General features: G+C 34.4%; 1 protein-coding gene across 1 annotated transcript; it reads left to right on the plus strand.

The window, feature by feature from the left end:
• Positions 1 to 6,898: 6,898 nt before the first annotated feature.
• LOC143641067 (ankyrin repeat domain-containing protein 26-like) lies at positions 6,899 to 113,435 on the plus strand. Its single transcript, XM_077108491.1, has 11 exons — positions 6,899 to 7,030; positions 9,188 to 9,216; positions 50,267 to 50,381; positions 50,538 to 50,711; positions 53,787 to 53,893; positions 54,932 to 55,069; positions 89,782 to 89,899; positions 104,826 to 105,773; positions 107,878 to 108,150; positions 108,859 to 109,029; positions 113,345 to 113,435. Exons 1-10 carry the CDS (start codon positions 6,899 to 6,901, stop codon positions 108,994 to 108,996), a joined length of 2,172 nt encoding a protein of 723 aa, XP_076964606.1. The 3' UTR covers positions 108,997 to 109,029; positions 113,345 to 113,435.
• Positions 113,436 to 132,736: the final 19,301 nt, after the last annotated feature.

Here is a 132,736-nt window from a genome sequence, read left to right on the forward strand (position 1 = left end):
TATCAGACCAGATTTAAGCCACTGTTTTAATTTAAAGTGGCTATCTACTTCAGTGACAAGAAAAATCTATTTGTGAACTTAATATTTGAATAGTTTTTGAATTTTATTTCCCCAAAGCACATACATTATATGGTCAGATGGAAAAACATTTATATAATGAGAAATTGTTAGATATCATACATACACAGTTGCCTAAAATTTATTTTCAAATACATTGCTGAATTGCTGTTACTGATAGCAATATTTTAACGTTCTTTTTGTAGAAAACACTTTTCTTTTTTGTTCTTTACAAATTGGTCCCCTCCCATGGTTGATTATAAATCTTATTTTTCATTTTTTTCCTCATATTAATTCATATGAACTCCTCTTTATAAAGATGAATTTTAGTTTTTAAAACATTCTTCAATCATTATTTAATAAGAAGAAGAAAATAATCTCATTTCCCAATTTACAAATTCTTTAATATATAATTTTATATTCACATGAAAATATCAAGTCTGTCCTTCATTGCTAAAGACATATGTACTCTCTGACTTCAGCAAATTTAGAGTAAGTATTGTTTCCTTTTTTAGGAGGTCTCTAGTTTAAAGCTTCAGGGGAAGGTGTATTGTTACACCTCCTAAACCTTTTAGGCACATGACTTCACTTCTCTGTGCTTCACTTCCTTTATTTGTGCCATGTTTATGATAAAAAGGCTTATCTTACAGGGATGTAATAAAGATTAATAAGCTAATGCATAAGAGAACATGGACAGAGAAATACAAAAATAGTCATCTTTCTTTGGTTTAATATCTAATTTTTAAGTGTTTATAGAATAAGTCATTTATTTTAGTAAATTCTTCCAGTTTTTTGGGGGGTACTTACCATGTGTAGGAACTCTAGTAAAAATGAATAGAAAAACTATATTTTTAGGTGTTTACATTTTAATGAAGAAAAACACTGAATTATAATATAAGTGGTTAATACAAGTAATATTATGAGACCACCATGGTAGAACTCACTAAATCTGCATAGAGCAATCAGATTAAAAATTCATGTGAATTTGTTGGGTGAATAATGATTTACCTAGTAAGTATGTTTGACCTTAGTTATTTGAATAAGTCATGAAATATAAATACTGAAGAACTATTTATATTATAAATAGAAATGGGAGAATGTAGTAAAATTCTGACTTGATCTTATACTGGGGAAAAATATCCTAAAAATGTTACTGGGAATACTGACAGAACTGGAATATGAAATGTAGACTAGGTAATAGATCTTTATTAACATCTAATTTCCTAAAATGTATCACTGTACCGAGCTTCTGTAAAAAAAAAAAAAAAAAGAAATGAAGGAAGGAAGGAAGAAAGAAAGAAAGAAAATACTTATTCTAAAATGTACCACTGAAATATTAAAGGAGTCAATGGGAAGAATAATATTTGATAATTTGTGATTCATTTGATTTTTTCATATATTCCAAAAATGATCTCAAAAGCATTCATAAATATTTCCTGTTCTTCTCCAAGGAACTGGAAAGTATCAAAAACTACTCTTAAAGAGGAGTAAAATGGTGCACACAGAATGATGAAGCTTGTGGCAAAATGTTAAAACAAATTATTGACCAAAATATATAGGAGTTTATGTGTTATTTATGCAACTTTTCTGTGAATGTGCTGTCGCTTCAAAAGAAAAAAATAAAGAGAGAAAAGGCTTACTTGGAAGACAAGTTTATTAAGAGCCTTTCTAAATATCCTAAAGGCTAAGTTCATTGGGTATTTAGCAAAGCCAACATGTAGAAAGGATCTGGAGCCCATGAAAGAGTATGATTAATTTGTAAGTAGTTCAGTATGATTATTTGCATGTCTGTGTGGAAAATTTAGAATATAGGCTTTCAAATGTCTGTACAGAAACTAGCTTAGATATTCTTAAGCTGAAAATTTAAGAAATATTTTGCAAATTATGGGATGAAATTTATGCCAGAATCATGATTTATATACCAATAAATATAGAAAATCTCAAATTCTAAATATCTGAATTTTCTTCCTGCTTGACAACCTTTGATTATTACAGAACTCTATTAAAAAGACATATGTTGGGACTGGAGATGTGGCTCAAGCAGTAGTGCGCTCACCTGGCATGCGTGCAGCCCGGGTTCGATCCTCAGCACCACATACAAACAAATACTAAAAAATAAATATTAAAAATGTTCTCTCTCTCTCTCTCTCTCTCTCTCTCTCTCTCTCTAAAAAAGACATATGTAACCGTTTGGGTGGGCTTAAGCTAAGTAGACAGTAAAAAATTAGTATCATTGAAGCCCTAGAATCCAATAAAGATTAAATAAGTTAACGCCTAAGAGTTATGTTGAACATTAGTGGCAATTTAGAAATTGCTGTCAACAAAAACTGAATAAAATGCTTTATCCATTTCTGAAATCAATATCCATCTTTATTAAGAACCTTTTAAAGTGGAGTTGAGAAGAAACATCAGAAATTTTAAAGCAGCAAAATAAGTGATTATGCTAGTAAAATTCACCTTTAAAAGTACAGAATTAGCAAGTGTTATATTTTTGGAAACTTTATATGGTAATTTCACCTATTTTTCCTAATACTTTAATGTTTTATTTCTTAGTCTAGAGATTAAGATATTACTTCAAATGATAGTCACTTAAATTATTTTTATTGCTAATCTCTTAATAGCAAATCTTCTCCAGGTAAGTGCCTCTGTGTTTCATACATAGAATAATTATTAGGAGATGAATTAAAGTTAATGGACCAAGTCCTCAAATAATATTTCACCATTTCCTTACTGAGAAAAAAATATCCCTGGATGCTTTTGAGATATTGATTGAAATATGGGGAAAATATAAACTTTGCACACATTTTCTAGACACTTAAAATCATTAAATAGATTTGTTTCATTTTTTTCTGAAAGAAGTGATAATAATTTGTTACATTTGTTCTTGCATAAACATACCTTTATATAATTTTATATGATATTTATGCATTATTCTACTTTGAATTTTTCTGTCAAAAGAGCTGAAATATAGAAGCATAGTCCAATGTAATTTATTTAGAAAAAATTAACTTTCTTTCTTTTTGAGAGGGAGATACAAGAGAAGTTTTGGAAAATGAAATAAAACCGGAGATTTGCAGACTAACAAACTGATTTTTAACTATTATTTCTCAGGATTATAACATAGAATATTTATTTTCATGGTTTCTTGATACTGAGTATACTGGCTTTATTTTTTCTTTTAAAAGTTTTAGGAGAATCCTTTATGGACTCTGTATGCAGAAAAGTTTCTGAGGATTTGAAGTGGTAAAGGTTTTCTACTTTATTTTGTTGTTAAACAAAGATATGTAAATTATTTGAAATTGCTGAAACTCAAGTATGTTATCCTTAAAAGAATATGAAATCATTTGTAGGAGTTTATCCTGTTTCATGCAGTCACAGTTACTAATAAATAAAAGTAACATAGTTTTCTTGTTTTAGATATTTTAAATTATTTTTGTAAATCTAGAAGATGTTTAGATGATATTCAGTTTTTTTACTGTTTGTTTTGCTAGTAATAATTTACATGAATATTGTATTTGTAGAAAGAGGCTTGGTTTAAGGGATAATAAAGTCAACAGAGTAGTGTAAAATAACTGTTTTATTAAATGTATTTAAACTGTATTTAAAGATTTAAATGCTTGATGATGCTTTCTCTAGTAACAAAAAATTGAGGCAAGAATTAAACAATGCAGTTTTAATTTCTCTTTTTGGATATTCTTAGCAATTGGAAGCATGTGGTGAGGAGCCAGAAGACAGAGAAGATTTGAACCAAGCTGTTACTTCTCTCATGAATCTTCAATGTAGAATGAACATAATGTAAAAACTGTATTCATCTAGACACCAATCTTCTTAATTCCAAACTGATGAAACAATGAATATTTCTTCATGCTTCATTGTATTTGGTGCTTGGTTTTTTCAAAAAATATAAATTATAATGAAAGTTGCAATTTTAAAAGTCGTGCTTTGCTTTCAATTTTCTGTTTGTTTTACTTTTTATTAGCTCTTTCACAGTTAATACACCAAAAATGTGTTTAATTATTTTTATAATCAATAACAAGAGTTTAAGTTTCTTTGTAATTTTACTACTTAGGGTAATAGGAATTTTGAAATATAGAGTCTGTAGTAGTTCTTTTTCAAAGCAATGAAACAGGGCATAAATGTATTAGTGACAAAGTTAAAAGAACATAAATTTTGTTTATAAAATTTAGTATTTTGTTATTTATTTATTTTTTTAAAGTCTGTGGATTATACCCATGGTTTTATTTATACTGATAACTTGTTCTGTACCACTGAATAACACCATTAGCCCAATGAAATATTTCTGCAACTTGATTTGAAAGTTTGCCCTTGAGGCAATTAGGAATTGGGATTATGCAATTATTGATTAAACTTAAATTCTTATCTTTTTTAAAAAAATTAGGGATCCAGTTTGCCCTTTTTATAATCATCAATTAATTAGAAAGAACTGGACCAACAGAAAAATGACAGAAATTGGGAAAAATAGATGGATGGATAAGCAAACATATTGCACAGTGCTGCAATGAATTCATAATGGAAGGACAAATGACAAGAATTGGTGCTAAGAAGAAAGACATATTTTTTTCTTTGATGGCTTAATGATCAGAAGTAAACTTAATCATGGTCAGACCAGCTTCCAGGTTACTGTAGTGCAGACTATACATTAAAAGAAAAGTTTTCTTTTATGTGGAGAGTAGAAATCTGTGATAAGAAAGATACTTGTGGGGCAGACATGCCTTTGCACTATTACCCCCAAATGACAACAGTATCATATTTGCTAAGTCTGAAGAAGAGAAAAATAATTGGATGGCAGCTCTTGCTTCTCTTAATTAAGGATCATATAGCTGAAGGCAATTATTTTTTGTAGTTCTATGTATGCAGTACTGTAGAAAAGGTTTTATAGAATTTGTATGTTCTATAAAATGATAGGAAACTGGAATCTTCAGTTGATTAGTTTTCTCTGTTGTATTTAAAATGTTTTTTTTTTTAATTTATGTATCAACAAATTCCTTTCCTTTTGGTTTTCTTCTTAGATTTGAAATTCCAGATCCAAAACCTACTGAAGCAGACAAATTGGCAATAGAGAAAAGTGAACAGCCATTCAGTGTTGGACTTCGAAATAAATATGTCCAACCAGGGCAACTTAGGTTGTAATTGAATATTACATTTTCTATGTGCCATTACATGTTCAGTTTATAGTAAACACAAACGTTCTTAGCTCTTAATTTAAATGTAAGTATTAGTGCTACCTTTGTGATCATTACATTCCCAAATTTCTTTATCTATGAAGCTATTTTAAATAAATTCTCTGAAGAAATGTAGCATGCTATTTGCATTAGGTCTCTCAGGCATGTGATATGTTTACAAATCAAAGTGTGTTATGGTAAGTAAAACTGAAATGGGAAAGGGAGGGGCAGCGTGGGGGATAAAGGAAAAAGAAAAGCAGCCAGTCAGGGGTGTATCCAAGAAAACTCGGTCCTCCACTGTTTCCTTCCACCTCTTTCCCATAGAGAACTAATGAACACATAAGCCGGAATTCTAAATTAAGAAGGGTCCTACACAGAGCCTGAGACCTGGTCACTTCCCTTCCCTTCCTCCCCGAGTGGGCTGTCCAGAGCGATAGGGTGACAGGCGGTGGGGTTCTGCTCTCACGGACAATGAGGTGATGGCCCGCGGGATCCCAACCCATTGGAGGACAGTGGCCCTGCATCCCTTGGCTCCTCAGGACAACTCTCCACAAGCACCAGCTGCTTTCAGGTGCAGGGACGCGGTGAAAGCCCGGGACAGCGGCGGAGACTCCCATGGGTCAAGTTCGCGGCCATCCGCGCCCCTGGCCCCACTGGAGGCCGGCTGGCGCGGGGAGGCTCGGCCTCCCGTGGTGGCGCCACGTGGGGAAAAGTTTGCAGGAGCGCTGAGGGACCCCGCTTGACCTGAACCCCGCTCCCTTTGTCGCGCCTGGTTACGCCCAGGTCACGCCCAGGCCCCAGCGCCCCGCGGCATCCCCACCCCAAGCCTCCTCCTCCGACCCCAGGGGTCGCCTGGGGGAAACACCTTGGGGCTCCTCAGGCGCGTGGAGGAGCAAGTATCCCGGGAAGACCCACGGTGCGCGAGGAGGGTCGGGGGCGCCCGGCAGGGCCCTCCAGAGGGCAGCCCCCGCGCCGCCCTCGCCCCCCGCCCCTCCCCCCGCTCCTGCCCCCCCCCCGCGCCGCCCTCGCCCCCCCGCCCCTCCCCCCGTGCCGCCCCCGCCCCCCGCCCCTCCCCCCGCGCCGCCCCCGCCCCCCCCCGCCCCCCGTCCCCCCCCCGCCCCCCGTCCCCCCCCCCCCCCCCCCGCGGCGCCCCACAACCCCCAGTGCGCAGACGCCCCCGCCCCAGCGCGCATGCCCTGGGCTCGGGAGTGCTTCCGGCCCCCAGCCGCCCACGTGATCCTATTGGCCTCTGTCTGATCCCAACCGCCACTGGCTGCGCAGCTTGAACCTCTTGCAGCCCGGAGGTTAGTTTCCTGCGTGAGCAGCAGCGGGGGCGTTCTCCCGCGCCAGGGCTGGCGAAGTTCCGCGGGGTGGAGGGACGCCGTGCTGCGGGAGGGAGGCCTCCGTGTCAATTTTTTTGTGCGACCATCCGCTGCGGAGCCTGTGGCGCGCGGGAGGCGAGCACGGGACCTCCGCGTGGCAGAGCCATGGATGGACCGGATCGGGGCCTTGGACTCCGCAAAAAGCTGCGGTGGCGGTCCCAGTGAGACTGGGAGATGCGCTCCCAGGTCGGTCTGGGGGGCCGGCTCCCGGCGGCGGGGCCGGCCAGACTCAGGCGCCCTTGCTCGCTTGGTCATTGGGCTCCAACAAGGAAGAGAATGGGAAGCCGGGTCCTCCGCCTGGTCCTGCTCAGACCCCCGCGGAGAAAGGGGAGCGAGTCCACCTTGGCCAAAGAGGACATCCTCGATGGGTTTTCCAGGACCAGCTTTGTCCCTTTTGAAGCGCTGGAGGTAAGGGCCCCCTCCCCCCCCCCCGTCTGCCTTTATGCACAAAAATTGGAAAAAAATGGTTTCTGTGTTCCTTCCAGATACAGCAGTTACTTGCACTTGGCTTCTGCTCCTAACTTTGCCACTCTAAGCAAATTTCATAATCCTTTGTACCTCATTTTAAAGGTGTTGAATATATAGATTGCTACTATCCCTTCCAGCAGTGGAAGTATGTGATTTTACAGATGACTGAATGCTCTGAATAAGATTAAGAAAGGTTGTTTTTTTTGTTTTTGTTTTTTTTTTTGTTTTTTTTTAACAGTGTCTACAGGTCAATCTAAAGTGCTGTTAAGTGTCCTCAGCTCTTAGGTTGTTTGGTATCATTGGAAACTATCAAGTTGTTTTTTACAATAGGCTCAAATTTTCACTTGTTTTAGTGTTTCACTTTGACTTGTAGTGATCCCTACTTAGAACTTTAGGGAAGATGGGTTAACTAGTGCAGAGGATGACAAGATGTCTGGAAAAATCATTATTTGAAATACTCTCCAGATAAATAAATAAATATTCTCCCAGTATTAGAGATTGAACTTAAGGGTGTTCTTCACTGAGCTACATCCCCAGCCTTTGTAAGAATTGCTTTATTTTGAGGCATGGTCTCCCTACATTGCCCAAGTTGGCCTTGAACTTGTGATCCTCCTGCCTCAGCCTCCTCCATAGCTAGGATTGCAGGCATGTGCCACCATAATTGGCACTCTGGTTATATTATTTGTTGTGCCACTATATGAATTTTCCACCTGTTCTTCTAACTAAACTTAATTGTGTGTGTATATATATATTTATTTATTAGGGGATTCTATCCTAAAATGAAATAGCGGCATAAAAAGGAAAAACCACAAGTATTACAGAAAGTCTTTAAATAGATATTGGTTTTAGTTTTAGCATGTATATCCTGTGTATCTTTGTGCACGTTATTCAAATCTCTGATCACCTGGCTCCTTGGATGTGAATTCGAGTGATAACATTGCTTTTATTTCTTTATATCTATAGGATAAATACTGGCATTACTCAAATAAGAAGGGCTTAGAATTATAACTAATGATAACTCCTTCAATAAGATGTTCTAAGAAGTAAAATGGGCCTATGAAAAATTCTTTAAACATAAAGTCCTATCCACCTGTTCATCATTATTAATTGTTACTGTTGTTAGGCTTTTCATGCAGAATGCATGCTACTTAATTAATATTTGGATTATCAGATATGAGTCTTAATTTGTGGAATATAGTTTTTCTTTAATGTTATCAAGACATATTGCATTAATATTTATTGGTACTATCTTTGCCTTCCTAGAGAAGTCCCTACATTATCATCATTTATTTTATTTATCGAACGTTTATTTTAAATAAACATTTAAGAATGTGTATTTACTATGCTCTGCTTTAGCTATATCAAATTTTGACACACAGTGCTTTGTTTTCAATGTCATTGAAATTACATTGTGATTTGCTATAAAACCCTTGTTTTTTGTAAAAGAATGCTTTTGAAATTTATTCCTGTCCTAATATTTTTTTTATTTGCAATTGGTTTGTTGACAAAAACCAGGTCATTTGTTTTATAGTTTGTCTTACTCAAAATTTTGGTGATGTATCCTTGTCACATGTTTCTTTGTTTCCTCTGTTTCCTGAAATTTGACTATTAAGTCTAGAGCCTTAATCAGGTTTTAATGACACATATCTGGCAAGAATATAGTAGCCAGGCATGGTGGCACTCGCCTGTAGTTTCAGCTATGCCGGAGGCTGAGGTACGACGAGGATTGGTTGAGCCCAGGAGTCAGCCTGTACAACATATGGAGACTCTGCCTCCAAAAAATAGAGAAAAAAGAAAGAACACTTCATAGGTATTATTTTTGTGTTACCATTAACTGACAGTAACATGTTATCATCTTTTCTAATGTTAGCCATCAACAATTATTGTCTGCATCTTAAACAGTAATTGATAAATGACAAGAATGTTATGTAAACATTACTTTTAACTGTTTGTTGAGATATTTCTATAAAACAAACTTACTCATATAAGCAATTTGACTCCCTAGATCAAATTCAGTCAGAAAAGGTCATGTGAAAATGGGATAATTTCTTTCTCTTTACTCAATGTTTTTTTTTAAATAATGGACTTGTTCTCTAGCATGAACATGATGAAGCACAGAATGAAATGTATGTGATTGTTTCAATTATGGAATCATGACACCAAATTTGTTCAGATTTTTGCATTAGAAACCATCCTGAGTCGCTCTAACATGAACTTCAATATATTTTCACAGATTTCTTAATTGTTTCAAGATCATCTTGTGCATTTATTATTGTTATTATTATCAATATATATTGTACAAAGTAATGGGTTTTACTCTGACATTTCCATATATACATGTATTATATTTTGGTCATGTCTACCCTCCATTCTACTTTCTCTTGCTCTTTGCCCACCCCCCAGTATCCTTCCCCCTTCCCAATAATTCCTTTTCTACTTCAATTCATCTCCTTCCCACTTTTTACCCTTTGAAAAAACACTAAGGAACTGTCTATTTGGATTTTTTTTTTTTTTTGGTGATGGTGGTGTGGAGGGGGGAACTAGGGATTGAAGCCAGGGGTACTTAACCATTGACATCCCCTGTCTATTTATTTTTACTTTGAGACAGGGTCTCACTAAGTTGCTAGGGCCTTGCTTAGTTGCTGAGGCTGGCCTTGAACTTTTGATGCTCCTACTTCAGCCTCCCAAACTGCTTGGATTACAGGTATGCACCACTATGCCCAGCTCTAGTTGGATTTTATGGTAAATCTATTTTTAGTTTTTTGAAGAATCTGTAAATGGTTTTCCGTACCAGCTATACTAATTTACATTTTCATCAACAGTTTATACAGATTCATATTTTTTCCACATTTCAACTAGCATTTGTTATTTTATTTTTTGCTTTTGCTTTGGTTTGTTTATTTATACGACAAGAGCCATTCTGAATAGGGTGACAGGAATCTCCATGTAGTTTTTTGTGATTTATTAAGGCTAAAGATATTATTTTTACATATATTTGTTGTCTTGTATTTGTATTCTTTTGAGAAATGTCTGTTCAGATCATTGGTCCAGTTACTGATGTGTTCTTTATGAAGATTAATTCTCTGTCAGATGACTAGCTGGCAAAGATTTCCCCCCATTCTATAGATTTTCTCTTCACTCTCTTGGTGGTTTCCTTTGCTGTGCAGCAGAGTTTTGATTTATTGTAATCCTATTTGTCAATTGTTGCTTTTGTTTCCTGAGATATCAGAGTACTATTCAGGAAATCATTGCCTGTTCCAGTATTTTGAAGTGTTTTCCTATATGTTTTCTTCCAGTAGTTTCAAAGTTTTATGTGTTAAATTAAGATTTTGATCCATTTTGAGTTGATTTTTCTTCAGGGTGATTGAAATCTAGTTTCAGTCATCTGCATGTGGATATCCAGTTGTCTTAGTACCATTTGTTGAAAAGGCTTTTCTCCAGTATATGATTTTTGGCACTTTATTGAGATCAGCTGTCTGATGATACATGGGTTTATTTCTGGGTCCTCAATTCATATATATATATATATATATATATATATATATATATATATATGGAGAGAGAGAGAAATTGTAATGATAATTGTATTATCTGTAAATAGGGAGATATATCTTATTTATGTTTATATATTTTTTTAATATTTATTTTTTTAGTTGTAGTTGGACACAATACCTTTATTTTAATGTGGTAGTGAGGATCGAACCCAGGGCCTCACATGTGCTAGGCAAGTACTCTGCTGCTAAGCCATAACTCCAGCTCGTTTATATTGTTTTTTGTTGTATCCATGTATATCTGTTTTTATGTTTATACCAGTTTTTTTTAATTAAAATAGCTCTGTAGTATACTTTATTTATTTGCTTGTTTCGTCATTTGTTTATTTATTTTTTGCATTACAATTCTTAATACACCTTTATACCACAATTTATCATATCTTTGTATATAAGGTATGTTGACACCAAATTCACATCTTCATATTTTGTATACTGATGAGGGTCTCTATAGTATATTTTAAAACAAAGGATTACAATGCCTACATCCTTAGTCCTTTTTTCTCAGAATGATTTTGATTATTTGTGGTCTTTGTTCATTCCAGATGAATTTTAGGATTTTTTTTCTATTTCTGTAAAGAACTGTGAAAGATGTCATTGGTATTTTGATGGTGATGGCATTGAATCCATAGATCACTTTCAGTACTATGGCTGTCTTAACAATGTTAATTCTTCCAATCCATGAACATGGAAGATCTTTACATCTTCTACTCTCTAATCTCTTTCTTCAGTACTTTCCAATTTTCACTGTAGCAATCTTTCGCCTCCTTGTTCAAGAAACACTGATTTCTTTCTCAGTCCATTCATTACTGATATATAGAAAAGCTAGTGGTTTTTGTATATTGATATTGTATCCCTACTACTTTGCTGAATTTATTTATCAGTTTTGAGTCCTTTGGTGGAATCTTTAGGATTTTCTCAGAATATAATTGTATTATCTGCAAATAGGGATAATTCAACTTCCTCCTCTCATATTTATATCACTTTATATATTTTTCTTACCTAATTGCTCTGGCTAAAGTTTCAAGCAATGTACTGAATGAAAAAGGTTGAGAATAGATACTCTATTTCCTGATTTTAGAGGAAATGCTTTTCAGTTTTTCCTTATTCAGAATGATGATGGATATAGGTTTATCATCTATAGCTTTTATTATAATAAGGTATCTTCTTTCTATATCTAATTATTCAGAACTTAATCATGAAGGACTGTTGAATTTTACCAAGGACTTTTTCTGCATCTATTGAGATGATCATGTGATGTTTATTCTTGATTCTATTTATGTGCTGTATGCTGTATTACATTTATTGATTCATAGATATTGAGCCATCATTGCATCCTAGGAATGAAACCAACTTGATCATGATATATGCTCTTTTTAATGTGCTGTTGAATTCCATTTGAAAGTATTTTATTGAGGATATATATCATCTATGTTCATCAGGGACATTGGTCTATGTTTTTTTGTTGTTGTATCCTCATCAAGTTTTGGTAACGGTGTTACATTGCAGAATGAGTTTGAAAGGGTTTCTTTCCATTTTAATTCATGGAATAGTTTGAGGAGCATTGGTGGTAGTTCTTAAAAATCTGGTAAAAATTCATCAATGAATCTGTCTGGTTCTTATACTTTTTGTTGGGAAACTCTTTATTACTGCTTCAATCTCATTGCTTATTTTTGATCTATTTAGATTTTTTTATGTCCTATTGGTTCAATTGTGGTAGGTCATCTGGGCCCAGAAATTTGTTAATTTCCTCTAGAATTTCCAGTGTATTGGTATATAGTTTTACTCAATATTGCTAATGATCCTATGAATTTCAGTGATATGTGTCATATTATCCTTTTTTTATCTCTTTATTTGTTTTGGTTTTCTTTTTTGTTTTGTTTTGTTTAGCTAAATATTTGTCAATTTTGTTCATCATTTCAAAGAACCACCTTTTAGTTTAATTGATCCTTTCTATCCTTTCTATTGATTTTTTTCCTGTTCTGATATTTATGATGTATTTCCTGCTACTGATTTTGGATTTGATTTGTTCCTGTTTTTCTGATGCCCTGAGAAATATCATTAGATTATTTGTGTTTGCTGTGGTGATTTTTTTAATGTATGTACTCATAGTTATAAAATTCCATCTTAGTACTGCTTTCGTTATGCTTCTGAAGTGTTGGTAATTATGCAACAATGGCTGAGTTATAAAGAATTGAGTGTATGTCTTAGTTGTGATTATTGATCCTGAGTATATCTTAGTTTAAGTTTCCTATGTTGTGAAACAGGAATATTTGTTTCTGAGTCCTGAATGATTCATTTCAGATTATAATGACAACTTTTATTACTGCTTAAGTTTTTGTTTTTATTTATTTTTAAAGTTTTTGGTACTAGGGATTGAACCTAGGAGTGCTTTACCACTGAGTTACCTTCCCTATTACCCCCTCTTTTTTAAAACAAATTTTTGAGATGATTTTGCTTAGTTGCTGAAACTGGCCTTAAATTTGTGATCCTTTTATCTCAGCCTCCTGTGTTACTGGGATTCTAGGCATATACCTCCATGCCTAGCATATTAGATAAGGTTTTAGAGGGAAAGTAAGAGAAGAAAAACTTGGAAGTGAATATTCAACTCTCTGTACCAAAGTAAATGACATTCTTTTTTTTTTTTCAATCCTGCCAAATATCACAAAACCTGGACATTATGAAGGAAAAAGAAAATAAAGTTTTTTTTTTTTAGTTTTTTTCAATGTAGTAAGAAAAAGTGGGAGCAAGTAAGTATTTTCTTATGCAATATCTTAGAAGAGTCTTCAACTCTTGTATAAAATAAGTGGTTTTTATCTTGAAATTGCATATAGACACTGTCTTTTTCTTATTAAACTGCAAGTGCTCCTGCGACCCCTCTAATAAATAAGCACCGCCCAACTTTTTCGAGGTCCAATACTATTTCCAAACCATGTTTCAAACATCCTGCCATTGGATGCACCCAAGAAGAGTTGTGCTCCATTGCCTCCAATGCCAGCATCTCAGAGTGCCCCTCAGGACCTTACAAACATACAGGAGAGGCCAGCTTCTTGTGTGGTGAAATCCACAAGTGTGGAGGAGACTTAGGTAAGGTGGGTAGGTTTGTTTTGTTTTACAGGATGAGACAAGGTTACGTAACTTAGACCCCCAAGAAAGTTAGTAACAGTTATTAATATGTAATAACATGAATAAGTACTTAACTAAAATTGGTACTGGGAAAAGATTATATGTAGTTTGGTGCAATGAAGAATAAGTTGCTATTTTAAGGAGCTTTTTTTTTCAAGCAAATAGCTGGTCTATAAACATTGTCTTACTTAATGCGTTTATTACAGATGAAAATGCTTATTTTCAAATGGAAATGTTTTTAAACAACAGTCTTTGTGCTAATTCATGGGCTTCTAATTTGTATGTCTTCTTTCCTAATTTTGAGATTCTACAGGGGAAATACTGGTGTCTACCTAAAATCAATACTCTATTTTTTAAAATGAGCTTTTTAATAGAACATATTGTGATTACCATTATGTGTTCTTATGTTCAAAGCATTGTTCTATGTGTACTTTTTTCTTTAAGTTTTATTTTTATTCTTCTTCTTTATTGTCTTATTTTTACTCCCCTATTATTATTGGTTCCCTTTGATCCTAAATTTGGGAATCTATTAGCAAACAGCTTTTTATGACTAAGCAATCTGTACATTCTTGCTTTATTCATGTGGAAGGTAGATGATTTTTCAAGTAAATGTGATTGAACATAAGATGATGTATTATGTTGCTTATAATCACACAATGATTTAAATGACTTTGAGAGCAATTTTTATTTTGAAGTATTCAAGACAACAGGTGGTCTTCTCATATCTGGTTGAAGGATTTTATTTCCTCCTCAGAAGTTTAGTGAATTCTAGCCTCAAGAAATGAACTCTTCCCATCACCTAATATGCATTTGGGTACTTTCTTAATTTAAAAAAACCCAGCAACTTGATTATGGTTTTTTTGTAAACTATCATGTGTGTCTTTAGAACATAGCAATTTGAATAGAAACACATCTTTAAAGAAATGCGTAATGAAGTTGTTACTTAGAAAATCAACTCTCTTATTTCTATTAAGACGTCTAATTTAATGTTTGTGGTATAAAATCTCATAAATCAGGAATTTTTTTCTGTGATGGAATCATTTTTCTGACAAAGTTTTCCAGGGTTACTACTTGGTAGTTGAGTGAAGCTTTGCAAAAAAGGTGATTATTAAGTTCAGTATTAAAATGATTGTGGGAGTCCATCAGTCAGGTGGAGGACCCTGTCCAGAGATTAAGTTCCTGAATACAATAGCTTGCCTGGGTGTGTGCAAGAATCAGATTGAACCAGCAAGGAAATCTAGAACCAAGTCAGGGTCAGAGACTTCATTTTGTGCTTGTAGCTCCTTTGCATTTCTTCATTGCAAAAGCATTTTCAGGATTTTTTTATACTTGTATTTACCCTAAAATTACATCCTAAGTGTGTAAGTTATTATACTCTCAAGTAGTTACCAAAGCATCTTTTTCCTGTATATAGAAATCATCATAACCCCTGCTTATAAATCTTTCTTCTGGATTTCCTCATTCAATCTATTCCAGTGAAGTTCCTTTGTACTTGGCTCCCCAGGAGGTCTAGGTTGTCTCTTAAAATTCTGGACTGTGCTACCAGTGACCTTACTGAAAGCTATTTCTTTTGATTCTCACCCTCTGCTCTATGACCACTTGGTGCCCTGTGTTAAGTAATCTTTTTTTAGTATGTTGCCTTTGGCAAACTACACATCTTTATACAATTTTTAATTATTTTTTCTTTTGATCTGGACATCTGGATAGTTCTTTGATGTATTGTTCCGCAGAACCCAGAATTATTTGTTTTTCCCTAGAGAAGCTGAAGAACCATTTTTTTATTTATTCATTACAAAAGTACATGTATGCACACACGTGAATTCTTGGGTGCCTAGGCATCTTAGTGCCTTTTCCTTACATTCCTGGCCATATTTGATGTGAATAGTCACCCTTTGGTCCTGATTTTTTATCTTCTGCTGCATCTCACTGTGTACCACCGTACCTTGCACAGATCCAGGAGGAGTCAGTTTTTGTTGTTGTTGTTTTTTTTAGATGGGGATTGAACCAATGATGCTTTATCACTGAGCAACATCAAAAACCCTTTTATTTTTAATTTTGAGAGAGTCTCGCTAAGTTGTTGATGCTGGCTTTGAACTTGCAGTCTTCCTGCCTGAGTCCCTGGGATTACAGGTGTATTCCATGGTATCCTGCTAGGAACCAACTTCTTATACTTTAACCACATCCTATTTTTATTTTCCTTGCTGTCACTCTTTCACCCATTGTCTGAATTGGAGATACCTGAATTCATGATTCACTATGTTCACTCTACTCTTTAAGAGGCAGCACATCTGTTCTTTTGTTAAATCCATGGGCTGATAATTTTCACTATGTGATTTTAATAGTGTCCCCCTATGTCCAGGTCTTAAATAAATGAAGTCATATTTAAAACTAGTGTTTTGTGGACGTACTTATGGGTGTAGAGATGAGAGCATCTTAATTTTAAGTTAGACCCAAATCCACTGGTGAGTATGCCAATGATGCGTCCACAGAGAGGGCACTTAAAGTGAAGACAAAGCAAAGGTGATGCCATGCTGCTGCATGCAGCTAAGGAGCACCAGCAGCCAGCAGAAGCTATGGGATCATGGCCTTTCCAACACCTTGATTTCCTTGATTTCAGATTTCTGGCCTTATAAACCATGCAAGAAGAACTTTGGGTTGATCTAAGCTACTCAGTCATGGTAATTTGTTATAGCAGTTATAGGAAACCAATATATCAGTAACTCCAATTGTAACTCCAATCCTGGTATTCTTCTGGTTGTACCTTGACCTCACTGTTACTTAGTGACTCATTACACTTATAAATCAACATATTTAAAACCAAAATCATTTTTTCCCTCCTAGACTGAAAAGCTAAAGATCATTTTTTACTTTTTTCCTTATTCTTTCACATCTACTTAGAAACCAATTCTTCTCACAGTCACCCTTCATAATGTCTTACATTTCCTTTGCTGAAGTCATTCCTAGGAAAATCCAGGCAGAGTAAGGTGAAAAATAGTATTGAACTAATCCTCAGGATGCTCTAAATGGAGCAAGCTGCCACATTTCTATTTGTTAATTATCACTTCCCAGTTCAGAAAACGCAGTTTGCTGTGATTGATTTTCTGGGTCTCAAGTTTCTTTACAGACTGATCATAACTTTTAAACTTTTAATCCTCATCATTTTCAGGATGCTTCTAACTCTGACCACAATATTTGACTTATTGTCTCTCATGTGAAATCCTGCTTCCTTTCCTTTCATAATTGAATGGCCTGATTGCACTTACAAAAGTGCATGTATGCACACACATGAATTCTTGGTTGCCTAGGCATCTCAGTGCCTTTTCCTTACATTCATTCCTACTATCCCATTCAGTGGATCCTGGTTTTTTTTTTTTTTTTTAACTTAATGAAGAATTTTTTTTCAGATTTTAGCATAGAATACTTTTTACTTAACATGTCTCACTTGTGCCTTTTTATTTTTTATGTATATGTTTAGGTAGTATGTTCATATATTACATAATGCTAAAGATAAAAAGGGGAATACAGTGAAAATCATCCTTTTCTGCTTTGTCCTCAACTAAATTCTTCTGCCCAAGGGCAACCAATTTTGACAGTTCAAGTCCCTTTCAAGAGCTAATGAATGTATGCACATTCAAGTCAATACTCATACTATCTATTGTTCTTTTCCCATGGTCATGTGCTACCTATACCATGTTATTCCTCACTTTTGGTACTTAATGATTCATTTTGGATATCCTTATTAGAACATAAAGGGCCTCCCTTGTTTAAAGATTGAATAATATTACATTGATGGATATAACAGGATTTACTTACCCTGTCATCTAAAGATAAATATTAGGGTTAAATTGTTATTGTTTAAAGCTTAAAGCTAGGTTAAATTTTCCTTTTGTCCTCTTCCAGCTATAGGGCAGGAATTGTATTCTCCAGCAAAATCCTATAACAATGTAGGTATTCAAGAGAATTGGTGGTATAGTATAGAGAATTGACAAACATTAATAAGTAGAGCTTCCACATATCCAAGTATATTATATACAATGAGAATTTGTCATATCACAAAATTTTAGTATTTATTTCAGTTTTGTATTTGTTGAATTTTCTGAAAAACTTGGATAACATAGGTTGCTTATATTTAGTTTTATGATAACTGAACCACATGGCTTTTAGCAATGATTTTCTTAGGCTTTTATAGAAAATCCAGAATTTTGACAACCTTATATTTAAAAATCAAGGATGAACACCTAAAACATTATATTATATATTACACTGTGCACATAAGTATAATTAACCATTGGATTGACATTACTTATATACAGACATTCAGAAAATTTAGCAAAGCATATCAATTACTTAGTTTACTGATTACTTGCTCAGGCTGGTCTTGAACTTGCAATCCTCCTGCCTCAGCCGCCTGTTCTTAAGTATGCAAAGAATTTTAGATACACTTATATCCTATGATTTTCATTGTCTGTGATGCAAAATAAATTACAAGGGTGTGCTGTTTAACAGAAGTACAGTGTTGTAATCTTTTCCATTTTTTTTCTTCCAAACTATACTAAAGCAGAAAGCAAATTTTGGAAATATTTATGTTATATTAGAAATACAAATGCTTACTTTGTATGAGTAAAGTGACAGAAAATAGAGTAAGAGAGATAAATACCAGTAATGTAATGTCTGACAGTGATTTATAATTAGCAGTTTTATCCATTTTGAGCTTTGAGTTCATTTTAGTGTTCTTTTAAAGTCACTAATACTATGTTTCCCACAGTCAAGGCTTACCAATAAGTTAGTTCATCTGTATCTTGAAAAAAATTGTCAAACACATCTCTTTTATATTTTTTTTTTTGGCTGCCCGTATTTAATAATTTGCCTAATTCCTCTAAGACATTTCTCAATATTGGCAAATTAAGACATTTGGATTGTGTTTTTGGAATTTATACTGAAATTATTCACATTACACTGGCTGTTGATTTTCTGAGCTGATTTTGACAACTGATTGTGCAGTTTCCAAAAAGGATTCATAAAAGTTTAAAATTAGTAAAATAGTCTAAATTTTTATTTATTTATTTTTATTTTTTTAATTAATTTTTATTGTAGGTTGTTCAAGACATTACATAGTTCTTGATATATCATATTTCACACTTTGATTCAAGTGGGATATGAGCTCCCATTTTTACCCCATATACAGATTGCAGAATCACATCAGTTGCACAACCATTGATTTACATATTGCCATTTTGGTGTCTGTTGTATTCTGCTTAAATTTTTCTTGGAATAGTTCCACACCTAAAATTTTCCCCATTTAAGACTGTATTTTATAGAATATATATTTCACTGTCAATTTCATGTCCTTAAACGTTTCTGTACTTTTTCTCCATTATTTCAGGATTTATGTCATTTTCCCTCTAAAGGTGGATATATTCCTATCTACAAAAATGTTCATTTGAAAAGAAAAACTTTCCAATTAGAATTTTTCTGGCAGTTTTTAATGGAACTTTTGGAGCACTTTGTGGTTCTAATGATTCAAAATGTCAATTCTATGACAAAATATAAAATATTTGACTCATTCTCTTATTTATGCAAACCATATTCCATGCATTAGTATAGAGAATGTATACAGTTATATATAGTAAGACCAACATGTGTGAAACAGGAAGTCAGAAATGCAGTGACTTGACTTAAATTGAAAGTGACTTATAATTCTGGAACTAAAACTAAGTTCAGAAATCTAGTTTCTGCACTGTATTGCATTAGAAGAAGAGGTAAAATAGTTGAATTTGTGGATAATCTTGACTCAGAATTCATAGAACCTTTGGGAGAATTTTTCATTTGACGTATTTGGTGTTTCTTTGCGGCTTAGAGCTGTGTGTATACAACACCCACCAGCTTTTCCACTGACCACTAACATGGTATGCCATTTTCTTGGGATATTGAGTTGTGACTGAAAACACAGTCGGAATAATCTCTAGTGGATATTTCATTGTGTCTCCTTTTGCATTCTGCTACAAACACTCAAAGATTGAGCAATTGAGACTTTTGCCATCTAGTATTATGCAAGTGAAATTTAACACCTAGAGTATTCATTTTTAATAAGTAACTTAATTTTTTAAAATATGTGCTGTCTTCATCTTTTACTCACTTTTATATCAATGGCTTACAAGCAGATGATGTATCTGCTTGTATGAGTAGGTATATATTTGTTTTCATTTTACTTAATTGATTTTAATCCTATTTTTCAACAGAGTAATTAAGGCTGTACTCTTGTATATGTAAAGTTTGTATTTTTAATCCTTAAGAAATATACTGTTTTTTAATCCAGATTATTGGGTAACATTTTATTTTCCCCTCCACTCTCCTCTTATCATATGGAAAGTGGACCACACACATCATTCTACAATTGCCTAGGAATAGTGGTTACCATGGCGTTTGCAGTTTGATACATGGAATTCAGCTGTCTGTACTTCCAAAAATATGACTGCTTTCAGTAGAGAAATGCACTGGCACAATATATTTAATCTTTCCCAGATATAAAGCATATTTTGTCATTGTGGTTTTCATAAGGTTCATTTCAAGGGTCAAAATAACAAAAGCAATGGTGAATGCTTATATATTGACTATTAATATTACATATCAAGTTTAAAGAATATTACCCAGTAAATCTCCACAATAATCCTCTTTTTAGTTTTCTGCCCAATTTATTTCTGACCGAAAAGTTAAAAAAAAAAAATAAGCTCATTATAAATTTAAATTTTAAATAAAAATATTATTCAAAGAACAATGGGTTGTGGGATTAATGTGGATTTCTCTTCCTTATCTATTAATATGCAAAAAAGTTGTTTCTCTCTAAAATTGCACAAGATATTCATAAAACCATATTGAAAACCATCAATGTTAGGAGGCTTTCTTGACCAGTCCTTGTGGTTCAGAGTTTGCTTAGCCTGTCTGCCATGGGAGAGATTCACCTTTCAGTAGTAATTGGTTTGTGTTAACAGAGGCCAGGGCAGAGAGAAGTGGGCATCTTTCCTAGAATGAGGGTGATAAGCTTATAGAGGTGGGGCACTGTCTGGAATGAAGCCAGCTATACATCTTTGGTGCATTTTTTGGAATCAACTGAATTGGCCCCAGTTTGTTTACCTGTAGGTGTTTCATATTCCCCTACCCTGTCCCTAGAAAGACTTCTGCTAAAATCACAGAAGACTAGAGTTACCACCATTCCCTATCTTTAAGCTTGATCATGGACTCTGCGCTCTTCTGTTTCATCCTGTCTTTTTCCCCACAAGATATACTATTGAGAGAGGCCCTCATGTTTGGTCTTTAACAAAATGTAATAAGCAAAGGTTTCTCAATAACAAGAATTGGTTGTATGCTGACGCAGAAAATTGTAGGGCTTATGAAATGAAAATGCATGTTGCTTCAAGAGAAGTGTAAAAACATTTTCAGGTTATAACACAAGTTGTAAAATTTGTGATTTATTTATTCTTTGCATAGAGAAGGGCTGGAAAAAAGAAGTATATTGTGGCACAACAGGAATTGTCGTGGTTTGGAGCATGGTTACATTCTATTCTTGGGCCTATGATTTTTTTTGTCCTTGTCATTTTCTTTTCCATCATCATCTTCATTGAACTTCTCTGTGGCTTGATTTTCTCCTCTGTAGAATAAGGTTTTGTAACTGTGTTCATCAAAATGTCTTCCAGCTCTAGTATTGTAAAATTATTTTAATCCTTTTATTGTCTTTTAAAATTGGATGAAAGGGCTTTGTTGTTGGAAGCTTTGATCAGTGGTAATGAGATGGTGATGCCTACTTCAAATCTGTGAGGATTTATGAAACCTAAACTACAGAAGCAACTTAAGACATTGAATAATGGACATCTTTCTCCCTGGACTCCTGAAGGACCACATGGGTATCACTAAAAAGTGCTCAAAGACTTAGTTTCATGAAGATGTGTTCAAGTTAATGAAGTTGCTAAGATATTCAAGTTAATGAACTTGAATATTTCATACTATCTCATAGTATTTACTAGGAATATACAGCTGGCGAAGAATAATGGTGAAAAAAATATATGTGTGTGTATATATATATATATATATATATATATATATATATATAATTTATGATAATTTTACAGGATTTCTTAGGTTCTCTCTATTTACCCCGCTCCTCCCCACATGTGAAAATAATATTGTAAACAGATAATAAAAAACTCCTAATAGATATATTAAATAACATTATTAAAATTAGACTACTGTTTATATGCCTGAATTCATTTTTTTCTTTTTGTGTTCTTTAACTCTTATCTAGAATGCATTGATTCCAGTGACCCACATCTTATGATTCACCTAATGATTAATAAGTGACCTAGTAACTAGTGCAAAGCTAGTCCTCAGCTAGTCATCAGTCTTTTGAACATTATTTAATTCTGTTTTCAACTTTTATTTAGTTTCATTTGAACCAGTGAACTTTGATTTGGATGAGAATTGTGGGACACTAACTATCTGGCCTGGTTTTCAACCTGACATTGCCCTTTTTGCTAGAGGATTCTGTTTTTTCCTGTAGTGTTTCCCTTTTCACAGAGCACACAGTTTGGTGATGTGTGTTTCTATTACACTTGCAGTGGTCACTAATGGCAGACAGACTTATTAGTAGCTTTGACTAAATTAAATAATTGAATATCTCTAATGATTAACCATAACAGTTTCTCCTGGTAAATAGAAACCCATTTTCTCATATTGTAAACCCTTTAGATTTAAAATAATTAAATTTTAACCACTGTTAAATATATATGTATGTATATGTATGTGTATGTGTATGTGTGTGTGTGTGTGTGTGTGTGTATATATATATATATATATATATATATATATATATATATATATATATAATTTAACCAAAGGATATGTATCCTGGTTATAAAAGGTAAATATTTATAAATTATTCTTTATTTAATTCTTCATGTAAACTTCACCTGTTAGATTGTTCAAATTTATATACTCTAATGCATATTCATGTACTCATCTCCAACATTTAACAAACTAGTGTTAAATATTTAACTTTTATTAAAGTTTTTCATGGTATGATGAAATAACTTGAGGGGATTAAAGGTGGAGAATTTTAGAACAGCGAATTTGGCTTATGCAGCGGACTAAGCACAGGTTCCTGAACATTGAACACTGTTGGGTTTTAAAGTTTATCATAACTAAGATTGATTCCAGTAGGACCTGCAATGCCATTGTCACCAAAGAGAAAGGCAGTAATAAATACTTCCTTTTTTAAATATCCATTCTTTTCACTTTAACCTTAATAACTATCATGTTTTTATTTTGCTGACGGAATACGTTCACATGTCATGTAATAACAGCTGATAAATATGGAACATGTACTGTGTACTAGGCACCATTTTATATATGCTGAGATTATTTAAGGATCACAGCACCTTTTAACATAGATATGGTTACTTTTTATAGATGATGAGACTGAAGGTCACAGAGATAGTAAATGACATGTTTCTTGGTTCTGCCCCTAGTGTTGACCCCATAGTTCATTTGGGGGATCACCATTATGGTGAGCTATCTTCCAAAATAAAAAACTTCTATGAACCTCCCTCTGGTTTAAAAAGATATACCTTCAGCACACTAGGTGATTGAATTCTGATCAGTGCAAAAGTACAGTTACTTGGAGACTATTGGGAGCACATCCTGAAGGACACAGGAGAATATATTCTAAATGGAAACTTGTGTATTACTTAAATAACTGTGGTAATTTAGGAAGTCTACTTTCTAGCTGTAAGTATTCCTGTGTTTTGAGCCTTTCCAATCTTTTGTATTAGGATATATATATATATATATATATATATATATATATATATATATATATATATATATATACAGTATACATATCTAAATACACCCAGCTTTCTTGGCTACAATCTAACCAAGAAATACTTAAGTGTTCTAATGTAAATACTCCATCTTTTCCTGCAGACTTTCACCCAAGAGAAGGATATGTTCAGTAGATACAGATCATCTTTTCCTCAAGACCAAGTACTCTTCCAGGTTTTCTTAGTAGTGATATTTTAGTCAACCCCCAAAAACTTCAAATTTGACTTTTAGTAACTTTCTTTGGCTGTTACCTTAGCTGACTGAAGCTCTTTTCTAAGAGTCTCTTTTTATAAAAACAACTAACCTCTTCTGTATCCCACAGGACGACTGAAAATATAAAGCTATTTTTTAAATGCTATTACTGGTGTTACATCTCAAAATATACATTTCTATTATTAATCTTGTGTTCATTATCTAATCTCACAATTCTTATTAATTCAGAACTCCTGCTTTTGAATCATCTTATACTAATTGTTACATTTATATTTTGTCTCTTTATTTAGCAAGTTTTCACTATTAATTATAAGATGGAATCTAGTTATGACAGGCACAAGTTCTACCTCATATCAATTAGTAAGAATCATGTCTCTCCTAATGTCCTTGTTCTGAGGGTCTGTGGTTCAAACTGCAACTCTAGAAATGTACACCCATTTATACCAGTGTTTTGTAGAATGATTATACCGTATATGCTTCCCAAGGTATCCATAGCTTTGCATTCCCTCAATTGTCTTCATAAATGCTATTTATTTATTCTGTCAAATTTCAAATTTCTTGTTCATAGAAATATACATATTCTGTACAAAAATGCTAGCTTATTTTAGGATCTCCAGACTGATAAATATATGAATATGTGGGTATTCTGTATTTGAGTTGTGGATATGTTCACATGAATTTGTGAGTATAAAAATTCCTCTATTTTTAAAATTTCCTATGCTGTCTGCTTTACTGTATTATGAAAGTCTTTAGCTCTTAAACACTATTGTCTATGAAGTTCATATCCTGACTGCTTTAAGCATGTAATAGGTGAGATCCATAAGTGACAGTGATTGAGAATATGGCCTAAGGTGGAAGTATTTTTATTATATACCTCATGAAAGCAATCAGTCAAAACATGAGAAACATGAAACTAAGGAGGAAGATCAAAGATGTCATACTTGGTGTGCTTTTACTGCATTGTTACTAATAAACCAGGTCTGCAGTGAGAGTGATGCTTGGATAAGGCTAAACTGAAGTCAGTTTCTCAAGAAATAACATCTTTAGATTTTTATACAAATATTTTAAAATGTTCTTTTAGCATTTAACCATCTCCTTGAGTTTCTCTGAATTTGCTAATACTATGAGAGATCAAGTGAAAGTTTCAGACCACAGAGGCATTATAATCTACTCAAATCAGTATTTACTGCTAATTCCTCACTATGTTTCTATATCATCTGTTTATTACTGAGGATCCTTCTCTTGAATTATTTCAGAGGTCTGTTGGGGATCCATCCCATGACCTCCCGTTGGGGGATGATCACAATAGTTAATCAGAATTGACTTTAGTGGTTCAGAATCAAAATATGAGTTTGAGTGGCAGGTTTTCTTTTCTTGCTAGATTATTAGAGGTCTGAGTTCTGAAAGAAGGAACAGCATAATATGATGGCAAGGGGTAGCTATAACTATATACCAACTGTTATGGTAGAAGTTTAATATTTTGGGGGATGATGAGATCACCAGCCACCTTATCTCTCCTTCCTTAAGAGGAATTATGAATGAGGGGTTTGTATAGTATAGAATCTGCCATGTAGGCTTGTGTTTCTGTCCCTGTAGTGATCCATCATTGTCTTTAGTATCTCACACAGTTGGCAATGATGATAGCTTTTAAATCATTTTTTTTTTCTTTTGGGGCAGGTTTTTTTCCTCTGGCAGAAGTATTAGAAAGTTATGAAATAGTAAATTCGTCACTTTTTTTCTGGATGTATAGCAAAGCACAAAGACAGAGAACTTCTTATGTATTGGACTATTTTGCTTGGATGTACTTACATGGTCCTGTAAGAGTGGTATGACCCAAATTTACACAAACATCTAGTCCAAGTTTATCAAGACTTCTTACCCATGAAGAAGAAAATACAGAATTCATTTTCCCACTCACTTAAATATTTATTGAGAAACTTCTGTATGCCAAACAATTGTTCCAGAATTACAGCAATGAGCAAAATAGAAAAACAAGTTCCTGCCCTTACAGCCAATTCCAGTGGAAGCAGATAATAAACCAGTAAATAAGCCAAAAGCTGTTAAAGGCTTATAGTAAAAAAAATAAAGTTTGGAAATGGGATAGAAAATTTTGGAGTCAGGGAGGAAGGCATTGAAAGGTGACATGTGAGAAATAACCAGAAGGAAATGAGTGAGGGAAACATTAAGCTATCAGAAGGAAGAATGTTGTAGGTTTAGAAACAGCCAGGGTAGCCATCTCAGGAACTCTCCAGTCACCATGAGAGGAAGCAAAAAGGCCAGTGTGTCTGGAGTGAGCTATTCTGTCCTTGCAGATGGTCAGAGTCATCTAGGAACCAGGACATCAATTAAAAGGACTTAGATTTTCTGTGCCAATTGGGAAAATACTAGAAGGTTTTGAACAAAGCATCCTAAAGTGACTTACACACTTTAACAGGGTCCTTTTTTTCTGCTATGTTGAGAAAAGACAGTTGGCATGCAGCGTAGAAGCAGAGCCCTGTTAGAGTGTTGTCAATGATTCAGACTCTATGGTAGAAGTCAAGCTGATGCTCGGTGTCTTTTAAGGGAGGAGTCAACAGGGTAGACTTGTTATGGATGATGAGAGAGGAGATGACAGCAAATAGAAAAATGACTTTCTTTTTGCTGAGATAAAGACCATGAGAAGTACAGAGTTTGGGGTAGAAGTAAGAAAATGAATGACTGCTAAGATTTCAGGTTTAGACTTGCTAAGTTGAAGTGGCCTTGATGTGGAGACCAAAACAGGTCATCAAATGGTGTAGACATGAGTTTACAATCATCAGCATGTATATAAAACTTAAAGGTAACAAATCATCAGGAAAGTGTGAGTATAGATATTAACAAGAATATGGCCAAAGTTCTGGTGACACCAATGTTGGTCAGAAGATGAAAAGTAATGCACCAAGAAAGCAGAGCAGCCAGAGTATGGATCTGTTGAGAGTGAGAAATGTGGTGTTCTGGGTAAGAAAAAGCACTACAGAAGGGAGGTCATGTGTGTTTATTGCTGCTAACAGGTCCAAAAAAAAAAGAGTTCTGAAAAATGACCACTGATTTATTTGTGGTCAAAGTCATTGGTGATTTTGATAGGAAAAGGGTTAATGGGTCAAGGGTTAGTAAAAGTTTAATTGGGAAATTCAAGTGCGAAAAGAGAAATTGCAGAAATAAAATATGAACAATTCTAAGTTTTGTTATAAGTGAAAGAGCAAAGATGGTGTGGCAGTTGGCCAGGAGGCATCAATCTGCCTGAGGAGGCAGGATAGTCCTAGGTTCTGCAGACATTCACCTGCCAGGAATGTGAGCAGTAGCCATTTGTAGTCTGTGACCTCAAGGACCTTATCTTGGGTAAATATAAATTCTTGAAGCATTTTCCACTGATACACTGGTGCTAATAAGAGATAGATTAACCAAGCCAGCTATTAGTGTACCAGTATTCTTCCTCTTTTTAACCCTTACTTTGCATTCAATAATTTCTCTGATTCTTCTGTAAAAAATTAGTTTTTAACTGTATTTCTCAAAAGCCTTTTACATTTCAATTTGTTATTTTCATATTTGTCCCCTGTCCTAGTCTAAGTTAATTGAGGAGGGATATATTTTATTTTTCCTTACATTTTACCTTACTTCTGCACAGATTTTCTTTTGTTCCATAACTATTTTTTTAATAAATTACTATTGTGCTTCATTTTGGTAGATGATGGATTTGTTTTAAAGATCAGTGTCTTCATAAGGTTTGCAATTAATTTCTAAATATAGGATTGTGTTTGGTGGTTTTGTTTTTTACAGAGTCCCTGTGAAGCAAGCATAGTGAGAACAGGCTCACTGCAGCTCAGTAGCTCCTCCATCTGGGAACTTAATCTTTGAGGAGAACAAAGTGAAAAGCACCTTCCTCATCCTCCAAAGCAGCCCAGTGTTCAAGTGATGGAAATGGCCGAGTGACTGGTAATGTTACTTTTCCCATTAACACTATCATTTGTATTATGTTCTACTTAATACAAACAGAAATGATATATGTTTGTCTTTTTATTAAATAATGATATTTAGGATTTATAAATAGTCCCTGATTATTCTCACTTGACTGCTTTCTATGAATCTGCAACACAAAATAAAATGACAAAATTATATGGCTTCATTATCCGAAAATGAGCAGATTGTAATTTGTAAACTTATTTAGAAAACATTGCCACTCCAGGATTGACTTATATAGTAAGAGGAATGAATCTAAGTGGAATTTTGTCATTTCACAGTTGGGTAGTAAAATGACTTTTAGCAAGGTCAAGGCTCAATTCTTTTTGGATTATATATAAAAAAAGCTACAGTGAAGCTGTAAGGTGCTTTATGTATGAGGCTTGTTTATAAATTGTGTTGTTCCTTTCAGCCCTACAGTTAGTAGATGGGATTCCTCCAGACAGTGCTTTGGAAACAAGCTCTCCTCAGGGGCCATCCAGCCCAGATATGACACCTTGACTCCACTCTGTGTCAGTACTGAAAAAGAATTTCCATGACAGTTGAGGAATGGATTTAATTAGAATGCTCTATGAAAGAGATCAGATTCTTTGACCTCATTTCCCAAATTTATTTCGTGAAATGAATTCTCCTTCCCTTACTCCCCCCAGGAGTAGAGATTAGAGTCTGAAACTGGCACAAAATCAACATTTCAGTTCTGGAATTATACCTGGAGGACTTTCCCTGTTTGGTCTCTTGTTTTTCCTTATTCAGTGTCAGGTCAACATTTGTTAACCTCCTTCCCAAGAGTACTGACACATCATAGTCAGAAACGTTTAGTATGTTTGGGGAAAAAAAATTACATTAAAATTTAAATTAAAGTAGCACAAGGTATCCTACTGTCATGGTAAAAATTTGTTACCCTGAAAATACTTTCTATTATATAACTTGCATTATCAGTTCTCCTCAAATAAGTAAATGAACTAAAATTTTTAAAAGCATGTATACTATGATAAAATTTTTTGTGTATTTTGACTTATATATTCAATTATCAATATTAAATTTGCATATATACTGGTATATATTGTTTATAGGATATATTCTTCATCCCCATGTTTACCAAATTTGTAATCACATGACTCACATTTTACTTATGCCTGTATCAACATGTGGTTTCATATATGCTTTCATACATAATTTCACAGTATATTCTTATGAATATTGATATTTCCCAATTCACATATTCATTCTTACACTAAAACCCTAACACAATCCAAAATTTTATATTGACCTTTATATTACTTCTATAAGAAAGGCAAATTTTTACTTCAATCCTTGTACACCAATAAGAATTTTAAACTGTATTTTGACTTTTATTTTCAATGATCAATATTAAATTCACATACATATCACTGTATATAATTTATAGGGTATATCCTTGAAACTCCCTATTTACAAAATGTCTCAACATATGATTCATAAAGCAGTCTCCCTAATGTCATACCATGCATGTTTTTTTATGTATTTTTTAACATATTTTCACACATTCATCTTATGAATACAGATATTTCTCAGTATACATGTCCATTCTGTAACCCTAATCCTAACTCAAACCAAAATTTTATATTATCTTTACATTACCTTTTTATCAAAATCCAGTTTGACTTGAATGCATGTAGTTCAATAATTTTTAAATTGTTTTTTGACTTCTATTTTAATTGTTTAATGATAAATCTGCATCTATACTAATGTATGTCATTTATAGGTTATATCCTCACCTCCACTTTTGATAGTTAAAATTTGCCTCACTTTGGGTCCTTTGCTCCAGCCAGAAGCACATGGAACACACAAGGTTGTAGTCACAGTGTAGCTGTAGCATTGGTCCACCTGTCCATTGAAAGAATCAAAGCCCAATAATCTTTATGATATGTGGATACTAACAAATAATCAGAAGGGAGAAGGAAGAATACACCCCTGCACCTGTGTAGACATGAGACTGCTTCCCAGAAATAGTTCCAGACTCAAATCTTTTAGTAGCTGCCTCTTTGAGAATCTTAGAGCAGGAATTGATGCATAAAATAACAATGCTCAAATTTATTCATCAATTATCCCAAATGTTACAATATTACTCTTCTAAATTTAGATTACTAGAATTTCATTGAGCATCCTATGTGGGTTTATAGTATGGAATTAAAAAAATAGTTTTCTACAGTATTTAGATATATAAATGACAGTAGAGTGAATTCTGAAATATTATATACACATGGAGTATAGCGTATAACTTATTCTAATTAGGATCCCATTCTTATGGTTGTAACATGATATGGGGCTTCACTGTGTGTGTGTATTCATAGACGAACATAGGAAAGTTATGTCTGATTCAATCTGTCTTTTCTATTCCCATTTCCCCTACCTTCTTTTATTCCTGTCTGTCTAATCCAATCAATTTATATCCTTCCTTCTCCCCCCTGATTATTTGTTAGTATCCACATATCATTAAAATTATTTGGCCTTTGGTTGATAGGGTCTACTATGCTGATTTTATGTTCCTTTAGGTTTATACTGAGAAGTGGGATAACTTGGTCAAATGGCGGCTCCATTACAAGTTTTCTGAGGAATCTCCAGACTGCTTTCAAGTATTGGTTGCTCCAATTTGCAGTCCCACCAGCAACGTATGAGTGCACCTTTTTCCCACATCCTCTCCAACATTTATTATTACTTGTATTCTTGATAATTGTCATTCCAACTGGAATGAGACAAAATGTCCGTGTTGTTTTAATTTGCATTTTTCTAATTTGTAGTGATGTTGAACATTTATTTCATTTATTTGTTGGCCATTTGCATTTCTCCTGTGATGTGCATGTTTAGTTCCTTTGCCCATTTGGTGATTGGAATATTTGTTTGTACTGTGTTAATTTTTCTTATTTCTTTATATATCCTCTAGATGAATGCTGAACCTGATGTGCAGGTGGCAATAATTTTTCTACCATTGTAGGATCTCTTCACATGCTTGATTGTTTTCTTTGCTGTAAAGAAGATTTGTAAGTGGGCAACTCATGTCCCTCTTGAAGCAATTCAATAATAAATGACACATGGAAAGCAAAATATAAATTACATGTGTGTCATGCTCATTTAAAGAGTCATAATACCTTCAAGAGATAAAGGCAGTGATAATCCTATTTAAAATCATGAAAGTAGGTTCATAAAATGTGGGACCTTTAGCCAAATACCAGTTTCAGTAAGTCCTAGAGTACAGATAGAAACCTAGTTCTGCACTGTTATTTGTGTTTTCCCTGAGCCAAGCTGTAGTAACAGGCCCCAAAATCTAATGAATTCAGTTTGTTTGAATAGAGATAATAAGACATTCTTATTAAAACCCAGTGGCCCAGATAATATGATGGTTTAGCATTATGTCCTCTTTGCCAGTATTAGATGTTGACAATTTATAATATTTTTTAGGATTCATCATTGATTTTCTAAAAACAGATGTTTGGGGTGGGTAAGGTAGGGAGAGAGGCTCTGCTTGTAATAATAATAAAAAAACAAATTGCCTCATTCAAAAGTTGACAGATATAGCTGAAGGATGTTAGAACAGTCAGTGAAAGAACTCAAAGAACTCAGAAGTAAGCCTGTATTCTCATTTCAATTTATATATATATATACATATATGTATGTATTAATACAAACTCTCATTTGTTTTGCCTGCTTTATTCCCCCTTTTTTTCCATTTTGATATCAGAAGAAAAAAATAAAGAAGAAAATGCATAAAAAAGACACAGGAACAGATAAGAGAAGCAAAATTGTAAGACCACAAGCATATGGAAGAGTAAGTAAAAAGGGTCTTCTCTCCTGTACCTTATATCTGGGAATGATTTTATTGTGCTTCAGAGTAACAGGTTTATAACTAGACAGGGCCCCTCCCTCTGTGAATTTCTCCACTGATTAACTTTCCAAACGATTACTAAATTTAATAGAGATCAATCAGTGGGTAGTTCAATAAAAGTTTGTGGTGCATGAAGTGCCTCTTATATAAAAAGATAAGAGGTTAGGAGATGGTTAAAACACCACTTTCTGAATTGTTCAACATCCTTCATTCAGAGCACATGTTGAAAACAAAACTAGTATCCTGGGAGACACCTGACCTTTGTCCAACAGCTGGAAAATAGTACCCTCCTAGGAGTAATAAGAATGTTGGAAGTTCATTTTCAAGTGTGAGGTTCCAGATTAGTTGGTAAAATGATCCGTTGCTTCAGGGAGAAGATAAAGATGGTCTGCTGCACCCTAGAGGTGGTGCCTCAAGAGGTATGTGGGCTCATGATTCTTTACACTCTGTAAATGGTGTGTGAGCATTTTGTGAGCTTGTTGAGAAATTATGGAAGTAAACACAATAACTTGCTGTACCTTTTGATCACTAGCACCCTGCAGAGTTGCTATAAGGTGTAAGCACTCCATAATCAGTGTTTCTTCACAAACCATTATCTGTATAAAAGGACTACTTTGAAAATAGAAAAGAATTATTTGTTGAAACATGAACCTATAGACATGATGTAAAAGGGAGTTTTTAAAAAGGAATTTGGAGTCATCATCAGTGATAGAATAGACTGGCAGACTCCAGGTGTTACCAGATCCAGGTCAAGTAATTCCTCATTACTGGAAAATGAGTAGTCAGGAGATGTGAATTAATGGAAAATAAATCAGGTTTACTGAAGATCCAGCACACTGGTAGAGGAAGGGGGCTGTCATCCTCATAGTGATCCTCTTGGGAATCTCAGGGACACAAAGGATTTTTATAGGGAGAGAATGATGGGATTGTGAGGCAGTGGGAGAGGTTTCTCTAAGCATAACTTTTGTCATTGAGGGTGCGTTTCCTTTTCTTTCTTTCTGAATGGACCATCACAATGGAGCTTGACTTTCTGGGGCTAGTACCTATACTTTTTTTGTATCGACATATTTCTTTCTGCATGGTAAATTTCACAGAAATTTGCTTGTTTTGTGTTGGTATATAGCTAAAGACTAAGAAGAGGCATGACACATTATGATTTTATCTGAGAATCACCAGATGTTCTGGGTTTTGTAAATCTAAAGGAACATTATACAGCAGTTCACATCTTAATCAGTTAGCCACACAGCTTCTTTCCAAAATTTAGAAACCTGGGTGGAAGAGAGGGTGTAACTCTGTGGGGGTGCACAGGGAGGAAAGCTGAAGTAACTACCTAGGACAGCTCCCAGTGTTGATGTCCTCCCCACCTTTTTCTTTTTTTTTTTTTAAATAGAGAGAATTTTTTAATATTTATTTTTTAGTTCTCGGCGGACACAACATCTTTGTTTGTGGTGCTGAGGATCGAACCCAGGCCTCACACATGCCAGGCTAGCACGCTACCGCTTGAGCCACATCCCCAGCCCCTCCCCACCTTTTTCATTGATTTTTATTAATGAATCCAGAGGCACTTTACCATGTAACTGAACTTATATATTTTTAATTTTAAAAACGTTTTTCTTCCAGTCTCTCAGTAAGTTATTGAAACTTGCCTCAAAGTTGAGATATTCTGTCACGGCCTAATGAATAGATGAGGTGACAAGTATACACCACTGCACCTGGATAAGGGTGGCAACTGTTACACAGAAGCAGTCCTCATTTTTATTTTTTAATATATTGTTATTAAAATGTTTAAACACTCACAAAAATACAAGTACATGGAATACCATCCCACCCTTTTCTGTTATCACACTGTTTAAAAACTTAGCTCTAAAGTACTAAATATGGAAGGATAACTCTTGACCAGGCCAGCATATGATGAAATGTACAGTATGGATTAAAAAAAAAAACTTTTAATTTAAAGAAATGTACAAGCTTTTGAATTTTTCTGAAAATGAACCTTTTTTCATATGTACTTTATTATGGATAGAAGAGGAACGATGTAAATGACAAGAAGAGCTCATGGAAAAACAGGAGGTGAACTTTTAGCAGATTCTGGATGGAGAGCCAAGGTAAATACAAATAACATTTAATCTCAATTCAGTAAGAATTAAAACCTTTCTGCTTCATGAAAGCAGGGTTACATTCCCAAGAGGCTGGACTGTGGTACCTGAAGTCTTCTGTACCATCCTGGATGACATCACCTGCTAGCCCAAACCCATCCTGGAAGGGCATCCAGCAGCAGGTAGGGAAGGCTCTAGGGTGACCAGGGGTAGTGGGAGGTGTTTCATTCTTTGTCAAAAGAAGTTCCAGGGGACCAGCACAGTGTTGCTGAGGAAGGTTAGGGTGAGAAGGAAATGGGGGAGGGGAGACCATTGAAGCCTGTTCAGGGTTTTGTGCAGAGCAGAGTAAGTGGAGTCTGGGTGTTTGTTGGGGGCAGCAGCTTTTCAGAGGTGATAGCATGCCAAGCTTGGGAACTGGGAGGGCTTCAGGGTGTGGGAAGCACACTTGGACTTGAATAAAGGAGAGATTTCTTACATAAATAAGTGTCCGGAAGCGGTGTCATTTGAAGTCAAGGTTCAGAACGTGAGCTGTCAGTGGTTGTGTTTCCTCAGAAGAAGAACTTGCAGGTTTTTAGTGCAGGTCTGTACTTCACCTGATTAGTCTCAGGAGTGGTTATTTTCTTTTTCACTGATCGATCATCCCAGTTCAACTGAATGGTAGTGGTCCACTCTTTTGTATGCTAAAGATCTCCACATCCATGCACAACTTAATGTTGCCAGAAACATTTTGTGTACTTCTTTCTTGACTTTTATTTGGTCTTTCCTAATAAGCAGAGTAGCTGTCCAATGTTGTTTATTAACATGGTCCCCAGTGTCTATACAGACATTTAGACAACTGTAGATCCTTTTTGAAGTGCGTGATGAGATGACTTTGAGTCCAAATAGAATTCACACATGTGCAATTAAGTACTCAAAAGTATTTTGAGCCAGAGGGGGACCATGACATTCTCAAGTAGGAAAGAAAAAGGATGCTGCAGCATGAGCCTTCAAGATATCTCTGAACAGAAAAGCATTATATGTTGAGAAAAAAATTAGCTATGTATTGAGATTTGTGTGTATCTTTTCTAGGTAGAAGAATCTAGAATTGTTTTAGTTTAGCCTTGATCTGACAGTACTGTAATAATGGTGAGGACATTGCCTTGCCTTTCCTTATCTTTCTTGCTTCCAGTTTCCTTCTGTATATAAACTTAAAAAAAAAAGTCGAGATTGAGTGTAGTTCTTATTTTCTCTCTCCTTCTTTTGTAAATGATGTTTATATTTTGACCGGTAGAAACTTAAATGTACCAGAGTTGTACATATTTGTGGTAGTTAAATATATTAACGTGGTTATTTTAGCTCATTCTGTTTGTGCTCAGTTTTGATAAATGTATCCCTGTTGTCTGAATGCTTAGTAACACATTGTGGTTGGTATTAGAAGTGTATGGAAATAGCAGCACCCTTGCCTCTGATCCTTGGCCTTGCAGTTTTCAGGGCTTGCTTGCTGAGTAGGAGTTTTACGAGCCTCAAGTCAGTGAACTGGTTTCTTGTGAAGAGTATTTCCTGATAGGGTTGCACTCTAAATTCCATTTCTGTGTATGACAGGTTGTGTTGATGGGATGGGACACCAAGTATAATGGGAAGAATGCTGCTCCAATGCTAAGGGAATGACTCCTAGAAACATCAGTTCTCACACTCAAACAAAGTGTGATCTTGTAGGTGCTGGAGAGAGAATCTGAGGCTGACCATGAATCAGTGGATTGGAGACACTTGGAGACCCTGCTGCAAGCTAGGAGGCACTGGTTTGCAGTTGAGCAGAAAGGCAGTGTGGGCTCTGGTTCAACATCCACTTAGCAGACACCATCACCAGTGCTTAAGGATGAAGGAGAGCCCCCCGATCTGGATTCTGCTTGACTCCAGGGGAATGACACAAATTGGAGGTTAGTTGTGGCCTACATGATGGGGAAGTGTGCTCCTGAATATTGCTACTGGGAGGACCACCTGCCTTCTACATGCACCACAGGGCTTTGGATGCCTGGAAGCCCTGGGATGTGTGTTTAGGTATTAGTGAGCAGCAGGAAAGTGGGAGGCAGTGGGAGCTTCCAGAAAGGGGAATTGGTAAAATGCAGGGCCCTGTCAGGACAGGGTTCTTGTGGGGATTAGGCTGGGAGTGCTGGGAGGGGAAGCAGTGGGAGGCAGTGCAGGGGCTACTGGCTGAGGAGTAGCAGTTTGAGTCTGGACATTGGCGGATTGATCTTTGAAGAGGTTAGAGTATGCCAAGCCTGGGGACACACACCTGTAGGGATGTGTGTCCTCAAGGATGTAGGGCCTGTACCTGAGGGTGAGGTAGGGTTATTACATGGAGGAGGAAGTGTTTTATGGTGACGGATTGTGGACATTGGTTAGAGAGAAACTTCCTTTTGTTATTAAGCATATTGAAATAGCAAATATGAAATCCGGGTTCTGAAAATCATTTAGCACTTTTTTTCCTCAATGAGGAGTCTCCTGCAAACTTGTGACTTTTTCATTGTAGTCAATAGGTCATAGCTGGTTGGTAGGGTTTTATTGTTTTGTATACCAGTGACTCCTATAATTTAAAACAAGCTTACCTTGCCCAAAGCTCTTTTTGTATCTCTTCTGGTACTTTGAATTTTATTTTACATTTGCCAATAAACAGTGTCTTTCCACTGACATTTGTCATCAAGTTGTGCAAGCTGAGTACTCAGTAACTTTGCTTTCTGTCCCATTCAATGTTTTAAGCTCATCCATCTTAAAAACTACCTTGCCACTGAAAAGCTGAATATCCAGGTGTTCTGGTGTAAATGCCAGTATTTTGCACTTTGTACCCTCAACCCCGACAACCACAGCATGCCAAGATGGAGGATCCTATCTTGGTTAGACCTACAGCTCCAGGAGCAAAGCTTCTTCCCTTTTTGTGCCTGAAGAATGCTGGCAGGTGGCTTGGATCAGGGAGGCACAGCAATTGAGAAGCAAGATATCACAGGAGCTAGAATAGTGTCTGGATCTTCTAAGAGACCCTGCAGTGTAGGCCCCTCCCTCAAATTTCAAAGGTTGATTCTTTAGGAGCTCAGGTGTATGCCTGAAGCAAGTGAGATTGATCAGTACCGTGAAGTGGACCTTCTAAAAATCACAAGTAGAAAGAGAAAAAGGAAAGACCAATATCTAAGATCAGTATTGTTAAGAAACAGATGTATAGGGGCTGGGGTTGTGGCTCAGCAGTAGAGCACTCGGCTTGCACATGTGAGACCCTGGGTTCGATCCTCAGCACCTCATAAAAATAATTAAGTGAAATAAAGTTATTGTGTGCAACTACAAGTAAAAAATAATTTTTTTTTAAAAAAAAGAAAGAAACAGATGCTTAGTGCTAGTCTGACTTACTCATATATTGAGGTTTGGGGTTGAGAGAACAGGAAGTTGTTCTGACCAAGGAAGTACAAGCTGTGAATGGATAGGGTCTTCGTGTTTTTGAAAAATTAGAATTTTCTGGTGATTGGTCTTTGGCTAACACCATCCACCCCATTTTCCAAGAACAGGCCTTATGATGATGACCCTGGTAGGTGATCACTGTGTGTGTGAGTATTGCATATCGTGACATCATCTCTGCTGCTCGTGACATCAGCATTCTGCTCATGAGTCATTATCAATGTGTGCCTCTTTGGTAGATCTGTTTGGAGATGTGGAAGTTCCTGCAGTACTGTTTGCTAGTCAAGACATGATGTTGTTGGTCCTGGTGCATCAGTAGCTGATCAGAGCAGACTGTGTACTTGCATCTGTATTGGAGAACCAGCCTTTGAACATGGACTTGAGGATATTTGAGGAAGGAAGCTGTGACATACAGCAGAATTTGAGCAAAAACAAAGATGGCAAAATGGTTATTGATATTGTACTTGGGATAGATATTTCAAAACCCAATAATCTACTAATAGATGTGAAAACCATGACTGACGTGAAGAAAGTGAGGAGTTCTGGGATTCTTCTGAGAGAGTGCCAGTAGCCCTCCACTCACTCACTGCACTCTGTACTGCCTTCTGGCGACTTATGAATGAACTCTCTCCATAGCCTCAGTTGATACATGTGCAATGTTTCTTTCCTCTGGCACTTAAATCATCTGATGTTTTTTAGGGCATAAATATTGTTTTTAACTTATTCCTCATTGTGAGAGAATTCTCAGAAAGTTCAGGGCATTTTTATATATTCCAAAGTACATTTCTTCCTGTAGCTACTGCTTTACCCTCTTACATCTTTGTAACCAGTCAGGTGGCTCATCACTGTGTGATCTTCTTTCTATTTTTATGTGATCCCTGTTTGTTCTTCATTTTTCTCTCTAGCTTTTTCATAGGGTATAAAACATTCAACCTTTTGCATTCTGTGTCTGATTATATCACTGATCATGTCATTCCTTGTTCCATTTATAACTTTTCTGGACATAGCAGTCTTGGTTGGTAAGTATATACTTTCAAACTTTGGAATACTTTGTTCCAAACCCCCTTGATTTTAGAGTCTGAAGTGAGAAGTTTGAAGTGAAGCTTATAAATGTAAATTAAATTTATACAAACAAATATAATTTTATATAAATGTGACCTAATGTTTTTTGTGTGTATGTTTTACTATTTTTCTTTATTTCCATTGTTAGGTCCTTTGGTTATTATATGTCTTTCAGAGCTGCTTTTTATCTTGATATTTTTTCTTTGGGATTCTGTATGTATAGTATATGTATATGTCTATCTTATTTTTAATGTTTGAATTTTCTTTTAGTGTTATTTTATCAAAAAGGTTAACACCATTAGCCTGAATCTCTATGTTCTTCTCCACCTTTGGCCAAGATTTTCTATTTGACCTTGAGCCCAAAGCAGTGATGTTTGCCAACCATGTACTGAAAGTTTTGAAAATGTAAGCAAAAATAAACTTTCCTTCTTAAAATTGTTGTATGGTATATTAGTCATATTAATAGATAATTATTAACAGGGAAGGAGATACTTTTTAATCAAAATTTTGAGCTTTTGTTTTTTTTCAGTTTATTCTTTTCCAGGTTTTAGGGCTATTTTGAAGTGGAACTTAATGTATCTCAATTTTATATATTAAGATTTACATTTTCATTTATACCGGTTTTGCTTCAATGTTGAGTTTCTCTTCAAAGTCAAATTGAAAAAAATTGATTGAGACTCTAAATTTGATCCATTAGATCCTCCAGGAAATATTCTTATTTAATATGCATAAGCTTATCTCAAATGATTTGGAGAGTTCTTCAGGCTGGGTCACTTGCTTTGAAGAGAAGGAAAATTTAAATTAAAAGCTTCAAGTTATAAATGCATTTTGGAATCAACTCATATCCTTCTCAGCTATATTGGTGTTTATATATTGTGACTTGTTAACCACCTGTGGGAAATTTCACTGAGCTGTTCCAATTATTATCTTGCAACTGTTGTTTTAATATTAAGTGATATCTTTCTCAAGACAAATCATAAGTATGTTTTCCACTGATATTTTGTAGCCATATTCACTACACAGTTTTTAAATAACAGATACTTTTACCTCTAAATCTATTTTTCTGACAGGATACAGTAAGCAAATATCTTGTGGATTTGTATGGAAAACCTATTTTTTGCATTTAGCACTATTTTGGATGCTGGAAAATATATAATAGCATTTTTATTTGGTATTTAATATTTTTTACTTTTAATATTGGACAGGTTGTCTATCCCTTTCTGTTTTAGAACATGAATATATCTGTAGGGATATCAAATTGGGGTTAAAATAAATAAAGGACCCAAACAAAAAGCACTTAAGTTAGAAAGCCACAAGGCATTATATAAAGAGCATAAATCATGCTGTCTTTAGTTAAGTGGGTCCACATTTAGAAGGCCAGGGGCTCACCCTGCTTATGAATAGGTTGAGTTCTTTTGTGAGTCTTGAGTGTCGTAATCTATCTATCTATCTATCTATCTATCTATCTATCTATCTATCTATCTATTTCTATGTTTAGTACAGTAATATATATATGCAGAAACACTTACACGTACATGTTTATGTATGCAATAGGGCTTCCAAGAGACAGAGCATCATAAAATGATTATAGATATTTGTAGATTTTTAAGCTGAAACATAATCAGTTCCCACTGGCTATTATTTTTTTCAATATTTTTAAAATTTGTGCATTATAATTGTACATAACAAGGATTTGTGTTATATATTTATACATGGACAAAATTTAACAATATAATTTGGCCAATATTGCTTCCCAGCACTTCTTCCCTCCCTGCATACCTTTAAACCCTTGGTCTTTTTCTTTAATTATCTCCCTTTGATTTTCCTGAGGTTATCCCCCACACCTTTCTATTTCTTTTTCCATTCTAGCTTGCACATATGAGAGAAAGCATATGATCCTTGATCTTCTAAGTTTGACTTATTTTGTTTAATATTATGGTCTCCACCCATTTTCCTGCAGATGACAAAATTTCATTTATTTTATGGCTGAATAAAGTTCCATATTATCTCACTTCTTTTTGAATTCTTAGCATTAGGCACACAGGGAAGCTAGTGTTAGTCCATCATATTGATGATAGTAATAGCACAGCCCTCCTTTCTCGTTTGCCTCTAATTTTGGTGTTCCTCGTGTGCTTGCCATGATCCTTGTGGGTGATCTTTCATCCTTGTGGTGGAATAGTATAACTTGCTGTAAGGATGAAGGATACTAAGCCAGAGAAGGAAACAGATGGCTGTGGAGGGAACTCCATTAGTTTGACTCCATGCCCATCATCTTTTTTCCTTGAGAAGCATGGGTGCCAATTTTAAGCCATAAAATGTCTGCAGTATGAGGATTCCCTTCATCTTATAAAATTTTATTCTTCTTGTCTGTATCACAGTATTTTTCACACGTGAACTATAATTCTGTATGTAGTATAATTTTGATAATTATTTGACTTTCTCATTTTTTCTGGTTGGGGATATGTTAGTATTGTAATAAGGTTTTTCATTAATGAAATAGGTTGATTGGATCAGGTGATTTCTAATTCTGCTTTCATCTTTGACACACCTTTTAATCTTTTACAGTTACTTGATATGTGTTTTTTTTTCCTGAGCACCTAAAAACATTTTTTATTCATTCTATTTAGTTGTACATGGCAGTGGAATGCTCTTTGACACATCATACATAAATGGAGTATAACTTCTCATTCTTCTGGTTTTACATGACGTAGACTCACACTGGTCATGTAGTCATATATGCACATAGGGTAATTATGTCAGATCCATTCTGCTATTCTTCCTACCTCCATTCCTTTTCCCCTCCCTTCACTCCCCTCTGCCTTATCCACAGTACCTCCGTTCATCCCTAGGAACCCCAACCCTTATTGTCAATTAGCATCTGAAATTCAGTGAAAACATTCAGCCTTTGGTTCTTTGGGATTAGTTAATTTTGTTAAGCATGGTATTCTCCAGTTCCATTCATTTACCACCAAATTCCATAATTTCATTCTTATTTAAGGCTGAGTAATATCTGGTTGTGTATGTATACCACATTTTCTTTATTCATTCATCTGTTGAAAGGCACTTAGACAGGTTTCATAGTTTAGCTATAACATTGTTGTGACTGCATCACTGTAGTATTCTGACTTTAAATCCTTTGGGTATGAACTGAGAAGTGGGATAACTGGGTCAATTCCAAGTTTTCTGAGGAATCTCCATGCTGCTTTCTCTAATGATAAATTGAAAATTTGCCTTCCCACCAGCAAGGTATGAGTGAACCTTTTTTCCTACTTCCCCCCAAGATTTATTGTTGCTTGAATTCCTGATAATTGCCATTCTGACTGAAGGGAGATGAAATCTCAATGTACATTTGACTTGCATTTTTATAATTACTAAAGATGAACATTTTTCATATATTTGTTGATTGTATTTTTTTCTTCTGTGCAGTGTCTGTTCAGATCCTTAGTCCATTTATTGATTGGGTGGTTGTTATTGTTATTGTTGTTGTTATTGTTGTTATTATTATTAGTAGTAGTAGTATAAAGTTTTTGAGTTCTTCATATATCCTGGAGATTAATGCTGTAACTGAGGTGCAGGTGGTAAAGATTTTCTCCTGTTCAGTAGACTTTCTCTTCATATTATTGTTTCTTGAACTGAGAAGAAGGTTAAAGGCTGCTTCTTTGATTCCATCCCATTTATTGATTCTTGATTATACTTCTTGTGCTTTACAGGTGTTGTTAAGAAAGTAAGTTCCTAAGCTTACATTCCTACTTTTTCTTCAGTTAGTTGCAGGGTCTCTATGTTCTAATGCCTAAGTCCCTTATCCACTTTGAGTTGTGTGCAGGGTGAGAAGTAGAGGTTTAATTTCATTTTGATACATGTATTTCAAGTTTTCCCAGCACCATTTGTTGAAGATGCTATCTTTTCTCCAGTGTTTGTTTTTGGTGCTGTTTTATAATATTAGATAACTGTACTTATGTGGGTTTTTTCCTGTGTCTTCTTTTTTTTTATCATGATTCTGGTACTGATTGCGATGCCTCCTGTATCACTTTTTTTGCTAATGACTGCTTTGCCTATTCTGATTCTCTAATATTTCCAAATGAGTTTTATAGGTGATTTTTTTATTTTTACAAAGGAACTCATTGGTATTTTTATAGGAATTGCATTGAATCGGTATAGCACTTTGGGTAGTATGGTTAATTTGACAATATTAATTCTGCCTAACATAGGCAGAATTAGGGCATGGGGGATCTGTCCATCTTCAAAGGTCTTTAATTTCTTTCTTCAGTATTCTGTAGTTTTCATTGTAGAACTATTTCATACCTTTTCTTATATATATTCTGAAGTATTCTATTGTTTTCTGAGGCTATTGTGAATGGGATATTTTTCTAATTCTCTTTCAGTTCCTTTGCCATTGATGTATAGGTACATAAATTATTTATGGGTGTTAATAACCCAATGAATTTTGTTGTATTGTATCCCTGTTCCCATTTATTTCTGAAATTTTTGCTCCCCTGATTGTATCTGTGATCCAGTCCTAATCCAGAGTTGTATATTTTAACCTCCATGCATTAAAAAGTTTGTTTCTTGTCATTAACTTGTTATTTCTTTCATTTATGATCCGATAGGGCGCAAGAAGTTATCTCTATTTCTTGCATTTACCTTGTACTCAAAAATATGATTTTTTTTTGGTTCAAGGAATTGAACTCAGAGGCACTTGACCATTGAGCCACATACTCAGCTTTATTTAGATACAGGATCTCACTGAATTGCTTAGCACCGTTTGTTTGCTGAGGCTGGCTTGGAACTTGCAATCCTTCTGTCTTAGATTCCTGAGCGGCTGGGATTACAGGTGTACTCCACCACGCCTGGCAATAAGAACTATTTCAAACAATGGTCATTGTTTGATGGAGAAGCAAATGAATTTATTGTTGATAGATTAAATAGTCCATAGATGTCTATTCAGTCTATCTGATTAATGTTTTCTATTTAGTTCTGAAGAAGCTAGGCTGGCAAGTTTTTCTTTTTTGGGTGGGCATGGTACAGAAAGGTTTCCCCAAACCTCAGCAGTGCAAAGAGTATGCAGTGTGTTCCTCACAAGGCCTTTCATCTGCCACAAAAACTCTGTGTTCCATATGTGGCTCCCTCCAATTGTCACCTCATTACCCCCCCCCAACACCAGACCATTTTATGGTAATCTTGTTTTGTTTAAAAGCATTGACCGAGGTGTTGGGTATATGGCTTAGTGGTAGAGTGCTTTAGCATGTATGAGATCCTGAGTATGGTGCTTATCTCTTTAAAAAATGACTTACCAAAATTATTCTTGCCAATGAAAAAACTTATCAAGGGAGATTGAGGGATACTGGTTGATGTGGGCCATATGTGGAGGTCCTGACCTGAAAGCCTAGAGAAGCAGAGAGTCCATGAGTGTCTCCAAGCATCTATTCACTCATTTTGCAAATTTGACTGAGTCCTGGAGGCTAAAGTGCAAGTCAGTTATGTAGGTTAGAACAGTGTCCAAGATAGTATGTCTGGTCTCCTTCGTTTCAGTTAATATTTAGGGGTAAAACAAATTAAGCACAATAAATACAATAAAGAAGGCCCAGTAAAGGATACAAACTAGGCATTCAGTGTTCACGGTTCCAAGGCTGGCTTGCTTCTGAGTGAGGGCTTCATTATCCTGTGATGGCAGGAAAAATGGAAGCAAGTTGCTACCAGAGGCATTGGATTAAGTGCAGGGATATGAAATAATGCCACAGGCCCTGAGGGGAGGGAGCAAGATCAAGGGAGGAACAAAGAATTACGAAGATCAGTGCCTGGCCATGGGGAGTGTGGACCATGGTGAGTATTTTGAACTTTGTTCTAAGAGGAATAGGAAGTCATCTGTGCCTGAATCAGGGTGGGTGTCATGGATTGGCTCCTGGTATAAACTTTCTTCATTGAACTGATTTTGTTTTAACCCAACTGTTATGTTATTCTCCCATTTTCATTATATCAAGGTCTCTAATTTTGTTGGACCATTCATTTAATGAAGACTTTTTGTGATCCTTTTTTTACCAAGTTTCTCTGGTTCTTCTTGACCCTAGTTGCTTGAAAAGGTGCATGCACATTTGAAGAAACCATTACTTCTTCCAGACTTAAGGACTTATTTCAGGATGGGAAAGCTTTTTCCTGCAGAACAGTATGGGAGGGCATGCTGACCTAGTATAGCACTGGTCTAGTGGCATGAAGCAACATCGTTGTTATCTAAGGTTGAAGGATGCATTGCTTCTCTTTTAGCAGGCACAACTTTTGGTAACATGAGAATCTTCATGGTCATTGGTGTCTAGAGCTATGGGAAATCTAGAGTTGCTATGAGGACTACCTGGGTCCTAGATAGTGCCTCTAGATCCATACAGAGAAGATTAGAAAAGGTGAAAGACATATGGACCAGGCAGTGTGCACACTTTGGTGCAGTGTCAGCTGCAGGCATTTGCAATGTAGAAAGGCTACATGTGGCCAGAGAAGTAGTAAGGAAAAGCTAGGACCAAGGACAGAAGCCAGGGCTGGCAAAGAGTGCCTATGAGGTGGGACCCAGTTTGTTAAAGCACAGGACGGTAGGATCAGATCTGATTGTAGACACATAGGGCTTCAGGGAAGGACCAAAAGCAGAGCTTTGCCTGCCTGCTGTGTATCTACAGCTCTGGGGCCTAATCATGGATGCATTAAGCTAGAAACCTCACCTGTGAATTCAAGTATGGTGGAAGGGACATGGAGGTGTAGAGGATGGCTGTAAACATGCACTATTTTTTTGTGAGTGGAGCTGAGGAGAAACGTGTGCAGTGGCACAGAACAACTCTCTTCAGGCAAAGCTACATGGTGGTGGTGATGGTTAATGGGACTCTGGGTGCTTACATATGTTAATATCACCATGAAACAGGCTGGTGACACATGTGTATGTAACTTCAGAGGCTGCTAAATATGGCGCGCAGTGGCTCATGATAGGTGTTGAAAGTGGTATTGTGCATGTGCAACTGTCAGTCCAACATCTGGCAGGGTGCATGGATATGGCTGCAGGTGTACACCCATCACATGGGATTGTGCCTCCAGTATGGGCTGCAGCCTTCATGTTCTCTTGCACAGGAAAAGGCTGTTTGGGGACCTTGGGTCTGGATTTGTGGCAACTATAGCTGAGGTTATCTTGGGTAGGCAGAATCTAGAGGTAGTGGTACAGGTGCTTGGAGACTGTGAATGCAAACACCTTTGAGGATTTTTGTAGTAGGGAAAGATGCAGGGTTCCTCTGTGGCTGTTGGTTTCCTCAGTGGCAAAAACTACTGCAGTCTGTTTGGAGCAAGCACATGAAGTATGTAATGGCAAACCCTGAGGGAACGCCAGAAATGAAGGCTAGAGTTGTTTACAGGAGGAGACAGTGCAGAGGTTGTGGGGGTTCTGGGCAGAGTAGCCACTGGGGACCATGATTTCTTCTGCTGCAAGTTGATCCATGTGTTGCACCACTTCTTCTTTGTTTCAGGTCATCTCCAAATAGCTCATCTGTTCTTCTCAGTAATCTGGGTTGGGAGAAACTGAATCAGGACATTTTGGTACTACACTGGAAAGCCTAGGGTGATGGTTGTCACACTATTCTCCTTTTGCTTTTGAGTGGAACTGGTGGGCTGCTTACTCCCTCTTTGTGTTGAGCAGAGCTATGTCAGGGACTGGATGACGCAGAAGAGTGACAATAAAATTACTTTTGGTGCAGTTATTCTGTTGTTTTCTTCTAATCTGTTGCTTTAAATTAAATGCATTCCTGAATTTTTCCAGATTTTTTTTAATGGACATCTTAAGTCAGGGATCTCCTTTTCTGCCATTTACTGAATAAATAATAGGAAGAGTGCAGTATTTGTTTCCTGCTGTGGACATAGGCAGCTGTGCAATGGCAGAGAGGATGAGTCCTGCCCACCCAGGTCTGGGTGTGGGGGGTTCTCACCTGCGCGCCATTGAGGCCCACCTGATCCTGGTGGGTCATCTCACTCACTGTGTGGGTATTGGGTGGTCTCAGGGGAGTCCCACCCGGTTCTTGATGGGGTCTTTACAGAATAGCCAGGCGCTGATCACAGTACAGGGGGCGGGCCATCCAGGAGCCAATCACCTAGGGCCATGCAGATTGTGGAATGTGCACTTGTGTTTATCATTGTCACCTGGCAACGACTATTTTGCCAGTTGGTTGACAGATAGCTAATGGAAGACGTGCTTTTGTAGGCCACTTGGCAGAGGTTGTTACCTAATTGTCTTTAGGATGGATAGAGCCTGGAGAAAGTTTGTTTATATAAGCCTGGGAGTCAAGTTTTTCGGATATAACCCTCTTGGGAAGATCCACCAGGCTGCCAAAAATTGTGAATTGGGAAGAATTAAACGTTATCTGGGACGTGGATGTCATATTGATAGCACCGATCATAAAAATAGGTAATAGGGTCTGGGAGGCCAGGGAATGAGGGGTAAGGGACCAATGGGCTGATGGAATTGAAGCCTGCACCATCCAGGCTGTGCCAATAGGAGCAGAGCAGAAAGGATACCAGTTCTCCTTTCACCAGAATATTTGACTTTAATATCCTGTGGAGTCCTCAATATCCAGGACCTGCACACCTTGGAAGTTCCGTACCCAGGACATCTAATGGGCAGCTAAACAAAACAAAATTTTTAACTGGTTTCCCAGACACTTAAAATTTCCCTATAAGGTCACTGATTTAAAAAAAAAAAAAAAAAACAAATACACACAACATCTTTTAAAGTACACATTTTCAAAAGCATTGAAAAATGTTGTGTCCTGAGAGCCTCACAAGAACTCTGAATTGGGAAGATGGCTCCATGTTCTTTCTTCTTTTTTAATTTTTAAAATTCCTTCACACTAGTATATTTAGGGGTACACTAAAATAAGATTTTACTTATTTCTCACATGCTTCACTCACTAATTTATCAAATTCTTAGGATAACTCGGTGTCATCTTGATCATCAAACCATTTTCATAACAACAGTCTTGACAAGCCCTGAATTTTCTGCAAATACTTCATTAACTTCAGTTAGTGAAGTTAACTACGTTTAACTACCTTTCCACAGAGGACACTTGAGTTCACTGGCAGCTTTCACATTTTCCAAAACAACGAACACAGCATGCTATTTCAATTTTGTTATCACTTTAGACTAAAGTAAAAAAGCATTTGCCAAAAGATTCTCGCACAAAATTCCAAAATTGCTAATTCCACTGTTCCAGTATCCTTTCCTGTAGTTATCCATTACTGTGTATCTGTTCAAGCATGGAGAGTAGAGCATTGGTTGAGAGCATCTAGGCAGTGCAGGCTCTCAGTCACCAGGGCCAAGGGAGTAGCACACAAAGGATGCCTAGTCTGTACAGAGCTGCCTGCTGCTGCTCTAATGTAGCTTGCCCTACTCTGTTCTGAAGGGACTAAGAGTATCAAAGGTAGGCCCTGCTTGTGGTTTGTGCAATAGAATACTCATTGACCCCAAATGTGAGCGCTCTCTGTGGTTATCAGTTTCACAAAAAACAAAATATCAGTACCTTTTTTTAGTTCCACACACATTCATTTAGGGTCATGATGACACTAAGAAAATGTTTGCAATGAACAAAGACTTGCCATTCTGTGTATCAGAATATATTATTAACTTTCACAAATTACTTGTTTGCCAATGACCAAATGATAAGTGACTGGAACAGGATAAAAAGAATACTCAAATATCTGGAAGAAGAGTAAAATGGAATTGGTAGGTAGTGGCATGCACAGTTTTAAATGTGGCACAGAAGTTATCATTAAATCATCTATTTGAGGAGCAATAAACAGCTCAAGCCATAATCAACAGCCCAATACCACTACTCTTCATCTTCAAAATATTGTAGCTGAGAAATTTATTTCATTTGTTAGACTTAAATTCCTTCTATTGCCAAGGACATAAATATTTTTTCTATGTTCATATGTCACTATCACTTGAGCATCTGTAAAATTAGAGTATTTTATCTTATTTAAATTAGAATTCCAAGGTTGGAAATGTAGCTCAATGTTAGAGCACTTTTTGCATGGCAAAGCAAAGGGTAAGGGTGCAATCCCCAGCAAAACAACAACAATAACATTGTCATCATCAACAACATAATAAATTTTAAAAAGAGAGGTAGGAAAAAAAGAAGTCTTCTTTCAAATTCATTATTTCTTAGAACACCTTTGCCAACATGAAGAAAGCATTTATATTTTCTTCTAGTACATTTCTATATAGATATCCTATGGTGCATTTCATCTGTTGTAGATATTACTACACATACATTTCTCATATATGTATATTTTACTTTAAATATGCAATTATAAGTTATTAATTTTGTTTTGGTGAGAATAGAAGAGAGCAAGTATAAAAGATTATTACTACTGAAAAAGTAGTGCTTTACTTTATAAAAGTTTCACATAAAAATACTAAACTTCTCAACTTTAGTATTTTTAAGTGAAACTTTTATAAAGTAAAGTATTAAAGAATTATTCTTTAATTCTCTTCATTTGTACTCATAAAATGAGTATGTTTTTAATGCGCAAGAAATGCACAGCTACTTATTTTGTATTTGACATATTCTACTATCTCAGAGAACTCTTACATAAAAACTTTCTAGGTGTTACCAGTTAATTAAAACTGAAGTGATAGGACTCAATTTCAAATGAAACAGTTCTTCCTCCTTTTCAATCATGCATTCATGGAGGTAAGAAATTGTAAACGTCCCTTATGAAAAATTAAGACAGTATTAAATACTGAACATTGAAAATACCTGATTTATATATAAATCCCATATATATAAATACTGAATTAATTTAACCATGCTAATTTATTTAGGTTCTTTTTCCTTTGGCATTAAGTTTGCTTTTGGTTTGGCCTTTTATTGTTGTTATTCAGCCTACTTTACTTTTCATACTTTTAAAACTGAATTTAAATGCCATCCATGTCATGAGAACTGCCATAAATCTATTGTTTGTCTCACATTTCACTTAAGGTAAGGCACCATGAATTATGATGGTTCTTTATTTTGTTTATGAAGAAAAAATTAAATGCTGCCAATTATAGTTGTAATGCAGCCCGAATTATTGGTGGGATTCCATTGTCAGTGTTGTTAAAATGATAAGAAAAAAAATCATCTTAGACTCATTGAAATACATAGTTTTTAAAATATATTTTTAAAAATCACTACAATACTACTAACTTATTAATTGAAATACTCTTAGTTGATAAAAAGCAATAATATTGATTACAATAGCTACCAATTATGGAGCTGTTGCTTGTGCTACAAACTCTTCAGATGTTTTACATAGATTCTCCATTAAGCATCCTGGTAGTATCCAGGGAGATACTCAAAATTTTAATCCTTACTTTTTAGGAAATTGAGGGAGAGTAAGACTGTGGGATAACTAGTACATCACAGAGCCTAAAGTAGAATTCAAACTAAAGATGAGCTAAATCTCAAGTCCATCTTCTTTCTAGGCAAGTGGGCTACTCTGCTCTGGGGATGTGGTTCTGTGGTAGAGCCCTTCCTTACCTAGAATGTTTCAGGCCTGGGTTCCATCCCCAGCAATATGAAAACAAAGCAAACAAAAATAAGTAAAATCAATGGAACCAGTCACAGTCGCACATACCCATGATTCCAGTTACTTAAGATGCTGAAGCAAGAGCATTGGAAGTTTAAGACCACAGTGGGCAACTTAGTGAGACCCTGCATCAAAATTGTTTATATAATAAAAATGTGCTTAGGATATGACTCAGTAGTTCAGTAACCCAGGGTGCAATCCCCAGCAGTATCAGAAACAAGAAATAAGAAGAAAATGTCAGTGGCGTAGGCTGATCATTCATTAATAAAATAAGTAATGACAGCTACTAAATAGTGTACCTTCTTCATAAGAAAATAGAGGAATTATGAGCTTTTTAATGTTTATAATTGCATAAATAGTAGTATATTTCAAAAGGTACCTTATGAATTCCTAATAAAGCTTCTTACTTGCACAGAACCCCTCTACATTATGCCTGTGCCTATGGCAATCCAGCAGTGGTGGCTCTTCTAGTGAAGAGGAAATGTAGCATCGACTTGTGTGACAGTGATGGCAACACACCATTGATGAAGGTAGATATAGCCAGTGGTTTTGCAGGAAATGAATTTGATGAAATGCTTAGAAGAAAAATTGGTTAATGCCATTTAGCTATAACTAATGAGTAAAACGTGAAATATTTTTCTTGGATTTCCAAAATTTACAATCTATTTCTTGGTTAAAACCAACAGGCCCTACAATATGAGGAAGAGGAATGTGCAATTATTCTTCTAGAACATGGTGCCAATCCAAATGTTCACAACAACAAGGGTGAAACTCCGCTCCACTATGTTATATTTTATAGGAACACATTAATAGCAAAAAAACTGCTTTCATCCAATGCAGATATTGAAGCCAAAAACACGGTATATACATCAATCACCATTATTTTAAAAATATTTAAAATGTTTCTTAAAATTAACAGTAATGCATGTTAAAAAATACTGATTATAGGCAAATTTTCTTTTTATTAAAATACTAGCAAATGTTGGAAGTTCTCCTCGTATTCTTCCTCCTTATTTTGTAGCTCATGTGTGTATTTAGTTTGTCTCCCTCAGTTGATGCAGAATTCTGAACTTCAAGCTTCTGTGAAAGAACCTGATGCGGTCCCCTTGAGCCATAGTACTGTGTGGTGTGGTGTGCATGGTTTGCTCCCACATGGTGGGCACACATGTTCTTCAGTTTACTACTGGCAACTGCAGCACTTACTCCAATCACCTACTTTACCTCTATAAATGAGGTTATAACTCCTCTTTTTTAATATAGTGTGATAAAGCTTTCATGGTGGTTTCTACTGGTATATAAGAATATGGACTACATAATATATTATGAATCTCTTTCAAATGGGATTAAATTTTTGAAATTAGAGATTGGCAGTTAAATAGTTTTCTATATATATACTATAAAAATCATGTTCCCACTGGAATTTTTGAAAGGCTGATTAGGTCACTCATTGCTAGAATAGATAAATTATTGCTAGAAGTAGATAACTCATGGATTTCGCCAGCTGTACTATGTATCAGTCTTCAGCTTTGTTCCTTAAATATGCCAATATTTAGTATCTTTCATGATGCTACAAGTAATCTGTGTAGATCAACATAAATCTTGATGATACACAAAATTTCTGAATTAAATTTTGCCTAAAATTATAAGTAACTTTAAGTAGCAATTAAAGTGGATGAGAGTAAAAAGAATTTTGGAAAATAAGCAAGCATTATGTTACCAGGATTGTCATTACAAGTGAGAATACATTTTCAATGTTATTTTTATTAAGAGTTTATAGTTTTACATAGTAGTTGAATTCATTCCCCCAAAATCTTAATGCATGGAATTCCAGTTGAGTCCTTGATTCCCTCTTTTCCATCTGTCTACCCCTCCTCCTCCGTTCTCCCCCTCCTATTCTCCTGGACCTCCTTTCACCTATTTATTTATATTTGGTTGATTCTTTTTACATATACATAAGGGTGCAATTCCCTGTGGTATATTTATGTTTGCATATAACATGAATTTTAAAGATTTCCTTCTTCATTGCCTTCCCTTTTTCATTCTCTCTGTGCCTCTCAATCTTCTTTTTCTTCACTAATGATCTTCTTTACATCTTTTGATATTCTGTTCTTCATTTCTTTTTCTTTAATTAACTCCAGCTTCCACATATGAAACATTTGACCTTTGAGTTTCTTATTTGACTTATTTCACTTAGCATGATATTCTTGGATACCAACTCATTTACCAACAAATGACATAATGCATTTTTATGGCTGAGTAATACTCCATTGTATGTATGTGCACCACAATTTCTTAATCCTCTCATCCATTCACAGACACTTGGGTTAATTTCATAATTTACCTGTTGTGAATTGTGTTACTGTAAACACACATGTGACTGCATTAATATACAGTTACATGTAAAATTTTGTTTTACTAATTTTGGGAAAATACTGAGGCATGGGATAGCTGTTTCATGTTGTGGTTCCCTTCTTAGATTTTGGGGAATCTCCAAACTGTTTTCCAGGGTGGTTTTACTAGTATGTTGTCCCACCAACAGGAACCTGGGCCACATGCATGCCTGGCGAGTGTGCTACCGCTTGAGTAACATCCCCAGCCCCACATTCTTACCAGTATATATTACTGTTTGTGTTCTTCATAATTACCATTGTGGCTGGAGTAAGATAAAGTCTTAGTGTAGTTTTTATTTGCATTAACATAATTGCTAGAGATGTAGAAGACTTTTTCATATATAGTTTGGACATTTGTGTTTCTTTTGAGAAATTTCTGTTTAGTTCTTTTGCTCAGTTATTGACTGGGTGGTTTTTTTGTTTATTTGGAGTTTTTAAAAATATTTATATTTTAATTATTATTGGACACAATACATTGATTTTATTTATTTTATGTGCTGCTGAGAATTAAACCCAGGGCCTCACATGTGCTATGTGAGTGCTCTACCACTGAGCCATAATCCCAGCTCTGTGTTAGTTTTTTTTTTTTTTTGAGTTGGTTATTTCTCTTTGTTAATCCCATCTCAGTAGATTAATTGGCAAAATTTTTTCCAGTTGCATAAAAATAATATATTTTTGTATTGAACTTTCTGACATGTAAGATAAATATCTCTCATCTCATAATAAGAGAAGACACAGGAACAATTATGAAAAAGCAACATAGTTTACTCAGACTATCAATTTTAAGCAGAAATTCCTTACATTGGAATCTGGGATTCTGATTTCAAAAATAAAAAATAATCAAGTGGACTTGTATAACATGGAGAAAACTTCCATGTTGCTGGAAAGCTCTCAGAAATATATTTCTGTAACTTCAATTGTCCACATGTTTATATCTACAATGAAAAATCGATGTCAAGTAGGTGTTAAGCAATGGTAAGGCTATTTCTGTACTACTGGACATACCATGCACAGTTGTGTAAATTTTCTCTAACAGTAAAACAAGGAATCTTTTCTATGCAGTTTGGTATTTCTGGAAAAGTAGACGTTCTTCAGAATATGATTGATACACCCTACTAGTGAATTGAGAATTTGGCTTGTTAATGAAATATAATACTTATATCCTTTACTAATATGTATTAGAGAATGGGGATATTGGGATATAAAATACAGTTTATGTCCTCAAGATGCTCTTGGTTGAGGAGGGTGCATGTTACATAACTCCAAGATGCCGTGATGAATGCTTGACAGCAGCAAAGATCCATGGAAACAGTAAATGTATGAAGCAGTTTTAGAAATGCTGGAGTTCATGTGGCCACTCTAGGCAGAGGAGAGGCATCTCAAAATGAAAGAGCAGCATGTATGGAAGCAGAATGGGAAGGGAAGAGAGTGGCTACTCATAATTTACATTATTATTATATGCTTATGTTCATACCGTATTTTGTAAGGTTAACTTCAGTTGAAAAGTAGTAATTTTGTGAATAAACTATATTTGTTGTTTTTCAGAGTGGCCAAACACCACTTTTACTCGCCATAAAGAAAAACAGACAGATGATGGTAGAATTTTTTATTAAGAATAAAGCAAACGTTCATGCAGTTGATGATAACGGAAGGTATAGTACTTTATATTTTTTTGGAAAAATGTTAATATTGTAGTAAAATCACTCAAGTTAAAAATATTAAATTAATGGGAATGACATAATTATTGGAATAGAGTGAAATTTTTGAACATAAACTAAAATTAAGGAGAAAAGCAATTATTCAAACTGAGCAACATAAATAAGAGTATGTAGTATGATTCATATGCCCTTATAATTATTGGCTGATGATTTCTATTTGATTTTGTTGATCACATTATGTTAGCTAGAGTTTTCATGTTTTGTAAAATATAGACTTTTAGTTTGTGCTTCTATTCAATATTGAACTTTTTAAATTTTCTGAAATATTTCATCTTCTCCTGGTATAGTTTTCTTTTGGAAATGCTGTGTTGAGTATAAATAAATATTGAAAATTATTTTTTCCTTTATATGACTATTTGATTTAAATTACTTAATTTGTAGAATATTGATTTCAGATTTTTCCTAAATGACGTCTAATTAGTCTTAACAAATTTTGAACATTTATAATGAAAAAGAGTGTAACATATGCTTGAAATCTGTTTGCAAGATTATACATGTAGCATTGATTTCAATGCCTGGCAAATGCTTCTCAGAGTGAAGGATTGAAGCAACAATTATTATTATTATCACCAGTGCTACTGTTATTATGTTATACCTGCAAATACCTTTTTTACTCCTTGACCTTTGGCTGACTGTGAGTTACAATATATTACATCACCCTAAGAAAGAAATGGAGCTTTATTCATTGAAATCTTTGACAACTTCAGATGAATGACCTCATCATAATTATTGTTCATTGAAGGATTTTAAGTTTGTAACTCTCCCCTTTTGGGACACGTGATTTATTTTTTATGTGTTTGTTTTCCTTTTAGACTTACAAATGATTTAGAAAGATAAAGATTTGATTTTCCAAGATGTATGTGTCTGTTAGTGTATGTAAAGATAAATGTCAAATTGGTAAAATGTATTACAATGGCTTTTTAACTAAATTTATTAAAATACCTAAATTTGAAGTTATCTCTCTTATTTTAGAACAGCCCTTATGTTGGCTGTGGAACATAAATCAACACAAATATCTGAGCTGCTTCTTCATTGTGGTGTTAATGTGTCTGCTTCAGATAATTGTGGAGAGATTGCCTTGTCTTATTCCATTGCTAGAGGAAATACTGCGTAAGTATTTATATTACAATACCAATTAACATTAGATGTATATCCACAATAGTTACACCTGTTGCATCTTATATATGCATCTTATTTCATAGCATAACTATGTATGGAACCGTAGTGAGTTAGGACAGTTCATTAGTCGGAAACCCTTCAAAGTCTAGGCAAGAAACAGTGATGATACTTTGATTGGGCAAAGAGAAGGAAGGGGAGGGGTAATGGAGGCAAGAAAGATGATGGAGTGAGATAGACATTATTACCTTGGTACAGGTATGACTGCATATATGGTGCAATGGTACATCTTGTGAAATCAGAAATGAAAGTTGTTGCAGTTGTGTCAAATGAATCAAATTGCACTCTACTGTCATATATACATAATTAAAATGGATTAGTTATTTAAAAAAAATTAGTAGTGATGTGTGCATGAGTCACCTTCAAGGTTTGTTCTCTCCTCTCTCTTCCCCTTGTTTTTTCTTTTTCTTCTCATGCATGCTGGGAAATTTTCCTACCACTGAGGTACACCACTAGCTAATATCTTAGGACTTTGTAAACCTTTATTCTTAGGGTTTCCAGCATTATCCAATTCATTTCAAGCATATCCCCTTCTCATAGGTACAGATAGTATCACACCTATGATTTTATAATTTGCAATTTGGGTCTTGAAATTCCCTGTTTAGCTGAAGTTAGCTATTCTACCATCCCCCTTTAATTTATCAAGGACCTAATGATCTCCTTGAAGTGTAAGGAAGATAATTCTGTAGTCAGATGGAGGAAAATAAATAGATTTTTAAATTGTTCCTTTGTCTCTGTCAGTTCTGTTGCTGTGGTGTTTCTGCCAGACCTGGCTCTGCAGTCTGGTAGTGAATAGCTTTTATTTCAAAATACCCTGACTGATCCAATCCCTGTCTTCATGGTAACCCTACACTTAGACTCAATAGTTACAACAATCTTTTTGGTTCTCATGCACTCATGGTTTTTTATTCAACAGTTGTTTCCAAGCAGAAGCACTCTGCTTTGACAGCTTGGCCTCTAGCTTTGGCCAACAAATACTAAGCACTCTGACCCTGTCCCCCCTTTAGGAACCTTATGTGGAATCCCCATATTAGCCTTACCCTTTGTGTGGTGCATTATCCTTTTAGGACTTTGTCTTTTCTGTCATAAAAATAAAATCATTCAAATCTATTAGAAAGCTTCAAGTAAAGCTTCAAGTAATCTCTGGAAGAGATCAGAGTTTTCTGTCATCTTGGCTAACAGATCTGTGCCCCAAACCTTCCATCCCTTGAAATAGATTTCCTTTGACTGCAGGGGGTTCCACCTCACTGTTTTCCATGGTGACTGCCAACTTTAGATTGGCACTTCTAGTAATTTTCCCAAGTAATGGCCAATTTCCAATCTGTTGGAATCGCTGTCTAAAGTTTTCAGCATTTATTAAGGTCTGCCTCAAAAGGAATAGATTAAGCAGATTCATTGAATCTAGGAGAGCTAAGCCCCATCATGACTCCTCAGTATCCATTGTGTTGAAGAAAATTTTGTGTTCCAAGTCAGTTGGAGATCAACATGGAAATGTAGCTACACTTGTCTGCTGATTCTGTTCAACTAGGTAGAGAAGAAATAGTAGTAGTCCAAGTTTTTGGCATTTGTTAATTTCTTGCCTTTGTTATTATTGATTAGTCTCACAGAAGGGGATGATTATATTCTCTAATTAAAGAAGATATTTATAAATAGAGTTATAAATTAATTGTTGATTTTCTCTGAGTTATAAAGCACAAAGAAGAGCCCAATTGATCATGAAAATTAGGACTCAGGCATTTTTTAAAATAATTTTAACTTTTGAATATTAGAACCTTGAAAAATACACATTAGTTCTAGTTGAGATTGTAAGTAGTTAAGCATGCCATTATTTTACTATTTTGTTTAACATGTTTCAATATTATCTTAGTAAATCTCCATAACAACCTGGTGAACTAAAGTGATACAACCCTTATTTTTTAGAAGGCCTTAAGCCTAAGAGAAAGAAGTTGTGCAAGAACAAAAAAACTATTTTTTACAGAGACAGGACATTTTCTGAGTTCAAGCTACACTAGTTAATATATTTACCTGTCTTGTTCTCAATTCATGATCGTTTCATCTTTTTTTTTTCTTTAATTATGTGTGCAGTGACACATGCATTTACTCCAGCTACTTAAGAGCCTGAGGCAGGACAGTTGCTTGAGCCAGGGTATTTAAGATCAGCCTGATCATCATCATGAAATACCATCTCTAAAAACAGAAAAGAACAAACATTGTATAAATAATTTTCAAGTTAACAAAATGTTTATAGGGCATACAGATTAGGAGACCATATGAAAAATTTCTGATACTAGATCTAAAATATTATTAAGTATTGAATTATATTTGGTTAGTGTTTTCATATGAGTATTAAAATACCAATTTTATTACTTTTTTCAAATATAGAAACAGGAATTTAATTCTTCAATACATGAAAGGAAAATCTAGAACATCAGTAAATTTCAATCCAGGTAAGACTTAAAAAAATGAGTTACTCTTGGTGTTCATGCCCTGTGTAAATAAGAGTAAGAAAGTTTGATCAACAAAAGAAAAGTGGAAAAAAATAATGATCAAATTCCATTCATATTTTTTATATCTTTCTTGCTCATACAGAATCCAGGATATCTTAATAATTAACTATTAGAAATTTATCATGAAAATGATATTGTCTGAAGAAATTTTACATTAATTTTGACCCTGAAATTTTATGTCTTTGCAGAAGTAAGAATATTTTTAAATTATACATTCTGTTTTGTATATGGTCACATGATAGCAGATTGGACTTGTTATAAAACCAGGTGTTCTTGTCAACTTTTAATATCAGCTCCTATTGAGTTCCTACATTATGAATTTCACAGTGATATTTCTATACACACATATACAATACTTGAATCCTGACCACTCTCCGTACTTCCATTTTCCCCTCTACTCCCTTTTTCATCCCCAGTTACCTACCCTCTTCCTTAATGTTTCCCTCCATCATTTTCTAGTCATTCTTATTTTCTTCCCAGATTCTACATGTTACGGAGAGAATGTGATAATTGGGGTTTGTTCCTGATTTTTTCACCTTAACATGTTGACAACCCTTTCCATCCATTTTACAATTATTGTCTTTGTTTCTCTTTTTAACATTTTTATTTGGGGTTTGAAATATACCATTTCCTGGGCCTTAAAATTTCTACTCAGAAATCTAATATTTTTCTCATGTGTTTATAATTGCTTTGGCCCTTATTATAGATTTCAGTGTACCTTTGGTAATTTTATAGACTTTGATTTGGAGAAGTTCTTTTCAGGCCATGTCCATTTGGTATTCTAAAATTTTATACCTGGCTGTCCATAACTTTCACAAGATATAAGAAATAGTTTCTTTTATTCACTGAGAAAGCTTTCATTGCCTGTAGCCTGTACCTCTTCTCCATTATGTGTACCAGTGATTCATAAAATAGTCTATGAATTGTGTCTAGTGGTTTTGTAATTTGTTTAATATTATTTTGATTGTTGTTGATATTGTCTGAATGTGATATTTCATCATCAACTTCAAGCTCTGGTATTTTTTTCTTTCACTTGATCTAGTCTATGGGTCTAACTTTATCTGTATATATTTCTTTGAAGTATTGAGCTCTTTATTTCCAAGATTTCTAATTGATTCTTTTTCAGAATCTGTATTGAATTGTTCTTTCATGCCCTGCATTGTTTTCCTTAATCTACTCAGTTTTTCTTTGCTTCATCTTTGAATTAATTCACTATTTTAGCATTTTTTTTGAATTTTATTCTGGCATTTTTGTATATTGCATTATGTTTGGAAATAGTTTCTAGGGTTATTAACTATGAAACAGTCATGCTACCTTGCTTTTTATCTTTCTTATATTTCTATATTGAAATTTGTACGTCTTCAGGGATATATATCTTTTCCACATTTATTTGAGTGTCTGCTTAGGAAACTGTTTTCCCTGGATGATGTGTCTTATGTTATTGGTTAAATGTGTGATGTTGAATTATTTTCCTAATGGTGTCTCTATTGTAGTTTCCTGTGTCTTCTCTGTGACTCCTGAGTGGTGACAGCTTGCACTGTTAAGTAACAACTTTCTTTGTCAGTGTTGTGAGAGTGGAGTCATGTTAGTGAAATAGTGATATAGGTAGTAGAGTATCTGAAATGCATTTTCTGTGGTGGTTCCTCCATACTTGTCAATAATATAGTGTCTGCAAATATATGGGAGATACCTAGGCTGAGAACCTGCATAAATGAAGATCTCAAACTCGCATAATTCTATAAGAGTTTCTTCATTTATTTCTAGTCTTGCTTTAGTGTGTCCAGACCACTGAATTTTAGTCATCTCTTTCCATTACTAAATCTGTGTGTTAGGTTAAAGCTTTTTATCTCTGTTCTTATTGTTAATTTTATTTCAGCACCAGGTTTTATTTTATTTTTTCAGATATGTATGACAGTACAGTGTATTTTTTACATACATGGGCTACATCTGATTCTATTTAGGATCAGAGAGAACTTTTGGCCTTTGGTTTTTTTGGTATTGGCTTATTTCACTAAGTATAATATTCTCAAGTTCCATCCATTTACCAGCAAATGCCATAAATTTCATTCTTCTTTATGGATAAGAAATACTCCATTGTGTATATGTAGCACATTTTCTTTAACCTTTCATCTGTTGAAGCTCACCTAGGTTGTTTCCTTAGTTAACTATTGTGAATTGGGCTGCTGTAGACATTGATGTGGCTGTAGTATATTGATTTAAAGTCATTTGGATATATATAGGTATGTATGTATATGTGTGTGTGTGTGTGTATGTGTGTGTGTGTGTGTGTGTGTGTGTGTGTATATATATATATATATATATATATATATATATATATATGCCCAACTCTCCATCATTTCAACTTATGAACTCATTTCCTCAACAAGACTTCTGAATTGCAACAAATAAAATCAAGATTCAACTGGGGTGATAACTAGTTGAATGGTGTTTCCATTCCAAATTTTCAGAGGAATCTCCATACTGTTTTCCAGAGTACTTGCACCAATTTGCAGTCTCACTAGCAAAGTATGAGTGTAACTTTTTTTCTCACATTCTCTCCAGCATTTATTGTTACTTGTATTCTTGATAGTTGCTATTTTGACTGGACCAAGAATGGAATATCAATGAGGTTTTAATTTGCATTTTCTAATTTCTAGAGAAATTGAGCATTTTTGTGTTTTTTTTTCTACTTTTTATTGATTTTATAATTTTTTAAGTGCATGACAATAGTGGAATGTACTATAATCCTTATTACACATATAAAGCACAATTTTATCTCTGACTATAAAGTATGTTTATGTCAATTTATGCCATTTTACATGTACTTTTTTTGCACTACAATTCCTTTTTAATTTTTATTTTTTTTAAGTTACATATGACAGTACAATGACCTTGACATATCATACATTTGAAACACATGAGATACAATATCTCATTTTTGTGAGTATACAGATTGTAGATTCACATTGATCATGCATTCACATATATACACCAATAATAATAATGTCTATTTCATTCTACTATCCTTCCTATCTTTCCAACGTCTCCTCTCCCCTCCCATCACTTCTCTCTTCTTAATCTAAGGTAGCACTATTCTTTTTTTTTTCTCACATCTTCATACATGTATTTTGTATAACAATGAGAGGCTCTCATTCCACCATCCCTGCAATTCCCTTTCTCCCTCCTTTTCCCTCCCACCCCTCTTCCCTCTGTATAGGTAATCTTCTTCCCATGCTCTTCCTCTCTTTCCCATTTTGAGTCACCCCCCTTATATCAGAGAAGACATTTGGCATTTGTTTTTTGGGGACTGGCTAAATTCACTTAGCATAATCTGCTCTAATGCCATTCTTTTCCCTGCAAATGCCATGATCTTATTATTTTTTAGTGCTGAGTAATATTCCATTATGTATATATGCTACATATTTTTATCCATTCATCCATTGAAGAGCATCTAGGTTGGCTCTACAGTCTAGTTATTGTGAATTGTGCTACTATAAACATTGATGTGGCTGACTCCCTGTAGTATGCTGTTTTTAGGTCTTTTAAGTATAGTCCTAGAAGAGGAATAGCTGGTTCAAATGGTAATTACATTCCCAGTTTTCCAAGGAATCTCTATACTACTTTCCAAATTGGCTGCACCAATTTCTAATCCCACCAGCAGTGCAATTCTGATCAAAATCCCAATGACATTCCTCACAGAAATAGAAAAAGCAATTATGAAATTCATCTGGAAATATAAGAGACCCAGAATAGCAAAAGCTGTTCTAAGCAGGAAGAGTGAAACAGATGGTATCACTATACCAGATCTTAAACTATAATACTGAGCAATAGTAACAAAAACAGCATGGTACTGGCACCAAAACAGGCTGGTGGACCAATGGTACAGGATAGAGGACACAGAGACTAACCCACAAAACTACAACTACCTTATATTAGACAAAGGTGCTAAAAGCATGCACTGGAGAAAAGAGAGCATCCTCAACAAATGGTGTTGGTAAAACTGGAAATCCATATGCAACAAAATGAAATTGAATCCCTATCTCTCACCATGCACAAAAGTTAACTCAAAATGGATCAAGGGTCTAGGAATTAAACCAGGGATTCTGCATCTAATGGAAGAAAATGTAGGCTCTAATCTTCCTCATGTGGGGCTAGGCCCAAACTTCCTTAATAAGATGCCTATAGCACAAGAGTTAAAACCAAGAATTAACAAATGGGATGAATTCAAATTAAAAAGTTTTTTCTCAGCAAGAGAAATAATATGTGAGGTGAATAGGGAGCCTACATCCTGGGAACAAATTTTTACCCCTCACACATCAGATAGAGCTCTAATCTCTAGGGTATACAAAGAACTCAAAAAGCTAAACACACACACACACACACACACACACACACACACACACACACAAATAAGCCAATCAACAAATGGGCCTAGGACCTGAACAGACACTTCTCAGAAGAGGATATACAATCAATCAACAAATATATGAAAAATGCTCACCATCTCTAGCAATCAGAGAAATGCAAATTAAAACTACCCTAAGATACTATCACACTCCAGTAAGAATGGCAGCCATGATGAAGACAAACAACAAGTGCTGGTAAGGATGCGGGAAAAGGGTACCCTCATACACTGCTGGTTGGATATTGAGCATTTAAAAAATATATTTGCTCACCAACTGTATTTCTTGTTCTGTGAACTACCGGTTTCAGTTCCTTTGCACATTTATTGACATCTTATGACCACTAGAAGAGAATATTAACTATATTGGGTTGTGTGTGTGTTAAGTTTTTTGATTTTTTTTTCATGGGGGCAAGTAGTGGGGATTCAACTCAGGGGCAGTCAACCATTGAGCCACATCCCCAGCCCTGTGTTTTATTTTTATTTTTATTTTATTTTTATTATTTTTGTTGTAGATGGACACAGCTTACTTATTTACTTGTTTATTATTTATTTATTTATTTTGACATATTGCTGAAGGTTAAACCCATGGTCTTACACCTGCAAGGCTAGTTCTCTAACACTGAGCCCCATACCCAGCTCTGTTTTGCATTTTATTTAGACATAGAGTTGCTCAGTGCCTCACCATTGTTGAAGCTGGATTTTATCATTTGATCCTCAACCTCCTGTGCTGGTTTGTTTTGAATTCTTTATATATCCAGAAGACTAATGTTCTGAGGTGCAGGTGGTAAAGATTTTCTCTCATTTTGTAGGTTTGAGTTTTGTGTAGGGTTAGGGATAGGGGTTCAATTTGATTCTGCCACATTCTGCCACATGCCATTTTTGTAGCACTATAGTATAATTTCAGATCGGATCTTGTGATGTCTGCTGTCTCCTTCACTTTTTTTTTACTAAGGATTGTTCTGAATATTCTGTGCCTCTTGTTTTTCCAAGTGAATTTTATGACTGCTTTTTCTATTTCTTTGTGAAATATCATTGACATTTTAATAGGAGTTGCATTAAAATTATAGCATTTTTGTAGTATGTCAATTTTGGTAACATTAATTCTGCCAATCCATGAACATTTGAAATATTCCATCTTCTACGGTCTTCCTCAATTTCTTTCTTTAGTGTTTGGTAATTTGCATAATAGAGGTCTTTCACTTGTTAGATTGTTTCCTAATTATTTTATTTTTTAATTTTTTTTTGAATCCATTGTGATTCATCAGCTGATGCATAATTTGGTTACAGGATCATAATTGATTTATGAGTGTTAATTCTATATCCTGGTACTATGCTGAGTGTGGTTATGAGTTTTAAAAATTTTGTTTTGTAGTTTTGTGTCTTGTACATATAAAATATTGTTGTCAGCAAATAGGGATATTTTGAGCTCTTCTTTTCATATTCATATCCCTTTAATCTCTTTTTCCAAACTGCCCTGGTTAGAATTTCAATATTCATATGTTGACTAGAAGTGGGGAAAGAGGGCCCCCTTGTCTTTTTCTAGTTTTTAGAAAGAACGTTTCATTTTTTCCATTTGGAATCATGTTAGTCTTGGGTTTTTTGGTGTAGAGCTTTTAAAATGTTCAGTGACGGGCTGGGGATGTGGCTCAAGCGGTAGCGCGCTCGCCTGGCATGCGTGCGGCCCTGGTTTGATCCTCAGCACCACATACAGACAAAAATGTTGTGTCCGCCAAATACTGAAAAAATAAAATATTGAAATTCTTTCTCTCTCCCTCTTTCTCGCTCTCTCTCACTCTTTCTTTAAAAATAAAATAAAATGAAATAAGATGTTCAGTGACCTTTGTATTATCCCCAGTTTTTTTTACCATTTTGAACATGAATGAATGCTGTATTCTGTCAAATGCTGTTTCTTCAACTATTGGGATAATTATTTTTTTAAGTCTATTAATGAATTCTGTTTTGATTTCCATAGGTTGAACCAACCTTGTGTCCCTGAGATGAACCCCACTTGATCATGGTGCACTATGTTTTTAAATGTATTTTTTTTCAGTATTTCATTAAGAGTTGATGCATGTATGTTCATCGGGCATATTTGTCCAATTTATTTCTTTGATGTATCTCTGTCTGGTTTTGGTATCAGGGTTATTCTTCCTTCATAGACTGAGTTTGGAAGTGTTTCATCCTTTTCTATTTCATGGAATAATTTGAGGAGTATTGGTGTTAGTTTTTCTTTAAGGGTTTGGTAGGAATTGCCAGAGAATTTATCTAGTTGTGGACTTTTCTTTATTGGTAGGTCAAAATATTGACCTATGAAAAATAAGTTGCTTCAATAATGCTAGAAATCTCTGGGTTCAGTGGTACAAACCTATAATCCCAGCAGCTTTGGAGGCTGAGACAGGAGAATTGTGAGTTCAAAGCTAGCCTCAGCAATGGCTAGGTGCTAAGCAACACAGTGAGACCCTTTCTCTCAATAAAATACAAAGCAGGGATGGGATGTGGCTCAGTTGTTGAATGTCCCCAAGGTCAATCCCCAGTACCAAAAAGAACTACAAATGAGAAAAAGAATTATGAATATGTATAAATGTTCATGAATCATTCAGGTAACAATTAAATAGGAAAGGGAAAATATATTTGAAAAAAATAGATCTCAGTGCTTTTGTGGTGCCAGTGATTGAACCCATAACATCATGAAATTGAGGCACATTCTCTGTGAGTGGGCTACTTTTAAAGTTGTTGTCTTCCACTTTTACTACTTTTTTACATCAGTATAGGACATGAGGGCATATAGATTGCATGCTGAAGAAGTGTGGAGTCTATAAACATCTTCCACTTATGAGTAGGATTGAGAAAATTGACATCATATTGTATAACACAGTACTAAATGGACCATCCTGGTCTCCTGGGATCAGATAAACTCTTCTTTATGGAATTTAAAAGTCTCAATAAATAATAGTTTGGGCTGGGGTTGTGGCTCAGTAGTATAGTGCTCACTTAGCACATGATAACACTGGATTTGATCCTTAGCACCACATAAAAATAAATAAAATAAAGAAATTGTGTCCAACTACAACTAAAAAATACTTTTTAACAAAGTCATAGTTTATAAAAATGTCATCAAAAGGTCTTTTACATCTACCTTGCCATGTGAAATAAGACTAGAATGTGAATAGAATGCATGAATTGAAATACTCCTCTTATTTTCAATGGTGAATATAAACTCAGTCTATATAATTTTAACAGTACAAGTCTTTTGTACTCCTCCTCCTCCACATCATCATCATCATCATCACCATCATTGTCAGCATCATTATCATTATTTATTTCACTGTTGGGATTGAAGCCAGAGCTCCTTCATTCTATGCAATACATTACCACTTAGCTCTTTCCTCTGCCCTACCAGGAGATTCTCTCAGAGTAAATGCCTTGTTTGTTGTTGTTGTTGTTGTTGTATTGTTTTGTTTTGCTTTATAGTTCTAATGAAGTGGGAAAGAATTTCTTCTATATGGAGAGACAATGTTTGGCTCATTCTGAAAGCATGAGTGAGTTCATAGCCTATTTAAATATTTTATCATATCAGCTATTTCTACATAACAACTTGCTGCTACCTCCCTAGTGCTTCTTTCTATATTTCCCTATCACCATGTGGCATGGATAAGAGTGTATAAACTCTGAAGGTTGTCATCTTTCAACACTTTTGTCCCTAGGGGAAGTAAAGTTTTGGTTGTACCACACATAAGATAGAAAAAGTAGCTGGAAGTAAGAGATGAGCATAGTTGCCGTCTCCTACACTGGAATGTCTTTGTAAGCTTTCTGTCTCTGATCTGTTTACTGCTTTTCTCTAATTTCTGTAGATGTGTTTTTTCATACATTTGTTGACCATCTGTATTTCTTCTGTGAAGTGCCTGTTGAATTTCTTTGCTCATTTATTAAATGGGTGGTTGTTGGTGATGGTGTTATTATTAGTTTTAAGCTGTTTTTTTTTGTTGTTATTATTATTATTATTTCTTTATCTATCCTGGAATTTAATGTGTTTTCTGAGGTGCAGGTGGCAAAGGTATTTTTTCCTATTGTGTTGGCTCTCTTTTCATGTTCTGGGTTTTTCTCTTTGCCGTGAAGAAGCTTTTTAGTTTGATGGAGCACCATTCATTGAAAATTGATTTTACTTTTTGTTCAGGGGCCTGCCCTTTCAGCATCTACTCTTGGGAGCTTGAGGGCATACAGAAATCCCTCCAAAGACAGTTGCAGATAATTGTTTCTGGTATATTATGCAGCAAAACTAGCTTTCATAGTGTCTATGTTCCAATTTACGTATAGCAGTCATGATAGGCCACAGGGGATACAAAACATAATATTATGGGAGTCCTGCCACCAAGAGTCTAGCAACTGCCTTGTACCAACTGGGGAGTAATTTCTTGTCAAAGGAGCAGGTAAATGGTGCTTGCCAGTGTTCTGACAATACTCTGTTCCAAAACATAGTGTTGTATGTTAGGACATCCCTGCTGCACAATGAGAAAGATGAGCATTCCTCCATGTAGATCCAAGGTCAGGCCCACTAACAACTTCTTGTGTTTTAGAGATTTTATTAATAAGTCAATTCCTGAGCTGATATGTTGGAGTTTTGGGCCTACATATTCTTCTATATGGTGCAGGGATTCTGGTCTAATACCTAAGTAATTGATCCACTTTGAGTTGAGTTTTTGTGCATGGTGGGAGGATTAGTGTTTAATTTAGTTCTCCTACATATGGATTTCGAATTTTCTCAGCACCATTTGTAGAAGAGGCTATCTTTGCACCAGTATATGATATTTATGCCTTTGTCTAGAATGAGGTAATTATATTTATGTGTGTTTGTCTCTATCTTCTGTTTCATTGGTGGTCTTACCTGTTTTGTTGCCAATGCCATACTGGTTTTTGTCTTTATAGCTCTGTAGTGTAATTTGAAGTCTGATATTTTGATACCTCCTGCTTCAGTTTTCTTGCTAGGTATTGTTTTGGGTATTCTGCCTCTCTTGTTTATCTAAGTAAATTTCATTATTGCTTTTCCTGTTTCTGTGAAGAACATCTCTGGGCTCTGGAAGGGAGTTGCATTGAAATTTTATAGCACTTTTTGTAGTATGGTAATTTTGACAATATTAATTCTGCCTATCCAAGAACATGGGAAGTCTTTCCATACCCTGGGACCTTCCTCAATTTATTTCTTGAGTGTTCTGTAATTTTTATTGTAGAGGTATTTTGCCTTTTTTGTTAGATTGTTTCCCAAGTGTTTTTTATGCTATTTTGAATAGGATAATTTTCCTAATTTCTTGTTTAGCTCATCTTTTATTGGAGTATAGAAACAGGTACTTTTGTATCCTGCAATTTGATGAATTCATTTATGTTCTAGAAGCTTTCTAGTGAGTATTTTTTTGAGGGGATTTTCTTAATATAGAATCATGTTTTCTTCAAACAGTGCTCATTTTAGCCCTTCCTTTCCTATTCATATCCTTTTAATTACATTCCTTTGCCAAATTCTCTGGCAAGAGATTAAAGGACCTGATTTGTTCAGCTCTCTATTTATCATTCAGTCATGAATTTGGTCTTCTGTAGTTTTATTCATTTATGATCCAATAGATTGCAGAGTATTATCTCTACATTTTGTATTTGCTAAGACTTGCATTGTGTACTAATAGAAGTAGTGAAAGTGGGCATCCTTGTCACATTGCAGTTTTTAGAAGAAATTCTGTAGTTGTTCTCCATTTATAATTATGTTGTCTTTCAGTGTGTCATGTATAGCTTTTACAATGTTGAGGTATGATTCCTTCATTCCTGTTTTTTCTAGTGTTTAAAGCATGAATGGATGGGGTATTATGTAAAAATAGATGCTGCATCTATTTTGATAATCAAGCGTTCTCATCTCTGTATCTATTTGTGTGATGAATTACATTTATTGATTTCCATTTGTTGAATCAGTGTTGCATTCGTGGCATGAAACTTACTTGGTCATGTGCACTATTTTTTGAAATCTATTTTTGTATAAGATTTAGCAGTATTTTATTGAGGATTTTTGCATCTATGTTCATAAAGGATATTAGTCTGAATTTTTCTTTTTTTTCATGAATCTTTGTCTGAACTTAATATCAGTGTGAGATAGGCTTCATTTAATGAATTTGAAGAATTCCCTCTTTTTCAATTTCAAGAAATAATTTGAGAAGGATTGGTATTGTTTCTTCTTTAAAAGTTTGGTAGAAATTGGCTGAGCATCCATCTAGTCCTAGGCTTTTCTTTGTTGATAGGGTCTTGATGACTTTTTTATTCTCATTATTTGAAATTGATATCTTTAAATTTTCTATATACTTCTGGTTAAATTTGGGTAGCTCATGTCTCCTGGAATTTACTGATGTCTTTTAGAATTTCTAGCTTATTGGGGTATAGATTTTGAAAAATAGCTTCTATTTATACTCTGTTTGAGTGGTATCTGTGCTGATCTTTCCATTTTCATCAGAGGTTTTGGTACTTTTCATTTTTCTCTGATAGCTTTGTTAATATTTATCAATTTTGTTCATTTAAAAAATTTTTGATTCATTTCTTTTTCAGTTTTTACATCTTGATTTTATCAATTTCATCCTTGATTATTATTATTTCCTTTATTTTGCTGATTTTTGTGTTTTTCTCTAGGTCCTTAAGATATAATATTAGATTATTGTACTCAGTAACTTTTTATTCTTTTAATGTATGGCTCAATGCTATAAAAATTTCTCTTAGAACTGCCTTCATAGTGTCCCAAGGGTTTTTATATATTGTATCACTATTCTCATTTACATTTAATTTTTTTATTTAAACTCTGATTTGTTCATCTATCTGTTCATTATTCAATAGTGAATTTAGTCTCCTAGTGTTAGTTTTTTAAAAAATTTTCATCTTGTTGATTTCTAGTTTTATTCCATTATGGTCTGACAGAGTTCAAGGCATTAGCGCTATTTTTGGTATTTGTGAAATGTTTCTTTATGTACTAAAATATGGTCTATTTTGGAAAATGTTCCCTGTGCACCTAAGAAGAAAATGTATTCAGTCATTGATGAGTAAAATATTCTGTGCATTTCTGTTAAGTCTAAATTATTTATTGTAATTTTAGTTCTATATTTAATTTTTGTTGGTATGGTCTTTCTAGTGATGAGAGACACATCTTAAAGTTCCCAATATTATTGTGTTGTGATCTGTTTGATTATTGATATTGAGAAGGAGCTCTTTGATTACTTAGATGCTTCATAGTTTGGAGCATATATGTTTACCACTATTATTTCTTTCTGTTGTATTACTCTACTAAGCAGTATGAAAATGGAATTTTTTATCTGTTCTGATGAACTTTTTCTCAAAGTCCATTATGTCAGATGTGAAAATAGATACACCTTGTTTATAACATCCATGTGAATGATATGTTTTCCCCATCCTTTCACAGTTAGTCTGTGTATATATTTTTCTAAGAGGTGAGTCTCTTGGAGACAGGCTATTGTTGGGTTCTTTTTTTTTTCAATTCAATCTGCCAGTGTATGTCTGTTGATGAGTTGAGTCCATTAACATTCAGTGTTATTATTGAGAGATGATTTATGTTTCCTGTTATTTTGGTTCATTTCTAGTTATCAAGTTGAAATAGATTCTACTTTGATTAACTATTCTGTTAGTTTTAGTTTCTGTATGTTTTTTATTTGTGTATTTGATTTTTTCTTATTAAAATATTTATTGGGTTTTATAATGCCAGCTTTCTAGTTGTGATTTTTTTTTAACTTTTGTTATAATAAACAAAATAGACAAATAAACAAAAACTTCCATAATAGGAAGTTTTTATCTCATATTAAAATCTGATATAATTTAGTATTCTATGCAGAATCTGTTTTCTTTCAGAGCTTAGTATATATTATTTCCAGACCTCCTAGCTTTTAGGGTCTTTGAAAAATCAGCTGAGATCTGGATCAGTTTGCCTCTGAATATGACCAATCATTTTTCACTATCAGGTTTTAAAATTCTATTATAAGTAAAATTCTATACTTATTCTGTGTGTTAGGCATTTTCATACTATTGTGGCTAGGAGTGTTGTAATTCTATATATTTGGAGTTGTATATACCTTCTGTGTTTGATTTTTCATTTCATTCTTAAGATTTTGGAAATTTTCAGTTATTTCATTGAAAAGATTTTTCATTTTTTGTTTTGAAATTCAATACCTTAATCTATCACAGTGAATCTTAAATTTGGCCTTTTCTTATTATCCCATATATATATTTTTAAATTCTGTTCATGGTTTGGTAACATCTTTTCTCCATGATGAACTTTATTTTCAAGATTATGCACTACTTCTTTATTACCTGAATATTTGTCCTATAAGTCATCTAGTGTATTGGTGATGCTTTGCATTGCATTTATAATTTGGTTTATTGATTTCTGAATTTTGAAAATTTCTGAATGATTTTTCTTTAGAACTTTTATTTCCTTATTGATATTTTACTTCTTGTGTCTTCTCTGTGATTTTACTTTTTACATTATCTTTTATCTCATAGATCAGTTGTAATATAAACTTTCAAAATTCCTTCTCTGATATTTTCTTCACTGTAGTTTTTGTGGAATCTGATTTTGAGTCATTCTGGTTTTTTTGTGATGCTTTGTTCCCTTTCTTGTTCATATTGTTTGTATGTCTATTCATGTATCAAAATGGATCTCTAGCAACAGAACTTCTATTCTGTGCATTTCTAGTGATCCTGTAGATATCTTCTGGCTCACAGGTTGGGGGGGGGGATCCAAATAATTGCAACCAGCTGTGCATAAAAATTATAGAACTAAATTGCATACTTAATTTTTATATTCACACAAAGTTAATTGGCACAATAAACAGAACTGTATCAATTTATATCAGTAACGACAGTAAGTAATCATGACATGTCTTTCATAAAATAAAAGAGTAGGTGTTTTCTATAGCTTCAATTGTATTAATTGTTGCTTTAGCATTAGTGGTGGTGTGTGGAGTTTTATAAACCAAGAGTTCTGGGAGAAATTAAAAATAGAGTTCATTATGAAGAAAAAAGCAATGGTGATAGAAAAGGATTAGCAGTTTCAGGATGTGAGTAGGGCAGAAGCAAAGTGATATACGATGTATTGTTTATGAGGAAGAAGGAAAAACAAGTAAAAGAAATAGAGAGTAAAGTGAGAATAACGGAATTTGACTGTTTGTAAGAGAAAAGAAATAGAAACAAAAAGAAATAAAAGGTTTGAAACAGAACACAAACTCAATCCAAAACAGGCTAATTGAAAACTTTAACCCTTAACAACAGAGTAAGGAAAAATAAATATGTTTCAGGATAGTACAAATGAGAAAGCATGAACAAATATGTACAAGTGTATGAATGTCCTTCATGTATCCATCAGTACACATACTAAAACTAAAAAGTTAAAAAAAAAACAACAGGATTGTTACTGAAAGTATGTGCTTGCTGTCTCTTCCAAAGTGTCTTTCCATCTCTCAGTTTCCATTCTCCATGGTATGGTATGGGGAGCTGTGAAAGGTGTTGTCAGCTCCATGCCCAGGGTATAGGTCATGCTAGGTTCTACAATATGTTCTCAGGGGAGGCAGTGAGTTCCTGTCTTTGCCCCATGTGTTTTATTTCATGGGTAGTTACTGGGCATAAATAAATCAATGCACACCTAGGACTTTACTCTACTTTTCTCCCCAGGGCTACATTCATGGGACAGGGAAGCCAGGCTTTACCAGTACTGTATTTTCAGGGTACTGTTCTTTCTTACCTCCTTATGTCTGCCCTCAAGCACCAAGGTCCATCACTTCTGCTCATTGAGATTTTGAAGCAACTGCCACTGGTCTTGGGCACAGCTATGTCAAGGGAAGAGAGGAGGACAGGCTCTCTTTGGCCTATCTGACTAATATTACCCCCAGGAGAAATACTGTCCATGCCAGAAATTCTCCTGATTTGCTAGACTCAGTTTATGTCTTGTGGATGGTGTCTGTCAGATTTATATATCGGACTGAGCCCCAACACATGGATCTAAATTCTCAGTCTGAGTTGGTGCAGATGTTTAAATATGTCTCCAGCTTCAACTCTCTGTACATTCCAGGCAGACCGGTGATGACTTTCATGCCACAGTTTAATGAGTAGAATAGCTTGACCTTCTGGTCCCACATTCTGCATTCCAAGACTGTCTGCAGCACTTTTCATATATATATATATGTATGTATGTATATATATATATAAAATTAGTTTTAGGTAGACACAGTATCTTTATTTTATTTTACATGGATTGAAACCAGTGCCTCATGCATGCTAGGCAAATACTCTACCACTGAGCCACAACCCTAGCCCCTTGTCTACATCACTTTTCAGTCTTTTTTTTTGTCTTAATGTACTGATTTCCCCTACTCACATCAAGATCCTAAGCTCCAGCTCTGTTTCTCATCTTTTTCTGATATACCCCAAATTCCCCAGTTTTCAAGGTCTCTCTGTTCAATATTGAGTATTGAGTATCAGTGGCATGCTTTTATCTCCCACCTCACAGAGAAGCAGTTTTCTCACTCTCTGAGTCCCATATGGTGGATCTGTGAGGAAATCCACTTCCTGCTAATTCACCATCATGTCTCTCCTTGTTTGACACTTACATATTTATGCTACTTTATTTGACAACAATAATGTTTTTTTTTCATTTTTGCAACTTTTATTAAGGATTATGATTATGGGACCAATGATTTACTTTGAAGTATCAAACTTTTATAATTCCTGTTGTTTCTTCCTTGCATTTGATAAGTACAAAGTAGGAGTCATAGGTGTTGTTAATGCATTCATTACTTACCTGTCAGAAATACAATTAATATTAATTCTAAAAATTTCTCTGAGTCTTTGTCTGGAGGAACATTTTACAACAAAACGTCAGAGTCGTAAAATTTTATATTTTATATTTCTGTTTTTGATTAATTGTATATTTTACTGTTTTATTTAATAGTGAAAGAAAGTCCTAAAGATGACTCATTAAGAAGGTATGAATTTATAGATTTTAAATAAAAAATGTCTATTAACTAAGTGGAGAGTGAAGGTAGAAAGATTTGTTGAGTATTCTAGTGTGGGACAGACACCACATTCAGTTAACACTTGTTTCCTGAAGTTGTTTTATAAGCACTTTGAAAGTATCTGTACTATTGTAATCTGTTAATTACTAATAAAGAGCTGTCATTCATAGAGGTTGACTATTTGTTTCATATTTGTGTAATTAATAAGTTTCAGGCCTGTGTTTAGGCTGTAGTATTACCTAGATGACAACTACATTGTGTTGTTTCATTGTACAGGTTAATACCAAGTGGGACCTATACAGGAAAAATCAATTTTATAATTTATTTCAATTTCTCTGACAAATGTATTCTAAATAACATATATATTCACATTTTAACTTTCAAATTGCGTATCATCAATTTAGAAAGTCAAAGGCAGTTGTGTGTTAATTCTGATTTATATTTTACCTGATAAGCCAGGTTATAGTCCAAGATTTTGTCCTGATATTGACAATTCAAACTAGTAATCAGGTTTTTTTTTTAATATATCAAAAGCTTTTGTGGAAAATCTCACAGAGCTATGCCTCATGTTTTCTAATAAACAAAAATATCAGGCAAGTGCTGTAGAGAAATTAGTTTACTGGAAGTTAAGAATAACACTTTTTAGACAATGTTGTATTACTTATATTAATCCTTAGAGGACATTCTTATTTCTCTACTTCCTGATTTTCCAGTTAGTTTCTCTTCAATTACTACCCCTAACAATTTTATGAAGACTTTTACTTTTATACTTTTTTTTCTTTTTTATGACTATAACCTTTTATTTAATTTCTATTTGTATTTTCTGTTTTGTTCTCTTTGTGTTTCTGTTTTGTCAATTGAATATTTTTTTTTCTTTTGACAGATCAAAAGTTTAGAAATTTCAGAATTTTAAGGAATTTTAGAAACCTTCTAGTCTTTCAGCATGTGTTCTACATGCCAGCCAAATGATAGTTTTGAGGATGTACCTTAAACTTAAATATATTAAAGGGAGTTTTCTGGGTACAAACAATGACAACAATGAGATTTAAACTCCAGTTTCTTAATTCTGAGCTCAGTACATTTTCTGCTTATCATTTTTAAGGTGATTTTTTTAAAATAATAGATTGAAGATTGACTATAAGAACCCAACTAAAGAGGACAAGACTAGAAGTTTTAAGTGAACATAGTGGTGGAGAATCAAAATTTAACTAGTGAAGGAAAGGGCTATATTAGTATTCACCAAGAGTAACAACACTGTGTTGGGTAGGAATAAGCATTTTTAAAAAGAGACCAAAATCTTAGGGTTTATAATTAGTTTGATGAGCACAAAACAGGAATGAAGGACACAGTATATTAAAAGCTCTCTATAATGGCATATTAACACAAAATTTAGAGGAAGTCTTAATAGCTTGTATTTTGCCTGTTTTCATCTCTGTGATACAAGAATGGATTAGAGACTAGTGAAACAGACTGTGGAAATTGTTAGAATACATGGATCTGTGGCACAAAACAGGTTTTCATTCACCTTTTCTTTCTTTCCAAATTGCTGATGTCCTTAAAATGTACATGTAGTGCTGGGCAAAGGAGTGATTGACAGGGAAAGTTATTAAAAAGCTTCAGTTCAGTATTTGGAAAGGTATTCAGACAGGCCAATGATTGAGACTCCAGTTAGTTTAACCTGTGTCAGGAATCTGAATATTCAAGGGATGTAGATTTCAAGTTTAGAGACTGCCACTGAGTTTTGCAGATGAGTGACTGGGAAATGGATTCCCAGAGGAAGGAGGATATTTACATAATAGCTAGGGAAACAGAGGTACAAATACCAAGATTCTGCTTTTCTGGAAGTCTTTCCCCCTGAGTGTCTGAGTTCCTGGAAAGGTCTTAAAGGGCTTGCTAGTTTATGAGGACCTGAATAAAGTGAGAACTATACAGGAAAAATCAATTTTATAATTTATTTCAATGTTTCTGACAAAGGTATTCTAAATAACATATATATTCACTTTTTAACTTTCAATAATTTTTAAAGTTCTAGAGAACTCTGTGCATGATTTGTGGGTAGAGGGAATAAATAGTGTATTATTATTGGTGATTTCCATCCTGTAAAACAACATTGCTTAGTATTTGACTCCTGGATATCCATGAGAGAGAACTGTGCCTCTTGTTATCTTGTCTTGTGTTACCAGAGGTTTGTTTCAGTTCAGGTGAAAAAAAAAAATATCAGCCATTACTTGGGTTTTAAATTCAGCCTTCAAGACAGGCAATTTGCAAGAACAAATTATTATCTGTTTCTGCTCATGTATTGACTATTGCTCTGAATTGGAACTAAGAGTGCCTTAATATCTATATTGAATATTTTATAGATTCACAGCAGTAGAGTCACAAAGAGGTGAATACAAGCTATTTTTATAATTGGAGGTTATATTTTAATTATATCAATCAGGAAATACCATTTAATAAGTTATACCTTAAATTAAACAGAGTTTATTTTAAAAAGAAAACTATTCACCATTTTTGTTACACATTTTTGCTTTAAAGATCTATCAAAAAATCACACTCAGATGATTCCTTGTTTGCAATGGTTGGGGGCAGCTATGAAGCTCATATTAAGGTAAAGTGATCTTTTGTAAAAAACCTCATGTTCTTGCTCTGAATTTTGTGTTTTAAGATGTTACTGCTGAAAATTAAGCTATATTTTTTCTTATATTTTATATGAATATTTGCTAAGAATCCATTTCAAAGAATTATGTTGATTTTTTTTTAAAAAAATGCTTTTTTGTATCACTATTCTCTCAAGTACTTGAGGATCATGGGGGCTGGAAGTAACAATGGGCTGTGAAATACATAGTGAAAGACAAATTGCATTAGAAACAGCTTTCTAACTGTACAGGAAATATATTTATTGAAGGATTTTTGTATCAGTTTTCATTTAAAAACTGTGGTTTTTAAATCATTCTTAAATGACTTACAATACTCAAGCCTAAATTAATTTTTATAGAATTTGGAATTTCCCTGGTGCCTTTAGTTTGGAATAAGTATACATCAGAATGCTTATTCTGTTGTATCCTATAGTAGTGGAGAATAATAATTATTTTGTCATCTTTGGTTCTTATTATCCCTTAATTTTTTTTCTTCCTAGAACATCCCAGAAAAAGGAGGAGAATTTATTGAAGCTTCCAGACAATCCATGAAGGATGGTAAGCAATGTGAAGACTGCCTGAAATTGTGCTGCTTATTGACTTTAAATTACAGAATTTTTATATACTCTTTATTTTGAAGTAAAGTCAGAAGTAAAATATGACACTGGGAACCAAAAGAGTGGAAATTTACCTGACAAGAGTAAACCTTCGAGTTGAAAGAAGGAAATACTTGAAACCACACTTGAGCAGGCAATCAGAATAAAGAATGATTGTCCTTCAATTCCATCACCTGAATCAAAGGTAATGTGTTAAAAAAAATCTTTCCATTTTTTTAACATATCATCTTCCAGGAAGAAAAACATGCTAGAAAGAAATATGGCTACAAGGTTATAGTAGAAAACAAGGAGAGCAACAGGTGAGGTATATGTACAGAATTAACATTGCCAGAAAGTGGTGGGTTAAACAGTTCTTCAGTGTGCCCTTATAGAAGGAAAGAAATAGAAAAGAAGGAAAAAGAACAGCTTTATGAATATGAAGTTGAGAAAAGTGGATGCATACAAAGAATTCATTTATGAAGGGAAAGTCAAGTGTCCAGATTGAATAAGAGAGTCAAGATGGCTGATACTTAAAATAAGAAATATTGAAATTAAAAAGAGCAGCAATTCAATATTAGGCCAAACATAGGAATGTTAATAGAATAATGTGTTATATTTGTCTATTATTTACTCTTGACATCCTTGAATGACTAGGAGGCAGGGTTTGGGATTACAATCACAATCATTTGTTATTATAATGAATAGAAAAATAAACAAATGTGGCATATTTTAGATGCTTAAGAAATCATTCTTTTCTTTGCTTCTGTTCCTATTAAAGCTTCAAGTAATTTATATTTAGTAACAATTAATATAGACTTAATATGTTGATGGTCAGTGCTTGTTGGATTATATCAAAATGGACTCTATTGTCACATATAACTAAAAAGAAATCAATAAAATAAATATATATGCATATATAAATAGTACTGCTATTAAAAAATACAAATCCAAACAAATGAGTAATAGTGGTAGTGAACATGATAACTGAAAAATAAATGAACTTGTAAAAATTTAAAAAAGATGATCAGGTTTTAAAAATTGATACACATTAATTATACAGAATTTTCACAGTGGCATATTTTTACATACATATAGATCAAATATACTCCCCTAATGCTATCTTTAACATTCCTTCCTCCATAAACCCAATTTTATGTATGCTAATGGATAAAATTTATTATTCATCTATTTTTATGTGGAACATTTCCACCTCTAGTTTTCCATGTGAGAGAAATATGTGATACTTGTTTCCTGAGACTGGCTTATATTATTTAACATTATGCTTCCCTGTTTTATACATTTTCCTAAAATTAGTTTTGTTGTTCTCTATGCATAGAAATCTTCTTTGTGTATATATACCACATTTTCTTTATCCATTCTTTTATTAACTAGCATCTAGCCTGATTCTATAACTTGCCTATTATTAATAGTGTCATGGCAAAGATGGGCATATGTATATCTCTAAAATAAGCTGACTTTAATATTTTCTGGTAAGTACTGAGTAGTATATTTGAAAAATAAAGTAGTTCTGTGTTTAGTTTTTGAGTAGCCTTCATATGAATTTCCATAGGGATATAGTAATTTATGTTCCTGCCATTCACATATAGGAGATTTTTCTCCTCATCTTCCCAGTATTATTTGCCTTCTTGATGATTGCTTTTTTGAATAGTGGAAATGGGAGCTTGATATTGTTTTGATTTGCATATTCCCGATTGATAAAGGTATTATGGGTTTTTTTTTTTTCCCTGAAGTGTTGGCCATTTGTATCTCTTATTTTGAGAGCTAGTTGTGCATTTGCTCTTTAATGAAAAGGTTTTTGTTTTTCTGGTGTTAAGATATTTGCATTAATATTTTTAGGATATTAATCCTCTGTCAGAAGAGAGTTGGCAAAGCTTTTCTCCATTTCTGGAGGCTACCACTTCTTACTGTTTTGTATTTCACTTACTATGCAGGAATTTTTCAGTTTGATGCACCCTCTCTTATCCATTGTTGCTCTTATTTTCTGAGCTGTAGGGGGCTCTATTCAGGAAGTTATTGCCTACATACTGAAGTGTTTTCATTATATTTTCTTCTAGCATTTGTAAACCTTCTAGTCTGGTACATATGTCTTTAGTTCTTTCTGAATAAACTCTTGTATAGTGTTAAAAAATAGGCATCTAGGTTTCTTCTTTTACATACGGTTATCTAGTTTTTCCAACACTATTTCTAAACTGTCACATTTTCTCCAAAATATGTTTTTGGTGTCTTTGCCTGGTATCACATGACTGTACCTGTGTGGGTTTGCTGTCTGACTTCTCTTCTATCCATTGGTCTATGGGTCTTTCTTTACACCAGGACGATGGTTTTTATTACTATGGCTCTGCTTTATATTTTGAAATTGGGCATTGTAGTTTATCCATTGTTTATCTTATGATCAGTATCACTTTGTCTAAGTATATTTTTGTTTGTTTGTTTTTCTTCCATACAAATTTAGAAGTAGTTATTTTCCCCCCATTTCTGCGAACAATACCATTTGAATTTGAATGGGAATACATGGAATCTATAACTCATTTATGGTACTATGCCCATTTTCACAATATTAATTCTGCTTATCTATGAACATAGCAGATTTTTTACTTCCTAATTTTTCTTATTTTCCTTTTCATCAATGTGTAATATTACTTGAAGGGGTCATTCACTTTCTTGTTTAGGGTTTTTCCTACCTATTTTTAAAGTTATTTGAATGAACTATTACTCTTGCTTTATTCTCTCTAGGTTTCCTATGGTATATAGACAGTTTATTTTTATATGTTTATTTTGTATCCTGTTACTCTGATGAATTCATTCATCAAAGTAGAATTTTCATAATATATTATTTATGGTTTCTAAGAATAGGACTACATCATTTGCATATAGAAATAATTTAACATTTTAACTTTACTATTTGAATCCTTTTTCTTTCTTTTTTTCTAAATTTTAAGTACTGTAATTAGTGAGATTGGTGGCAATGAACATTCTTGTGTGTTTCTTGATTCTAGAGAAAATGTTCTTCTTCATTTTACTATTGGCTTTGGATTTGATATACTTGGTCTTTTTTATCTTTTAATAAAATTCTTCTATTTCTAATCTCTCAGGGCTTTGTCATGTGACTAGAGTCTCAAACCAGGAGCATGGTACGAAGGAGCCACATCACCAGCACCTTTTATTGTTCACTTTGATAACAGATCTCACTAAGTTTCCCAGGCTGGCTTTGAAATTACAGTGTTCCTCAAACAACCTGATGCTTTTCTGAGAGTATACACCTATACCACGATGCCTGATATGTATGTTATTTTGTAATGTGTTGTTGAATGTGGTTTGCAAAAATTTTATGAGAATTTTTATACTATGTTTCTCAAGTCTATTGATATCTAGTTTTTTCCTTGTTCTGTCCAATATTCACTTTTCCAGTCAGGGTAATACTTTGCAGAATTGCTTTGGAAGCATCTTTCCTTTGCTCTTAAATGTAATGGGGGATTAATATCAGTTCTTCTTTAAATATCTGATAAAATTTAGCCGTGTATTCACCTCTGAACTTCTGGTCCATAAGGCTTTTTATTATTGCTTCAACCTTCTTGCTTATTATTGAGCTATGTTTTTCTCTATCTATTTGATTCAACATTTTATGACATATTTCATTAATATCACTTAGATTTATTTATCTTTCAATTTTATTCTTTAAAATAGTCTAAATTTTTTGCATTCATTGAAATATAAATTTTCTAATAGTCTCTAGAGAACTTCTGGATTTCAGTGATATCTGTTTTAATATTTCACTTTTTGTTTCTAGCTTTATTCATCTGTATCTTCCAAGGCCAAATTACCATTTAAACAATGAACTAGGTGCTGGGGATGTGGCTCAAGTGGTAGCGCACTCGCCTGGCATGCGTGCGGCCCGGGTTCGATTCTCAGCACCACATACAAACAAAGATGTTGTGTCCGCCGAAAACTAAAAAATAAATATTAAAATTTTCTCTCTCTCTCTCTCTCCTCTCTCTCTCTTAAAAAAAAAAAAACAACGAACTATTTGTTTCATTATTACTGTGTGTTTTAAAAAAATTATCTATTTTATAATTTTGGCTCTGACTTTAATTAATTCTTTTCTTGTATTGGTTTTAGAACTTATTTACTGAAGTTTTTCTTAGAACTTGGGATGCATCATGAGGTTTTTAAATTGAAATATCTTAGATTTTTAAATGGAGGTAGCCCTTAGTATAAACTGCCCTCATACAACTGCTTTTGGTGGATTAGTGGAGGGATATCAGAAGGGATAGAAAATGTACTGGGCAGTGAGATTTGTCTAAATATGTTATATGCATTTCTGTATACATTATAATGAACCCCACTATCTCATATACACACACACACACACACACACACACACACACACACATATATAATGTCTCAATAAAAGAAAAAAAACAAACAACAAAAAAGATCTGCTTTTACTTTAACCCATAAATGTATAGATGTTGTGTTTTTATTCTCATGTGATTCTCAGGTTTATTTAAAACTTCCCTCCCGTAATTTTATTAGTGACCCAACTGTATTATTCATTGTTCAAGTGTCCATGCAATTTCTATAGTTTTACTCACTGTTTGCTTCTTTTTATTAATTAGATCATCATTTCACATATAATATTGAGGTTCATTTTTAAATAATCATACAAGCATGGTATACAATTTTCCAATTCTACTCCACTGTTCTTTCTTGTATTTACTTGTAGTTGTTTTAATTAGTGCATCATTGATATAAAGGTCAAATTCAGTGTGATATATTCTTAAGTGTACAAAGGAAAATTTTTTCAGGTTCATTTCACCACACTTCCTCTAGCAGTCCCTCCATACCTCCTAATCTCCTCCTCGACTCCACTGACCTCTCTTCTGTTTTTAGGGAACCCCCCATTTTCCCTTTATTTTTATCTACCTTCTTAATAGAAGGGAAAATATTCAGCCTTTGACTTTTTGAGTCTGAGCAGGATATTTACTTTCTCTTAGTGGGACATTTTCCAGTTCCATTCATTTACTAACCAATGCCATTATTTCTTTCAATTGATGACTTACTGAGTAGAGCTTCATTTTATATATATATATATATATATATATATATATATATATATATATATATATACACACATACACACACACACACACACACACACACACACACATATATATATACACACACACACACACATATGCCACATTTTTTTTTATACATTAGTCTGTTGATTGGCAACTAGGCTTCATTTGATAGCCTTTCTATTTTGAATTGTGCTGCCATAAACTCTGATGTGGCTACATCCCTAAAATATGCTGATTTTAAATCTTTTGTATCTATACCAAGCAATGGAAGAGTTGGGTGTACCTTTCTTCTACATCCTCAGCAACATTTACTATTATTTGTGGTTTTCATAATTGCCATTTTGAAGAGAATGAGATAAAATCTCAATGTAGTTTTTATTTGTATTTCCAAACTGCTGGATATGTTGAACTTTTTAAAATATATTTATTGTTCAATTGTAATTTTTTTAGAAAGATACCTTTAGTGTTTTTCAATTTATTCTGTGAGTTATTAATTGTTTGTGATAAGTTTTTTGAGTTCTTTATATATTTTGAATATTAACCCACATTTGTGGATTAGGTGGCAAAGATCTCCTTTTCTGCAGCCTCTGTCTTCATGCTCTTATTTGTTTCCTTTAGTATTCAGAAGTTTTTAATCTTTTGCCATCTTACTTATTGATTCTTGGTTTTATGTCTTATGCTTTAGGAGTTTTATTAGGACAATTGATGATTGTGATAATATGTTGAAAAGTTCAGCTTAAAATTTTATCTAGTAGCTGTAGAGTATCTTGGGTAATTCCTAAATCTTTGATCCACTCTTGAGTTGATTTCCTCTTCATGAGTTTGGGTATTTTTTCCCAGACCCACTTGTTAAAAAGGCTGCATGTGTTGTTTTCTAATAGCAATCCATTGTGATATGATAAGGGATAAATGGAATTATTTTGTTTTTGTATTTACTAAGACATGCATTGTATTCTAATATATGATCTATTATAAAGAAAGTTTTTTTTATTGCTAACAAATTATGAGTTCTGTTCTTGTCAGATGAAATAGTGCGTAGACAAATATTATATTGTCATGATAAGAAAGTAAAAGTGATATATAGGAAAGTTATTGAAAGTTTCCTATATTGAACATATAGGAAAGTTTGTCCACCTAACCAGTCACTGGTGATTAGTATTAATGTCACCCACACTTCTGTTTTTATTGGGTCCTTCTGTCCCTTTAGGATGAATAGTGATTATTTTATAAAATTGGTTGCACTACCACTCACGTGTAAATATTTACAGCCATTTTTCTTGTTGTTGGATTTTTCCCTTTAGCTGTAGGTTGTGACCTTCTTTGCTAACTTTGAGTAATTGTTGTTGAAAGTCACCTTTATCAAATTTGCAAATAGCTACTACTTTTTTTTGGCTTCCATTTACATGGAATATCTCTCTATTCTTTCAGTTTTATTCTGTGAACATTGTTGCATGTCAGGCTGTGTTTCTTGTAGACAACATACATTTGGGTCTTGTTTGTTAATTGAGTATTTTAATCTATGTCTTTTGAGTTGATAATTAACTCGATATGAATCCAATGTTAATGAAGTGTGTTTCTTTATAATATAGGGTTCACTCTTTGTTCCTATTTGCTTATCCACTCTTCTAGTTACATTTATTCTTTTATATTCTCCCATGATTTATTTTAATCTTCTTCTTGTGTATATAGAATTCCATAGTGAATCTTCTACACTGGCAGGTTAGTTGTCATAGTTTATTTTAGTTTATTCTTGTCCTGAAAGGTGTTTATTTCTGAAGAATAACTTTGATGTAGATAACAATGTAGGCTGGCAGTACTGAAGTAAGACAGATAAGACTGGACACCAGAAGAATTAGCAAAATGCAGGTTTATTGTCTGCAGCTTGTCCACAGGGGGCTTTCACCTGAAACAAATTCTCTCTATGAATGCTGAGTCTAGACATTTGTTGAGCTTTATACCCAGTGGTGTGGAAATGGGAGCCTGGAAGTATCCATTTTGCAGGGGTCTACATGAAAGTTGTTTTTTTTTTTCTGTGAGTTCTCAGAAGTTACCTATTGTCTCATTTCTTAGAACTGTCAGGGATTTTACAGATTATACCACAAAAGCAGAGTACATTCATTTGGTCCAGGGATAAATTCAGTTTTTTCAAGACAGAGCAGATCAACAGAAAATAGGGTATATAACAACATTTGAGTCATTTTGTAGAGATCTTAGCTAATACATTGTAAACAAGAACAATTGTGGTGAGGGTCTCTGGGGAAGCTTAATGAAGATGGTTTTGTGGAGGAGGGGGTGCCACTGTAATATTTCTATTTTAATGCTTGAAATATATTATTACATGTCCTGCTGGCCCTTAGAGTTATCCAGATGCATTGCCATTTACCAATAACTTGGTGCTTCTCTCTTGAATTTATAAAAATCTTTCTTTGTTCTGAATTTTGGCATTTTAACCAAAATATAATGTAGACAGTTTCTTTTTGGCCTTGTCTATTTGGCCTTCTAAATGCTTTCTGATGTTCTTGTTTCCACAATTAAATATTTTTTTTTCTGGTACAAGTTCATTGAATATGTTTCTATGCCATTAGTCTGTCTATACATTCCTTCCTTCAAGACCTTAAACTCAATTGGTCTTTTAAAGGTGCTCTAGAATACTTGGATATTTTTTTTTTCCTCAGACAAAATACATGATATTTATTTATTTATTTTTATTATTACATTTTATTAGATACATATGACATTACAATGATCTTGGTAATTCAAACGTTTGAATCAATTGGGGTATAATTTCTCATTTTTCTGATGGTAGAGATTGCAGAATCACACTGGTCATAGAGTCACCTATATACATACAGCAATCATAATGTCTATTCTATTCTGCTGCCTTTCGTATCCCACCTTTCCTTTCCCTCCCCTCCCATCATTTCTCTCTATCCAATCGAATGTTACACACTTTTTTTCTCTTTTTAAAGTCTCTCATTTTTATTACATTAGGAAAGTTCTACATCATCCACCTTGTCTTCAAGACTTAACATTCTTCCATCTACCTGTTGTAGAATATTTTCAGCACTTCTTATTTTGACTTTTATTTGATTTAATAAACTTATTATTTCCAAATTTTCTGACCTTTTTTCCCCACAAACTCTTATTTCATTGTGAGGATATTCTTTCAAAACTTGGATTTCCTTCATTAATTCTTGTTTTAGTCCTTTAATTTCTGAAATTGTTTTCATAATAAATTGTTTGAATTCTTTGCTGTCCTACACATCAATGTATGTGTAGTAAGTTATTAGGGATTTAAACACTTTGGGCAATGTGTTAGTGCCTTGCACTCTCATTTTCTTGTTTTAATATACAGAGGTTTGTGCAGATATTCAAATAGATTTCTATTCTCTTATATGTGGGCCATTTTCTTCAGCAGATTTCCCTTCAGATATTCCCCAAACTGAGTCTATGTTCTATTTTCAAAGCCCCAACTCATTGACAAACGTGCTGGGACCACTAATCCAAAGTAATTTAAGAAGAAAGAATAGCCACCAGTAATATCTAAAAGTTAGAAGCTAAGCACATGTTGACTTAAGACCAAAGCAAAAACTTTTAAAAATGATCTCTACAACTCAGGTAACCAATGAAGAAGTGGTAAGAATAAACAATATCCAACATTCAGTTGTGAGTGATTCTAAAATTAATACTAAAATACACAGGAAAAAAGAAGAAGAAAAAATGAAAAAAGAAAATTAATGCAAATACAAATGAAAAATAAGAAAACAAGTACAAAGAAAATTTAACAAAAGATCATGTATGTTAGAAAGTGAAAAACAAATGATAAAAAAATGTCATTTAAAGATTCAGTAACAAGAAAAGTATGATTTCCTCATCTGATGTAATTCAAATATAGACAGTTTCTTCCCCAACTTCTACTTTTAAGATTAACCATTCTGGGGGTGTTTCTGGGGAGCAACTATAGTTCTACTTGTTTCTTCTCAATTCTAGCCTCAACAAGTCAGTACTAGTTGTGGAGTCTTGAATGTTGAAAAGTTTTCTTTGTGCCTACCAGGAAGTTCTGTAGAATCATTTTTATATGAAGAGGTAAATCAATCACAGTATTGGTTTTTTATGTACCTGAGTATAGGGCTCTGGTTAGAGTAGGAGCTATGAACAAAACTCTAAGACATGGAGCCTGTGGGTCAGTCTGTGCTGAAAATCCCAATTCCACACTTCTTTCAGTGAGCTCAAGGTCATGCAAGACTTCAAGTCTCTGTGGTTGGTTTCACTTCCTCTAAGCATGGTAGAGATGAACTAAATAAAGGTCTGTGCTTGGTTCGGGGAGATGCAGGAAACAAGCTTTTCAAAGCATTCCAAAAATGTTATGCCCCACAAAATCACATGCAACTCATCTTCTTTTCTTTTACTAATCTCAAAACACCAGTTTTGAAAGGGAGATGTCCCCACTGCCCTCCATTCTATAATGCAGCCAACCAGCACACCATACTTCCTGCTGATCAGAGTTTTCAACATATCTCTGTTAATCTGGACCAAAAGGGTGGGTATCCACAATTCCAGTAAATAGAGGCAGTCCCTCGGTCTTGGAGATAAAACATACAGGAGACCCTGATATCTCAAAGACAGAGTTCCAGCAATGGGACCTTTCTAAAGAGGGAACCCCCTTGGTGAATCACCAAGGAAATGACTATAATTGCTTCAGTTGAAGAAGTGGGGGTTCTTCCTTCACATGCCTCTAAGCACAGTGAGATAGCCAGACTCTGGAGATCGGCTCTCCTCTCTGTCGATGGTAGCAGCAAGTTGTTGTTGTTGTTGTTGTTGTTGTTTTTTTAACCAGAACCAATTCTGACTGTCTTCTTTTACATAATTCCTACAGGCACATTTAATTGAAACTCACCTCAGTTTCTATCCCTTGGATGACCATGTAACCATGACTACAGCTTTCCAGAGCTCCTTAGAGATCTGTGTCTCAGTTTCTTTTGTTGATAGAGCCTGACTTGTGTTGTTGATGACTCTTGACCTGCCAAATTCATGTCCTTGTTGGGTCCTGGAAATATAAGAACATAAAGGCCAGGGTTTCTGATCAACCATCAAGAAAGTCTAGAAAAAGGACCCCCCCAGTAAAGAAGTTTCTTCAGTAAGCACTCTGAATCTGCTGAGAAGAATCTGCAGTGCACCTGTCCTCCATTGACATCTCAGGCAGAATCCAACTTGATTAAACTCATTACTGGAAGTTAAAATACAATTTTTTTTAAGATTATAGAGGGTGTGAGCCTACCAGAGAAGAGCTTCCACCTAGCCAGTTTTTCCCTGAAAACTGCTGCAGTTAAATTATTTTATTAACTATTTTATTACTCTAAAAAACATATTTTTTGGTCTAATCTGTTCATTGGCTCTTTGTAATTGCACTCCACTGCATGCCCTTACTCAGGTTTGCCAAACATACACTAGTTGATTTGACTCAAATTCAGGGTGCATTCAGTAACCACTGTACGCATCTACATATATGTTTTTTACCATAGTATAATATTTTGTAATTTTTTCTTGTGTGGAAACTGTATTGGAAAAGAAAGAAAACTTTTTTTAAAACCAGATTATCGTTTTATTAAACTAGTTTTCCTATCAGTAAAAGTTTCACCAAAAGAAATTTAGATTTCTGTAAGCCCTTGCTTCCCAGAATAAAACAGTGGGAACAAGACTTCTTTTCTACTTGATGTGACATAATTCAGTCTCAACATTAAAAGCTTATAATTAGAATGTTTTAAATGTTTAATGATGTGTAGCAAATGTGTATATACATATATATATATATATGTGTGTGTAAACAACTTAAACTTTATACATGTTATATAATATATATGTTATATATGGGTAGAAGGTCCTCTTATTTTTAGTAGTAATTTATGAGTAGTGGTCGGTGTAATGAAGTTACTTCCTGATGGAAATATGCACATCAGTTAGTGTACTATTGGTAGTTCTCTCTCTCTCTCTCTCTCTCTCTCTCTCTCTCTCCCTCTCTCTCCCTCCCCCCTCTCTTCTTTTAGCTGTCAATGGACTTTTGTTTTATTCATTTATATGCAGTGCTGAGACTTGAACCCAGTTCCTCACACATGCATGGAAGCACTCTGCCACTGATCCACAACCCTAGCCCTCGTGTTGATAGTTCTCTATTGTCCTTCTATCCTGGTTTTATAGAGTTAGTAGACAAATCAATATAATATTTGGCTGATTTGCAGAGTATATATACCACTGTGATATAAAGTATTTCAATTTTTAATGTGTACTTCTCTAGTTTTTAAATCTAATTTATTTCAAATATGGAAAATTAGGTGTCTCCTTAGAATACTGATTAGGCAATCTTCATATAATTCATTGGTGATATAATTTTACCAGATGACTCTCTCTCAGATTCTTCCTCAGAATAGTGTTTGTCATTCATTTGGTGATGCCCATCAAAGAGAAAAAGATGGTATAAATGGACATACAGAAGGTAAGAACCACTCATTATAAAATCATTGGATATAATGCATGTTTAAAACATGAGCACTAGTGTGATTTAATAGTGGAAGAAATGAAAATAATAAATAGTATGGGAGTTGAAATAGTGTATCTTATCAAGTTGCAACCACAGGGTAAGTTGGAGTTGTCCTAGAGGAGCTGAGTTATTAGGTCCATTTCCAGACCTGCTTAAATTAGAGGAAAGTTGGGACATAAGAAAAGGGGAGAGAAGAATTCAGAAATGAAGAATGAGAAAAGACTATAGACAACAACAACCAAAAAGAAAAAGAAAAAGAAAAAATAAGCAGATGCACATTGATGATGGCCTGATTTAAAACATTCCTTGGAAAGATTATGACTTCTAATACATCTACAAATTAGAGTACAAATTGGGAGAATTTTAAAAATGAGAAATGCAAATATTACATGGTAAACCCAAAGAACTTAAACAGTTGGTGTGTTTTATTCTACATGTCATTTGAAACCTTGTGTAACAGTACAGAGCTCTTATTCCAGACATCCAGCTTTGTCCTTTATTACTTAATGAAACTTCATTCTACACTGGTCCCAGGAAATGATATATCCTCTATTTTTCATGGAAAATTTTTTCCATTCTGGCCTGCTTCCTTCTATTTGTCACTCCTGCCATCTTCTTATTCATTTCTGCTCATGCATATGCTCTCCATACTCATCTTATCTTCAGCATTAGGAGTCATCTAGCTAAAATGCAAATGTGATTATGAACCTCTTTAGAAGATAAAAGGCCAGCTTTTAAAATTACCCAGAAATCTTTCATGAGTTAAGTCTAACACTTTATCCTTTTTCTTAATTTTGCTGTCATCTGGATGGCTCCTCACCAATCCCTATATTTTTAGACAAATACTGACCCATTTAATGCTTCAGTCTGTGTGGAGCTACAGCTTTTTAAGCTTTCCCCATTTTCTACCTCTGACTGGTAACCTCATTCCTTTAGTCTCTGCTGAATTCTAGCTCTAGGAAAGCCACTATTCCTGGCACTTTTTTACTCTATTCTCATAGGGAACATATTAATTCTTGGTTCAAATAAACTGTTGATGCTAAGGTGATGTAAAAGAGGTCTTTTCAAGTTCAGGAGCCAAAGGACTAGACAGGAGAAGGAGTAATTTACAAGTCAACTGGTTGATATCCAGTTGAACAGTGGCTGAAATGCTGAGATACCTCAAGGGGGTAAAAACAGTTTATGACAAGGAGATTGGTTATCATGCAGGACTGAGCAGACTAAGTCTTACAGAAGAACACATTTTTTAGAGTATTATAGTAAAACATTGCATATGCAAGATATTCATTGATAACAGTAGAAAGAGTCTAAGTCACTGTGGAAATGACTACTAATGAATAGTTGCTTTTAAAAGTTAATGTTATGGGGAAGAGAATAGCAAATTATGTGTATCCCCACATTTCTATAGTGTTTTTAAAATTTAATTCTGGCAAATTTTCATTCATCTTGAGTGGATATACCTTTTAGATATTCTTGTTTTCTTAAACCTGGTGATACATAGTGTCTCCTCAGGTAGACTGTTGAAGTTTTATTCCACTAAAAACATTCCCTGAAAAAAATTATTTGCTGGGTACAGTGGATCACCTCTAAACACAGCTATTGGGAGATTGAGACAAGAGCATGGCAAGTCTCAGGCCAGAACAAACACTTTAGAAAGACCCAGTTTCCAAAAATAAACAAATATACAACTCTGGCAGAGCTCTTGCCAATGTTGCAATGTTCTAGGGTTAAATCACTGAGTACACACAAGTATACCCCCACCAATAAACAGTTAAAGAGGTAATATAACCTAAAATTCAAGCTTATTATTACTTTTTATTTTTTGGCAGACTGTCATTCTCTCTAAATGTTCTAAGTAGTTTACGTAAATCTACATACATTTTTCAGCTGAACCACTTTGGTTCTCGTCATCTGAAGAAGAGGAGGAAGGTCTTGATGACACCAAAAGTAAGCAGCCACAGGTGTGTTCACTCATATATATTTTTAAAACTTCTCATTTCTTACTGTATTCCTTATTTTAAGAAAGTCAGTATGGGCAAATTTGATTCCCTTTCCTAACAGTGGTTTGAAATCTAAAGGTGATAATTTAATATTCAAACCTAATAGAATTTAACTGGTTATGAATCTGAAAATAGCATTAAAATTCAGGATAATATATAGATAAATATTATTCTTGTGATTCAGGCAGAAGTTTTTCTGAATATTATTTGGGTTTCCATTTTTTTTAATCCCTGAAAATGATGAAGAAGTTAAAATTAGTGGTTTTGCAAATAACCATTTAATTAATGAACATATATAGTTGTGATGGTCATTGAGTACATTTATGGTAAAAGATGGTCCTTCCCAGTGGCTCAGTTTTAGTTACATGTAAACATGGAAAATCACACCCATCTCAGGTGCTCTTTGGGTATCATAGGCAGAGTGAGTGAAAAGACACACATACATGCAGATCCTAATCAGACAGCAATTTCAGACCAGTTTTTCTCATACACTCAAATGTGCATAGCTCACACACCCAGCCCATGGACAGCTGGTGAAATCCTTGAATTCATTTACTATTCTAAAAGCCAAAGTTCCAAGTTTCATTTGGTCTGAGGCTCTCTACATTGTCTCTCCAGGTTTTCTTTTTTTCCATAGCTGCTCTTTTTTCATCCAGAATGCACACAGGAGCCAATATGACTCAAGCTCTGAAAAATGGTCAGGAAGTGCTGTACATTTTTGTGCTGTCATTTTTCTTCATTGATGTACTTTTTAGTTCTCTCTCAGAGGAACTTGTTGTTTACTCTACCCAGATCCTGTGTATTGCTTTCTAACAGTACAATAGAAATATTTCTTCACCCTACTTTGTCATTTTATTAAACTGGATTTTCTCTCAGTGAAACACTTACTATAAGCTCCTTAGATCCTACGAGACTGTGATGACCAAAATGAGGCAAGTCCAACAAAGTCTTATTCCAGCTCAACATCACATAATTCCAAAACTCTTATCACACTGAGTCTCATAAGTCTGTTATTTAAAACATGTAATGCAACATAATATTAATTATATTTCTCAAGAATGTTTAATTAAGTATTTAATGCATTCTCATCTTGTGGGGTTGTGATATATGTTTGTTTACACTCTTAGAATACATGCATTCATGTTATTAAATTTTCAGGGAATACCTTTTCTATGATATCCATCCTGCTTTTACCAAATCAGGAGCCATTGGAAGACAAGAGTTAGCTTCATCTGAAGCACAAATTCTAGGTTGCCCTGTGGAAAATATGACTGTACTTATCTACATTTTAGTTAGCTGCTTTCAAGACCAAAATTTGGGTGATGTCTGAAATAGTGATAGTGAAATTTTCATGCAGCTCATTGGGGTCCTTTATTTAGCAGGTATTTTCTGAGGGTGGTCCACAGATGTGCATTTCTCACTCATCTGGAGAGAAACATTATATAGCAAAAGAGAAAGCAGATGGACACGTCCATGGTAAGAATTACATACTCTACACAGTTCTTTGGACAGAATATTGATTTCTAACATGAGTGCTGATTTATTCTAATACTTGGAAAAATGAACCTAGTAAACAGGTAATAATGAAAAAGTGAGAAAGATAATGAGTTGTCTCTCTTAAGACCAAGTCCAGCAGCAGGTTATAGTGGGAGTGTCCCTCTTAGTTTCTATACAAGACATGCATAGATCATAGGGGAGTTGGAAATTGTGAAATAGAGAAGATAATGATGAATACACATTGGGAAAGGCAGAGAGAGTGAGTGCAGCAAGTAAATGAAGGAATAAGAAACAATGAAGGCAGGTAAATTTCAGTCATTTACCAGAATAAAAAGACCACCTGTTCAACATGTGGAAAGAAAATGGGAGTTTCCAGTTGTGCAAATGACTCAAGGTATTAATATTTTTTCTCACCACTCATTTCTGAGTTGTCATTAGAAAGGAATTGACATGTGAAGAACTGATCATGAAGAAAGGAAGTTTTTTTTTTTTCTTTTTAAGTGAAATGTTCATAAATCCATGTGTCTGGTCATAAATTTATATAAAACAATATTGTAATTAAATCAAATAAAAAATAAAAATACCTATATCATAGACATTCTTGCCACTACCTGGGATGAAGCACAGATGGCAGACACAGCAGTATGGGAAGTGGAAAAATGTGCAAATTGTTATGGACTGATACCTAAATTCATAGGTTTTTAAAATATTCTTTGGACAATTTGGAAAGGAGAAGGGAGAATAGACATTGAGAAAAGCAGAGAGAATACAGTGAGCAAATGAAGGAGAAAGGACTTCTTCTCATCCTTCAGGTTTGGGAACATCATTGGGTGTAAACCTGGCTCTATTATTGTAAGGCATTTGAAGGCAGGGAAATGAGAAGCAGACTAAGTGCAGACCCAGACTGTCAGACTCTAATAGATCATCTGTGGGGAACCCAATTCAAAATGCATACTCTGACTTACCTGGCCTGCACATCTATGTTTTCTTCCATGTAAGGTAATTCCAATAATCACTATCTGCCGGCCACCATGTAAAGACATCAGCAAAGGATTTCCTTTTAGCCAAACTAAATGCAGAGCCACTGGAACATCAAATGTAATAAAGTTATTGCATATATCTTGTTTTTATTCTGATCTTGTCTCTTGGCAAGTGATAAGAACTCAAAGTATAGAATTTATATTTCTTAGGTCTAATCCTTAAATTGGGAATTAAGAAAGAGTGGTGAACTGGGGTTGTAGCTCAGTGGTAGAGTGCTTGCCTTGCATGCGTGAGGCACTGGGTTCTATCCTCAGCAACACATATAAATAAATAAATAAAAGAAAGAAAGAAAGAAAGAAAGAAAGAAAGAAAGAGAAGATGTGTCCCTCTACAACTGAAAAAAAGAAAAGAAAAGAAAAAGAAAGAGTGGGGATAATTCATAGACAAAATGGAAAATATAAAGAATCAAGACCAGAGATCACGATGTTGCTTTTCAAAAGTTCCTGGGAAGGAGAAATGTGGAAGAAACAAAATAAGTTAGCTGGGTAATCTTGGAGGGAATGATGGAGAAACTGAGAGCATGCAATTCAGGGGCTATCAGTATATCTATCTTTTACAATATGTGAGAGATTGTAACTTGTCCATCATTTGAATCATGAGGGTCTTGTAAGTTGGGGAAAGATTCCAGCCATGATCATCTTTTCTCCATACCTATCAGACATACTGCTTCCTGTGGTTTAAATTGAGTCATTCTGAGGAGCAAAATTACATTTCAGAATCATTCATGGTTTTTAATGATAGCTCTGCTCTTTCTCCTTTTTCCTTTCTTCCTTCCTTCCTTCCTTCCTACTCCCTTCCCTCCCTCCCTGTCTTTTTTCCTTACATAATTACTTTCTGTATTTCTTTCCTATTTGCCTGAAAATAAAATTTTGACCATGGGCATTCTAGAAATTCACTTCATTACTGAGCTACATCCTCATCTATCAAAAGCTAATTATAATTTTTTGATTGGCCTGGCCTTTTATGAATACACTTAAAACACTGGCAAGTCAACCAAACCAAACTCATTTGTAAACAGAAATCTTTATACAGTTTACTCTTTGAATACCCAAAATCTTTGTCATATATGCATGTGTTTGTGTGTGTAATAATATATTATTGTTATCAGATAAAGCTATGCTCTTCCATTTCAACTTTCCCTTTAAATTTTTATGTCTCAAAAGTTTAAACCAATCAAACCTTATTTCTTAGATGTGGAAACTATCTGTTCTCACACAAGGGGATCATGAAAATCTAATCCATTTAAACCAGAGAATACAGGAATAGAGGATGCACAAGAGGAACCAGCATCCCACCTGAATATAAGAAACAAACAATAGGTGTCATAGCTTTCAGAGTCAAAGTATGTATTTCAACTGACTCCTTCAGATATCTTTATTGAGAAATGAACCTAACATTTCCCTGGGATCTGAACACAGCTTTGGCCTTCCTAAACAAAAATGAAAGGACAAATGCAGTAAATATATACATACTTAAAATTATAAAGATTAAATCTTTTCAATAGTATTTCCATAAGATAGGTTCTATGGCTTGTTTTTGTTTTGACTTCACCTTTGCCATTGACTCTCTTAGGAACCTTCTTTGCTTCTCCACTAGAGGATTGTTGGATTCTCCATCAATCTTTGCATTGGTATATTTTCCCTTGTCTCTTTTATTTATGGTCATTGGACAAATACTCTCAGGTTTGTGAAATGAACAGCATGTTTCACAAAACTTATTCACAAAATTCCTTTGGCATATTTTAGTCACATGATTGTTGTCAGCCAAACCAGCCAGCACAGAAACCCAGGAGATAGCATAATTTTTAGCACAGCTGAACCATGGACCTCAGCTGTATGTGGAGGCATCTGTAATGTATGAGTTGTTTTGTCCTCTTCACCTTTGCTTGATTATATACCCCTTTTGTTTTTCAGCCTCTAGGGATTCATCTGATTTCAGAAAGGTAATTAAATTTCTATATTTATTCTAAATTATTAACTTTGTAGTCAATGAAAAATACAATCTTTATTTACTGTCTTCTTTCTAAGTGCACCTATCCCATCACAATAAAAGAGGCCCTTCCAAGGACAGGATTAGGCAAGGTGAAAGAAAAGACAGTCAAATTGGGTAAGTTTTGCTTTACAACAATCCAGGGAACACAATGTTAAAACACTTGAAATGCTACCAGTGTTCTCACATGTAAGGTGGTTTTCCCAAAGAGGTGGGAGGATTTTCCTCACAATGTCATCAGTAGTCACAGAAAATGATCTTGCCTCTGTGTTCTGGGAATATCCCCTCAATTCTGAATTGTTTCCCCTCCCTATCATACTTTTAAATTCTCCCTATTTCCAGCCTTTGGAGTGAACTAGCTACCATGCAAATGTCACCATAAGCATCTCTTTAGAATGTGAAAGGTCAGCCTTCTGAAATTTCTTAGAAATATTTCCTGACATGAGCAAGCCTCATTCCATATCTTTATACCTTTCCTCTGCCTCAACTGTCCTCTGGCATTAGGCCTCACCTATCCCTTTATTCTGAGACAAATCCTGACCTATTTGATACTTTTCTCTGTGTAGGCCTACAGCAATTCATGCTCTCACCATCTTCTGCTCTCTGGCTACTCACCTCTCACCTGTCTTTTTGTGGGGTGAGTAGCCAGAAAAAACACCATCCCTGGGGGCACATTTTCTCTGCTTTCTTACTTCATTTTCTCTGACACTTCAGCTGGTCACATTAGCTTCCAGACACATAGGTTCCCCTTTGCCCTTCTCACCGGAGTCACACAGGTTTAGTCTAGCCTGCACCAGTTTTTTCTACCTTCCATAAGGCACAACCTAGGTCCCTTGATAGGCACTTCCAGGATCCTCGTGTGTGTGTGTGTGTGTGTGTGTGTGTGTGTGTGTGTGTGTTGTTTAGAGGAACTGAATCAAAGAAACCACTGTTGCACTCTTTCCGAGGATGGCTACGGCTTCAGCACTCTCATCACCCATTGAGAGAAGAGCATGCTTTTTAAGCACCAGTGCATAGTGCACCTTTTGGTCAGATCAATTTAAGCAATATTTTTGATCTCAGGTTTCTCTTTAGCAGGGCACATCATGGTACAACTCAGAATGCAACTTCCTCTTCTGTCTCCCCATTTGTCTGAGGCAGATCTGCTCTGATATTTGCATGCAGGTTGTAGGCTTTTTTTGTTTATGTTACACAGATTACTGAATCTCTGGACCTTTTCAGTGTTCAGAATTTTTAGGGATTTGAATAAAATCCCTCTTTCACTCACTTCGCTGAGAAGCTCTTCACCAACTCTTTGGTCTCCATGCAATAGTGTAGCTTAGAATGCAGCTTACTCTATACCAACATTTTCCCAGAATCAGCCCTTCTTTCAATGTGGATTTTCAAGCTTGTTTCTGAGCAAATTTCATTGATCTTGAGTAGTCAAATCTTGGCAATATGGTTTGTACTGAACCTTGTATCCTGTCATGTCCCTATAAGGTGTGTTTTGAGGATTTGGATCAAGAAAAACTACTCCATGAGAAATCAATGTTTGTTGGGTGCAAATGGGTACAACTTTATTCACAACTACTTGGAAGTCCAAGCCTTGAAGGATGGCTGTATTCAGTCCACTCAGAGGACTCCAGTTGCCAATTAAAGTGGCCATGGGATAGAACTAAGTGGTAGAGTATTTGACAAGAAATCATAAGTTTGTGGGTCCACTCCCAAGGTGTATACACAGAGAAAGAAAAAGAAAAAAGAAAAACTGGAAAGTTGAAACCAGTAATTATTCACCAAATATTAAACTTAATTGAAAATCATATTTGGGAATATTAAGTTGTTTTGGTGTTACAATTACACTTTTCTATTTGGATTGATGTTCACTCTTTCTAATGCAGTTCTAAGGAATGTGAGTAAATGTATTCATTTATCAGCAGAGACCCATTTTGACATGACTTCAGAGGAAGAGCACAAAAGTTTTGATGACGGTCAGTGTACCCAGTCTCAGGTATGTCAACATATAAAGCATTTCTTCCTGTTTCCTCTTGTTTTTCTTCCTTGAAGAAAGTAAAGGAGGCCAAATGAAAATACCATTTAAATAGTCTTTTGGAATCCAGGAATTATATATTACTAATTACATATAAAACCACTCTGAACTGGTTAGAATCTGAAAATAGTATTAGTATTCCTGTCAACCTATAGCTAAATTTACTATGTAATGGAGGCAAAACAATTCTAAATGTTGCTTGTGCTTCCACTTGCATAAACATTTTGAAAAATAAAATGTTGAGACTAAATTTGAGACTGATGAATAACCACCTGGGTTATGAATGGTAATGGTCACAGACTGCATTCATGTGAAAGGGTGATGTTGTCAAAGGCTCAAAATTCTAGTGAAAATTAGTAGTTATTTGCTACAAGTTGGGGAAAAAAAAAATAAATATATATATATATATATATATATATATATATATATATATATATATATATACATACATACATACATACATACATACATCCTGGTTAATGTTTATTTGTTATTTCTTTTTAATTTTTTATTGATTTTTTTTAAAAAAATAAATGACAGCAGAATGCATTATAATTCTTATTACACATATATTGCACAATTTTTTTATACCTCTGGTTGTGTATAAATTATGTTGACCCAATTTTTGTCTTTTTACGTGTATTAAACAATTTTTTTCTGTGGTGACCTTTTCATTTTGTTTCTCATCCTTGCAGAAAATTCAGTCAATATGTTGAATAATTTTATCAAAATGTCTTAGTATATTAAAGAAATGTATTTGTGTGCATTAATAGGGCAATGATGGAATTTAGAGATGCTGTCTCATCTTTTTTCTCACATTGCCAACATTCCTGGTGTGAGATTTAGCACACATCTAGATTTATTTTATTTGGCTGACATGTAGGTCCTTGGGTTTACAGCTTTCCCTTTGGGGTGTATCCTGGGCAGGGGCCATATCTCAGTGTCAAATCCCCAACTGAACACCTAAGTCTCATATTTTCAAACAAAAACTTAGTTCATTGTTTAAAAAGTGTAATCCTATTTAATATGAAACATACATACTCCCCAAAATTCCTTAAAATAAGACTTGAAAGCCTTCTCACATTTGATGGTGAATGCAAAGTCGGATGAGTTACAATGAATATCATTCCTCCCGTCCTTTGGGGTGTATACACCTTTGTTAGCATGTTGTCAAGGAATGCCTTTTCTATGAAATCCACCATGCTTTTACCAAATCAGGAGCCATTGGAAGATAAGTGTTCAGCTTCATCTGGAGCACAATGCTAAGACACTCTGTGGAAGGTATGACTGCTCAGTCTGTAGTTATCTACATGTTAGTTAGCTGCTTTCAAGACCAAAATTTGGGTGATGTCTAAAAGAGTGATAGTGAAGTCTTCATGCAGCTCATTGGGGTCCTTTATTTTGCAGGTATTTTCTGAGGATCATCCACCGATGTTTGTTTCTCACTCATCTGGAGAGAAACATCATAAAGCAAAAGAGAAAGAAGATGGACATGTCCATGGTAAGAGAACATATTCTACACAGTTCTTTGGATAGAATATTGATTTATAACATGAGTGCTGATATATTCTAGTACTGGGAGAAATGAACCTAGTAAACAGGGAATAAAGAAAAAGAAAGAAAGATAAAGAGTTGTCTCTCTCAAGACCGAAGTTCAGCAGCAGGTTATAGTGGGAGTGTCTCTCTTAGTTTCTGTACAAGACAAGTATAGACCACAGGGGAGTTGGAAAATTTCAATTTTTATGTTGGAAAGAATAATGTTCTTCACATTCTACCTGCTTTCTGTTCATTTCTTAGTGTATTTTTATTTTCCTCAGGGAATCTTTTCTATAGATCAGATTTATGTATTAGATCACAAACCTCTTTTCTAATATCATCTGTCTAAAATTATAATGAACTTTTTTGTGTGTCTGTCTTCTCCATTAGACTTTAAGCTAAAGAAAAATTGGGGTCTAATCTCATCTGCTATATCTTCAGAGTTCCTCATATTGTGTCACGTGTTTTATGCACTCATTGCTTTAGTGTATAAATAATGCATGTGAAATATACAGCATTCATATATTTAAATTAGTCACATATTTTATTTCTATCTTCTTTTTTTCTGACAGATTCTGTTAGCCTGTCGAAAACCCAGAAAGCAGTTCTATTACTTCAAAGAATAATAAAGAGCAAAAAAAGTCACTGCACACAGTGTTCACTACATGTTAAAAAAAATGCACAACTGGAAAATGAGATTCATGATCTAAAACAGAGGGTATCAGAGTTTAAGCAAGAAAATATAGAATTCAAACAACAACTCCACAATTTGAGGTATTATATCCTAGATTGAAAGAAGGAGTGGAATCTTTTCCTTTAATCCAGTAAAATAAGAAGGGCAATTTTTTTTTAACTACTGCCTCATCTGTTAGCACTTTGCAAGGGAGAAAACGTGAATAAATTATAAAATTCTTACAAATATGATAGCATATTATTAAATGTGATTACTTCTAAAAAATAAGTTCATATTTTTCCCCATCACAGTTTTAATGGCTCTATGGAACCCCATCTGCTAGTAACCTATTTATTTAACAAACATAATTTGGGATTGTTATTTGTTTATATTTTTTTAACTGTTTATTACAATTAATATTTCAAGAAATATCATTTATAAAAAAATCATTTCCTACTCAGATACCATGGCATGTGCCTATAATTCCAGCAGCTTGGGAGACTGAGATAGGAGGATCAAAAGTTCAAAATAATCCTCATCAACATAGCATCAATGTCCTAAGCAAATTAATGAGACCCTCTCTCAAAAAAAAAATGAAAAAGACCTTGTGATGTAGCTAAGGGATTTAGCTTTTGTGGGTTCAATCCCTGGTACCAAAGTTGGGGATGAGAAGAAAAGAAAAAAAATAACTTTCTATATTTCTGTTTACTTTTGAAAAAAATTTCAATATAGAGTTATTTGGTTAAAGTTGTGAAACTTTAAAAAGATTGCAGGATTTATAAATTTCTCTCAAGAAAGTTTGTATTCCACCAGTGAGGTATTTTTCACTGCCCTGAAACATGTTATTATACATTTATAGTTTTTAGGCTGATTTTCAGGATCAAACTCTGGGTTTTGTGTTACTAGTGTGATGTGCTAGTGATGAGCTAGACCCTTGGCTACACTTCTAACATTAACATTCATTAAAAAATGAAATGAAAACAGAGTATTTTTATTCAAATTCATTCTCATTCATAAATTTGTTCATATTTCTATATTGAAAGGACATATACTTTTTATGTTTTTTAGGTATACATGACAGTAGACTATATGTTGACATAAATCTATTTTTGTTATGTCTTATATTCCATTATGTGTGTGCACACACACACATCATATTTTTTATCCACTCTTCTGTTGAAGAACATTATTCTTCATTATTGGATTAAATATTAGGTCCCAACTTGTTCAAAAATGGATTTTGAGATTTTGGAAAATACATAATGATCAAAAAGGTAAGTTAAGAGTGTTACCATAAAAGAAACATAAAAAGTATAACAACAGGTATTAGATTATATATCCCAATTCGGGGTTATAGTAATATGAAAGATACATATTTTTTATATCTTTATTTTATTTATATGTGGTGCTAAGGATTGAATCTAGCACCTTACCCTTGCTAGGCAAACACTCTACCACTCTGCTACAGCCCCAACCCCAAAAGACACATATTGAAAAAAGAATGTCTGAATATGCTGTTACACTGTAAGCCAATTATAGGTATACCTGACATATTTTATGAAGATAAATGATATTACTACTGAATTCATAAATTTGTATATGAACAATGTCTTTAAAACTTGTTTGACATGAAATTATCTTTTTAACTGGGGAGGATCTATGATTGTGCAAAAAAAAATTTACCTTGATCTTGTCAATTTACCAAATCATTTCTAAATTCCTTTTCTGTGGTATCTAAAAAATTTGCTAGTAACAGAAACTTATCAAATAACAAAACAATCTTTTATTATTGACTTTCAATTATGTATGTTTTTACATAAGATTAAAGGAGAAATTTAAAACGTTAAACTAGAAAAGCTTCAGAGAACATAGAATTTTTATTAAGATACTAAATCAGCATACAAAGAGCCAGAACATAAAAATACATTTTTGGTTTTTGGCAAAAATCAATTAAAAGACATCCATATTAACTTCAGATATACCTTAAAAGAAGATGAGGTGAAGAGAAAAAATGATGATATGTTACATGAAAAAAATAAGAACCCATTAAAAGAAAAAGAAACAGAATATAACAAAGAGGATCAAGTGAGAAAGCAAGCTGAAATCTCTGTTTGTACAATAGATAAAGAATTGGAGACTGCAAGAAATCATTTAAATCAGGTAAATGAACATTCAGTAAAGTTTCAAATTTTTACTGTATTTTATTTGAATTATTTATAAAATCCCTTTAACTTATTGTATGTGGCCATGTTTCACTTAATGATGGCAATGTGGTCTGAGGAATGTGCTGTTTGGCAATTTCACCAACATGCAGTCATCATGTGTGTGTACTTCCACACACTTCAGACATCTCCCACAATGCCAGGAAACACAGACTTATATCACCTCCATTTAGATGCAGTCTGCTGTTTCCCAAAGCATGGGTATATTATTTTGATTTAAAACACAATGTTCATTATTTGGCAATAAAAAAAGATCTGACAAACCAGAAAAAAAAAACCCACAATGTTATATGACTCTAAAATTAAATGATGATATTTATGACAAAACTAGTTACAGCAAAACTTAGCATCTGGTAGTTGTTAATCATTGGTTTTCTAAATGAAGAAGTTTAGTTTAATCGCTGACATAAATACAAATTTAGGTGTTTTATGTTAAAATACAAACTAAATAGCTATGCAACTATTTAAAACATTTTTTTAAAAGTGTTTCACAATTGCATTTCTGTCTGCATTTAAGAAATGTTTTAACTCACCCAAATTTATCTGTCATTTGTGCAATTGAAATGTAAGACATTTACTCATAAAGAATAAATCTACCTTTTGGAATTACACTCTTAAATTAAGCTTTTAGACTTCTGTCCCCTTCTGATATACAACCAAAACCTTGCTGAAATAAATTTGTAGATTTTAGCAGAGCAAAATGAAACCTACAGACAATTTTCATGAGACCATAATGCCAGAATTTACGATATGAAATTTGAGTAACACATCTTTGCAAACAAAAAGAGATAGACATGTGCAGAAAGGAAATGTTTCCTGAATTATTTTCTTCTGTTTTCAAATGAGTGAGTGAGAGTGTGTGTGTGTGTGTGCATGTGTGTGTGTGTGTGTGTGTGTGTGTGTGTGTAACATAGTTAAACAGTAAATCTATTAATCATGGGAAAGTATAGAGGGTTTTAAATCCATATATTTATAACCATAATGTACATATTTTGGAGGTGAGGAGTGCAATTTTTGTCCCATTGAATTAAGTAATGTTCTTAATTCAACTGTATTTCTCCGCAGCAGTCCCATGAAGACTTTCAGAGTAGCCTTATAAAGAGAAAAGACTTTTAATATTTTCCAGAGGAATAGATGATTTTTCTATGATCTCAAAACCCTTGCTTCTAATAGTAGATCTTCTAGTTTGGGGAAGTTACTTTGCTCTCTTGTTGTATTAATATGCATTATTACTCCCACTGTTATGTAAGAAGGAAAAGTGGGGCCAGCAAATACTCTGGTTTTGTAAATCATTTTCTCACTTTTGAGAAGAGAAACAAACACTTTGCTTCAAGTAATCTCCTACTTCAGTACAAAACACCTTTGAAAAAAATAGCATACCATAATATGTTCTTAGAAATAAATCACTGGTAAGTATTTGTTCCTAATACATAAGATCTGTTTATTTCCTTTATTTTATATTGACTCATGTTTCAATCTTCACTGAAATGAAACAAATGCTACTGAGTAGAAATCTCAGGATTTTCTGAGTAGAGTCTTACACGTTTTGCCTTATTTGTCATTTGTATTTTGAAACACAGGCCTTCGTTGGTGTTTATCCATTCATAGGACAGAAGTAACTGGCTTTGTGGGTGTGCACTAGAAGCAGAGGCAAAAGACTTGGAGAAAAATCATGCAATTTGCCTATGCTTTTAGCCTTGTGCTCCTTTTCAGAATTGTGATACATTGTTCATTGATATAGATCTTGTGTTTAATGCTGTTTCTGCATTTATCATTTATCAATAGGTGCAATTCTCATTCCCAGCTACAAAATGTTAGAAAACAGAATATGCTAGGAATATTTTTAGGAAAAGACCTTGGAGAACTTTTGTATGTCTCAGTAGATGTAGAGCTAAGGCTCTTACTATGGTCTGGTTGAATACATGAGGTGTCAGATTGCAAACTTATTCTTCTTAAAGTTAAATGTTCTTTTATTTGCCACTGAAGCCATCCCAACAGATAGGTACATAATAAAATATTTGGGATTTTTAACTGTTTAAAGGGTAGATCATATGATCCTAAAAGTGGATCAACATGAGAAATAGTGAATTCTAATTTTTATTTATTGTTTTTAGGTATACATTACAATAGAGTTCTTTTGGTGTATTACACATACATAGTATATAACTTCTATTCTAGAGTTTTTCTGGTCATGTACTCATATGTGAACATAGGAATGTAATGTCAGATTCATTCTACTATATTCCCCTCCCCTCTCAGCCCTTTATTTACTTTTGTCTAACCAACAAACTTCTATTCTTTTATTCTTCACCCTTATGTGTGTTAGCAACTATATGTTAAGGAGAATATTCAGACTTTGGATTTGGAGAACTGGATTATTTCACTTGGCATGATAGTGTCCAGTTCCATTCATTTGCCAGCAAATGCCATAATTTCATTCTTCATGGCTGAATCCATTGTGTATATATGACACATTGTCTTTATCCTTCCATGTGTTTAAAGGCACCTAGGTTGGTTCCACAGCTTAACTTTTGTGAAGAGCTGCTATAAATATTTATGTGTCTGTGTCATTATAGTATCATTCTAGTATACACTGAAGAGCAGAGTAACTGGGTCAAATGGTCGTTCCATCCAGGTTTTGTGAGAAATCTATATACTGATTTCCTGAAAATTTTCTTGGTGCAATGTATGAGTGAATCTTTTCCCCACATTCTCACCAACATTTATTGTTACTTGTATTCTCTATATCTCAGTGTAGTTTTAATTTTCATTTTTCTAATTGCTAGAGATGTTGAACATTTTTTTCATATACTTGTTAACTGTTTGTACATATTTTTCTTTGAAGTGCTTGCTCAGTTTTTTGTTCATTTATTGATTGGGTTATTTTTTTGTGAGTTATTTTTCGAGTTGTTTATATATTCTGGAGATTAATGCTCTATCTGACATGTCAGTGACAAAGATTTTCTCCCATTCTATAGGGTGTCTACTCACATTCTTGATGGTTTCCTTTGCTGTAAAGATACCACCCCATTTATTGATTCTTTATTTTATTTCTTGTACTTTAAGTGTCTTTTTGAGAAATTCAGTACCTACAATGACAAGATGGAGCACTGGGCCTGTCTAGTCTTGTAATAGGTCTAGAGTCTTTTATCTATTATCTAGGTCCTTGATCCACTTTGTTTTTGAGAAATAGGGGTTAAATTTCTCCTATGACATATGGGTTTTCAGTTTTCCCAGCACAATTGGTTGATGAACCTCTCCTTTCCCCAGTGCATGTTTTATAGTGTGTTTGTCTAGTATTAGATAACTATATGTGTGGGGTTTTCTCTGTCACTTCTCTTCTGTTCTGCAAAGTTATTTTTTTTTCTTACATTGGCAAACTAACTAATCACTTAATCTATTCTTTCATTCTGGTATAATGCAGATTTTTTCAATCCTTAATTTTTTTCTTTTTTTATAACCAGGAATTGACCCAGGGTGCTCAACCACTGAGATGCATCCTCAGCCATTTATTTATTTATTTATTTATGAATGAGTCAGGGTCTCACTGAATTGCTGAAGACTGGCTTTGAACCTGTGATCCTCCTGCCTCAGTCTCCTGAGACACTCTTATTACAAGCATGAACCCCTGAACCTGGCAGTTCTTACATTCTTTAAATTGTAATTTTCTTTTACTCTCATAGATCCATCTTCTTGAATTAACTTTTGAACTCTTGGGAATTTATATTTTTATAAGCTCAGAAGTTTACATCTACTTTTTCTTCAGTGGGTACCTATTTATTGAAACCCTTTCACCATATAAATATACAGGTTTTTCTTTAATTTCAGTGAAAATTATGAAACATCATTTTATTGAGTGCTAGCTAAATGTATCCTTGGTTTTATTTAGGTTTCTCCTAGTGATGGGACAGAGAACAAGCTATTGCATAAATATCACAAGAAGAAGGATGAGGTCTCTATGAAGAGACTGGGAATGGACACAGTAAAATATCAGAACCAGGAAAAGAAGTGCTTTGAGAATACTGAAATTTTAAGAGAAAAGAATACCAGCCTTCCATGGACACAAAAATTGAATGAGGAAACACTTATGGAAATATTCCAGGACAATGAACAGTTGGATATTTGGAAAGTTGAGAGTACATTGCAAAATTTCACACCTGAGAGTGAAAAACAAAGCACAGAAAGACCAGAAACAGATGTCAAATCTCACCCTGCCAGATCTGGTCCTGCTCCACCCCATCAAAGTGAAAGTCCAACACCAAAAGGAAATCTAGAACTTGCTTTCCAGAGAGGCAGAGATAAAGACTTTAGTTCACAGGAAGAAAAGAATATTTATATATCTAACCTAAACGTTAGTAGTGAGATTCCTTCCCAACAGGTTTCAAAGTCTGAAGTAAAAGTAAGTAACCAAGAAAACAAGTTGCATCAGTCAAGAGTAATGACTTTGGCTACAGATCAGGTAAACAGACACCTAATACAAAGACAGTGCCAACTGAAGGAAATGGAACACAGGTATCAAAATGAACAAAGAAAAAGGAATGAACACCTCAGAAAGCAGGAAGTTTCTAAAGAGAAGGTATCTAAACTACAAAGAGAAACTATATTGCATGAAGAACAATTGCATGACGACCAATTGCATGACTATCGGAACAAAGGTGACAATAGAATAGATGGAGTTATTAATGTCCAAACTCAATTTTATGATGTTATAAAAAAACTTCAAGCTCGGAATGACAGGTATCGTCTCATGCTGGAAAACAAATATTTGGAGTTAATCAATGAAACTAATCATTTAAAAGAACAACTGGATCAATATGGAAAGGAGAAAGCAGAAGAAGTAAGTATCAAGCAAGATATCTGTATAAAGAGTCTTCAAAGGAATACTCAAAGTGATATCTGCTTATGGCTAAATGTTGATTCTTGATGAATATAAAAATGTAGATATTATGAATGTGTTTCTGTATCAACACAGAACTACAATCTGTTGTCTAGCAAAAATAACTTAGACATCATTTGCAGCACAACCAATCTGTGTTTGAAGTGCTAAGTATTCCAATTTCCCTGCTCTGATTCTTACACACTGTGTACATATTTTAAAATAACTATAGGTACTCATATGTCAACTAAACACAAAAGACTTAGTTAAAATGGATTTTAATATTTAAAAAGGAGGAAATTTTTGAAACTTGGGCCTGACCCTTCAATTTAAGAAATTGTTTCTTATAAAGATTTAAGAGGTTGAGTTAAGATTTTTTTGTAGGTTTATATGCTGCCATTAGTAATATGGTCTCAATAATGCTGAAACAATATCTAATTTTGGTGCCATTAATTCAACCCAAAGTTTGCACATGCTCAACACATGTTCTACCAAGGAGCTACATCCCATTACTGAATAACAATTTTAATGTCTTCTTGTTGCTGTACTTGAAGATCACAATGAAACAAATAATGGAAATGCTCATACCTAGTTTCAAATAAATTAGTTACTTTTACAGTTTGTTCCAGATTTTCCAGTTGAACTGATATGTAGATGCTGTGTTTTATAGTAGACTTTCTTCAGTATATTTTTGTATATTTCTAGTTGGTAAATTAATAAGTCATTTAAGTTTAACATAAATCTGAAAATAACTGTCCTGATATTTTTTGTTTTTATTCATGTCTTGTCCACCTCTTTAAAAGCATCTATTTGTCATTATCATAAACTGGGACTAATGTGATGAATTGCAGCAAAGCCACAGTTGATTTCATCTGTAATTTGATGCATATATTCATGATAACTTGCTAATAGTTTTCTTCATTTCATGGCCTAATTCCTATTATATAGTGACTTTCAGTACAAAGATAATTGTAGCCATCTAAAATCCATTAATTTGGCACTGAACCCCCATGTCCACACTAATGAGGGTGGCAGGGTTTATGTAAAGCAGGAGTGGTCTGAGGATCAGTGAGAAATCTAGGAGATGTGGACAGGCAGTGAGGTGGAGACCAGGTTACCTAGCATCTCCTTTATTCTTTGTGAAAGTATATTGGAATTATTTTAGCAAAGCTTTAGAGATGTGAGGTGTGGGGTATTAATTTGAGTCTCTAATAAGAGAGGGATAATAACCTCTGTAGAATTCACCACTACCAATGAGACCTGTGTAACCATTTTTGATTGAGATTTCAGTAGTTTGTTAAACATTGCAACTTTATCAAGGGCAGTATGTAGAGATACAGGGCTCTCCCTGTTGTGTAAGGAATGTGATAGTGACTCAGCAGGAGTACACAGTCTTCTATTTTCTTAAGGGAATTCAGAAATAAACAGCAGCTTACTGTTGTATGTAGTGATATTTTTTTCAGAGTAAACATCATTATATAATAATAATAATAATAATAACAATAGTAATAATAATAACAATAACAATAATAATAATAAATTTTTAAAGTGAACTGAGTAACAAAATCATTAACAGAAATATCAGGTAGTTGCGAGACATTTTGAAAAACAGCCAGCTGGTACCCTGAAACTACAACATGTATCAGAGTCTTCTCTAGAAGATTTAGCATATTTTCACATAAATTTAAAATATAAAGACAGGATTTAATGAAGAAACTAAGACAAATGACAAGTCAAGTATGTAGAAAATTGAACATGTCATCTGTAAATCAACACCTGCTTAAGTAATAAAAGTTATTCTGGGATACTAATTTCAATGAACAGCTTTCTTTATATTTTCATTATAATTATGTAGCCAGAATTGGGATTTATAGATGTGTAATCCTTACCAACTGAAAAGCTAATATACCTTATTATAGGAACTTAATCTACTTTTCAAAATGCTGGTATAGATTATGTTTTGTTGCAATTGAAATTATGTAAATTTTGTTGTTTGAGTTTGTGTCGAATATTTTCAGTATCTTATTTTCATATTGGGTTTTTCATACTTTTTTTATTCATGCAGATGGGTGATCTTACTACAAAGATGAAAAATGCATCTTCAAAGCATTTACATTTGAGAACAAACTATGACTGTTTTATGCAGAACTTGTTTTTTATAAAAAGTATGCAAGATACATTTGAAAAAATAGAAAGGAATCAAAAGAAGTTGGAAGAAAATGTAGTAAACTTTCCAAGGCACACACGGAGCACTCGAGTAGAACGAGGCCAAGGAGTATGGTGGGAATGTGACATTGAACATCGAGCAAGATGGGATTTAGAGGAGAAGCAAAAACAAGTATTTCTGATTTTACAAGCTATATTACTTATCTGCAATTTGCTTTAATTCTTTTCCTTGTAAACTGTATTTTGGATATACATATTATAGGTGTATTCTATATCTCTTGAGGAAAGATGTTGTGTAGATTTCAAAGAGAAGGAAGACATTTGATGCCCCTTCAAATACCACAATTTACATCATCCTTTCAGCTAATTTGATCTGAGTAATAATTTTCATCAGATAACTTTTGGATATTTGATAATAGTAGGCATAGTAAGAGTATGAGGAGAAAAAAAAATGTGATGCAGAAATATACTTTTGAATTGTTAAGTTAAAAATTTTCAACTTTCATATTTTGAATTGATTCTATTATTCTTTAAATTGTCAGATGATCTGAGTGCTAATATGAGAATGATTCATTACTTTGAGCACAGATCAATAGTAGATAGCCTAGCCTGTGCAACATCCTGGGTTCCATTCGCAGTAGAAAGCAGGAGGAGGAGGACAGGGAATGAGGAGGGAAAGGGGGAGAGGAAGAACCCAATTATTATTGTTTCAGATTTAATGTAATTGATACTGATGACAGAAGTTTACAGTCTAATATTTTTTTTCTTCACATTTAAAATTGCTGTCTGAATTTTTTACACAGAACTAAATAAAATAACTACATAATAATTATTTGGGTTCTAATTATTTTTAAAATATATTCTTTTTTATGTTCTTTAGACACAAGAAGCAGCTCCGGAAATTACAGAGCAGTTCAGAAAGACTAATTTTACTTCAATAAGAAGTCAGATGGAACTCAGAATTAGCCATCTGGAATCTGAACTGAAAATTCTAAGAAATGCAACTGAGAGAATATAGACACTTCCATATAGAACAATCCAGATTCCACAAGTATGTCAAAACCTAGACTGAAAGAGAGCAACTTAGTCTCCTTAATTTGTGTCTACTGCATAACTTTGAGACAGGTTGATGAGATCAGTAGCATGCAAAAGCTAACTAGACCCTATAATTTGTGTAAGTAATGTTAGGAAATGAATGTACTCTTGAAATATTAGTCTAGGAAGTTTATCTTTCACTCACCTTTGCATTTTACATCTGAAGGTAAACTTTAAGCTTTCTTCCCTTAGTGTTCTCCTATATGTAATCTGGTCTATTAGACTTTTAGTTAAGTATTTTTGAAGTTTTGTGATTCACATATTAATATTGTGACTGCTTCTACATGGAAACATGAACAAGTTTCACAATTTTTGAAAGATTATATCTGAAACCTTAAGTGTCCAGTGTTGCTATAACTACACTCTGAGCACATTCTGACACCTGACAGATTAACTGATTTTTATTTTAATTTTTTAATATTATCCTTACATGGTATCTAGAGACAAAATGTTCTATATAATTTTTTCTCTCTACATTGTCATACTTGTGATGATGGGAAGTATAACCTGCAAAAGTGGTTAAAAATATTCTGATGATCCGTGTTGGGGCCTGTGAATGACGGAATGAATGGGCAGTCTCCTGAAGCCCTGGTAACAAATTTATGGGCCAACTTTCTAGGCAGCAGCTTTAATCTATCTTGTTCTGAACCAGTGGCTATTGCTCTGAATTGTCTCAGTGTCAAATGCTTAATTTATCTAGGTAATAGGTAGAATATACATATGATGGTAATAAATGCTTGACAATATCTTCAAGGAACATTCTTTAAGTGCTTGAACTGGTTCACTAAATATGAATCTTTCTAGCTTTACTAAAATTTTCTAGTTGCATATGTTTAAGGAAACCGTAATGATTTAATGTACTTCAACATAGTAAAATGACTTTGGTAGTCAAATAAACTAAGGTATACATCATCTGCTTTATTTATCTTTAAAATACCAATATTTCTAATGGCATCCTTAAGAATCTTCCAAGGAGAGTCTTTCAAGAAGGCAGCATTGTTACTTGCAAAGTCATACATCGCTGATTTCTGTCTCTCTTCCACCAACATTGCTTTAATTGGAAGTTTGAAGCCCCCTAGAAATATGTACACTTCTTTAGAGAAATTACAAACCCATAATTGCATACACTGTCTCTGTTCTGATTCTTTTCAGTGTTGTGCCAACATATGGAGAGTTTCTACCTACTCTCTTTTTAAAATATTTTTTTTTAGTTATAGATGAACAGTACTTTTATTTTCTTTATTTTGTGTGGTGCTGAGGATTGAACCCAGTGCCTCACATGTGTAGGCAAGTACTCTACCACTGAGCAAAAATCCCTCCACTTACTCTTATGGAAAATTTAAATTATTCTTTTATTTGATGAAAATTTTGAAAGTGCATTTTAACATAAATAATATTGAGGTTAATTTTGACATAATTTAACAACATGAAATGTAATGTGCTCTAATTCAGTAACCAGTACTTCCACTTTATCCCCCCTTCTTCCTCCCTGTGTTCTCTTTCTTCTGCTCTACTTATCTTATACTTATTTGTAGTTTTTAAGTTTTTTTTTTTAATTATGCATTATGAATATACATGAAGGTGAAATTCACTGTGATGTTTTCATATGGATTCACAAAAAACTTGATCAGATTCATTTCCCTATTCCACTCTGAGTGCTTTCCCCAACTCCCTGGCTTGGGTTGGGTTAGGGATAGGGTTAGAGTTGCATTCTGGAACAGGAGCCCTTCAGTACAACCAGGTGATTTCCTTCATACTAAGACTTCATTTGAGTGAGTCAAATATTAGTCCAATAATGATGAGTTATATTTTTAAGAGCTGAAAAGAAAAACAATGTCCAGCTATTTTGAACCCATTTGAAGATATTTCTATAATATTTGACAATTTTTTATCAGGGGTATTATTACAATAATGAAATATCTGCTTGAAAATGAACAAATAAAAGATACTACCTTGCTTTCATTGCAGCTTGGTTTAGAGCTTCCATGTTTTTTTTTTTTTTCCTGGTTTTTCGTTTCTTTGTACCAGGGATTGTACTCAGGGACACTTGATCACTGAGCCACATCCCCAAACTATTCATGTTTTATTTAGAGACAGGGTCTCAGTGAGTTGCTTAGGCCTCATGGTTGCTGAGGCTAGCTTTGAACTCAAGACTGTCCTGTCTCAGCCTCTTAAACCACTGTGATTACAGGCATGTGCTATAACACCCTGCTTCAATGTGTTTTGATGAACTTCTTATCACATAGTAAAGCCATGCATATCTATGTTAAATGTGACCGCAACTTTATTCTTTTATTTGGCATTTTGACCTAAAAAATCACAGGAGAACAAATCCAAGCTTTATAAAACAATGCTGAAGTTAAATAGTAATGACAGAAAGAAATAATTTTAGTACATAAATTACAATTTAATTTAATAGCTGATATATGTTTTTTTCAGTTTCTTAGCTTACATGAATATCTTTCTGAAAAAATGAGAGAATTGGTTTTGAAGTGCTTCAGAGTCATGAAATTGGATGACTATATACAAAAAGAGAATGAAAGTTAGTTGTTATGCATGATGCAAGTATAAGTTGTTCTTATTAGTTCTTACCAGAAAAAATGAGATAATTTACCATTTACAAAACAATAATAAATTGTGTATGAATGTAGACACAATGCAAAGGGGATTTGGGAGGCAACTGTTTTTCCAATGTATTTCTGGGAGAAAGTGATGTTTCTTTTTTACTTATGCATAAGCTAGTTTATTTAAAACTTAATGTAATGGTTCTACATTTCCTTGTGGAACATTAGTTTTCCATATCATGCTAGCCTGAATAGAAGAGTGTTTTTTAAACTCTCTCATCACGATACAAAGATATGTCTCCATAATCACTGTAGAATGCCTTCAAAGGTGAAGGGAGAAGGAGAGGAAAAAACTACTAGAGAGGAAAAGTGATCAAGTTCTTTTATGTGCATCTGTGAATATGTCATAACTACTTCCTCTATTATATATAGTCTAATGCACCAGTAAAAATTTTTGTTTAAAATAATTTTCTTTAAAAATAGAACATAAAGACAGGAATGGGAATTCTGTCAGTCAAAATCATTTGTTTTCACATCAAATGTGTAAAGGCATTAGACACCACCTTATTGTTATCACTACAACATACTTACTATGTTCAGTAATATATTTTAGACCCTATTTGGGGAATTAGTAAGAGAAGAGTTTTATACAAAGAACACTCTACATGGTGATATTTATATAAGATTTGGAAGTGTTTACCACATATCTCATCAAGTGCACATCTATATTGAGCCAAATGTTTAAAAACTGCTGGTCATAACTTCTGAAATCAATTACAATTAAAGAGATATGTATTTTTTTCAATTCTGAATATCAACAAATTAAAGACCTTAAGTGTGAAACTGCTTTTTTCCCACTTCTGCCCCACTATGAAAGTCTCACCCTATACACTGACATTCTTTAGTGGGAAAAAATGGCATCACCAATTTTCTGTGGTTTACAGCCAAAAGCCCAGACTGACTTAGTAACAGTCACACATTTAAAATACCCTGTCATGACTCTGTCATTAGTTTACATTTGCCTCAAGAAAAGTATGAAATTTCTTAGCCAAAAATTAAAATATCCAAATCAACTGGATTTTTGTCAGGTTACTCAGCCTATCTCATCTCACTTGCTTTACTGCCACTTTGCTCTAGATTCTAGTGACACTGGACTACTGTGATTCCACAAGTGTTCTTTCTCATCTCGGTGTCTGCATGCACCTCTTCCCTTTCTCTCACAATTTCTCCTTTTACTTCAGGTGTTAACTCATGTATCACTTCCTTTGAAGGACCTCAAACACTGACACAAATTTGGGACCGAAGTCCCTTCTAAGTGTTCCAGTAGTATCCTGTTTTATCCTTGTCCTAATGCCAATGACTCTGTATGGAAATTTCCTGATTGTCTGCTTTTGAAGCTATGGTATATGACTGTTGAGATGTGTCCATTATCATCTCCATGTTGTCATCCCAGTTCTTGCCAGAATACCCTAGCATATGGTTGTCAAATTTATGCATAAGGGGTGGAAAACCCAAAGCTCTGATACTCAGTCATAATGACAACTGTGTATGAAAATATTGGCAGACTGCATTCCATAGTGATTTTGTATTGTGGACATATCTATTTTTCTTCTTATAAACAATGAAAAGTTCTAAACTTCTTCACTGATTTATACTTATAAAATATTTGAGAAAAAATATAATTTTTTTTCTCTTCACTTGCTGCAGAATTTGAATCCTGACCATGGGAGCTTCTGCCTTAAGAATTACTAATAAGACAAGACAAGATCTTCTTTTGGAAACATCATAAGGATATACAGAGATTTTAAGAAAAAAAATGAAAGCTAATATTGTGTTTTTCAGACTGTTAATATAATATTTAAATTATTTATGAAATGTGATGTAAATACTTTATTGAAATGGATGTGTGTAACATATGATGAAATTATCAAAATATGAAAATTATTTATATCTGTAAGAAAATTTGAAGTGCAAGTGCAAACCAGTTTTTATGGAGATGTGTTTTCAGACTATCTAAATGTTAGCATTTAAGCTCAATTCAGCAACCAAGTCAACACTAATTTGGTAGATCTAAATATCACATTAATGATGGATTATTTATATTATATCACTGAATATGGGTCCAGAGAATTAGGCAACATTATTTTTACATGCTGGTTACTATATTCACTAATGTATTAATGTATTGCAATTATTATACTGCCATCTTTAAATTTATATTTGAGGCACTGACTTAATAATTTTTCTAATAAGAATATTTGCTTAGTGGTTTATCTATATATTTTTTTTTTCCTTTTCTGTTTATACAATCTTGGGAAATAATAGTAAATTTACAGGTTCTAATATAAAGTACTTTTGTCTGCTGAAGCATTTTAAATTGAATTGCTTACATATGCTATCATTTATGATATTTTTAGTATTTTGTACAAGTCAGAACATGCTAGATAACTACAATTCAACATTCATTCATTATGAATATATTTTTCAAATATTAACAGGTAACAGCATAGTTGTTAATTATATCAGTTTCATTATGAAGGTTATATTGTTATCTAGCATGTTCTGACTTTTAGGAAATACTAAACCTATCATGAAAGATGGCATATATTAACAATTCATTTTAAAGTGCTTCAGTGGGAAAAAGTACTTTGCATTAGAACCTGCAACTTCACTAGTATTTTCCAAGATTGTATAGAGAAAAAAAGCAAAAAAAAAAAAAAAACACATTAAGCAAATGCTGTTTCTCAAATCAACACTTATACATTCTATCATTATGCCTTCAACCACTTAATTCTCAGATTATATTCATGTTTTTCTAGTAGCCTAATATTGTTCTTTATAAAAAAAATATTTCATTCATAGGCATGAAATGAACTTAATTGTTTTATTTTATAGATGCCTTCTGATTTAAATATTCCTTAGTCTTTTTTTAACCTTCATGACCTTGAATTTTTCAGGGGGAAAGCTTGTAGAATGTGCTTAAAATGGATTCTCTTGTTTCTTTATGATTGGAGCTAGATTACATGTTTTTGGCAAGAGTACCACAGAAATCAATTCTATGATTTTCACTTTGAATCACATCATGTGACCTATAATATCCTCATTACTGCTGATGTTAATATTGGTCATTAATGGGGTATTTGCAGGATTTTACTTTGTAATTATTATTTGTGTGAAGATAGTTTGAGACTATAAATATAATTGTGTATCATTCACCACTAAATTTGTTCATTTATTATACCTATACAGATTCATGGTTTATTGTATTGTGTTTGCTGTTACTTGCTAATATTTAAAAAAATTATTTTTCTTTCAGAAATGTTCTATTTTGATAATCTCAGATTTATAGAAGATTTAAAACAGTAGTGAAAGGAATTCATAAGAAACATTCCCCAAATGTTATTCTTCATTTCTAGATAAGTCTAGGTACATAACAGTTTTTATCTCTGAACCATTTGCAAGATGCACACAATGTCTTTTTATTTGTAAATCAAAAAACTCACATTTTCTAAAAATGAGAAATTATCTCTGTAACTATGGTGCAATGATCAAAATAGGTAAACTATATTGTGAATATCTACTCTACAAATCTTATTCAAAATTTGACAGTCATTTTAACAATTGTCTTTGAACCAAAATAAATCCAATTTTGGGAAATTTTAATATCAATTATTCACTGTGTCTTGTTTCTTCTTCTTTTTTTTTGTGTTGTTGTTTGTTATGTTTTTTTAATCTGGGATGATTTCTGGGCTATTCATCATATCTTTGATTTTGATTTTTGAATGGTGTATTTCAGTAGTAGTTCTATAGATGTTTCTTCAGTTTATATTTAAATTTTAATTTTCATAACCAGTGGATAAATGCTCAAAATATTTGACTCTCAAATTAACCTGAATGCTGCTGGTAGATTGCACACAGGGATCCCTGTTCCACCAATATGTCACTATATTTGGTGATATTAAAATTAATACCAATGGAATTTGCAAAATATTTCTTTAGAGGAGCACATGATGAAGACTTTAGGCTTTGTGGACCAGAAGTTCTCTGGTCATAGCCTAAAATCTGCAATATATAATAATTGAATGCCTGATGGCATTCCAGTAAAACTATATTTTCAGGGTAAGTGGGTGAGGCTCAGTGGTAGAGTACATATGAAGCCTGAGGACAAATCTCAGCATGGCAAAAGAAAACAACAACAGAAACACTTTATTTGCCAAAACAAGCTACATTCTGAATTTAGTCTTGATTTGGTGGCCCAATGTTTCTCTAATGCTTTTGTATGCAGGACACACTTCATATGCACCACATCATTCTTCTACAGACTTTCTGTACAATTCAGTTTATGAAATAAGAATATTTTCTGAATTTGCTCTCAGGTTTTGTTATTGAATTCACCATTTCAATATTAATAAGTACTTTGCATATCTGCCCTTGAAACTTATTCTGTTATCTTTTTAAAAATATTATTATTAATTGTTGATAAACTTTTATTTTATTTATTTATTTATATGTGGTGTTGAGTATCAAAAACAGTGCCTCAACCATGCTAGAAAAATTCTCTAACACTGAAAAACAACCGCAGTCCTATGTTATCATTAAAAATAAGAAAATTAATACTCAGTTTATCTAATAAATCAGGAAGAAATTTTCAAGGTGACTGTAGATTAAATTTTTATGAATTTATTATTTAATACATTTTTAGCATTTTTCGTGTTACATATGTAATTTTTAAAATGTTCAGAGTTTTACATATGATCATTATGTAAAGATTGAAAAATACAGTTAAAGAAAAAAGATTATTCTCCATTATTCCACTTAGATACAATGTCTTTCAAAAGGAGGGTCTGCAAACACTAAAATCAGTTTTTAATTATTTTATTTTATTTTATTTTATTGATTGATTGATTGATTGAAGATATTCCAATCTAATCCAGAATATGCTCTACCCTGAGCCTTATCCCAAGTCTTCCATTCATTTGTGAATCTCACTCTTGTGTTTTTCTCTTCCTGCATAACTAAGAATTACTTTTCCCAAAGTTACCATTGAATTTTACTTTTAACACGTCTCTACTTAATTTCATGCACTTAAATTTACAATTACTCATTCATCAATGGAACATTTCCATTTCTAATAAAAAGAACTCCCAAGTGGCTGAAGGGAGTTTAGACTCCACAAAAACAGCTATACAAGTGATTTCTCTTTCCCACAACCACAAATAAATATATATAAACAGGCTCAATACCCAGCCAAATAGTTGTAGTAAAACTAATAAGAACTGGAGATAGAGGGCAAAACCAAGAACAGCCTCACTAAATGGTAAAGGAAAACTTTTGCCTTTCTCACAGATCAGCTTTTCCCCCAAGTTGACACACCAGTATGATCAGGAGAAACTGCCCAATTCTCAGTTTTCTCCTTTTGGCATCAGAAAAAGGAGAGCGTAGCTCCAATATTCTGGATTTTTAGGGAACTGTTTTCTGTCTATTGTGACACAGAACTGGTGGCATATTTTGATAATTAGTCACACTGAGAAAGGGGAAAAACATTGAACATCAAAGAACCTACAGTGCAGACACCAGGTGGAAGAAAAGTTTATATACTTTTGATAGAATTCCACAGCTTTCTTCCTGGAAAGCTAAGTGTCTGAAGAGAGTGTGTCCACAGAAAGGGTGACAAAGCCCTTAAATACTTAACTGGGCTTGCTGGTGAAGATCTTCCCCTGTGTGCAGCCACCAGGAGAGAGAAGTTTGAAACCAAAATTCTCAACCAAAGGCAAACTAGTTCAAGGAGCACCCCAAGAAAAGCCACAACACAGAGCCATGCTATCCTGTTAAATCTGTGGGGCCTAGAAAATGAGGTTTTTTAGTGTTTCTGTTAAGAAACAAGAATGTCAAAAATTACAGTTATTAAAGTATTAAGAAATACTAAACAATGAAAAATAAATGACAATAAATTAAATATTAAGAATAAATCTATCAAATATATAATTGAAAATACAAATGATCATTAAATTTGTGGTTCTCAATCTCCCTGACCCCCAGTACTGGGGATGGAACCCGGGGTACTCCACCACTGAGCTGTACACACCATCCTTTTTAAATGACCACTTTTAATTTTGAGACACTAAGTGCCCAGGCTGGCTTCCAACTTAGGGTTCTCTGCTTCCTTCCACCTCTACCATGCTGGGATTAAGGGCATGAGGCACTGTGCCAAGCTTCTCAAACTTAAATAAAGGAAAAAAAAATAAGGCAAGTGAAACTTTAATACTAGTGTTGAGAAAGAATAGTAACCACAGTCCAGTAAAGATAATTTAACAAACAGAAAGTTCAGGAGATTGACATGTACATTTTTCCAAATGATTTTACTTGGGAGGCTGAATCAGAGCACAAATTCAGGGCCAGTTGCAACAATTTAGCAAGGACCTAAGCAACATTGAGACTCTGTGTCAGATTAGTATATGAAAAAATTTGGGATGGATCTTGGTGAAAGACTACCACTGAGTTCAATCTCCTATACCAATGAATAAATTAATCAAAATCACAAAAGAATATGGCAGGTAATTAATAGAAATTCTCTTGAGAACCAAGAAGGAGGACTATTTTTAAAATCAATTTCAAACAAAAATAACTCAGTAAGTAACAAATATGAATGGATAAATTATATCAGAAAGGGGACTATAAGCTACCATTAAGTGGGCAAGCACACAGTATAGGTTAATAATTGAGTTCTAGGTAAATTGAAAAATCAGATCATTATATTCTAAGGTGTTTCAATATGTTCTGGACTGCAGAATTTTATCATGGAAGTCTTGTTTTATTAATATAAAAAAACATGAATATAAACTTAATGGCATAAAAGTTGTACAAATGAGTGGAAGTGGAAAAATTTAATTAGAACATCTGTAAAGAGAATCTATAAAACAAGAAAAATACATTCCAGATATAGAAATCCATAAGTTAAAGAGATTATTCTCATGTCTAATCAACAGTTTAATGAGGAGTACAGATAAAGGTGCATCTTTGTGAGTACTTCTAATTAAAACAGCACTGAAAGTGAAAAAGAAATGAGCACCACTTCTGCAAATCAGGAGACAGTACCATTTTTAGATGGCAAAACACTTAATTTTTTCAATTAAAATCTTGAACCTGAGGCATTCCAGCTAATTCTGTTTATATACTTAAATAGAAAATAGAAACATTTAAGGAAAGAAAGGAAATAAATGACATATACACAAGAAAGATTAAAAGTTCTTCATTATTAATCTTATAATGTTTCAATTAGAAAACCTGATATATTGTAAAAAAAATCCTCAATATCTTAAAATCACAATGAGATATGAATAAGAGATAAATTTGGAAAATAATAATTTTATTTATGTTAGAAATTGGGACACAATAAATTTCTGTTGCTATTGTCTGAAATCTGTAATAAACAATAAATGAACAGGAATGACTCATTCCAAATCTGTTTATTACTGGAATAGTGGCAGGGTGATTGCCTACTATGAGTGTGCATGAAAGTCCCTGAGATTGATGCCTAGCAGCTATAAAATAACAGAAAATAATCAAGAAGATGCCTTAATTTACACATATGACCATGCTGTGGATTGTTCTACAGGCATGAATTTGTTGATCTTCATGCAATATCCAACTTTCTGCTAATGTAGCAAATCACTTTAAAGGTACTTTATGTAACTCTCTTGCTGCTTTGTAAGCATATCTCAACTTCTGTCGCACAATATTTTTTATGTGACTATGTAAAATTTTCAAAAATTCAGATTTCTAAATGACATTACTTAAAATTTTTCTCCTCTTTTATTTCTGTTTTTGAATTCAATTAATCCATATGACCAATTTGTATATTTGAATAGTACAAAATATCCTGGAATAAGCTAATTTGTGTCTACAAAGAAATATTGTCTTTGAAATATTTATTCTTCTGGTTTTCCCCTTCATTGCTAAACCATGGTCGGTCAATGAAGCAAGCCATCAAATCAAGTTAGGGCAAGCTTTGACTTCCCCTGATGAACAAGCCATGACAAGGCTGGAAAGACAAGTCAAGGTCATGCAAGGCAAGGCCAAGCAAGTCTTAACTTCTCAGCAGTCATGCCACGAAGAAGCAAGGCAAGGCCAGATAAGGCAAGGCCAGGCAAGAGTTAGCTTTCCCCTAATAATCAAATCATGGCAAGAAAGTCAAGACCAGACAATACAAGTGTCAAATTAAAAAAAAAAAAAAAAAAAACATCAGACTGTGTCTCACAACTGATTCCTCAGCTGGGTCTATCAGTGAGATCACCTAATATAACTCATTATTATGGTCTCAGCTACCTTCAGCATGTGGTATTTGGGTAGCCAGACTTTTCTATGATGGCTTGGGGTATCTCAGGATAGAAGGCAGAGGTGTGTCTATTGTCTCATTTGATTTATTCTTGGAAGTCACAAAGCTTCTTTAACACTGATGCAATTGGTCATGGTCCTGCCCATATTCAATACAGAAAACACACTGCCTAATTCTTAGTGGGCAGGTAAGAAGTGGTCAAACAGACTGCTCACTCTGCTTAAAGTTGTTTTACCAGGACAAAAAGCCCTGTGACTCCACTCTTCATTACACTTTGATGTCTTCAACTATCACTATAATGTTTAAGTTTCCTGTGTATTCAAAAAGAATGAAGTTATGCATGATCCACTAATGATCTTAAAATATCTTCGAATAAGATGCAAAATTTGTACTTTATGTATCTGCCAGAATACTTAGTTGCAGGAATTAAACATTTATTGAAGGGCATTAGGTAGCTTACAGATTTTCTAAAGGGGTCTGAGAATCTGGGTTGGAAATTATACGGTTGGGAGAAACCATAAAGTTATACTGCATATTGCTTAGGGAAGTTTCTGATGCCACTGATACTGAGCAGACATTGCCTCTCACCCAGCACAATGTTCCAGAACCTCTGGCCATTGCCATCTCTGAAATCTCATGTCCCATGCCTTTATTCTAGCCAAGGTGGATCTGTGCAGAACCGACTTCTGAATGTTATTTGCATCCCAAGAGGTGTCTTATGCATATGTACTCAAAAAGCTGATGTTAGCCCTTTTTCTTTGTGTGAGATGCAGCCATGGGAAGAGAAACTGTGTCCCATCGTCCCAGATGTGGAACACATATGAAAGCCTAAATACAGTATATGACATATAATTCTGTGATATGTAATGGTTATAAGACTTTAAGTACATTAAAATAAATATAATATTGATTAATAGCAACGTGATAATATATAAGTTCTCAATGATAAGTTCAAACCTATTTTAATGCACCTGTATTGATTTCATTGAAATAGTCATAGAATTGAGTTCTTGGGAATTTAATGGGTTAAGCCTGAAAATCTACTCCAGGTCTACAAGGGATGCATAAGGTTTTACTAGACAGAACAGAGCAGTATGGCATTCATTTAAAAGTCATTACAGAGAAGTAGGAGGCCAAGAGAGGTCAAGAGCAAGTATTGCAGCATATAGTAAAGGCCTTTGCACTGAAATTATGCAGAATATGTGTATAGTGAAGGTCAAGATAGGAGGTTAGTATAGTTTTTTCATTCACTAGAGTACTTTTCGCCCTTTACAAATTGTATTATCCTTTTAACTATTTGAAGGTAGTGTATGCCATGGCAAATAAACATGCATTACTGATTTTGTTACAAGAAACAATTCCAGGTACTCAAGAGACACTAGCATAAAGGTTCAGATAAACAGGCCTTAGTTCTAAGGAAGTCTTTATAGATTTTTAGTTTCAGTTTTTGTTGCAGGGCCTGACCTTGGAACTACATGGAGGAATGCTTATCTTACTCATTGTTCAACAGGGAAGTCCTAACATAGAACACTATATTCGGGGACAAAGTTCTGTCAGAACACTGCCAAGTGCAATTTCCTTGCTCCTTTGACAAGGAGTTATTCCTCTGTTGGGGCAAGGTCAGCCTACATGTCAGTTTCTGGACTCTTGATGTCTGCACACCCATATGTTGTGAATCACCTATGGCATATCATGACTGTTATATGTAAATTGGCACATACTCACTGTTAAAGCTATTTTTGCTGTGAAATAAAGCATATGCTCTTCTATGAAACAATCTCTGGAAAGGTTTCTCCATGCCCTCAAGCTCCCACAGTAGATGTTGGAAGGGCAGGCCCTTCAGCATTCTGGTGCTCAAACATTGGATTATCATGTGATTTTGCTTGAGGGATTCCTGGCCATAAGGAAACTCAAAGCTCAAAACATAAGCAGTCAGGGCAATGAGTAATTTACCTGGTTCACATAAACATACTCATCTACTAATTACAAAACAGGTTTTAAACCTCCAGGGTATAAAAGTGAACTATGAGGAATTAGAGACTTTTTGGCAAAAATTTTTAGCTACAAATCTATGGTTTCCTTTTGAAAGAATATTCAATACCATGTCTGGCAACCAACTGGCTCTGAAAAATGCTCTTCAGCAGGAGTGGCAAATACAAAAACAAGCCTCAAACTTCTTTTATGCTATTTTTGCTAGCTGTTATTGGCTCACTCCTGGGTGGAGAAGAGATTGCCCACTGTTGTTTTGGAGAGACAGCTATCGCAAGAGAAGATCAGAAGGAAAACGGGGGAAGCTAACAAGAAGAAAAGATAGTGAGCAAGAGGAGGGTAACACAGATATAGAAGAAAATGGGTATATGATGTGAGTTGTTGAGATTTAAGTAGAAATGGAGAAAGAAGAGGAGAAAGAATGTAGAAAGAGCAAGGAGTCTCCTCTTTGGCTATAAGCTCCTATATCCTTCTTTATCACAGATGTTGCAACAGTGCCATCTAGAAGAGTCAACTCCTTCTGCATACATTAAATCAAGCTGTACCATATCAGAGATGGCAATGTTAGGCTTAACATAAGGCATGAAAACCAGTTCTATTATTTGTCAATATTATATATTCCAAGCCTTGGAGGCTTTCTTCAAGGTACCAGACCTCATGATTATACATTATATGGATGACATTATTTTAGCCCACCCCTCTGCCCAAGACCTTATTAACACTTAAAGAAATTGATTTAAATAGAGCTCCAGGAAATGTTCAAAAATTAGCCCATTTTCACCTTTTGTGAATCATTTATTAACTCTTGCAGAGATCTTAATACAGGCTCCCAACATTTACATAAAATCTCCCATTACATTAAATGAGTTACAAAAGATTTTAGGAAACAGAAATTGGCTTACATCATTTCAACAGGTTCTTTGAAGGGCTCTACCTCCCCTGTTCCAATGTTTGGAGAATGATCCATACCCTTTGTCTTTAAGAAGATTACCTCCTGAAGCTTATAAAGACTTATAAGAGGTTAATAATCAGCTTGCTGATTTGCATCGTAGCCAATGGGATCCTGACAAGGACATTATTACTATAGTTTAGACACCTCACCTATTTCCACTGGTCTTCTTTTCCAGGAATAAAGTAGAATTTAGAATCAGTGCATCTTTCTGCTGCTTTTTCTTCCAAAATTACTCCCAAATTAGTATGTTTTGTCCAATGGTATTACAACTACAAACTAGGACTCTTCAATTATTTGGGCTAAAACCTGATAAATTTGTCTTGCCATTAATTAAACAGGAAGTAAACCTCAATTTGATAATAATATCCTGTTTCAGGATTCAATTATGACTTTTCCATTGGTTAATCATTTACCTCATTGTAAATCTATCCAAGATTTAATTGATAAAACAGTTTATTTTTAAAGATAATTTGTGATGAACAAATTCCTGGAGCTGACCTTATCTTTACTGATGCCAGGTATTCTGGTGGCCTATTAATTCTTGTTTATAATCTTACCAGGGATGAAAATAAAACCTGAACTTATAAGGAGCTACCTGCCTCACCCTAATTATTAGAGTTACAGGCCACCACTTGGGCCACTAAAGCTAAGCCACAATCTATATGTATCTTTACTGATAGTGTTTATTGTGCCCAACTTATAGCCAGGTTTCTCTGTTCCTTTATTAAAGGAAAAGCAAAATCAGCTTTAGATATACTCCTTTATTCTTCTCAAAGAGTGCTCCAAAAATGTACTAACTCACTGTTCATCACTCATATCAGAGCTTATATGTTGAACCCAGAATGCAAAGCAAAGACCACTGACTTCAATTTTAAACCAAATTAAAGCAAGCTTATATTGTGTTCACAAGAGAGCTGATCAGTGAACTGCCTCACCTAAGGTAAGGATAAGAGTACAGTGCCTGGTCTAAGATCAGGGAAGTTTTTATAACATAAAAAGTTACAAAGGTAAATGTATTGGAGCTTACAGCTGACAGCGTCCTGGGAAGCATAATACAAAGGCAGATAGCAGGTTAATGATCTACATGTTTTAACATCTCAATGTAAGGTGTAAACTCAGATTCCACCATCATAATTAACGAGAAGCAGGTGAGATTTTTAGGAAGGGTTGTTATTTGGTCAGGGAGAGCCCAGGCATAAGTAAGTTTAAAGCTTTGGCAGGGGTTCCAAGCAAGTTTAAAACACCAGAGTGTGATCAGGCCAAATAGAAATATTAGTATTTTACTTTAAAACATTAATGAAATTTTCATGACCTTGTGACAAATGGCTGCCAATCTTAAGATGGAATTAGGCTGGATTCATCACATACTGTTTTTCCTGGATTTCTCTCAAAGTTTAATAATTTAACAGATCAAGCTATGTGAAATGCATATGGCACTGATTGGGAATCTGCAAGAGTTACATGCTCAATTCCATCATTCAGTTCACTCACTCAAACAGTTGTTTTCTACACTCAGTATTCTACAAACTAAACAGATAGTGAAAACTTGTAAAAGTTATGCTTCTTTTTTTTGAGGGGGGGGACCCTTACAACTTCAAGGAGTCATTTTATGGGGTTTAAAGGCATACCCTTGTTTGGTAAATTAAGCACAATTGACACATATTCTGGAATACTTACAGCTACTCCTGTTGCTGGAGAAAAAACTAACAATGTCATTCAACATACGCTCAAATGCATTGTGAAAAAATATTTTCCACATAATGTCACAACACAGAATGGTTCAGCTTATACTTTCAAAATGTTTGCTCTATTCTTTGTACAATGGAACATCAAATATTTTCCTGGAATTCCTTATAACTCCCAAGGACAAGCCATAGTTGAGACAGCGCATCAAAATTTTATGGCTCAAATCACAAAAATTAGAGATGGAATCCCTTGCTAACTGATGCAATTCCTCATATGTTAACCAAAATAGGTTTATTTACCTTATTTTTTTTTTAATTTAATGATATTATCCATAACCCAATACAGAAATATTAGCCATTAACAAGCCCCTCAAGTTTCCATAAGCGGTCTGGAAATATCCTCAGAAACAACAATGGCAACCATCAGCCCCTTTACTAACCCTAGTGAAAGCTTTTGCTTGTGTTTTTCCAGAATATGTGGACAAATCTGGATCCCAGCAAGACTTGTGCAACACTTGATGGCTGATTCCCTGGATGCAACAACTGACTCTCAAGATGAGAAAGCATCATCAATGACAATGAACCACAACTTTCAAAAACCTGTGGTCGTGTCAAAGGGTTGGTCAAACAATCTGAACAGATGAGAGAAATTCACATCAAAATGTCTCCCAGGCTTCTATATTCTTAATATGTTCTTTAACTACTTTAATCATTAATAGTACACAGACTATTTCTTTGTGGACCTTCATGGCTCATGCTCCTTTCCTTATAGGTATAGAAAGGGATGGACAATTTCCTCAAATTTTTAGCAATAGTTCTCAACTGTTTGAAGATATTGCTCATCCAATAGGTTTCTCCAAAGTACCCTTGAACTTCTCCATTCCCTTGCCATACAGAGCTCCTTTTGTTGCTGTTCTTGTTGTTGTTGTTTGTTTGTTTAAATTGATTTAAAATAAAAGATGACAGCAGAATGCATTACAATTCTTATTACACATACATACCACAATTTTTCATATCTCTGTTCTTACATATAGTATGGTGAAAACAAATTTGTGTCTTCATACATGTATTTTGGATAATGATGTCTATCACATTCCATCATCCTTGCTAATTCCCTTTCCTCTCCCCTTCCCTCTCACCCGTCAGCCCTATTTAGAATTCATCTGTTCCTCCCATGCTCCCCCTCCCTACCCCACTATGAGTCAGCCTCCTTATATCAGAGAAAACATTCACCATTTGTTTTTTGGGGATTGGCTAAATTCACTTAGCATTATCTTCTCCAATGCCATCCATTTACCTGCCAATGCCATGATTTCATTGACTTTTATTGCTGAGTAAAATTCCATTGTGTATATATGCCACGTTGTTTTTATCCATTCATCCACTGATGGACATCTAGGTTGGCTCCACAGTTTAGCTATTGTGAATTGTGCTGCTATAAACATCAATGTGGCTGTGTCCCTGTAGTATACTGATTTTAAGTCCTTTGGATATAGACCGAGGAGAGGGAGAGGAGGGTAAAATGGTGGTTTCATTCCCACCTTCCCAAGGAATCTCCATACTATTTGCCATATTGGCCGCACCAATTTGCAGTCCTACCAGGAATGGATGAGTGTACCTTTTCCACCCACATTCTCATCAACACTTATTGTTGTTTGTCTCCATAATAGTTGCCATCTGACTAAAGTGAGATGATATCTTAGAGTAGTTTTGATTTGCATTTCTTGAATTGCTAGAGATGATGAGCATTTTTTCATATATTTGTTGATTGATTGTATATCCTCTTCTTATATGTACCTGTTCCAGGCCTTAGCCCATGTGTTGATTGGGTTATTTGATTTTTGGTGCTCAGCATTTTGATTTCTTTATAAACCCTAGAGATTAGTGCTCTATCTGATGTGTGAGGGGTAAAAAGGTGTAGGCTTTCTGTTCACTTCACAGATTATTTCTTTTGCTGAGAAGAAATTTTTTAGTTTGATTTCATCCCATTTATTAATTCTTGGTTTAAATTCTTGAGCTATAAGAAAGTTGTGGACTAATCCCACATGAAGAAGATCAGAACCTATTTTTCTTTTATTAGACACAGAGTCTCTGGTTTAATTCCTGGGTCCTTGTTACATTTTGAGTTAAGTTTGGCCCATGGTGAGAGATAGCTCTTTATTTTTATTTACTTTTTGCTGATAACAACATAACACAACAAATAAGAACTGCTTTTGAGATTCAAAAAGAATCAATAAAAAATTACATGCTGCTATCTTGGTTCTCCTGCAACAAAATAACCTTCAAGAAGAACAAATCAACACTGGCCTGGTGGTTCCAGGCTCACAGCAGTCCCATTCCACCCTACCCTGGTGGGGCATACACCGAGCAGAGCCTAGCTTCTGGTGCAGGACCACCCCTTCTGCCCAGCAGAGTACTGTGGAAGCCAAATTTCAGCCCAGACCACCCACAGCCACCTGACTGCAAAGAGAGGTCAAGCCCAGTGACCCAGATTCACCTGTCATGTTTCTCATGATAAACACACTAAGGGTAACTCCAGAACAACCAGGCTGCATGAAATAACCACACAAGAGACAGAGATACCTTTTTTTTTTGGGGGGGGGGGTGTTCCTGTGATGCCTCCTCTGACTTTAAGTGTTTTCAGAGAGAGAGAGTGAGTGCATACTGAACCTTTTTGTTGAGAAGAAGACATTCAAATGAGGCAAGAGATCTGGTTTCAGGGATTGAGACTATCTTTCTGAACTCTGCTGTCAGCAGGTTGGCTGACATCTAAGAAGGCCATACCCAAAACCAGGGCAAGAGAAATGGACACACAATGGGCATTTCCATGGAACTTCTATCCCTAATAGAGCAAAGGGGTAATATCACAAAAGAACAGGTGAGCATAGCTCAATCCATTGAGTAACATTCCTACCTCTGAAGATGCATCCTCAACCTCCAGGACTGGGGCAATGTCCAGGTCACATCATAATGTAGTGATGGTGAGAACCTCTCTGCTCCAGGGAGGAGAATGTGAAACATTCAAACTGGCTTCCCACATTTACCCACACCAACTTATGCAGGACCCAGATTCAGTATGCAGAAGCATTCATTGAAGGACACCAGTGGAGTCTGGGAGCCCAACATCGAGTCAAGGTACAAACAATATGCACAGGCACTACAAGAATATAGGGAAAAAATGTAATATCTCAGATCCAGACTGCAATAAAGAAAGACACAAACACAACTTGAAAAAAATAATGGAAGAAAGTGTCCCAAACAAACAAGGATGCTATAATAGCAGAACCCATGGACAGTGAAGTTGATGAAATGTCAGAGAAGTAGTTCAAAATGTTATAATTAAAATGATCTGTAAATTTATAAATTACCTGAAGGAGCAAACACAGGCAGAAATTGATCACTTCAACAATAAGATAAGAGAGAAAATACAGGTAGCACAAGATTACATTAAGAGAGAGATAGAGACTCTAGAAAAAAAAGTCAGAAATCCTTGAAATGAAGGATACAATAAAGCAAATAAAAATTTCAACAGAGAGCATAACCAATAGACTATATCACTTGGAAGAAAGAATGTCAGATAATGAGGACAAAGTAAACAATTCAGAGCATAAATTTGATCACACAGCGAAGATAGTTAGACATCATGAACAGAACATCCAAGAATAATGGGAGAGCATCAAACGACCAGATTTAAGAGTTATAGGAATAGAGGAAGGCACAGAGTTTCAAACCAATGGAATGCACAATGTCTTCAATGAGACAATATTAGGTAATTTTTCAACCAAATATGAGAGGCTTCCAGGATACCAAATGTATAAAATTACAACAGATCTACACCAAGTCACATTATAATAAAAATGCCCAGAATACCAAATAAAAATATAATTTTTAAAGTCATAAAAGAGATAAATCAGATCACATATAGGGGGAGTTGAATTCATATCTCAGCAGATTTTCCAACCCAAGCCCTCAAAACTAGGAAATTGTAGATCAACATATACCAAACTCTGAAAGAAAATGAATGCCAATGAAGAATCTTATATCCCCCAAAACTAAGCTTTAAGTTTGATGATGAAATAAAAACCTTCCATGCAAACAAAGGTAAAAGAATTTACAGTTAGAAAGCCTGTACTACACAACATCCTCAGAAAAATATTCCAAGAAGAGGAAATGAAAAACAATGATGAAAATTATCAGAGGGAGGGATTACACCAAAGAAAAATCTAATCAGAGGAGAAACCAAGTCACATTAAATATCAAAAGTAAACAAAAATTGCTGGAAACACAAATCATGTCTCAATAATAATCCTGAATGTTAATGGCCTAAACTCACTAATCAAAAGACATAGACTAGCAGATTGGATTAAGAAAAAAAGACCAACAATCTGCAGCCTCCAAAAGACTCATCTCATAGAAAAAGATATCCACAGACTGAAGGTGAAGAGTGGGGGGGAAATCGTACCCTTCACATGGACTATGGAAGCAAGCAGAAGTTTCCATCTTCATATCAAATAAACTAGACTTCAAACTAAAGTCAATCAAAAAGGATAAAGAAGGACACTACCTTCTACTCAAGGGAACTATAGACCAATAATTAAGACTAAACAATTATAAATATATATACCCAAAACAATGAAGCATCTACATTCATCAAACAAACTCTTCTCAAGTTCAAGAGTCAAATAGACCACAACACAATAATTTTGGGTTACTTTGACACACCTCTTTCTTCACTAGACAGACCTTACAAACAGAAGTCAAGCAAAGAAACTATAGAACTCAATAATATAATAACTAACTTAGACTTAACTGACACATATAGAATAATTTATCCTTCAATGATAGAATATACTTTCTTCTCAACAGCACATGGATCCTTCTCTAAAATAGACCATACACTATGCCACAAAGCAATCCTTAGTAAATATAAAAAAGTAGATATACTATCCTGCATTATATCATATCATAATGGAATGAAATTAGAAATCAATGATAAAATTACAAAAAAAAATCCATTCCAACACCTGGAGACTAAATAACACTCTAATAAATGTACACAGGGTTGCCAAAGACATCAAGGAGATAATTTTTTAAAAAATAGAGGTAAATGAGAATACGGACACAATATATCTAAATTTCTGGGGCACTATGAAAGCAATCCTAAGAGGAAAGTTCATTGCATGGAGTTTAATCCTTAAAAGAAAAAAAAAGTCAAGAATTAAATGATTTAACATTACATCTCAAAGCCCTAGGAAAACAAGAGCAAATTAACACCAAGAGCTGCAGAAGGCAGAAAATATTTAAAATTAAAGCTGAAATTAATAAATTTGAAACAAAAGAAATAATTGAAAAAATTGGCAAAACAAAAAATTGGTTGTTTGAAAAATAAATAAAATTGCCAGACCTTTAGTCATGCTCATGAAAAGAAGAAGAGAGAATACCCAAATCACTAACATATGTGATGAAAATAAAAATATCACAACAGACATTATGGAAATACAGAAGATAATTAAAAAATATTTTAAAAACTTCTACTCCAAAAATAGAAAATATTGAAGGGATCAAAAAATTTCTAGAATCATATAATTTGCCCAAACTGAATCAGGATGATATAAACAATTTAAATAGATCAGTTTCAAGTGAAAAAATAGCAGATGCCATCAAAAGTCTACCAACCAAGAAAAGCCCAGGACCAAATGGATACACAGCCAACTTCTAAAAGACCTTTAAATAAGAACTAGTCTCAATACTGTTCGGTTTATTTCAGGAAATAGAAAAAGAGGCAGAACTTTCAAACTCATTCTATGAGGCCAATATCATCCTTATTTCAAAGCTAGGCCAGGACGCACTAAAAAAAAGAAAAAAAGAAAAAAAAAACTTCAGACCAATATCTCTAATGAACATAGATGCAAAAATTCTCAATAAATTCTGGCAAATCAAATAAAAAACAGCTTTTCTGTAATCAATCAATTCCCTGAACCCTGAGTTCAGGTAGTTTCAAAGTTTTATACCCAGCATGTAAGGGGAGAGGCTTACAAATTTACAGTCTACAGAAGTTCACATAAAAGCAGCATTTTCTCTCAGTGTTTTGGGCAAGTTATCCCTTCAAGTAAAACACCTGAACAGTGGAGAGATTCTTTATCTCCCCTTTCTTTCCTCCCCCTGTCAGCTGAAACAATAGAGCCCAATTGGTAATTTCTCTTATCTTAAAAATGTAGAAATATCTGTGAAGCCCAGCTCAAGGACAGAGGCTTTGTTTATGAATTTTTACAAACTACTATATTGGATATGTTTGTGAAAAACTAGTAAGGGGGTGTCCAGCACTTGAAGTGCTGGTAAAAATTTTGGCCAGTGGCCAAGTAAACAGGGTGACACAAAAATAGAAAGTTTATCTACATTGAACTCTTTTGCTGGCAGTCCTAAAAATAGCCATGGTAAAGATTTCTGGAGAAGACCAGTTAAGGCTTTTCTGTGGAGAAAGGGGGTGCAACTTCATAATCAAGGTCATAAACTTGTGGTTGTGGGAAGGCACCACCTTGTTGGCAATGTGGCTTCTTTGTTTGGCCTTTATATTAAACAGAAACATGGAAATGCCCCTGGGGGCTTGTTAGGGGCTATTGCCACCTCTGAATAAAGAATGACCAATATTCCCAGTGCCTTGCATCTTCTTTCAACTGATGGATTCCTAAATTTTTATTCTTGGGCCTGACTCCTGCCCTCAGTCTGACACTGCAGAAAGGCCCAGTGCTGACTATGCATGAGGCACCTTGGAACATTCAAAGATTAGACTTAGCTCTTGTACTCAGTCCTTAAAAGGAAAGTCTGTAAAAAAGGCATCCTTATGTTAAATGGTGCAGGTAACAGTGATATTGGAATCGGAAAGCTTAAACCTAGTAGATACTAAGCCTTCTGCTTACCAACTGAACAACAAAGGATGGCAAGTGCAACCTGTGATGTTGGGAATAAGGGTGTACCTGGGATTTGCTCATCCTTTACTCACATTCATTTCTTCTTAGTGTTCTTTGTGTGGCACCACTTCACCTTTTTTTTTTTTTGGTGTAGGCCCTCTTGTCAAGTCTGTCTTTGAGTTTCATAATTTCCTCTCTTTCTTTAGAGACAAGAGGTTGTTCTGGCCTTACCTGTAGCATCTGTGCTTATTGCAGGTGCCCTCACCTGGATCAGCTCATGTCTCCTCTTGCCTACGAATTACATCAAGATGGAAATCATGGACCCATGAGATCCCAACCACAGCTCATTTCCTGTAGAGTCCCCATCTCCTCTAGTGCTCAAGCTTCCAGAAATGCCAAGTAGAAGTTCCCCAAAACTGAAGAATGGAAGCAATGTAAGTATCCATTGATGAGAAATGGATAAACATGTTGTACATCCACACAATGGGACATAATTCATCCCACATTATGTTAAGTGTAGTCACACAATCACAAAAGGACACTTACTATGTAGTTCTGCTTAGATGATGTATATAGAGACATCAAACTCACAGAAACAGAAAGCAGGGGACTGGATGATGGGCAATGGGTTGGCAATATTTCATGAGTGCAGAGTTTCTGTTATGAAGATGAAGTCTAGCAATAGATGGTGGTGATAGTGAATGAACTGAGCACTTCTGAATTCTATGTGCACTTAAAAATGGTAAATATGGGCTGGGATCATGGCTTAGTAATGCAGCCAATGTTTATAGCAGCTCAATTTACCATGGCTAAGCTGTGGAAGCATCGTATATGCCCTTCAATAGATGAATTGATAATGAAACTTTGGTATATATACACAATGGAATATTACTCAGCCTTAAAAGAGAATAAAATTATGGCATTTGTAGGTAAATGAATGGTCTGGAGAATATTATACTAAGTGAAGTAAGCCAATTCAAACAACAACAATAACAACAACAAAGGCTGAGTGTTCTCTCTGATAACAGAATGCTGATCAATAATAGGGGAGTGGAAAAAATGGAGCAACTTTGATGGGGAAAAGGGAAGGAAGGGATGAAAGGAAGCATGCGGAGAGAAAAGATGGTGGAAAGAGATGGACATCATTAACCTAGGTACATATATGAATTCACATATAGTGCATTGTTACATCAGGTACAACCAGAGAAATGAAAATTTGTGCTGAAATTG

Source organism: Callospermophilus lateralis, unplaced genomic scaffold, assembly GCF_048772815.1.
Source record: "Callospermophilus lateralis isolate mCalLat2 unplaced genomic scaffold, mCalLat2.hap1 Scaffold_84, whole genome shotgun sequence".
In the NCBI taxonomy this organism is placed as follows: Eukaryota; Metazoa; Chordata; class Mammalia; order Rodentia; family Sciuridae; genus Callospermophilus; species Callospermophilus lateralis.

Coding starts and splice junctions, on each gene's coding strand:
- LOC143641067 (XM_077108491.1), top strand. CDS start 6,899: ATGGGAAGCCGGGTCCTCCGCCTGGTCCTGCTCAGACCCCCGCGGAGA. Junction 50,712..53,786: donor ATATTGAAGCCAAAAACACG/GTATATACATCA, acceptor GTTGTTTTTCAG/AGTGGCCAAACACCACTTTT. Junction 55,070..89,781: donor ATTGCTAGAGGAAATACTGC/GTAAGTATTTAT, acceptor ATTTTTTGGCAG/ACTGTCATTCTCTCTAAATG.